The sequence below is a fragment of the Salmo salar genome, chromosome 10, assembly GCF_965601325.2.
Source record: "Salmo salar chromosome 10, fSalSal1, whole genome shotgun sequence".
Lineage (NCBI taxonomy): Eukaryota > Metazoa > Chordata > Actinopteri > Salmoniformes > Salmonidae > Salmo > Salmo salar.
Window position 1 is genome coordinate 81,901,443 of NC_138300.1, and position 144,179 is coordinate 82,045,621.

The window sequence follows — 144,179 nt, forward strand, 5'->3', positions numbered from 1 at the left end:
TTAAAATACCTAAAGAATATTTTAATACATTTCATTAGTATGAATAATTGAAGTTTATCATAAAAATATTGAAATTACTCATATACTCTCTAATTTATCATTTTTTACAATAAAGAATTAAGTGTCCCACTTTGCCAATCAAGGTGTCCCAATTTGGTGTTATAAACTGAAAAAAATGGTGTCAGGACAATTTGTGTTTGAAGAGTCATCCATTCTGTGTTTAATATTTATACATTTTTTATTTGTATGGTGTTGTTGATTCAGTGGCGGATTTAGGTATAGGCGACATTGGCAGCCACCCAGGGCGACATCTTGCCGCGGGCGGCATTGGGCGCCCGCACATAAGAATGGTGACCTTTTCGCGATCGGTTTTCTATCGCTCAATTTGCACGTCACGTCAATGATATCATGTCACCGTGTGGGACTGTGGGTCAATTAACCTTGTCGGAGTGGGCGCCCTGATTCTAGTTTGTGAGCTAGGCAGGCTACTGACTGGGAAGGTCTCCCACTCAGAAGTACAGATGGGGAGGGGGGCGAGGTTGACCTAAGGTCTCCCCACTGGTATGGAGGGCGGGGGAATCTATCAAACCTCTACCTTTGTACAGTACTAATGCAATTAATCAAATCAGTCACACTACGAAATGCTACCAAATGAACCACAATTCATTCCAAATATTGTGAATACATAGTTTCACAGACATATTGTTGCATTTTTTCTGGTTTGTGCGAAATCGTTAAGAATAATATAAAACCAGTCTGCACACCCCCAAAATGAATTGGTTTAGTCTTGACTCTTGGTTGACAGTGTTGGGGGATGGGTAATGTATTGACGCTCGAGTGCCAAATCATCACAAATGTGTTTCTATTTGTCTTTGTTACTTATTTTTTTTATATCTATGAGACTTATTTTTTGTGTAGATGTTTTATATTTATATAGTTTTAAATGTTATGATTAATTATTTGTGTCGTTCCAAACGTCTGAGTAAAATTTACATTTAGTGCAGAATGGTGCTGGGCAGCGCTGAGAACCGGGTTAGAACCGCCACTGAGTAGTTGTTAAGCTATTTAGAATGGTATCATGTTGGGGTTAAGACAATTGGATGATTCTGTAAGGAAAGCACATTTTCTGAAAGTCTCCCATTTTACCATTACTTACCCTATGTGTGAAACAAAAGTAAAACATTCAACTTTTGATAATATTTCTGTGAAATCTATGCATACAATTTGATGCATAGGTTGGATACATCCAATTTATGCGCCACACAGAACACTGAACCCACTGCAACTGCCTCCGCAATGCAATGCTGCAAGGCAAGCGCAGCATTCATTAAAGGTCGCAGTTGTAAATGAGAACTTGTTCTCAACTAGCCTACCTGGTTAAATAAAGGTGAAATAAATAAATAAATACAAATAATATGGTTCTGGTGTACCAAAACGCAAAGACGCTGTCGGTGGGGTAGGTAGGCCTACATGCATGCATTCAGTGTAGTTGTGTATCTACGCATAGGCAGTTCGAATAGAAAGGAAATGGTTTATAGGCCTATATCTCTCCCACATCGGAATGTGCCTTGTTTCACCATTTGGTGAAAAAGAAACCCCAAGTCTGTCACAGTCTGAGAGGATGAAATAACCAGACAGACAGACCAAATAACATATGCTTCATTTAAATCAATAATTTTCCTGAAGGGCAATTTTGTCAACCTCAAATACCGTGGTGACGAATAATTACACAAGTCTGTCTACGGAGAAGGATGGTCGTAAATGTTCCAAAATATGGAATATGTATTACATTTTTTTTAAATTGCCTTAACCGACAAAATTCTAAGGATTTGATGTATTGAAGTCTGGCTATGGCCACCGATTTTTATATAACCACAGAACCACTCCATATTGGAGTTCAGATGTTATTCAGTTAAAAGAGTGGGATCATTCTGTCACAGACAGAGATGTCTGCATGAAAGTAATCGAAGTTGGAGGACAGTGTCAAATAATGTCATCATTACAGATTTTATTTTAGGCTACTTAATTATCTGTCATAATTGGAAGTCAATGAAACGGCGTGAATTAAATGAGTGTGTCCTATAAGACATTGAACGTATACTACTGTAAAGTGGAAATGAATACTCTCCAGTTGGGGTTTGTGGAGTTTAGTTTTTTTTTTAGCGTCACCCGCCCCTAGGAGCAAGATAGACGCTCGTTCCGAGGTTGCGTTCCGAGACAGACACGATGACGCTGCGATTCACTAGCCCCATCACACACGCACTCGTATAGACTACTCTTGTCCAGCGTGAGCTCACCATTTTTCTACCTTTCGCTTGAAAATCTGCGTGTCCGTGAGAAACTGTACTGTTGGTTCACGCACTTAGTTCAGAATATTACAGATCTGACTGTTTGACACTTTTGTTTTTTTTTGCAAAATTCTGTTCTTTATCCAATGGGTCCCGGGATAGTTATACTTTTCTCTCTGTTCGGAGTTCTCAACGGACAAGGTCAGTTACCGCTTTACTTCAGGATAGTAACCTACTGTTTCAAGATTGAATTCTTCCCATGAGAATCAATCCATGCCCATGCGTGATGCATACGGTCGGACTACCACATAAATTCACTCAGGCATGTTAGATATTTCAAACGTATCACCCTAAGTAGGCTACTGCACTATCACTGCATGGGCAGAGATAAGGTGGGTAGCACTGGAGTTAAAAAGTTCCCATAAAGTGTTACATGTGATTTCATGAACACTTTATGGCAGTTATATTACAGTAGTAGCTTGTAGCCTACTGTGTTACATGCTGTTCAGTGTGTGTCATTTTGATTTGTGAGTGTGTGTGTGTGTGTGTGTGTGTGAGAGAGAGAGAGAGAGAGAGAGAGAGAGAGAGTGTGAGTGTGCGTGTGAGTGTGTGTGTGTGTGTGTGTGTGAGTGAGTGAGTGTGTGAGTGAGTAAGTGTGTGAGTATGTGTGTGTGTGTGTGTGTGTGTGTGTGTGTGTGTGTGTGTGTGTGTGTGTGTGTGTTGTTGCCAGTAAAACATCTGCCCATGATTACCAGTTTAAAGGTCGATTTCAACATTCCCAATTTGTCCTAAGGTCATTTGACAGGGATTAAATGTATTTTTCATTGTGTAAAATATGGACTAATTTCACAGTAGGAATTTCTCAGACTTCTGGAAATGATTTTCCAAGCTGAAACAGTAACACGGTTTTAAAGTTTAGAGTACGGTGATGTGCTCAAAATGATTGCTGCTCAACCAGCCAACCAGATGCAGGGCAGGTCTCTCCTTAAAACTCAGACACACCAGTAGGATTGTCAATCTCTTTTGTGCTCACACAGCAAAGCCTTGGATGTCGTCAGCCACTCAGCCTTGTTAAAATACTCCAAACCAGAAGATGGCAGTAGCGTTTGACAATGCATATTAGTGCGTATTGCTTATGGTCTAGATTCCAAGCTATCTGCGCAAATGTTGCTATTTTGTAGAAAGCCCTTGATGATACTAGCCAGGTGGCTACAACTAGACAACTAGCTAGCAAAATTAGAAAGAAACAAGTTAATCCATCCCATACTGCCAGTGCCAGCCCACAGCCACATGTTTAGCTAGCTAGAAAACATTATCATATCTAGCTAGCTAAGGACACTGCATTAACTCAGCAGCTAACACAGGCAGCCATTTCATGGAAACTACTTCAAACTAGCTAATCCATTGTAATTTAGTTATCACGTCAATACTAGTTAAAGTGGTTAACTAGTTTGGACGCAGTATTTAGTGTTGTGTGAATTGTGTCTGTGCACTTAACTAGCTACCTCCCATAGCCTACATTGTTCGAACAAATGCCCCCCTTTTCCCTTTTTTGTTGTTGATGGCTCCCCCACTTGGGGTTTTCATGCTCTATGACTGGCTCAAAGGCGTTGGCCACTTGTGAGCATTGCGATTCTACAAGTAGAATAGGTAGGTTCGTCACTACGCAGCAGGTATCACTTTTGTTCTAGCAAGGAACGGCCTCCCACTATAATAAGTACTTATCAGAAGTGAGATTCACGGTGTGTTTCATACTTTACACTATGAGGGTGTGTCAGAGTCTGGAAACACAGAGCAGTGGCTGGTCTGGAAAGGGAGCACAGTCCTGATTTAAACCTCTACAGGATCGGTGGGTCCCCTGCGGGATGGTTGAGCTAACGTAGGCTAATGTGATTAGCATGAGGTTGTAAGTAACAAGAACATTTCTCAGGACATAGACATATCGGATATTGGCAGAAAGCTTAAATTCTTGTTAATCTGACTGCACTGTCCAATTTACAGTAGCTATTACAGTGAAAGAATGCCATGTTATTGTTTGAGGAGAGTGCACAGTTATGAACTTGAAAATGAATAAATAAACCAATTAGACACATTTGGGCAGTCTTGATACAAAATGTTGAATAGAAATGCAATGGTTAATTGGATCAGTCTTAAACTTTGCACATACACTGCTGCCATCTAGTGGACAAATCAAAATTGCGCCTGGGCTGGCATAATACATTATGGCCTTTCTCTTGCATTTCAAAGATGATGGTACAAAAAAATACAAAAAAATGCATGTTTTTTTCTTTGTATTATCTTTTACCAGATCTGATGTGTTATATTCTCTTACATTCATTTAACATTTCCAAAGTGTTTCCTTTCAAATGGTATCACGAATATGCATACCCTTGCTTCAGGTCCTGAGCTACAGATTTGGGTATGTCATTTTAGGTGAAAATTGAAAAAAGGGGTGGATCCTTAAGAGGGGGACCATCCACAGGTCACAGAGACATGGGACGACCTACAGTGCATTCGGAAAGTATTCAGACCCCTTGCCATTTTCCACATTTTGTTAAGTTACAGGCTTATTATAAAATTGATTAAATAATGTTTTCCCCTCATCAATCTACACACAATACTCCAAAATGACAAAGCGAAAAAAGGTTTTTAGAAATGTTTGCAAATTTATAAAAAATAAAAATCAGAAATACCTTGGGGTTCCCGAGTGGTGCAGCGGTCTAAGGTACTGCATCTCAGTGCTAGAGGTGTCACTACAGACCCTGGTTCAATCCTGTGCTGTGTCACAACCGGCCGTGATTGGGCGGCGCACAATTGGCCCAGCGTTGTCTGGGTTAGGGAAGGGTTTGGCCAGGGTAGGCCGGATTTGTAAAATAAGAATTTGTTTTTAACTGACTTGCCTATTTAAATAAATAAACATTTACATAAGTATTCAGGCTTTTTTCTATGAGAATCATCCTTGAGATGATTCTACAACATGATTGGAGTCCACCTGTGGTAAATTCCATTGATTCGACATGATATGAAAAGGCACACACCTGTCTATATAAGGTACCACAGTTGACAGTGCATGTTAAAGCAAAAACCAACCCATGAGGTCAAAGAAATTTTCCGTAGAGCTCCGAGACAGGATTGTGTCGAGGCACAGATCTGGGGAAGGGTAGCAGTCTTGGTGGATCCAAACATCTTCCATTTAAGAATGATGGCCTCCAAATCATGGCGAATCAATTTAATTTACCACAGGTGGACTCCAATCAAGTTTTATAATTGAAGGCCCCCAAGAACACAGTCGCCTCCATCATTCTTAAATGGAAGATGTTTGGATCCACCAAGACTCTTTCTAGAGCTGGCCCAGCCAAACTGAGCAATCGGGGGAGATGGTCCTTGGTCAGGGAGGTGACCCAGAACCCAATGGTCACTCTGACACAGCTCCAGAGTTCCTCTGTGGAGATGGGAGAAACTTCCAGAAAGACAACCATCTCTGCAGCACTCCAGCAATCAGGCCTTTATGGTAGAGCGGCCAGACGGAAGACACTAATCAGTAAAAGGCACATGACAGTCCGCTTGGAGTTTGCCAAAAGGCACCTAATGACTCTCAGACCATGAGAAACAAGATTCTCTGGTCTGATGAAACCAAGATTGAACTCTTTGGCCTGAATGCCAAGCGTCACTTCTAGAGGAAACATGGCACCATCCCTACGGTGAAGCATGGTGGTGGCAGCATCATGCTGTGGGGATGTTTTTCAGTCTTTCCCTTGATCTTTCCGGATCAAGAGAAAGATGAACAGAGCAAAGTACAGAGAGATCCTTGATGAAAACCTGCTCCAGAGTGCTCAGGACCTCAGACTGGGATGAAGATTCACCTTCAAACAAGACAACAACCCTAAGCACACAGCCAAGACAAAAAAAATTCCAAAGCCTGTTTTTACTTTGTCATTATGGGGTATTGTGTGTAGATTGATGAGGGGAAAAAAACTATTTTATCCATTTTAGAATAAGGCTGTAACGTTACAAAATGTGGAATAAGTCAAGGGGTCTGTATACTTTCCGAATGCACTGTATATACCCCAGATCAGGGTCCCCTGGACACACATGGGGCCAATTTCACAGTCTGTGGGGCTCCTGTCAGTGGTGTGCTTAGGAATTCTGTCCCATTGACTTTAATGTAATTGGGCCCAAGGAAAGAATTTGGCATCACCCCTCCTCCATTGAATTCAATGTTATTGGGCATGTCTCACAGGGGCCATAAACTCCCTCCAACACCTATCAGCGCCCCTTGCTCCTCTTCTCAGCTTCAATGCAACACGGGAGAGAGTCAAGGGTCAGGGTGGTGTATCACCTCCGTTAGGTATGGTGTCAGGGTGGATTGAAGATCTGAAGATGGTCCTATAGAATCAGGTTATAAATCGTCCATGTACATTAATCACTTATTCACATATTTTTGAATTGACTCAAACTTACTCGACTCAGTCATACAAATACGTACCTGCAAATTGAATGTTATAATATGGCCAACAAATGCATTGCTACAGGCTATTCAGACTGTTAGTCAAATTACAAATGATAAAGATTTTAAGCACTTACATTATAAGGTAATTTGTGTCACAATGATGACAATAGGGTAAACTGACTGAAGCGTGTTAGATAAAAGATGTGACCCATGGAAGTGGACTGTGCTGCCTGGTTCTGTCTCTGAGAGGCCTTTGCTGTGAGCTGAGGGACTAGAGCGCCACTGGGCTCTCTCTCTCTCTCTCTCTCTCTCTCTCCTCTCTCTCTCTCTCTCTCTCTCTCTCTCTCTCTCTCTCTCTCTCTCTCTCTCTCTCTCTCTCTCTCTCTCTCTCTCTCTCTCTCTCTCTCTCTCTCTCTCTCTCTCTCTCTCTCTCAATGCAATTCAGTGGGGCTTTATTGGCATGGGAAACATATGTTTACACTGCCAAAGCAAGTGAAATAAACAATAAGCAAAAATAAAACATTTGCAAATAGTTTTAGTATGAATAGTGGGGGAAGATAAATAAATAGATATACATTACCAGTAAAAGTTTGGACACACCTACACATTCCAGGGTTTTTCTAAATTTTTTCTATTTATTACATTGTAGAATAATAGTGATGGCATCAAAAGATTCTTTAACCTCTCTCGGGTATGTGGGACGAAATCGTCCCACCTAGTCAACAGCCAGTGGAATCGAGTGTCGCGAAATACAAAAACCTTAAAAATGCTATAACTTCAATTTCTCAAACATATGACTATTTTACACCATTTTAAAGACAAGACTCTCGTTAATCTAACCACATTGTCCGATTTCAAAAAGGCTTTACAGCGAAAGCAAAACATTAGATTATGTTAGGAGAGTACCCAGCCAGAAATAATTACACAGCCATTTTTCAAGCTAGCATATATGTCACAAAAACCAAAACCACAGCTAAATGCAGCACTAACCTTTGATGATCTTCATCAGATGACACTCCTAGGACATTATGTCATACAATACATGCATGTTTTGTTCAGTCAAGTTCATATTTATATCAAAAACCAGCTTTTTACATTAGCATGTGACGTTCAGAACTAGCATACACACCGAAAACTTCCGGTGAATTTACTAAATTACTCTTGATAAACGTTTACAAAATACATAACAATTATTTAAATAATTATAGATACAGAACTCCTTTATGCAATTGCGGTGTCAGATTTTAAAATAGCTTTTCGGCAAAAGCACATTTTGCAATATTCTGTGTAGATAGCTCGGCCATCAAGGCTAGCTAAACAGACACTCGCCAACATCGAGGCTCAGTAAACTCAGAATTACTATTAGAAAAATTGGATTACCTTTGCTGTTCTTCGTCAGAATGCACTCCCAGGACTTCTACTTCAACCACAAATGTTGTTTTGGTTCAAAATAATCCATAGTTATGTTCAAATATCCTCAGTTTTGTTCGTGCGTTCAGGTCCCTATCCGAAGGGTGACGCGCGGACGCATGTCGTGATAAAAATTCAAAATATTCCATTACCGTACTTAGAAACATGTCAAACGCTGTTTAAAATCAATTTTTGTGCTATTTTTCTCATAAAATAGCGATAATATTCCAACTGGGCGACGTTGTTTTCGTTCAAAGGCTGAAAGAAAAACATGGCCACTTCTCGGGGCCGCGCATCTCCTGTCTCTGAGCCACCAGCCTGACCACTCATAAACAGCGCTCCTGTACCTAGCCCAGAGACAGCAGAGATCTCATTCCACTTTCTGGCGCCTTCAGGAGCCTTAGAAATTGTCACGTTACAGCAGAGATGCTGTATTTTCAACAGAGATGCCACAGAAGCACAAGAAATGGTCAGAGAGGGCACTTCCTGTATGGAATCTTCTCAGGTTTTAGCCTGCCATATGAGTTCTGTTATACTCACAGACACCATTCAAACAGTTTAATAAGCTTTAGAGTGTTTTCTATCCAAATCTACCAATTATATGCATATTCTCATTTCTGGAAAAGAGTAGTAACCAGTTTAAATCGGGTACGTTTTTTATGAAACGTGAAAATACTGCCCCCTACCCTAGAGAGGTTAAAGTAGCCACCCTTTGCCTTGATGACAGCTTTGCACACTCTTGTCATTCTCTCAACCAGCTTCATGAGGAATGCTTTTCCAACAGTCTTGAAGGAGTTCCCACATATGCTGAGCACTTGTTGGCTGCTTTTCCTTCACTCTGCAGTCCAACTCATCCCAAACCATCTCAACTGGGTTGAGGGCCTGATTCACGCAGTCTCCTCTGATCAGTTGACGCTGAGATATGTCTGTTACTTGAACTCTGTGAAGCATTTATTTGGGCTGCAATCTGAGGTGCAGTTAACTCTAATGAACTTATCTTCTGCAGCAGAGGTAATTCTGGGTCTTCCTTTCCTGTGGCGGTCCTCATGAGAGCCAGTTTCATCATAGAGCTTTATTTCTTTTGCTGACTGCACTTGAAGAATCTTTCAAAGTTCTTGACATTTTCCATATGTCTTAAAGTAATGATATACTGTCATTTCTCTTTGCTTATTTGAGCTGTTCTTTTACCAAATAGGGCTATCTTCTGTATACCACCCCTACCTTTGGGGCGGCAGGTAGCCTAGTGGTTAGAGCGTTGGGCCTGTAACTGAAAAGTTGCTAGATCAAATCCCCGAGCTGACAAGGCTCAAACGCAATAAGAAGGAAAGAAATTCCACAAATTAACTTTTAACAAGGCACACCTATTAATTGAAATGCATTCCAGGTGACTACCTCATGAAGCTGGTTGAGAGAATGCCAAGAGTGTGCAAAGCGGTCATCAAGGCAAAGGGTGGCTACTTTGAAGACTCTCAAATATAACATATATTTTGATTTGTTTAACACTTTTTTGGTTACTATATGACTCCATATGTGCTATTTCCTAGTTTTAATGCCTTCACTATTATTCTACAATGTGGAAAATAGTCAAAATAAAGAAAAACCCTTGAATGAGTAGGTTTGTCCAAACTTTTGACTGGTGCTGTGTATCTGTTTATTTATCTTCCCCCACTATTCATACTACAACTACCTCTAGAACAATCCCTAAACCACACACATCACTCAGGCTCTAATCCCAGATTCTCTTTAGGGTAGGAGAAAACAGGGTGATAATTAGGCGTGTAAATGCCAGCAATCCGCTCAGCATCTCAACAGGCTGGTGTTGAGAGGTGTGAACGCCTCGCTCTCGTAATGTTGAGAGAGAGAGAGTAGTGTGAAAACACCAGAACACACCAGGGAGTGAGTCATGTGACCACCTCTTTCCGTCAATTGAGACTGAAAGTGAGACATTGTATGACATTCTCATTCTGTGCCTCCCCTGAGCTTGGAAGGGAACATTCTAGAGTTTTGTGCTTCATGGTAGTTGTGCCCTGGGGGTTTGTCTGATGTTTCTAAAGACATACTGAGGCTTCCAGATTCTAGGGTGTTTTGGCAAGGGGATGTCAGTTAATGGCAGTGGTAATGGTCAAGAAAAAGAAAAAGTCCAGACTGGCAAAAACTGGCCTGGGGGGCAGCCAAGCAAGGAGAATTCTTCACCACAGGAGGTGTTATCAAATTCCGACCATTCCCTACTCTTCCAGCAAATGTATTTTCTTTACTTTTTTACGTGTGTAACACTTTTGACCCTTTCCAAGAGCATCCTGGTGTTGGTTTCTGCCCTCAGATGAAAGCAGAGATAGACCTTATCACTGTTGAAGATTGTGGCTCTAGTCAGACTGAGGCCCAATGAAGGCTGGTTATGGGGCCTGTTAAAATGCCCTCTCATGTCCCCCTGTTGCTAAGAGCCTTATTACTCAATTCACAGGGGACAAGGAGCTCGACTGTTGCAGTTGTTAGTCTGGCTGGCCACAACAGGCTCGTTCAGTGAGTCAGCAAAATAGTGTTTCTTGGCTTGGTAATGCATCTATTAGACTACCTATTACGTTGTTGTTTGATTATACACTCTGCTGTTGATTTACAATGAGAATGACTTTCATTTGCAGGAAAAGTTAGCAGCATGGTTCCTGTATAACAAAACTGCTTTTTATTAATCTGTCCACATTTTTGAATTGGTATTTCTCACAGTTAATGTTGACAGTTCTCTAATTTGCTTTGGTTAAATTACCATATTATTTTTATATTAAGTTAATTTGCTCACACATTTGGCCCCTGCCTGCAGTTACCATATTCAAGGATATACTGTTCATTGCATTTGGAAAGTATTCAGACTCCTTGACTTTATCCACATTTTGTTACATTCCAGCCTTATTCTAAAATGGATTCAATTGTTTTTTCCCCTCATCGATCTGCATACAATAACCCACAATGACAAAGATTTTTTTGTTGTTGTTGATTTTTTTGCAAGTGTATAAAAACACAACAACTGAAATATCACATTTACATAAGCATTCAGATCCTTTACTGAGTACTTTGTTGAAGCACCTTTGGCAGTGATTACAGCCTTGAGTCTTCTTGGGTATGACGCTACAAGCTTGGCACACCTGTATTTGGGGAGTTTCTCCCATTCTTCTCTGCAGATCCTCACAAGCTCTGTCGGGTTGGATGGGAAGCGTCGCTGTACAGCTACTTTCAGGTCTCTCCAGAGATGTTTGATCGAGTTCAAGTCCGGCCCCTGGCTGGGTCACTCAAGGACAACTCCAATTGGGCTGTCGTGCCTTTTACTGAGGAGTTGCTTCTGTATGGCCACTCTACCATAAAGGCCTGAATGGTGGAGTGCTGCAGAAATGGTTATCCTTCTGGAAGGTTCTCCCATCTCCACAGAGTAACTCTGGAGCTCTGTCAGAGTGACCATCGAGCTCTTGGTCACCTCCCTGATGATGGAGGCCACTGTGTTCTTGGAGACATTCAATGCTGCAGAAATGTTTTGGTACCCTGCCCCAGATCTGTGCCTCGATACAATCCTGTCTCGGAGCTCTACGGACAACGGTAGGACCTTATATAGGAAGGTGTGTGCCTTTCCTAATCATGTCCAATCAATTGAATTTTCCACAAATGGACTCCAGTCAAGTTGTAGAAAGATCACAAGGATGATCAATGGAAACAGGATGCACATGAGGTACATTTAGAGTCTCATAGCAAAGGTTCTGAATTTTTATCTAAATAAGATATTTCTGTTTTTTATTTGTAATGCATTTGCACCAATTTTTAAAAAACTGTTTTTTGCTTTGTCATTATGGGGATTTGTATGTAGATGAAGAAAAATATGAATTTAATCCATTTTAGATTTAAGGCTGTAATGTTACAAAATGTGGAAAAAGTCAAGAGGTCTGAATACTTTCCGAAAGCACCGTAAACCAAGATCCCTCCTCTGGCAGAAATAATTGGAACTAAAAATATATATTTCTATACTTTTTTTTATGGAACTATAAACTTAAGATAAACCCTCCAGACACATGTCCTCCCTTACTTGAAACCTCTGATCCTGTTTTGTTGGCCAAGCTAGATATCCCCTGATCCACTATGATATGTGTTATTATAGCCAGTGGTTGGATACACTATTGTTCCTTGTTCCTAAAACTGGTTTATTAGATGAACAAATATGATTTTACTCTTGAGTGTTCTTTAATAATGACATATGCCATTTAGCAGACACTTTTACCTGGGAATCGAACCCACTATCCTGGCATTGCAAGCACCATGCTCTACCAACTGAGTTACAGAGGAATTTTAGGAGTCCTTTAGGATTACTTATATTAATAAAAACCAATTTGGCAGACAGGCCTTTGTTTAAGCCTAAAGCAAGAAAGGACCAGCCAACCTGCCAAAGCTATTTCACGTTTGGCAGATTACACTAACCACAAGGAAATGAATGTATTTGATCTGATTGCGATGGCTGAATTGTTTACAGAGTCGAGGCATTCCGAGCTCTTTAATCCACATGAAGAAGCAGACGGAGCGCCACAGAGTTGATCCAACTCCGGTCGTTGCCTCTTATTTCTACACAACATATCCATCACTCAGTATTGCTGGCAAAAGGCTTACAGGCATTTAGAAACATTCCAAACAGCTTTGAATTTGTTTTTCAATCACTTGGAAGACAAATTGCTAACACTGTGAAAGTGTGAGTGGCATTGGGTAACAACAATATACTTGTGTCTTGGACCTCTTTTTTTTTGGGGCACTTTTTGTTAACATACTTTGCATAATCGTTCTAAACATGTCAATCCTCATGTATTATTCACCCAGCAAAACATGACTTGAAACCTCTATTCTGTTCTAACAGTTTAGTTTGTAATTAATGTGAGAGTGCTTCTTATCCCTTGGGTTGACTGTCACCTTATGTAACATAGAAGGTGGTTCTGTGCATTATGAGCAACCTGAGCCCTGAAGGCTAGCGTTAGCTCACGGAGCAAATGCCTGGGCTTTAGCTCAGCAGGCTAACACCCCTATCATGGGAGATTTGATGCAGATGTTGACAGCTCTCGTAGGTCTCTAACTGTTTTAGAGGACTGATGAGTCACACTCCATTTTGGGGTCTCTGGATCACCCACATACCGATACTGTTGCAATCGCTTCAGTAGGCCAAGCCACAGCATTCACCGGAAGCCTATGAATAACACACGCTGTTTGTTTTGTGGTTGTGTCCATCCACAGGTGGAAAACAGATCTCAATGGATGAGTGCTGTAAGGATGGTCGGGCTCGGGGCATTGACAACCAGGACTGCACAGCCATCCCTCTCATCTCTGAGTCCACCACATGCAGGTGAGTGGGGACTTTTTACAGTGGTTAATGTACTCCCTGACTGAACAGATTTACCCAGAGAAATACAGTGACTATAGAAAATAGATTATATTTCTATGGTCTTAACCTCTGTGCCCAGACTGCTTACCTCAATATTAGTCCCATGGGGTTAACTGTAAACTGTATAGATAGACTATGGTGCAATATGTATGGTGGTAGGCCATAGTGTGAGATGACTTTACCTTACCCCCGGTCGTAAATTCCCAGCCACATTCTTGAATTGACGTGAGAGCAGGAGACATTACACTAGTAATAATAACAGTGTAAGAACAGCTCTGGTAGTAAGAGTAGAAGGTGTTCTGCCACAGGTTCAAGGCCAATAATGAGGAGATCTGTTGCTCAATCTGCTCTCTGATGGCAAATGTATTGACCTTGGCTACCCAAGTGATCCCGAATTTGTTCAAATTATAGAGTAAGGGTGGAAGGGTGATGGTTTTTGGTTGAGGGGAGGATTGGGTTTAGGGTTTAGAGAGAGGGGGTATTGCCAAATCCAGGAAATACCACAGAGGTGAAACTATAGAGAGAACTGGAGAGGGGGAAGAACAGGAAATCAGAGAGCTTATTTCAGACACCAAAAAAAAAAGACAAGAATAGAAAAGACAGACAGGAGTACTGCTGTGCCCTTAAATGGTTCTGCGGAGGTGACGTGAGTGCAGTTGTCGTGGGGACAGATCTAGATTATATGGAAAGAGAGAATTTCTGGTAAGAGGGTTGATAAAGACAGGCTAGTTGGTAGAGGAGTGGAGTGGAGAGGGGATCTAAGTGCTGCACTGTACCCAATCTCGTAAAACAGACAATGGGTTTCTCTCACTCACTCACTCCCTCCCTTCAGACAGGCAGACAGAAACGGGCAGACAGACAGACACAAGCACCCCTGAACTTATTACCTCTTCCCCTACTGTATTTATTTATTTTATTTATTTTGCTCCTTTGCACCCCATTATTAATTTCTACTTTGCACTTTCTTCTACTACAAATCTACCATTACAGTGTTTTACTTGCTATATTATATTTACTTTGCCACCATGGCCTTTTTTGCCTTTACCTCCCTTATCTCACCTCATTTGCTCACATTGTATATAGACTTATTTTTCTACTGTATTATTGACTGTATGTTTGTTTTACTCCATGTGTAACTCTGTGTTGTTGTATGTTGTCGAACTGCTTTGCTTTACCTTGGCCAGGTCGCAATTGTAAATGAGAACTTGTTCTCAACTTGCCTACCTGGTTAAATAAAGGTAAAATAAAAAAAATATAAATATACTGCTCAAAAAAATAAAGGGAACACTTAAACAACACATCCTAGATCTGAATGAAATAAATAATCTTATTAAATACTTTTTTCTTTACATAGTTGAATGTGCCGACAACAAAATCACACAAAAATAATCAATGGAAATCCAATTTATCAACCCATGGAGGTCTGGATTTGGAGTCACACTCAAAATTAAAGTGGAAAACCACACTACAGGCTGATCCAACTTTGATGTAATGTCCTTAAAACAAGTCAAAATGAGGCTCAGTAGTGTGTGTGGCCTCCATGTGCCTGTATGACCTCCCTACAACGCCTGGGCATGCTCCTGATGAGGTGGCGGATGGTCTCCTGAGGGATCTCCTCCCAGACCTGGACTAAAGCATCCGCCAACTCCTGGACAGTCTGTGGTGCAACGTGGCGTTGGTGGATGGAGCGAGACATGATGTCCCAGATGTGCTCAATTGGATTCAGGTCTGGGGAACGGGCGGGCCAGTCCATAGCATCAATGCCTTCCTCTTGCAGGAACTGCTGACACACTCCAGCCACATGAGGTCTAGCATTGTCTTGCATTAGGAGGAACCCAGGGCCAACCGCACCAGCATGTGGTCTCACAAGGGGTCTGAGGATCTCATCTCGGTACCTAATGGCAGTCAGGCTACCTCTGGCGAGCTCATGGAGGGCTGTGCGGCCCCCCAAAGAAATGCCACCCCACACCATGACTGACCCACCGCCAAACGGGTCATGCTGGAGGATATTGCAGGCAGCAGAACGTTCTCCACGGCATCTCCAGACTCTGTCACGTCTGTCACGTGCTCAGTGTGAACCTGCTTTCAACTGTGAAGAGCACAGGGTGCCAGTGGCGAATTTGCCAATCTTGGTGTTCTCTGGCAAATGCACATTTGTGGCCTGCTGGGGGTCATTTTGCAGGGCTCTGGCAGTGCTCCTCCTGCTCCTCCTTGCACAAAGGCGGCGGTAGCGGTCCTGCTGCTGGGTTGTTATCCTCGTACGACCTCCTCCACGTCTCCTGATGTACTGGCCTGTCTCCTGGTAGCGCCTCCATGCTCTGGACACTACGCTGACAGACACAGCAAACCTTCTTGCCACAGCTCGCATTGATGTGCCATCCTGGATGAGCTGCACTACCTGAGCCACTTGTGTGGGTTGTAGACTCCGTCTCATGCTACCACTAGAGTGAAAGCACCGCCAGCATTCAAAAGTGACCAAAACATCAGCCAGGAAGCATAGGAACTGAGAAGTGGTCTGTGGTCCCCACCTGCAGAACCACTCCTTTATTGGGGGTGTCTTGCTAATTGCCTATAATTTCCACCTGTTGTCTATTCCATTTGCACAACAGCATGTGAAATGTATTGTCAATCAGTGTTGCTTCCTAAGTGGACAGTTTGATTTCACAGAAGTGTGATTGACTTGGAGTTACATTGTGTTGTTTAAGTGTTCCCTTTATTTTTTTGAGCAGTGTAAATTAAAAAAAATTGTACTTCCTCAGAGTAGCAAACAATTTGAGGCGAAGCACAGTAACCCAGGTCTCAGTTCAGTTGATGGTATGATAAAGAGGTGTACTGCCTGCTCTCACTCTCACTTCTGATCTGATTATTTACCACAGACTCACACAGCTCTTTGTCTACATCCGTTTTCTCCTTTTGAAGTCCTTACGGTACTGTAACGGTTTCTGGTTTTACTGTAAAAGATTCATGAAGCCACTCCAGCCGGAGAGACAGGTCAGATAGGTGGATATCACAGGTCATCCTGCTGTGTCAGGAAGTTCTTCCAGGCTGGTCCAGACTCAGAGAGGGATGTATTCTAGTTACGTTGTCCAGGATATCGGGTTACGAAATCCAAGCAGGATTTCTGGAAAACCTGGGAATTTTGGGTAGGTTACCGGAATTTTGCAACTCTATCTAGGAAGTGTTGCCGCCCTGCAGCCCTCTGTGTCCATCAGAGGAGGGACATCCAATGGGAGGTGGGAGGGTTAAAACAGTAACTGTAAATAATGGAATCTTAAATTAGCTTCACTGAACCCATAACAGTTAGTGTGGTAAGCCAATTGGAGACAGTGGTGCATTGACCCAACTCTGGTAAAGTGAAGATTTTAAACACAAAACAAAGTTTTAATCCACCTTGAGTTTACACAGGGCCTTCCTTCTTCACTCAACCCACGTACAGCAGCTGCACCAACCAGGACTATTAGCAGATCCCTAGTAGGCATGCCCGGGGCTCTTTTTAACACGAAGCACTTTGAGACAGCGCTCTAATCCACTAAGGAGCACAGTGATAGAGTTCAAAATAACTGTGTTCCCTGTGTCTTTCCTGTTCCTGTCTGACAGGATAGTGCAGGAGCAGTGCTGCGCTGCGGTTCTGGAGGACAATATCTGCACCAGTGGCATCAACATGGCCAAAGACCAGGGGGCCTGTGACACACAGTTCACTGGAAGCACCTGCGAGACCAAGACTGCCAAGGTGTGTGTGTGTGTGTGTGTGTGTGTGTGTGTGTGTGTGTGTGTGTGTGTGTGTGTGTGTGTGTGTGTGTGTGTTTGTGTGTGGGTGTGTGTCTTTGAGAGTGTGTGTGAAAGACTGTCCGTGTGTGCGCATACAGCCAAGTACTTGTGTTTACATGCGTGTGTGTATGTGCGTGTATTAAAAGTTTGTCGGGTAAGTAGTCATTGTCTGCTTCAAGAACCTCACGCTGATCACCGTACATCACTCCACTGGACGTGCCATTTCTGCAGGAAAGTGAATGAGATGGTGAGGTGAGCAGGTTGAAACATGTCCCTCTGGGGTGGAGTGATGAATGGAGCTTGTTGCTGTCAGGTAGATTATCAATTCCCCTCAGATACTCTCTGCCAAGGTAGGCTCTCTACACCTGGCTGTCCTCTTCCTCAGGATCCTACACAGCCCTCTATGCCCCCATCACGCTGCACACCATGGCATCAGTCAAGGTCCTTGAAGCACTTTGCCAAGTGAGCCACAAGTACATTTGCCCAGGAGAATGAGGTCGTTGTTCGTGCAGCCAGAAACACGTCTTTACTTGATCCGCCACTGGATTGCAGGTGTCAGCTGATTGCATTGAGGTGTGCTGCGTTTGATGAATGGGCATTTAGAATGGGGGAAGAACCATACCATGGTCATTTTTAAGCTCCCCCTAAAAGCTCTCAGTATACTACCTCTTTATTTTCTCTGTAATTTAGCAGACGCTCTTATCCGGAGCGACTTACACGAGCAATTATGGGTTAAGTGCCTTGCTCAAGGGCATATAGGTCCATTTATTATTTAAAGAGTCAGCCTGGGCATTCGAACCAGCGACCGTTCGGTTACTGGGCCAACGCTCTTAACCACTAGGCTGCCTGCCACAACCGCACCACTCAACACCTCAAGGACAGAGATGACAGACAGACCAGACAGACACACTCAAATGAGATTCCTCCCGCTAGACAAGCCAGGATGGATCCCCTTCAGATAATGGTGATAGATGATAGTGGTGAAGTTGTGAAGTGGTGGTGATGATGATGATGTAATTTCCCCCCTGTCCGTCCGTCCGTCCGTCTGTCATTCTGGCCAAATGATGCATATAAACACATTGAGTATTCGTATATCTCTGGTCTGACCCCTCCAGATGTGCTGTGACTGTTGTCTGCTGGGCCGGGCTGCTCGCGAGCAGGGTCTGACCTGTGACCACAGCCTGTCTCTGGGCTATCAGTGTGGCTTGGTGTCCCGGGCCTGCTGCGATGACAGAGCCCCTGATGTGGAGACCAAAATCTCCCAGGGTAAGAGAATCAACTCGAAGACGAGGGAAGGACTAATGGTAGAGGGTGAGGAGAAGGTGGAGAGATTGAGGGAAAAGAGGTGGAGAAGTCAAGCGAGTGGAGCGGTGTGAGGAGGGGAACGGTGGAGTAGAGAGGTGGAGAGAGTGGAGAGTGGAAGGATATATGGAACGTTATTCTTTCTTGTATACGTCCAATGCTACTCTGCCCTCTGGTGGCCATTAGGAGACAAGGGTCTTACTGTAGTTTTAGTAAAGAAGTCCATTGTCCTGATGCATTCATTGGTTTCAACACTCTTTGTTTGCGAACTTAGTTTTTGGCCTATACTGGTCAATCTTCTCTTTTCTTTCCCCACAGTTTCTGACAAAGACAACAAGACCCTCACTGAGAAGGAGAATCCCTTACCGAATAACATGTGCAGCAGCGGTAACAACCCCACCACACATCACGTTCACATGTAATAGACTGTGTCCTCACAGAGGAAGTCAGGAACATAAGTCATTTATCTTCTGTTTGTTTATAATGTGCACAGGAGTAGCGACGTGTGCACAGGAATGTGTGGGCAACAGCACCTGTGCCTGCTTCAAAGGTTACAAACTCAAACCAGATGGGAAGAACTGTGAGGGTGAGTAGACTGGAGGTACAGTACCAGCCATATCCTGTTGAAAAGTTAGTGAGCTGGAATAAAACATCTAGTAGATCCCCAGGACTAGGATTTCTTACATCTTAGATACGGCTTCGATGCTATTCTCCCCTCTTCCTCCCTCCATCTCCCAGATATAAACGAGTGCCTGCTCGGGGCCAGTAACTGCAGAGGAGGCGAGCACTGCATCAACACAGTGGGGTCATTCCGTTGCCAGAGAGAGGTCAGCTGTGGTACCGGCTACGAGCTCATGGACAGCAACAATTGCAAAGGTCAGAGGTCACAACACAATGCCTCCTACAGGGGGCGAGGGAAAAATGAAGGATCAATATGTATGATTCATGATTCATACATCCATGATAAACTGGATCTATCTATCTATCTATCTATCTATCTATCTATCTATCTATCTATCTATCTATCTATCTATCTATCTATCTATCTATCTATCTATCTATCTATCTATCTATCTATCTATCTATCTATCTATCTATCTATCTATCTATCTATCTATCTATCTATCTATCTATCTATCTATCTGTCTGTCTGTCTGTCTGTCTGTCTGTCTGTCTGTTCCCAAGAGCTGGTAGAATTTGACTTGCAATGAAGCTATTGTTGAATATTTATGAGAATAGATTTGAATCACATACAGTTTGATTTTCCTCGTACAACATGTCTTCTTTCACCCAGACATTGACGAGTGTGAGTCGGGCACCCACAACTGCTCCCCGGACTTTGAGTGTCAGAACACTCAGGGATCGTTCCGCTGTCTGCCCAAGAACCAGTGTGGCGACGGATACATCCAGGACGCCATGGGCAGCTGCATCGGTGAGCATCAGGACCCTGACAGACGTTACCATGGCAACCTCTCATCAAGGCAACACATAACCCCATCCATCCCACATGTACCCCCAAAGCCAGTATCTTCAAAGTACAGTTCACAGTGTTCTCTGACATACATGGCATATTTTAGGAACTCACCATCGTAGTGGTGGCGGAGAGGAAGGGGCACAAGGGGTTCAGTGATATGACCTTGTGGTGCCCTATGTGAACCATACCAGAGAGGAAGAGGCAAAGCGAGAGGGCTGACTGCGCCCCAAAATCTGTCCTTGCGAGAATAAAGCGTAAAGCAGACCAAGTGGGAATTTTTTGTATGAAGGTCAATGAGAGTGTCGAATTCAGTCAACATAATATTGAATTGCACATTTTCTACGTGAGGCTTATTTGATCAAATAGAAGTTTCATAATGTTTAGGTTGTTACGAATGTACTGATTTAAGTGGACACACGTGGTATCCCGGCAACTTTGAAAAAACAATTCTATATCAGAGTTGGGCATGTTGTTCACATGAGTATCTGCCCTCTCATTGGCTAGAATGTTCCCACCAGCTCCTCCTACTCCCGCCTGCCTTCCGCATTTGCCAATATTCATTCCCATTGTTAGAGCAGGCAGTCCAATATCTTGTCAATATATAGATAATCTTTGCCCGTATGTACAGTATAACCTCTGACCTCTATCCCAGACATCAATGAGTGTCTGGCCCAGACAGAGCCGTGCCGCCCTGGCCAGTTATGTATGAACACGATGGGCTCCTTCACCTGCCAGAGGAACTCTATCAACTGTGGCCGGGGATACCACCTCAACGACGGCGGCAACCGCTGCGTGGGTGCGTACAGCTGCCTCACTTGCATACTTAGACCTCATCGTGCCAGTTGGGGATAAGGCCTCCATAAGGTCCCTCTCCTGGGCTATATTAGACACCTCTGTCCAAGGGAGCCTCAACATCCCCTGTGTACACTGTAGCACTGCTAGAATGGATCTCTACCACGTTCACCTCCATTGATTAGCATCAGCAACCTGATACTGTAGCCTACATTTCCATGTGTTTCCTGTGGCCTCGCTATCCTTTGGAATGCATTCTTTTGCTGAAGAATGTGCTTGTTTCTTCCTGTAATATCTTTATGGTCTCGCTCCCCCCCTGGTGCAGATATCGATGAGTGTAAGGGTCCTGATGGAGCGTGTGCAGGCCACGGCTGTATCAACCTGGTAGGATCGTTCCGTTGTGAGTGTAAGATTGGCTTCATCTTCAACAGCATCAGCCGCGTCTGCGAAGGTACGCACTGACTTGATCCTCCTAGTAGTTACATGACAGTGTAATGTCAGTTGGCGTAAGCAGGACGCCAACAGTCGTGACTGTTTATGACATCTGTCATGTGATTGTTATCACAGTAGGTCTTACGACAAAGGGTTCAAGTTAAGGGTCACCTAAGACCTGGTGGCTGTTATACAATGATATTATTTAAAAAATAAGGCACGAGGGGTTGTGATATACGGCCAATATACCACAGCTGAGGGATGTTCGTATGCACGACGCAACCCGGTGTGTCTGGATACAGCCCTTAGCCGTGGTATATTGGCCATATATCACAAACCCCTGAGGTGCCTTCTTGCTATTATAAACTGGTTACCAACGTAATTAGAGCAGTTCTCAAACCACGCAGTTTATAAAATAATCTAATATATGCCATTTAGCAGATGCTTATATCCAAAGCGACTGACATATATATTTTTTACGTATTGGTGGCCTCGGGAATCGAACCCACAACCCTAGCGTTGCAAGCACCATACTCTGTCAACTGAGTCATACAAGACCAGGATACTGTCCTCTGTGCTTGGGTCTGTAGATGTGTCATACAGGACCGGGATACTGGATACAGTCATCTGTGCTTGGGTCTGTAGATGTTCAAGTTAGTGTCGTTTTCTTCTGTGTCTTAGATATCAACGAGTGCAGGCACTACCCTGGGCGCCTCTGTGCCCACAAGTGTGAGAATGTCCTGGGGTCCTACAAGTGCAGCTGCACCCAAGGCTTCAAGCTGGCCAGCGACGGCAGGAACTGTGATGGTAAGGCAGCCTTCCAAAGATAACAGAGGTGTTCAAATCTGGGCTTCTCTCATTGGCCATCTCTTGTTTTGCCTTAATGAAGTTTGTGGTCATGTCTCTTTCGCTCTCTCAAGATCATGTGCTTTTTTAAAAAGATATGTACATCAATACACTACGAAAAGCAGAACAGAGATACAAAACACTTCGTTAGCATTTGTCAGCATCTTTGTTAACACTTGTAAGGAAATAGCACCTCCTGTATGCACTGCCGGTAATACCGTATACCCCGGTATGGTACAGGAACGGTATGAATATATGGAAATCTGGAGGCACCAAAACATCACATTTTAGAGAGTTTTTGAGATTATTCCACAAGTAAGGTGCGAAAAAACTAAAAGCAGATTTACCTAACTCAGTGGAAATGGAAGGGATCTCCAGAGTTAGCCATCCCTGAGACCGGGTCTGGTAGCTCGTACGTCTGTAGGTGAACAATGAAGTAAGGTACAGCGGAAGTTTGTGTACGAGGGCTTTATAAACAGAAAGAGTGCAATGCATCGATCTACGAGACCTCTGAGGGCCAGCCTACTTTCTGATACAGAATGCAGTGAGGTGTACTGAACTTGTCGCCCTTAATAAAGCATAGTGCGCTATGATAAACTGCGTCCAATGGCTTCAATACAGTGGCAGCTGTGTTCATATAGCCGATATCACCATAATCTATACTGTCGACTGAATGATTGGTTTTCTGTTATTTAACAAAAGGCATGCCATATTCCTATAAATAAATACCATTTTATTAACTTCTTAACTAACTCATCTATATGCTTTTTGAAAGTTAGCTTTTCATCATTCCAGATACCCAGATATTTAGAAGCGGGGACACGATCAATGTGGGCCTAGAGAAAGTTTACACTCCCTTTGCACAGTTTTCACATTTTGCTGTCTTAAAATCAAATACCAAAATTGATAAATTTTCTATCGGTGTACACAACCTAGTCCACATTGTCGAAGTGCAAGATTATTATTATTTTTTTACATTTTCCAAATTAATAACAAATACAAAACAAAGATGTCTTGATTGCATATATCTTCACACCCGAGAGTTAATACTCGGTGGAAACACTTTTGGCAGCCATTACAGTTGTGAATCATTTTGAATAAGACTACTAACTTTGCACAACTTTTAAGGCAACGTATATCCATTGTTTTTGTCAAAATTGCTCAAGCGCAATACATTTTGTTGGGAGTCATTGATGAACAACAATATTCAAACCTTGTCTCTGATTTTCAAGTAGAATTAAGTCAGGACTAAGACTGGATCACTCAGGAACACTCAACACCTATTGGAAATCCATTATGGTGTGTCTTTCGGATTAACATTTGTGTAATTATCCTGCTGAAAAATATAACTCTATCCCAGGGTTATGTATTCAGAAGACTGAGTCAGGGTTTCCTCTAACTTTTTATCTGGCCTTTTGCTTCTTTGATATTTCTTTTGATTCTGACAAAATCACCTGTCCCTGCCGGTGACGATCATACCCATAACATAATGCTGCCACCACAATACTTGAAAATACAGATCAACAACATTGCATTCACTCCACATTACTGGCCTGTGTGACAAAGAGAAAATAATGAAGTCTGTGTTAAAAAATCCACTCCAAATCATCAATGATGTTTTCGACAAGGCTGTTTAGTAATACTGCAAGACAACACAGCAAATAAATACACTTTTTGGGCCTAAATTGAAAAGTACAGGCTTGGGTCAAATCCAATACAGCAAAACATAGATTGAAACCCTGTATTTTCAAGTATTGTTGTAGCAGTATCATTTTATGGGTATGCTTGTCACCAGCAGGGACTATGGAGTTTGTCAGGATCAAAATAAATATGAAAGGAGCAAAGCCCAGATATAAAGTTAGAGGAAAACCCACCCCAGTCTTCTGAAAACCCAACCATTTGATAAAGTTGTATTTTTCAGCAGGACAATTACAAGAAAGTGTATGCCAAAGACACACCATAATGGCTTTCCAAGAGGTGTTGAGTGTTCCTGAGTGGTCCAGTCTCAATCCTGACTTATATTAGCTTGAAAATCAGAGACAAGATTTGAATATTGCTGTCCATCAATGACTCCCAACCAAATTTACTGAGCTTGTGCAATTTTGACAAAAACAATTTGTACATGTTGCCCTAAGAGTTGTGCAAAGCTGGTACAATCGCATTCAAAATGATTCACAACTATAATGGCTGCCAAACATGCTTCCACCAAGTATTAACTCTGGGGTGTGAAGACATACGCAATTAAGATATCTTAATTTCTTTATTTTTAATTCATTAGGAAAATGAGGAGTAGGTTGTGTAGATCAGTAGGAAAATAATCAAATGAATTCCGTTTTAAGGCAGCAAATGTGAAGTCTGTGTAAGGCGTGTGTGTAGACTTTCACTAGCGACTGTACATATGCATAAATCATCAGATACATTGTGTATAGATCACTAGTGCTATCTCTAACTGAGTTATATTGTTGGGTGTAGATCTAAATGAATGTGAGAGCAGCCCCTGCAGTCAAGAATGTGCCAACGTGTACGGCTCCTACCAGTGCTACTGTCGCCGTGGCTACCAGCTCAGTGACATAGATGGCATCAACTGTGAAGGTAGGAGATGCTAAAATGGTATCCGATGAGCCATAGCCTACTGTCAAACCCAATCAGGAGCCCCATTACTGAGGTATTTCTTGTCTTTACTTCCTGTACCCTTTACATCCACCATGTTTGACCTCTGATCTTTAACCTCTGACCTTTCCAGACATTGATGAGTGTGCCCTGCCCACTGGGGGTCACATCTGCTCCTACCGCTGCAACAACACCCCTGGGAGTTTCTACTGCACCTGCCCCGCCACCGGCTACACCCTGGCTCCCAACGGACGCAGCTGCCAGGGTAAGGCCTCACTCCTCAGGGGGGTGCAGGAGTCCACAGCATGGGGGTCATGGTCATACTTCAGATCAGAAGACATATTGTAACAGTGATGATTTGGGGTACATGAGTAACCTTGCCTGAGACCTGAAAATGTATGCTAGCTCCCTGAGCTAATGCCTAGGCTTTAGATTAGTGGTCTAACGCATTCAAGGTTTGAACCCAGGGTTTTATGTTTGATATAAAGGAATGTCCATTTTTGTGGTTCTGAGTTTATTTGTTTCTCTTCCTGTCCAGATGTTGATGAGTGTGTGACAGGGACACACACATGCTCTGTGACAGAGAGCTGCTTCAACGTGCAGGGTGGATTCAGATGCCTGTCATTCGAGTGTCCGCCCAACTACCGCCAAGCAGGGGAGATGTGAGTACCTACCTACCTGAGGTCTCTTTCTCAAATACTGGGGGTATATGTCTGTTTTAAGATCACATACCCATACTTGCGTCCTAAATAGTAGGCTCATTTTGGCTTTGACAACAGCTGATCAATTAGATATGGGGATGCGCTACCGAAATCAACGAATAGCGGGAAACAAAGCAATCGCGCATGATGCATTCTCAGTGTGCAAAAATTGGATGAGTTATAGTATTGAATTTTTTTAAATCGAGTATGGTTTAAATGCCAGGATGTTATACTAATTTTGACTCTTCGTCTAGTAGAATTCAATGCACTCTTTTCCACAATGCATCGGAAGAGGTGGGCTGCGAGTGATAGGCCGCAGTTCTCTTGAAGTAGCCAGACAACAAAACTAGGCTACATAATTGGGAAGATGCCGAATAGCGAAGCTTCTGCGGTGGTGTTCAAATGTAGGAAAAGTCGTTTTTGTTCTCTTTAAAATGATCATGAGTATTGCATTGTAAGCTACATCTTTGAAAACAGAAGTATTTATATTTTTTTTTTAAGTGGATTTCTGTTTCCTAATTGAACATTTGTTTTGTTCTCTTGGCCTCCGTCAGAGCTTTTAAACTAAATACTAAACCATCTTTTGCTGTCCAGCAGTTCTGGAAGGGATGGCTGCCGTTTTAGGGGCTCCTAACCAACTGTTCTATTTTGCTAGTTTTTTCGCATTCTTTGTAAGTTATTTTGTACATAATGTTGCTGCTACCATCTCTTATGACCGAAAATAGCTTCTAGATATCAGAACAGCGATTACTCACCTCGAACTGGATGAAGATTTCTTCTTTAATGAGTCCGACTCAAAGGATATACTGCTTCCCTGAGACCAGGCCCAAATCCTCGTCATTTGCGTGAAGAAAAGATGGAAATACAGAGTGTGGAGGTCGGGGTGCCTTGTGAGAATTCGTCGGCGAGTGGGTAAACCACTTCTACCATCCGTTCTATTGGAAAACGTGCAATCACTGGAAAATAAACTGGATGATCTACGATCGAGACTATCCTACCAACAGGACGCTTAGAAGAAATTGCGCTATGCCCTCAGACTAACCATCAAACAGGCAAAGCGTCAATACAGGACTAAGATGGAATCCTACTACCCCGATTCTGACGCTCGTCGGATGTGGCAGGGCTTGGAAACTATTACGGACTACAAAGGTAAACCCAGCCACTGCTTGCACAGTGACGCAAGCCTAGCAGACGAGCTGAATGCATTTTTTTTTCGCTTCGAGGCAAGCAACACTGAAGCATGCATGAGAGCACCAGCTGTTCCGGATGACTGTGTGATCACGCTCTCCGTAGCCGATGTGAGCAGGTCAACATTCACAAGGCTGCGGGGCCAGATGGATTACCAGGACATGTACTCAGAGCATGCGCGGACCAACTGGCAAGTGTCTTCACTGACATTTTCAACCTTTTCCTGACTGAGTCTGTAATACCTACATGTTTCAAGCAGATCACCATAGTCCCTGTGCCTTAGAAAGTGAAGGTAACCTGACTAAATGACTACCACCCTTAGCACTTACGTCGGTAGCCTTGAAGTGCTTTAAAAGGCTGGTCATGGCTCACATCAAGACCATCATCCCGGAAAACCTAGACCCACTCCAATTCGAATACCACCCCAACAGATCCACAGATGATGCACTCTCAATCGCACTCCACACTGCCCTTTCCCACCTGGACAAAAGGAACACCTATATGAGAATGCTGTTCATTGACTACAGCTCAGCATTCAACACCATTGTGCCCACAAAGCTCATCACTAAGCTAAGGACCCTGGGACTAAACACCTCCCTCTGCAACTCGATCCTGTACTTCTTGACGGACGCCTCCAGGTGGTAAGGGTAGGCAACAACACATCTGCCATGCTGATCCTCAGTACTGGGGCCCCTCCTATACTCCCTGTTCATCCACAACTGCCTGGCCAAGCATGACTCCAACACAATCATTAAGTTTGCTGACAACACAACAGTGGTATGCCTGATCACCGACAGCGATGAGACAGCCTATAGGGAGGAGGTCAGAGACCTGGCCGGATGGTACCAGGACAACAACCTCTCCCTGAATGTGAGCAAGACAAAGGAGCTGATCGTGGAGTACAGGGAATGGAGGGCCGAACAGGTCCCCATTAACATCAACGGGGCTGTCGTGGAGCGGGTCGAGAGTTTCAAGTTCCTTGGTGTCCACATCACCAACAAACTATCATGGTCCAAACACACCAAGACAGTTGTGAAGAGGGCATGACAACACCTTTTCCCCCTCCGGAGGCTGAAAAGATTTTGCATGGGTCCCCAAATCCTCAAAAAGTTCTACAGCTGCACCATCGAGAGAATCCTGACCGGTTGCATCACCGCCTGGTATGGTAACTGCTCGGCATCCGACCGTACGGCGCTACAGAGGGTAGTGCGTACAGCCCAGTACATCACTGGAGCCAAACTTCCTGCCATCCCGGACCTATATACTAGCCGGTGTCAAAGGGCCCCAAAAAAATTCAAAGAATCCAGTCACCCAAGTCATAGACTGTTCTCTCTGCTACCGCAAGGCAAGCGGTACCAGAGCGCCAAGTCTAGGTCCAAAGGGCTCCTTAACAGCTTCTACCCCCAAGCCATATCACTGCTGAACAATTAATCAAATGGCCACCAGGACTATTTACATATTGACACCCCCCTCCCTTTGTTTTTACACTGCTGCTACTCGCTGTTTATTATCTATTCATTATCACTTTCCCGCTACCTACATGTACAAAGTAACTCGACTAACCTGTACCCCATCACATTGACTCGGTACCAGCACCCCCTGTATATAGCCTCGTTATTGTAATTTTATTGTTACTTTTTTATTTTTTATTTTATTTAGTAAAACTCTATTTCTTGAACTGCATTATTGGTTAAGGCCTTGTAAGTTAGCATTCCACGGAAAGGTCTACACCTCTTGTATTTGACGCATGTGACAAATACAATTGCATTTTATTTTATTTCTGAATGTGTCAGTACCGGGGACTCAGGATGTGGCTGCGGTACTGATGTCATGTTAATCAGACCTTTTGATTTGAACGTCTGGATTGTTTTTTGTTTTTTTTGTAGGCTAGGCTACCTATTTAATAATTCAAGGCTTAGCAGTCATTCTGATCTCGTTCCCAATGATCAGTGCTTTAGTTTATTATGTTGCTGTCCAGCGGTTCTGAATTTGCAATGCACCCGACTGTCCACGTTTTTCGGTCCAATAAGCCTTTTGATTTGAACATATGAAACGTTTTGGGGTGTGTACGCGGCTGTTTAATTTCATTTATATGTGTTACAGGACTTTGGTTTCACTCATAAATATGTTGACATGGAACCAAATTATCGGTTTCTGTCTTCAGTCCTTTTTAGATGGGCTATATGGGCTACGGTATAGGTTAAATGTGATAGTCTGCCTATAACCAGCCTGAATAGGCCTATAACGCCATTCTTATTCTATTCAGAGCTTAGAGAAATTAATTTAACTGGAATTTAGCTATTATCAGGCTAGTTAATGCGATGCATGTCTGTTGAATTTGGAAAAATCCACCCACACTCGGCCCCGCCCCACCTACTTAGCCAGTCTGGAGCCACTACTGCGTTGTGGCCGTGTCATACTGCATACTTTTTACTAAACGGTATGTGCTAAATAGTATGTAACGATAAGTACATACACAGTTTTAATGACAGAGTAAAGTTAACTGTAATTGAAGAACATTTTACTCTGCCATATATAACATTTGGTACCAGTGTAAAAAGAGTAAAACATACTCTGGCAACCGTTATTTTTTCACAGTTGTTTATGCTGATTTTTAACGTTGATATTTAACTCTACGTCATTGCGCTTCACTTTGTACAGTATTAATTGAACATAAATATGTTACTTCTTTTAACTCTCTGCAGAGGTGTTCGGTATTCTAGAGTAAATTCTTTCGAGTAATGTTCATTCTCACAATATAATCGTAAGCATTAATTCAACTCCTGTGTCGTCAAACTCAACACTATTTGGAGGTTTACATGGTCACATTTAAGTGTGTGATATTAATGTGTCATATTAAGGTAGCTTGCAATGTGACATCCGATCTTTGTTGGTATAGATTTTAAAGGGAGGATTGTCCAGCAATTTTACATTACCCACAACTTCTTGTTTTTATTTTGTATAAATTTTTAATAATTTATTTTTTACTTCAGTTTATTTTAGTAAATGCTTTCTTAAAACTTTTTTTCTTAAAACGGCATTGTTGGTTAAGGGCTTGTAAGTAAGCATTTCACTGTAAGGTCTACACCTGTTGTATTCGGCGCATTCAGAACGCATGTCAGAGCAGGGAGGAGAGTACTGTCGTTAGAGACTTCCTACATAATGTAAACTGGAAAAGACTTCTCAGTAACAGTTGCAATAAATCCAACCACTTACAGATTGTGTTGATCAACGCCTCGAGTAATTAACCTATTTTTGACACAATTGTCTGGAACACTCAATGCTTCATGAAGCTTTGTTCTGCATCACTAGCTTTAACTCCCTGTCTCTGGTTACTGTTAATGGAGTACTCAGTCCCAATTAACTCCAGTTATCAACACTAACTCCCGGGAGCGTATCACTCTGTTCAGGGTTAAATCCAGTAGAGTGAATTTAACTCTAAAATGTTTTTACTTTGTCATTTCAACTTGACTTGATTTACTGTGTAGTATGCAGTCTAAGTATGCAGTACGTTAGTATGGCCAACGTCACAAGATCGTCAGGTAAGGAGTTCTCAGTTAAATTCTCATTGACCAAGGGGATGATTTCAGGGAACTCCTTGTTTGTCAAGAGAACACAAGCATTACTGGGCTGGCCTGGTTACACATCCAGGCTGTGGATGGGAAGGATAATTTGAAAATAAAAATATCAGAGCCAGCACGGCATGGTCGGGTCGGTGTGGATCAGGCACCAGTTATTTTATGGCCACTGCGCTATAGTGTATACACAACCTCAACCCCATCTCCAACTCGTACCTCTGTAGTGAAGCTGTGCATGCCCAATGTTGATGCACAATCAGTTAGGATTCAGTTAAAGCATGTTCTGTTATATTCCGTGTTAATGCAGGCAGTTGAGTGACGAAATGTAATACTTTGCTTTGATATGTTCTTGCATGACCCTACAGGGGGCAGAGTGACACTTGCTGTTCCACAGAAACACATGAGGCTGCTGATTCTGATGTGACTTTGTCCCTTCCAACCTAGCCCCTCCCAGCTAGCAGCATGCCATGCATGGCAAATCAAACTCATACCTCTCTATTTTCTCTGTTTCTCTGTTTGTTCTGTCTGTCCGTCTTTGTCTTGTCTTGTTCTGTCCCTGGCCCTTGTCTTTCCTTACAGTCGTTGTGAACGCTTGCTTTGCAATCAGACTAGCGAGTGCCTGGCCTCGCCTCTGAGAATAACCTACTACCACCTCACCTTTCCCACCAACATCCCTGTGCCAACTAACGTCTTTCGCATGGGCCCGTCCAACACCGTGCCCGGAGACCACGTCCAGATTGCCATCGTCGGCGGCAACGAGGGCAGCTTCTTCAGCGCTCAGAGAGTACCCTCTGGTGGTGTGATGGCTGTGGTGCAGCCCATTACTGAGCCACAGGACTTTGAGCTGTCTCTGGAGATGAGACTGCTGCGTTATGGCACCACCAGCACCTACCTAGCCAAAGTCCGTGTGTTTGTTGTCCAGGAGCACCCAGTAATGCCGTTCCAGAGTAGAGAGTAGTAGCATAGCAACAAAAATAGCAAACACTGCCACGATAAGCAAACACTAACACAGCTGACGTAGACCTAAAGCCGCATAGCTGTCATTTGTCTCCTTGTTTTTGTTCCTGTTGTGTTTTTGTGATTACTGTAGCTTATTCCACGTGTTCCCCAGCAAGACAGGCCAAATGTAATGTACTCTGTTGGAGGTATGGCGTTTGAATAGCCACTAGGTGGCACTCTAAGGCAGGGTATTGAGGTAGTTGCCTGGGGATGCCTATTGATTACTGTACAGTATTGTGAATGATCATTTACATGGTGTAGACCTAATATCTTATTGTTGATTTGTTGAATAAATTGAATCAGACGTTCAATCCGGATCTATTTTCTAACACACAGTATGTTTTGTGGACAGCATCAGATATCTAATTTTGAATAGGAGAATTACATAGCTGGGGGCACTATGACCTGTAACATAAGTATGCAGTTAATATATGGGGCAAGAGTATGTGATTTGTAAAAAAGTATTTTCAGTGGCACATCTGTTTAATAGAACTGTGATATTCCAGTAGGTGATTATCAATGTTTTATATGACGTATTAGCACTGTCGAGTCATGGTTTATTTGGTGGAAGCAGTTAATTGTTGGATGTACATACTTGTAATCCGGTCTCACATCCTGCACTAGCCTATTTTAGGAATAATGTGAAATGCACAGATAAATTCTACTGCATACTGCGCATAAAAAACCAAGCACACAGTGAATCAAATACAAGGCAGGGTAAGTGACAGGTGATGGGATGCAGTCGTGGAAGACAAGGAAATATGTCCAGCACACAGTATAAATAGACTGACGTGCCGTTAGGCCACCAGTCAGAGCCTGCCTGGGCTGTGGCTTAAAATAACTGTAAATTCATGTGTGGGTACCAGGTTCCTCCTGACCTGTCAGAGAAGTAAGGATGCACCTCTCTATTGGGGATATCCTTAAAATAAAAAAAACATGGCGGTCGGGACACAGCTACAGAACACTAGATTTTCTTCTCTACTCTGACACTGAGTTATGGGGATCTGGGTTCTGGCCGGTGGTCTGAACAATTTGTGGCGGAGCAACATCACCGCTTGGAGAATGAATGATGCCCTGCTGTATTTGTGTTGGGGCGTTATCAATGCACAGACTATAAATAATAATTACCCAGAAAACTTTGCAGCGCTTGACCAGAGGACTTCCATCCCATCCAACAGTCTGTTTTCCTTTCTGGTCTTGAAGTATTGGGGTTTTCTGTAGGGCTGGGTCTCTCCGGGCCACGTGAGCTGTAGAAAGAGATGAGAGGACGGGGATGTAAGGGCCTTCCTGTGGCACACACACACACACACACACACACACACACACACACACACACACACACACACACACACACACACACACACACACACACACACACACACACACACACACACACACACACACACACACACACACACACACACACACACACAGAGGACATAATTAGTACTCTTCTCCACTTGCTGTCTTGTCTTTGATGTGCGAGGGGCAGTTCACCCTGGGTCATTATAATCTCGTCAATTTACTCTGTGGCCCAGCGGAGCAGAGCATTCGCCCTGTCCTCCAGGGCCTGCTCTCTCCTCTCGTTGCTGCAGGCCGAAGTATTATAAACTTGGAGAACATTTTGTGGCTTTGGCCTGGACCAAAGCAAAACTTGGACCCAGCCGCTAATTGCTAATTACAAGCCCCTACCCAGTGGCGGCTTTACTTTTTGTCAGGGGCTTCTCCCCTCTCTCCATGTAAGGAGCCGTGCAACCCGAGCCAGGTTCTGGCCAGGGGTTGAGCTGCTGCCTATAGGTCCCACGAGGAGAGATAATGAACCACTATGTAGCTACATTATATATTATACTGGAGCAGTGGTGGACGTTCACTGGACCTATACATGTTACTCTTGGAAACCAGAGCCAAATCATGTAGGCACTGGCCAGCTACTTACAGGGTGACGTACATTGCATAAACTTCTGTTTGAAGCCCATCCACACAAGACTATATAAGCGGCATATAGGGTAGTTTGGCTGTTTAGACTCGGTTCATGGAGAAGCTGAGTTCATTGGGAAGAGCATGATACATCCTCACACTCCACCAAGCTGAGGAGATAACAGCTGACGTTGAGTTGTAGAATTTGTTTCGATATGTTTTGTAACCAGGACCTCTCTCGTCATCCCCAGGGCATTGATGATTTAAAGACGGGGCTCTGTCCCTGGTGCTTGGTGGTGAAGAAGCAGTTCCTCTCAGATTCCAGTACAGGTTCCTGGCAGCGTAGTGGCCCTGTAGTTGTAGGTATGCTGGTGGGTGGCGTTTGTTTCAGCGGGGTCTCCCCTTGAGCTGCCACTGATTAGACTGTGAAATAAACAGTCTTAAATAATGGGATGAGAGCAGCTTGGAGCGCTTGGGAGTTGTCTAGTCATGTTCTTCACAATTTAGGAGACTTTTAGAACCCCCCCGTCCCATAAATTCTCCTCAGGAGATTATCAGATACAAAGCCGGGGACACACGCTCAACAAATCCAAAATATTTTCCCGCGAGCAGGTCGTGCATCATTCTCCCATCTCCTCTTAGTATTTCATATTTCACTCCTCTTCTCTCCGCAAAAAAAACAAAACACAACCGGTGGCATCAGAAACTAAACCATCGACGTCTACCAAAGCCTCCAGCAGGCAGCTACAATCTGCCTGCTATGTGATCTTTGGCCGTCATTGTTTTATTATTCTTGCTAGCCACATTCAGTACCATTGGTTTTTTGATGTCGAACACTATACCCAGCATCCCCCGCTGTAGTCGGACAGATCGTGTTTGTGTAGCGGTCGTTTCACAGGCCCTGCTGAGTTCTTGATTGTGCGGTTGTGCTTCTCCCTTTGAAGAGGATGCCCTGTCATTGTGATCACCAGGGGAGGAACTGAAGGCGGTTGGTGCCTAAAGGCTTTTTATAGTCTCACCCCTAAAGGTCAGAGGCTGTGTGTGTGTGTGTGTTTTTCTTCTCTTAGCAGGGCGAGGGTTGAGCGCTCAGACACCATCCGCTGTGTGAAGTCGTGCCAGCCCAACGACATCGGCTGCGTCCTGGACCCCGTACACTCCGTCTCCCACACCGTCATCTCCCTGCCTACCTTCAGGGAGTTCACCAAGCCAGAAGGTAGGGGCGCAATCCCAGACACTTATTTGGATTACAGCTAACTTTCTTTTTTCATACCCAGTGGGTTTTTTTTCACTGCATGTTATATAAAAAATAAATACTTGCAAGTGTAGTCCTTTTATGTAACCTCTTGCCCAAAATCAGCCAATGCTTAAGAGTGTTGTTGACAGTGTACTTGTAATGTCGTGCACCAGACACGTCCTCCCAAACTCAGTATATATTTGAGCTGTGTTCATTCAAAGCCTGGGGATGAGGTTAATGTACTGGTAACACTATCAAGTATTGGCTAGCCGCTAGCCCAAAACCAATGACTAAGTGTCACTTAGGATGGACCTGACTGACTGACCACTGTAATCACACACAGACAAACCGAGACAAACTTAGTCCTACATGTGGTGCATGTTTCAGACAAACTCATCCTCAACTTCATGGGAAGTTAAATCCTTGTTGTTTCTCATGAGCTCCTCGTCGGGGTGTTTAGGAGTTGCAGGCCTCCAACTGAACAACAGCACTGAACACCCATTTTCCCCATCATAACCCCCTCTGCACACAATAAACCCAGAGCTCAGTCGCCTCCCATTTAATTGTCTTCCCCCGAGGAGAAGTTGGCACGAGCCTGGCCGTTTCAATCCCAGCCTGATTATGAGGGTTTAAAGCTCTGTAAAGCTCTTTTGTCTCTAATTGTTATCTTCTTCCAACAGAGATCGTTTTCCTGAGAACCATGTCGCCGGCGCACTCCTCCCCCCAACTCAGCTCTGACATTGTCTTCGACATTCTGGAGGGGAACGTCCAGAACTCCTTCGACATCGTCAAGCGTCAGGAGCATGGCATGATTGTGGGTGAGTGGAAAGAAAGAAGGAGGGAAGGTGGTTAGGAACAGATCGTGGGTGAGTGGAGCGAAGGGATGCAGCTAGCTAGGCCATACGTCGCTTGACTTGGGTATTAAGGTATAAGTAACTCCTCAAATGACTAGGCACAAATAACAATAGCAGGAGACCACTATGGGTTCTCCCTAGTCCCGAGGCCTGGACGGATGGATATTTAATTTGCTCTGAGACAACAGAAAAAATAGTGGTTTTCTGACCTAATTTCGCATTACGAAAAGGCTTCTTTTTTCTTCTTTTTTTTTAACCAAACGCATATGTGTCTCCATGTGAGAGCAGAGTGGGGAGAGAAGAAAGAGAAGCCTTGGATTGAAAAGCATGAAATTCTCCATCATAAGGATGCTCCTGTGACATAAGTACATCTGACACGCACTTCTAATAACATTTGCACTCTGGTGGCATTTGGGAGCTGTCAGCGTCTTCTGTGGCCCTTTATGTCTCCCTCTAGAGAGCTGTCCTTTGGGTTGTCCTCGGAGACCAATGAAGGACGGCTTTCTCTTCTTTCTCCACCAAACATTTGGCGTCAGTTTGTCCCACTCTTGTGGGAAAGCACCATTTAATGAACTTATTGACCGCCATGTTTTTTCCACTCCTCTTAAGCAACAAAGCCCTTCTTCTCCATGACAGATTATTGTGGCTACGATGTACAGAGATGGCCTTATACTTTTGCATATCAAGCAGTCTGGATGTGCATAATATATTTCCATGTGCGTGTGTACATGTCTATGACTAATATCAGTCCTCATACAGGCCTTGAGACAGTCATGGACACTAGCGGCAATCAAGGCTCAGATCTAAGTCTGTTTATGTAAAACAGAGAGGAGAGGAGCCCTAATGGGCGTGACTGCATGTGGAGCCTCTGTAGTTTAGGAGCCCATCCCTCTACTGTGGCCTCCACTGGTCTGGTGAAGATCCAGCGCTGCTCACTGTCTCTGGGGGAGATGAACCGAAGCCTGGCCCCAAGAGGACGGGGGTGTACCGGTGACACATAGTTTGGCCTTCTTGGATGTTTTGGCTCTGCGATGGGAGGATGGAGGGATGGGGACAGTGGGAGAGAGAGAGAGTGAGAGATACACACTGTGCTGATGGATGAAGGGATGGCCTGACACTACATACATCTGTCTCTTCCCAGAACTGAGCAGGGAAAAAATGGAGAGAGTGTGCCAAGCAGTCATCAGCTCATAGGCTATGGGCGCACGCAAGGTCTCACATTGCACACATACATATGTGTATAGTCACACAGACACACAGGTGCCCACACACAAGCGTACAGAAATATTACTCTAACATACCACGCAATAGAGTACAGATACCGTCTATTGAGTTCAGTGGTTATCGTGTCATTGCTTTTGGGGGTATAAATGAACTATCCTTTGGTATTTGGAACTTACTTCACCACTCCTCAGAAGTTAAACTGGGTGCATTTATGCGAGAGAATGTGTGTGACTTGCGTGTGTGTGTGTGTGTGTGTGTGTGTGTGTGTGTGTGTGTGTGTGTGTGTGTGTGTGTGTGTGTGTATGTATGTGTGTGTGTGTATGTATGTGCGTGCGTGCCCAATGTGTGCAGAAGTAATCCTAGGCCCTGTGATTCATGTGGTTAAATGTATTGTTCCATTTCCCCCACTAGCCCTCAGTGTCTCGCAGAACATTAGAGTTCTCTAACTGACTACCACATGAAAGGCCTCTCTGCCCTGTTTGTGAGGAGCCACTTCTCTCCCAAACCCTAGGATGCTTATTTGATGCAGCTCTCACATGTTAGCCTTAGTCGGCCATGTTGACGTGCTTTGCTGACAAAGGCTTCGGTCAGTGACTGTCTGCTTTGAAGTGTCCGTGTCCATGATTAGCTACAGAGTTTGGTTTATTCAGCTCAGTGGTGGTGCTCTGCTCTGGTTCGTTTGGCTACTGACTGTGGCTTAGCTCTGTAGCTAGCTGACGTGTAAACTATTTGTACGAGTTGCGTATAAATCTACTTTGTGAGTGAGAGGAAAGTCCTCCTTTGTATTCACCAATAGCGCTTTTATTAGACTGACCACTTTGACCAGGGTAAACCATTTAAGTTTGGTACACTGCTACTTTGGGAGAATGATTCTGAGTTGGGGCTCTGTTTCACACACTGACGCACAGTTTCACCCACACACACACACACGCACATACACTGGCTATGCAGAGAGCCGCACCACTCTTCTCTAGTCATCCGTCAGTGTCATAGGAGAGGTTTTCCCAGCTCTGTCACGTCTGGGTGACAGTCTTGACAGCCAGCCGCATCTGTGCAAACACAACAACCCCCCCAACGCTCGGAAAACATGATCATGACCAATAAAACACTCACCGAATCCAATGTCCTGGAGCCCAGTGACTAGCCCAGCACCACGTACTGCCACGACCACACAACGGTTGTGGCAGTACGTGGTGTCTTACGCCACTACAGGTAGAGATAAAGTAGATCCGGCTTGATGGTATGTCATGACTGGGGCATCATCACTGGCAAATCAGATGACGCATATTCGGAAAGACAAACAGTGAAGGAAGAGGTATGCATTACCTAGACGATCTTGCACTATCCCACGTGCACTTCTGATTTGGGCAGATTGAGGATGACGTCTGTTTGAAGGGACGTGATAGGATGATTGATTCTGGCAGCCAGCAGGTGGACTGCAGAGCTACTCCATTTAAAAACAAGGGTTTTGCGGTTCTGTGGTCTGCAGCACAGGGAGCAGGTGGTGGTCCAGAATCAGGGTCTTTCCTCTGCTGCAGCTTGTGGTGATGGTAGTGATGTGTGTGCCCGTGTGTGTGTGTGTGTGTGTGTGTGTGTGTGTGTGTGTGTGTGTGTGTGTGTGTGTGTGTGTGTGTGTGTGTGTGTGTGGTGGGCTACAGATTGATGGTGGTCTCGCCAATCGTCTTCCATGGTGTTGGTGGTTCCCCCTGTTTGACTTCCTCTCCCAGGCCATGCTTTCCCAGTGGGACTAATATTGTTTTAACACCACTCCCAGTGAACGCATGGTGTGGATGGACTGAGCTCACGTCATGCTCATGTTAGCAGGCAAAGGTAGCTATGGCTTGGCTGGTGATGGTACTGAGGGTAGGAATGAAGATGAGAATAGGGGTGGGGCTGGGCTGGGCTGGAGCAGCAACATGTGAACTATATTAGAGACAATAGAGGGTGGGAGTAGCATACAGATTCTCCACAGAAGGGTTCAAAGCTTTCCTTCTGGCCACCGTGAGCGGGGAAGTGAGCAAACCATCGCAGGGTAGTTCCTAAACATCATCCTTTGGTGACGCTAGTATCTTCCGACAGTAAGTCAAAACCACCAACAATGATCCATATAAAGCTTCCCTGGACTGGCCAGAGAGCCCAGAAGTCACAGCCTGATTCCAACCATTGTAGAGAGCAGGTAGAAAAATGCTTGTGGTTCAATTCTTCCCAAACAATTTGGAATGCCTATTTTTGTATGTTATTGGCATGGAGATGGCGGGCTGTGAAGGGAACCATGGAGTAAGCAACCTGTCTGTGTCTGGCCAAGTAGCCTGCTATATGTACCCATGGGTCAGGATGTCAATGGAGTCTTCCACAGTAGCTGGTGTAATTTGGGTGTGGTGTGTCAAATATTAGCAGAGTGTTACTGTGGAAGAGTGGGGCTTGAGGCTTAAGTCTAGGAATGTGTCTGAAATGGCACCTTATACTGTATAGTGCACTAGGGTGATTCCTCATGAAACTAGAACAAAAAAAGACCATGATTTTCTGAATTTTCACAAAGTCCTTTGGAGGAAGGTTTGTTCACATTTATTTGACATCTGTATCTTAAAACATAATTGAGAAATAGTTAATTGAAGTTTGAATATTTGTGACATTTTGGCCTTACCCAGGCCTGCTTTAAAACTCCATAATGTTTCATCGGTAGATACACAAAGCTGCTGGTGTCATATGACACTTTAGCGCTTGCTATGTAATATGAGTATTATTTTTATTTCAACCACACATTTCTTACGTACATTTATGGATATTGAAAAACATAAACATGAATATTGAAAATATACCATTTCAGATTTGGCAAATTTTTCAATATAGTGTTTGAAATAAATATAATCTACATGTATATCAAAGTTCCAGAGAAATTGGCATAATAGGCAATGTAACCAATCACAGCTCTCCTTTTTATTTGTATCATTGCACATCCATCATCAAGCATTTTGAATCCATTTTCACATTCACTCTGTTGGTAATGGATCATATTCCCATAGAGTATATAGAAAAATTGGCCAAATAAAATGTTTTCAATATTCATGTTTCTATTTTTCAATATTCATAGATGTATGTAAGATTTTTATTGAAATTGAAATACTACTCATATTACAGAACAAGCAGAAAAGCTTTATCTGACACTAACAATTGCTTTTTTAGCACCTACAGATGAAACATTATGGAGTCTTAAAGGAGGCCTGGGTAAGACCAAAATGTCACAAATATTCCAAAACCAATTAATTATTTCTCAATTATGCTTTAAGATATACATGTCAACAATACTTCCTCCAAAGAACCCTTCTAAGGATACAATTCCCCCCAAAATCATGATCTTTTTTTGTTCTTCTAGTTTCAATAGGTTGCCATTTCAGGCGCAATCTAGTTCATGTGTTGTCTTTGTGTGGTTCGTGTGGAGCTGACGACAGAACTGTGAAGGGTAGGGTGATAAGCAGAGAGCGGGAAAGGAGAGCAAGAGAAAGAGGGAGATAAAGAGAAAGAGAGAGTGAATGAGAGAGAAAGAGAGAGAGGCTGTCTGTCAGGGGATGATCATGAATCATGACATGGCATCAGCAGGCCCCACCATAGCGGGCCAAGCCCATGAAGAATCCCTGCCTGCTTGCCTGCCTGTCACTGAGGGGATTAGTACAGCTAATCAAAACAGTGTCTTCTCCACCCGACAACCTCACAGCACAGCCAAACACACAACGCCTTCTCTTCCCCGGGTTGGTCTACACTGATGCTAGATATTGTCACACACACATTTGCCCACAGAATGTATGTAAGCTTGCATGTAATATTGCACTCTTCTGCATACGCCTGCACATACAGTATGCCTACACACATCCTCACACACATACTGTACCCACACACATTGAGACACCATGGATTCTTACTGTAAGTGTATTACAATAATTTGCCAGACATAGCTAACTAAGTACTTGTCTCCCTCTCCTCTGCGCTCCACTTGATTTGTATACAGTTGTTCATCATCACTCCCTACTAGTATCTCCATAGCCATGCAGCTGTTTATTTCAGCTTTATTTTGATTATTTATATTTGACTAATTTATTACCACTTTATGTCAATGGAGGCTCCTCAGAGGAGGAAGGGGAAGACCACCATCCTCAGTGAATTTCATAAAAATTGAAATTGTAAAACATTTAAAAAGTTATCATTTTTTTGATAAAGCTAAATATAAATATGTATATAAATACTAAATATAATGACGTCACCAAATAATTGATTAAAACACACTATTTTGCAAAGAAGGTCGACAGTAGCCTCAACAGAAATTGATGATAAAATGATTGTGGGGGCTGTCTTGTTAGACTTCAGTGCAGCTTTTGACATTATCGATTATAGTCTGCTGCTGGAAAAACGTATGTGTTATGGCTTTACACCTTCTGCAATAATGTGGATAAAGAGTGACTTGTCTAACAGAACACAGAGAGTGTTCTTTAATGGAAGCCTCTCAAATATAATCCAGTTAGAATCAGGAATTCCCCAGGGTAGCTGTTTAGGCCCCTTGATTTTTTCAATTTTTACTAACGACATGCCACTGACTTTGAGTAAAGCCAGAGTGTCTATGTATGCGGATGACTCAACACTATACACGTCAGCTACTACAGCGACTGAAATCATTGCAAAACTCAAAAAAGAGCTGCAGTTAATTTCAGAGTGGGTGGCAAGCAATAAGTTAGCCCTAAATATTTCTAAAACTTAAAGCATTGTATTTGGAACAAAACACTCACTAAACACTAAACCTCAACTAAATCTTGTAATAATAATGTGGAAATTGAGCAAGTTGAGATGACTAAACTGCTTGGAGTAACCCTAGATTGTAAACTGTCATGGTCAAAACATATTGATGCAGTAGTAGCTAAGATGGGGAGAAGTCTGTCTATAATAAAGCGATGCTCTGCCTTCTTAACAACACTATCAACAAAGCAGGTCCTACAGGCCCTAGTTTTGTTGCACCTTGACTACTGTTCAGTCGTGTGGTCAGGTGCTACAAAAAAGGACTTCAGAAAATTGCAATTGGCTCAGGGCAAGGCAGCATGGCTGGCCCTTGGATGTACACAGAGAGCTGATATTAATAACATGCATGTCAATCTCTCCTGGCTGAAAGTGGAGGAGAGATTGACTTCATCACTACTTTTATCTGTGAGAGGCATTGACATGCTGAATGCACCAAGCTGTCTGTCTAAACTACTGGCACACAGCTCGGACACCCATGCATACCCCACAAGACATGCCACAAGAGGTCTCTTTACAGTCCCCAAGTCTAGAACAGACTATGGGAGGCACACAGTACTACATAGAGCCATGACTACATGGAACTCTATTCCACATCAAGTAAGTGACGCAAGCAGTAAAATTAGATTTAAAAAACAGATAAAAAAAACACCTTATGGAACAGCGGGGACTGTGAAGCAACACAAATATTGGCACACACACACACACACACACACACACACACACACACACACACACACACACACACACACACACACACACACACACACACACACACACACACACACACACACACACACACACACACATACACATGGATTTAGTACAATAGTTATGTGGTAGTGGTAGAGTAGGGGCCTGAGGGCACACAGTATGTTGTAAAATCTGTGAATGTATTGTAATGTTTTTTAAAATGGTATAAATTGCCTTAATTTTGTTGGACCCCAGGAAGAGTAGCTGCTGCTTTGCCAGCAGCTAATGGGGATCCATAATAAATGCATATACAAACAGCACTCTGTAGGGTAGCACCATGGTGTAGCCGGAGGACAGCTAGCTTCCATCCTCCTCTGGGTACATTGACTTCAATACAAAACCTAGGAGGCTCATGGTTCTTGCCGCCTTCTATAGACTTACACAACTTCCAAAGGACACCCTCCAGCCTATGAGAACTATTGCAGTATGAACAGACGTTGTCCACCCAATAAAATGATCAGAGAATGTATCTAGTATTGAAAGCATAAGCTACGGATATCTAGCACTGCAGTGTATAAAATGTTGTTGACTCAAAGAGAGAGAAAGACTCAAAGAGAGAGAAAGACAATAGTTTTGAACAAATTAATTTCTTCCAAAATGAAGGAGAAGCAAAAGAGAAATAGTGAGAGAGATCTCCTAATTTTTTTCACTTCTAGTTACACTTACTTAGCTAGCAAATACAGCTAGCTAGTTTAGCCTACTCAAACACCCTGCTCAAACTGAGGGATGCTATGTTAGTTAGCTGGCTATGAATTTCCAATACAACACTGGAACTTTTCCAAGTCAAGGTAAGCTTTTGGTATTACTAATTTATTGCCACAGGGGCCCGCCGGTGTGACTGCTTACTGACTGTACACTGTAATGTTACTGCATGATTGTAGCGGGTTTAGTAACGCATTAGTTCTATTAGTTATGCTGACTATGATGTTACATTAGCTAATATGGTGAGAAAGATGTTGGCTGTGTGTATCAGTTTGGCTTGGAAATGTTTTTTCCCCTGGTCACATATAGCTGATGTGTTGTGCATTGAAGTCAACAAGCGAAGGGAAGAGGTGAGAGGAGGAGAGTGCATAGATGCGAGAAGGAATACAATGTGGCTGCTATGAAAGTGAACTGTGTTTACGTGTGATCATGGGTGTATTCATTCCGCAAATTCTGTTGAAAAACATTTCTTAAACGGAAGCAAATGGAACAAAACGGGGATTAACATACCTTAATTTGTCCAAAAGAAACTCTCGTTTGCAAATGTTGGACTAATGATTACACCCTATATCAGCTAGATGCAGGCAAGAGTGTGCTAGGCGGTATTGAATGTCACATATTTGTCTCTCGACCTGTCTGCACCTACGTTGTAAACTTTCATTCATAGGCTAGGTTGTAGCAACCTCAGGATGGGTATAGAGAACATTTGAATATTATGTAGTAGCCTAAACCTATCGCTGTTACATTGAACTGGGTGAATGGAATATGAATGAGAGTCATCCAGTATGCTGTTATAGAGGCCATATATAAGGCCAGTCTCATGAAAAACAATCATCCTCCCTCATCTTAAATGGCACCGACTGCCACTGCTTTATGTATATATTTTTGACCAATACAGATAATGTAATGAAAGGTATCCGGGCATACTGCATACTGTATCTGTTTATCAAATATGGATCCAAAAGACATTCACCAGGAAATGCGCATGTTGAGAAATCAATGTTTCCAGGAAGTCCACCAAATCCAGCATCAACTTCTGTTGTAGGTTTTAATGCCATGTTTCTAGATATAGAGTGCTTTTGTCTAATCTGTCCTATGATCCTCAGCGGTAGTTTAGGTTACTGTACAAGGTCACTTTTACTACGATGTGAAGGTCACAAAGATAATGTGACTATATGTTACTATATCATCAATGCTACTCATCCATTAAACCACTGAAAATAGAAAGTCCAAGAAAAGCAGCAACTTTTTCCTTCCAGCTACTGTAGCTACTTTCTCAATGATGTCACAAACAGTGGAGCATGATTGCATGCATCCAATGGTTCATTTGATCTGTAACTGTGACTCACTGCTAAATGACCTTGAAATACCAAACCACACGAGCTGGCCTTTCAGACTGGGGGTGTTCAGTGCTCACGTCTCCTTTGGAGTGGTCAAGGGACTGTTTAGACAGCCTGGCTGGACTGCCCAACCGTCGGTCAGTTGGTTGTGATCAGGAGCTATACCAAACACACAAGAAAGGCCAGTCAGGCCCGTGCCCTATGGTCCGGTCCCCAAGGGGTTTCATGCTAATCCTATGCCTCTCTCAGAGCGGACTGGGCCTGGGCCGTAGCGTGCTCTGCCTGGCCTTTGTCCAATGGTTTTACAGCACTGAGTATGCATCGCACCACGGCCAGCGTGTCATTATACAATACTGTGGTGAGGCGGACGCATATTTTTCATTTGTTTCTGGTGTTAAACCCGTTCATTTTGGATTTTGTCATACACTTCCTCGCCGAGTTGTAGAAACCAGAAAACCCCGAAATTGTACTGTTTACATGTAACCCTTTAATATTGTATCCCTCGCAGCCTCCTGACATTTGCTTCACTTTGTTTTGTGGCAGTGTCTCCTCTGCTACCATGTAATTAACACTTAAAATACCAGGCCTCGCTACCCCCTTACTACGCCAATGAGCAGCCATTTTGACTGCAACATTCTAACTGTCTAATAAGTACATTTCACATATCCTATCAGAAAAAGTATCCTTTGGTTGTGTTCATGAAGGTCTTGGTGTCACGTCCTGACCATAGTAAGCTGTTATTTTCTATGGTAGAGTAGGTCAGGGCGTGACGGGGGGTTTTCTAGTTTAGTTTTTCTATGATCTAGTTTTGTATTTCTATGTTGGGCTTTGTTTGGGGTGATCTCCAATTAGAGGCAGCTGGTCATCGTTGTCTCTAATTGGAGGTCATATTTAAGTTGGTGTTTGTCCCACCTGGGGTTGTGGGAGATTATGTTTCAGTCAGTGTATGTTTCACCGCTGCGTCACGGTTTGTTGTTTTTTTTCCATTCAGTTTATTTATCTATTGCATAGTTTCACAATGTAAATAAAATGTGGAACGACACACACGCTGCACTTTGGTCTGCTTCTCCTTTCGACAACCGTGACAGAATCTCCCACCACCAAAGGACCAAGCAGCGTGATCAGGAGTGGACCTGGGAGGACGTTCTGAACGGCAAGGAATCCTGGACGTGGGAGGAGATCCAGGCTGGATGGGATCGCCTCCCACGGGAACAGGTGGAGGCAGCGAGAGCAGAGCGGCGACGAGAAGAGGAACTAGCCCGGCAACGAGGCAAGCACAGGAGGCAGCCCCAAAAAATGTTTGGTGGGGGGCACACGGGGAGATTGGCAGAGTCAGGGTGGAGACCTGAGCCAACTCCCCGTGCTTACAGTGGGGAGAATAGGACTGGTCAGGCACCGGGTTATGCGGTAATGCGCACAGTGTCTCCAGTGCGCAGCCACAGCCCGGTGCGCTCTGTGCAAGCTCCCCGCAGTGGCCATGCTAGAGCTGGCATTCAGCCAGGTAGGATTGTGCCGGCTCAGCGTTCCTGGTCTCCAGTGCGTCTTTTCGGCCCAGGTTATCCTGCGCCAGCTCTATGCACGGTACCCCCAGTTCGCCAGCACAAACCAGTGCAGCCTGTTCCAACTCCCCGCACTTGCCGGGCTATGGGGGGAATCCAGCCAGGACGGGTTGTGCCAGTCATAAGCTCCAGACCTCCAGGGCGCCTCCAAGGCCCAGTATATCCTGCGCCAGTTCTACGCACTGTGTCGCCAGTGCGCCTGCACAGCCCAGTCCGTCCTGTGCCAGCGACCCGCCCTTGCCTGACTAAAGTAAGCATCCAGTCAGGATGGGTTGTGCCAGCCATAAGCTCCAGAACTCCAGCGACGTTCCCTAGTTCGGTGAGACCTGTTCCGGCTCCACGTACGAAGCCTCCAGTGATGATCCATGGCCCGGAGCCTGTAGGGATAATCCATGGCAAGAAGCCTGTAGGGATGATCCATGGCCCGGAGCCTGTAGAGATGATCCATGGCACGAAGCCTCCAGTAATGATCCATGGCGCGGAGCCTGCAGTGATGATCCATGGCATGGAGCCTGTAGCGACGGTTCCCAGCCCGGAACATCGTGAGGCGGCCTGCAGCCTGGAACCTCGTGAGGCAGCCCGGAACCTCCTGAGGCGGCCTGCAGCCTGGAACCTCCTGAGACGGCCTGCAGCCCGGAACCTCCAGCGACGGCCTGCAGCCCGGAACCTTCAGTACCACGGTCCGGTGGTACTGAAGCAGAGGGATCAGCGGGCGGAGCGGGGGTTATGCCCCGAACCGGAGCCGCCTCCTCTGCTGGAGGATCCGCTGGATGATAGTGTTCTGTGTACTGCACCAGAGCCGCCATAGACACTTGTCACCCTCCCTACCCCCCCCCCCCCCCCCTTTTTTGTTGTTTTTTGTTTGTTTAGATGCATTCGGAGTCTGCACCTTTGGGGGGGGTAATGTCACGTCCTGACCATAGTAAGTTGTTATTTTCTATGGTAGAGTAGGTCAGGGCGTGACAGGGGGTTTTCTAGTTTAGTTTTTCTATGTTATGTTCTAGTTTTGTATTTCTATGTTGGGTTGTTCTAGTTTTGTATTTCTATGTTGGGCTTTGTTTGGGGTGATCTCCAATTAGAGGCAGCTGGTCATCGTTGTCTCTAATTGGAGGTCATACTTAAGTCGGTGTTTGTCCCACCTGGGATTGTGGGAGATTATTTTTGAGTCAGTGTATGTTTCACCTCTGCGTTATGGTTTGTTGTTTTTTTCATTCAGTTTATCTATGAATTGCATAGTTTCACAGTGTAAATAAAATGTAGAACGACACACACGCTGCACCTTGGTCCGCTTCTCCTTTCGACAACCAATCAAAGAACACCATAACATTTTTATTAGTTTATGTTACTGTAGGGGATCTCACGTGTGGAGCGCAAAAGAATAGCAGTTATTCTTGGAAAAAGTGACATTTTGAAATAGATTTATTTAGCAAGGGTAAGTATTTTTAAAACCTCAGAATCTGCTCTATCTGATACTATATAGAACTCAGAGGAGACTGGTGGGAGGGGCTATATGAGAACGGGTTCATTGAAATGGCTGGAATGGAATAAATGGAATGTATCAAATATATGGAAACCACATGTTTGACTCCGTTCCATTGATTCCATTCCAGCTATTACAATGAGCCAGTCTTCCTATAGCTCCTCCCACCAGGCTCCTCTGAAAGAAATCAAAACGTCTTACCTGCATGTGACTCTATACGATCATTAGAAAAAGTCACTTTTTGGCAATCCAGGGAAAGAAATGTCCTCCTAAAACTTATAACACAAATTATGTTTGTGATATCCAGTGTCAATCAGTCATTCAGGGCAGAGCCCCACCTGTTTTGAGCCCCACATTTTTAGTTTAAAAAAACAGCGTTGCCTGTTTTGCATGTTATTTTGTTATTAATACGTATTTGCAAACAATGTAAAAAAAATTATAATAATCATTGAGTTAATAAACGTTATCTTTTTTTGCTTTCTTGAGTAAGGCCACTCCAAAATGCAGGTGTTTCAGACTAGCTCAGTGCTTTCTCTGGTGGTGGGGCAACCAATTGGAAAATACCGAGCGTTGGGGTTGGTAATGTTCTCTAGTTGCGCCGTGATTGGCTCAGTGTTCTGTCACTCATGGGAACACTACTTCACCGCCAAATCTAAGGGTAGAGCTCTGAAAATTCAAGCCTCTTGGGTGCTGCCATAGAGATACATTAGAAGTGCCCATCCAAGAAGGCTCAAGGTCATTGGCCACAGATAAAAGGTCTCTTTTCCAAGCTTAAAATGATAAACATTCAACATTGGCCATACTGTCAATCTAGCATGATTTTTGCCGCGCTCAAAACAACTGTAAACTCAGAACTGGGAAATCTGACTTCAGTGAGTTAAAGACAACTGGGAACTCAGGAAAAAACAATAATCCAAACGGAATTGTAAGTCGGGAACTCTGGCCTCTTTCTAGAGCTACGACCTGAAGATCACTGACGTCATCATGATTCAACCTTGTTTTTTCCGAGTTCTCAGTGGTCTTGATAGCACCATAAATCCAGAGAATGCCAGACTTTGATGACAAAGTTTAATGACAAAATCTGCCCATGAAGTACCCGCCGCGCCATCTTCCAATTCAAGTGAGCACATCACAACAAGGTGAGTCCAAAAATGTCTTGTATGCTGCTCCATAAATTATGAAATATGCCGGGGGAATATGTATACTGTAGCTAAGAAAATAATACTTGGAGTATGTTGTGTAGTAAGCTGTTAGTAGCCCATGTGCCTCACCCTAATAATTTGGTATATTTTCCCCTCTTAATTTCGCCTACTGTTCTGACTTGGTGGTGCACGTGTTGCCTATAACCTGTTTTTAGAGAAAAGTAATCATCGAATATTGTATGAGCTTTCATTGTTAATGTGTTGTTTAGTGTTGTTTTGTGTAGTGGCTTTAGTTTGCCCCACCAAGATTTACATGCTAAAATCACCAATGGTGATATCTAAATTCTAACAACATATGTGTGTTAAATATACTTATTTAGGAAAATTCAAGGAAGGAGGGCAGCATGGCTTAAAAAAATGTAAGAGATATTTCAATGTTAAATTCATATGCAGTCAAAATGACTGCCTCTGCACCTCTAGTGTTAACGCTATTTTCTACTTACAGGCTATTTTATGGTGTGGCGGAATCTTCTGGGCAACAGGAGGTTTATGCAGCTGTGTGTTTGATGGAGGTTGGAACATGGTGGGGTCACCTCTGCACCCTGTGGCAGATATACTACCTCAGAGGAACAGAACGACGAACTCCCAGGGATAGCAGAGCAGAGCACTTTCAGATGTACGTTGTAGGCGTACAATCATATCCTGGAATGTACTAGATACACAAAGTAGAGGAGAGATGATTTCAGCGAGAGATCTGGTCTTTTTATTGTTTATGTGTAAAGGCCTACACCTCAGGTACTGACAAATTGATTGCATCAAAGTAAAACCTGGTAGCTTTGAGGTTTTCACCTCACCACAGCTCGTGACCGAATGAAATGTTTGCAATGATTATGTGGTTGTGGTGGTTTGGTTTCACCTCAGGTTCGTAGCTAGTATGTTGAGCTCCAGCTGTCACTGTAGATGCCTCGTCTTCATGGAGGATACAGTACTCTGGGTGCTGTGGATGTGAAACATGCTGAAGCACAGAGCCCTTATAAGGCTTCATACGAGCCTCTTCAGGTGTAACATCTGGCTGGTCTAACTGCGCAATGAAAACACGGGATGATTAAGAGGAACACACACTGCATGCACAACATCACTTTGCCACTTGCTGAGCTGTATTGAGCCAATCAAGGGACTCAGATAGCTGCTGCACCTCACTGATCAGTGACTACATGTAAGCTGCTGACAGTAGAACTGAGCACAGTACCTGAGAAAGGCATGAGACGCCTACAGATGTAACACAGTTGTGCAATGCCATTTAGATATTGAGGAGGTTTGACTGTGGATGCTCATGGCAACGTTTCGTTGAATCCTACATTGTCTAGTGTATTTTTTACATCATGTAAATTTAAAATAATGTAACATTTCGCTTGTTTGTCCCTCTGATTTTCATTGCAACGTTTGTCCTTGAGATATTTTGTTTGCGGCAGCAGCAAACTTGGCCCCAGCTGACCCCTGTAATGAAAGACATTTAGATCCTCCATTGGATTCGGGTCACATTTATGATCTGAAACCATTGCTCTACTCCCAATAAAACAGGGCTATTGTGAAAGTGAAATCCATGCCGTATTGTGGTGCTCCATACTGTATTTATAATGAATGGTATGTTTCATTGCGCTCGTCTTGATTGGGTCTTCTAGTTCATCCAATATTGAACCCTGTGAACTGATTGACTTTGAAGTTACATGAGCAAATTTGAACTTAGTGAACTCTGTTTCTTCGCATGCATTGCACACAGTGCACATATTGCGTTGGTAGTATATCTTGTTGTACGTCAACCACTCACATGCAGTGGATCAATTCCCAAACTCAGTCACCCCGCTCCTCCGCTCTCTCCACTGGCTTCCAGTCGAAGCTTGCATCCGCTACAAGACCATGGTGCTTGCCTACGGAGCTGTGAGGGGAACGGCACCTCCGTACCTTCAGGCTCTGATCAGGCCCTACACCCAAACAAGGGCACTGCGTTCATCCACCTCTGGCCTGCTCGCCTCCCTACCTTTGAGGAAGCACAGTTCCCGCTCAGCCCAGTCAAAACTGTTCGCTGCTCTGGCACCCCAATGGTGGAACAAGCTCCCTCACGACGCCAGGACAGCGGAGTCAATCACCACCTTCCGGAGACACCTGAAACCCCACCTCTTTAAGGAATACCTGGGATAGGATAAAGTAATCCTTCTAACCCCCCCTTAAAAGATTTAGATGCACTATTGTAAAGTGGTTGTTCCACTGGATATTATAAGGTGAATGCACCAATTTGTAAGTCGCTCTGGATAAGAGCGTCTGCTAAATGACTTAAATGTAAATGTAAATGTAAACTTTATGTCTACATTATCTCTCCGTTTTGAGTGAATATTTGGCACTTGTATAACTGAACAGCATGCCACCTCCATTTGCTGGTGATGATAATAATTGTTTCATACGCAAAGCCCCAATCTGTTTTTCCATGTCCTTTATTTTTCTGAACATTAGTGCTGCAGCACTGTCGTTGAGTTCACACAGAGGTTCCTTCTCTCTGATGGAGCTGACGGTTTGGAAACAATAAAAAACCCGTCCCGCTCCCCTCAGCCCCTCAGCCCTGTGTCACTACGCAACAGAGTCCCAAAACACCAAAACAAGGGGGCAACCCTGGTAAGAAGGGCCCTATTCCACACTCTTCAGGCGCTTATCGCTGGAATCTTCTGGAATCTTCTGTGTGGCCGCAGGGATCCAGACTGAGTGGGAGAAGGATGAGGGGACGAGAGGGGAGGCTCAGTAAGACTGACTCTGGTTGAGCTTCTCTTGCTGCCGCCTAAAGATGGATCCCTGAAGGAATGCCTGCCTGCCTTCATGGCTGTATCGCGTGACAGACCAGTCCGCTTCCCGTCGTCCAACACATGGGACTCATTTACCCTCGCGGGCCTCAATGATGGTGCCACAAAACATCAGGCAGGCCCCCTTAGGAAGAGGAGAAGATGAGACAGGGAGAAGAGAAAGTAATGTTTGAGTTTTAGAGAGGGTCTAGATTCTAACCCCACACCATGCCAGTGTCCACCCCGAAGGACATTTGCAGCAACCAGCTCACCCTTGATCTTCATCGTTTGCCCTGTGGTGAGAATGAGGGCAATTCCACAGAAACAGGATGATGCTGAGACTCCGATTTTTCACTTTAAAAGTATGCCAAACAAAAAAAACATTGATTGCAAAGTTAAACAAACCATGCAACTCTATGCACAAGGAATACTTTTTATTTCCACAGAACACTTTCCAAAATCACATGTACTCAAAGAACAGTGCAGATGTAAAGTTTGGTAACAGATGGACGGTAAAATCTCCCTGTTTTTTATGTGACCATGTTTTACAAAAAGAATGGGGTGCCAGCTATGATATAGCACCTTAAGTTTGAAAAAAATCTATTTTGGTTATTGAACTATAATACAGATGTAGGTTCTTAATTTGAGCCAGTTTGCTCCAGCAGGAAAATAATCCTGCAGCAACAGGAAATGTGAATTATGTGGATTATAATTTAATAGGCAAATCAAGTCTGAAATTTCAATGTAGAAATTACAAACTTTAGAAACCTTTTTAAACCTCAAATACACTACAAGTTTGCATTTCCTTCTGCGCAGGAAAATTCTCAGCAACGAAAGAGTGGTCAAATGAAGATCCTACATCTGTAGGTGAAGTGGATTAACACCCATTAACAGACTGATGGTAACAGAATGAAATCATGGGTCCTTGATCTGTACTATACAGAAATGCATAATTATGAATGTCCTTCTCTTCATGGTAGAAAAATGCTTACATCTTCCTTTACATGTTTGGGTATTATTATACACACTGGCTAATATTTGAATGAGCTCCACCTCCAAACAAGACCAAATTTGGTTAGTCCGGACTGGACATAACAGTATGCCAGTGGAAGGGAGGACAGTAGTAGGTGACCTAACTGTGATTTGTTACTACAATGAATTCCCACTGTAGCCAATTCAGTTGCAGTCATTATGTTACTGATTTTGTAATTTCTGCAAAACTAAATATAAAATGTTGATATTAGTTGGTAGGGGTCTTTACTTCAACATTATTGTGTTTTGATGTATTTCTAATACCTTTAAATACTTTTTCTGTTTTCTAAGACCCCTTTTCCACCTGTTTGACCAGAAGTCAAAGCCTTCTCATATTCCTAATTTGTAGGATGGAAACGGTAGAAAAATGTTTAAAAAAAGCCTTAGCTTCTCTAGCTTTCGTTTGACATCAAATTTGATGTGCTCATATGAACTTCATATGTTAGTGCTCATGGGGCTTTTAACATGGAAATACCCATGACCAAATGTCTCTCACTGGTTTATGACAATTGTGGTACAAAGGCTTTTCATGAGTCACGCTGAGTGATGGCGTGACATCTTGTTGATTTGATTTTAAGATAATTCATCATGCTGTACTTTTGATAGACTTTACCGCATTGAATTCAATATCTTTCTGAATTATGAGACCAATACCTACTTCATCTAATACCTGTCTCTCTGTGTGAGAAACCGTTGAGAGAGAACAAGAGAGATGGATAGATAGAGAGAAAGACAACAGTGAAAGGACAGTGCAGTGATTGTGCTGCCTGGCTGCACGCTGGGCGATGGCTGTTCAAACAGGACTGAGCTGAAATGTCACCAGCCCTCCGCAGAGAAAGGGCCTGCTGACAGCCTGGATAAACACTGGCGTTTTTCGCCCTGTAATCGCATGTTCACTTAAAAAGAGCTTCCAACAAATTCCATGTGCATTCGGTCATTCTTGGGTCTCCGTCTAAAGCAGTGGTGGTGTGTTTTCCCCACGTTCTTACCGTGATAGGAGAGTGTCTCTTTTGCTTGTCCTCCAGGGGAGGTTGGCGGTTGTAGGGAGGAAGGTGGGGACGGGTGGATGGATGGAGGGAGGGAGGGATGAAGGAGAGAAATAAAAGCCTGATTCACATGAATAGGTTTGACATTCCTCTCATCATATGAGGTCAGCACGTCACCAGGCTCCAGTAATAGTATTGCTGCACGTAATAAGAAGAAAACAACATCTATCCATCCCTGCTGCCACTTTTCATTCTAGAATGTCCCGAGATAGAACTAGAATGGGCCTATTACTTCCATACAGTATGTTACGAGTAGGAATGCAAAAACGTAGAGAAACTGTTTTAATAAAGCTAACTTGATGGTCAGTCATAACACCCCCCTTACCCAGTACGTTTGGTACCCTTCACTCTCTGACTATCCCTCTGTGTCTCCCGTAGGTGTGGTCCGACAGGTGAAGCCCCTGATTGGCTCGCTAAACATGGTGTTGAAGCTGGCTATGAACTATGTCACCTCTGGGGTGGTGTCTCATCGGAACATCGTCAATGTCCACATCTTCGTTTCCGAGTTCTGGTTCTGAGTTTAGGACACGCCACCACCACCACCACCACACATAGCCACACAGTTCTACCACAGTACGACCAGCACCGTCACATAATAGCCACAAAGTACTACCAATTACACATTACTACCACATAGTACTACCACCGTACTATAACTTACCGTCCTCACATGAAGAGAAATTACAATTCTGAGTGCATGGAGGAGAAAAGGAAGATTATTTAGGTGTATAACTATAAGGATGTGCATGCACACCATTGGGAGGTATAATTCAAATAATTTCTGATAAACCCATCACAACACATTGTAACTAACTTTTGTTAATTTTCGTTCCGTTTCCATTAAGATAAACAGACCACAAGCTGCTTCATCACTTTTTTATTGTATGAAACTAGGGCACACTTCCCAGTCAGTTTACATGTAATATAAATTGATGTAACAAGCCTAAGCCATGAGTTGATGCATGCATCTGGCATACAGAGCTTGATGTGAAGACTCATACTGTATCATGTAATGTAAGCATGCTATCATGCTGAAGACAATAGAATGTGATTGTGAATTGAAAGTGCATGCGTTGACATGGAGATGTGAAAAACCATTGAAGGATTTAACAGTTGAATGTAACACTTACCCATAGGTTCATGGTGTGTATTACATTTCCTTTTCTTACTTTATACACTGCAAAAGGTGTTACGGTACTAAATAAACCATCTTGTTTTTACTTGTGAAGCCTTTTCTTCGCGTGCGGGTGAGTGAAAGCTTCAGATTGGTTGATGAATTTAACTTGTGTACATTTGGAGGAAAAGTGGGACAGAAGTCATTTCTGGTACAGTGATTGAGAGTGCAGAAAAAGGGTGAGTCAGGGGAGAGAGAAAGGGTACATAGGCACCAGGAACCACAGCCCTAATTAGGTTAGTCACTGAACCAGAATGGTTCTCTCTACTCCCACTAAGTCAGCCTAGTGGACACGAGACGCTGTTAGTGGAGCAGATGTCAGTAATGTTCTAACGATGGGGCTGTAATCATCCCTGTGGTTGAGGCCCAGGCAGAGCTTTCCAATGCGTCAGACAATGGAGGAAGGAGTGACATCCATCAGGAGCCCAGCCTGTCTACACGGACGACTCTAAAGGTACTGAGGAGATCATTCCCCGGATTATTGTTCTTTTTTTGTATTTATTAGGAATTATTACACTGTTGGAGGTAGAAACACAAGCATTTCGCTTGCACCTGAAATAACATCTGCAAATCTGTGTACGAGACCAATAAACTTTGATTTGATGCCAAGAGGAGGCCAAGAGGTCAGACCTGTGGTCAGATGTGAAAAGGAAAGGAGGAATATTTGGAATGTTTGTGTGTGTGTGTGTGTGCGTGTGTGCGTGTGTGTGCAAACAAGAAAATAGATGACAATAATATGATGGTTAGACCAGCATCTGTAAAGACATACCCACAGAGGTAAAGGCAATTAGCCAATCTGGAAGGACATTACAAACTGTCTGACGTAGGGATTATTTGAAGGACCATAGGACAGGCACATTGGGTAGACGTGTGAGAGTAGCTAAGTATAGCTCAACATGGACAGTGTGACAGCGTGTACAGACTGTACTGGGCAGAGTATAGTGTGTAGGAGGACAGCACAGGTTCCAACAAGCTGAATAATATGGACAGTCAAGAAAGGCTGGAGCAGCAGTCCCTACTCCCTGCACTGCTGCACTACAAAACCACATACATGTGTGGGGACAAATGAGCAAACATCTCTTGCCAGATTCCCTCTGCAAAGCCAAGACGAGCTGCTTGCCTTACACTGGAAGCTCCTATGACTAACCAGCTAGCGTGGGCCTGATGAGTCGACATAATGGCAGAGCAGCAGAGAAGACCTGTGTGGACTGGACTGGTTTGGCCTGTTTGTTTATGTACTCTACTGCGGCACTGTGGTGGTTAGGGCTCTCTGTGTGAGTCGTCATGGTGGTGTCTGGCTCTGGGGGAAGAAGGAAAGGGGTATGGGGACTGAGGTGACCTGATCCCCAGCCTGGACGGCTCAGTGGAGGAGGAGAGGCTGTGGCAGGAGCCAGGACAGACACCAGGGCCCACGGAGGCACGTGCTGGGGCTGACTCCTGCACTCGCCTGCTCCCGCTTTTTCCTGGCGGCCAACCCTGGCTACCACCGCAACATATGTTATAGGATATAAGTGAGTTCTTTTAATAAATGTTGGGGTATTTTTATTTTTTTTAAGGTTATAAACCACTGTTTCTCATTACAGAAAACACAAAAATGTTGCTGTTAGATGGATACTACTAGAATGCCAATGTCCTACCCTCATCTGCGCTATATATACAAAAGTATGTGGACATCCCTTCAAATTAGTGGATTGGGCTATTTCAGCCACACCCGTTGCTTACAGGTGTATAAAATCGAGCACACCGACATGCAATCTCCATAGACAAACATTGGCAGTAGAATGGCCTTGCTGAAGAGCTCAGTGACTTTCAACGTGACACCGTCATAGGATGACACCTTTCCAACAAGTCAGTTCGTCAAATTTCGGCCCTGCTAGAGATGCCCCGGTCAACTGTAAGTGCTGTGACTGTAAAATGGAAACATCTAAGAGCAACAACGACTCAGCCGCGAAGTGGTAGGCCACACAAGCTCACAGAACGGGACCACCAAGTGCTGAAGCGTGTAACGCGTAAAAATCGTCTGTCCTCGGGTGCAACACTCACTATCGAGTTCCAAACTGCCTCTGGAAGCAACGTCAGCACAAGAACTGTTCTGTCGGGAGCTTCATGAAATGGGTTTCCATGTCCAAGCAGCCACACATCAACCTAAAATCACCATGCGCAATGCCAAGCGTCAGCCTGAGTGGTATAAAGCTTGCAGCCATTGGACTCTGGAGCAGTGGAAACGCGTTTTCTGGAGTGATGAATCACGCTTCACCATCTGGCAGTCCAACGGATGAATCTAGGTTTGGCGGATGCCAGGAGAACGCTACTTGCCTGAATGCGTAGTGCCAACTGTAAAGTTTGGTGGAGGAGCAATAATGGTCTGGGGCTGTTTTTCATGGTTCAGGTTAGGCCCCTTAGTTCCAGTGAAGGGAAATTTTAACGCTACAGCATACAATGGCATTCTAGATGATTCTGTGCTTCCAACTTTGTGGCAACAGTTTGGGGAAGGCCCTTTCCTGTTTCAGCATGCACAAAGCGAGGTCCATACAGAAATGGTTTGTCGAGATTGATGTGGAAGTACTGGACTGGCATGCACAGAGCCCTGACCTCAAACCCATCGAACACCTTTGGGATGAATTGGAACGCCGACTACGAGCCAGGCCTAATCGCCCAACATCAGTGCCCGACCTCACTAATGCTCTTGTGGCTGAATGGAAGCAAGTCCCCGCAGCAATGTTCCAACATCTAGTGGAAAGCCTTCCCAGAAGAGTGGAGGCTGTTATAGCAGCAATGGGGTGGACCAACTCCATATTAATGCCCATGATTTTGGAATGAGAAGTTCGACGAGCAGATGTCCACATACTTTTGGTCATGTAGTATATATTTCATTTACATGACCCTACAGTCATTTTTCATCCATTCTGAAGGTGACAGGTTAATTGCCAAAATTTGATTGACACTTATTCATATTTATTCCTCGCAACTTTTGTGTAGTGACTGACTGTGACTGTATGATCCTTTAATTCACCGTAGTTGTATTGACTCAGAAATGTATGTAAACCTGCAATAATTTATGTAACATATTAGACTTGAGTGGAGTAAAAATCAAATAACATAACAATTTAAATTACATTCTTAACTAAACTTACAGTACAGCACATGCACTACACCCATCTTCTCTTTTTTTTCTACTTGGTGTTTCACAGAAGTCCAATAGATGGCAGACACATACAACACAACACTTCCTTTACACAACTCTCTGTCTACTGCAACTGCTTTAACAAGGACTGAACTGCTTCACCATGGTTGAAAACCAACCCAACACAACTTGTGCTAATTCCTTTCTTTAGGCCTTCATGGAACCTGGCCATGGCACTCCCAATATCCCCTCTCATATGATCAATGAAACTCTCTGTGGTTTTGAGGCAGAGACAGTGGACCAATTACCCAGCGGGCTCCACCTTGACCCCAAAGAACAACATAAAACACCCGAGTTGTGACCCTCCATAACTTACTGCTCCAGACTTAACCACCCTATGACCAGTGCTGAACTCACCCTGATGCCAGAGTACACACTGGATCAATCACATCGGGGAGTAGGGAGTCGGGCCGTACTCATGAAAATTCAGAGCACAGTCTCTCTGTTGTTGTAGCTCCTGAAAAGAACACCATACCGCCACTCCTTATTTTGGGAGGAGAGACGCACGGTGACGTCCGCAGAGCTTAACTAGATGCATATCATATGGAGGGAATGATGGATAGGAGACAGTCTGAGTACCTCATAGTGTTGCAAACGACCCTAAAATAGATAGTGACATCAGGTTGTAAAGTGGCCCTTTTCATATGGGATGATGGGATGAGAGGATGAATGGCTTTAGCGTGACTCTATTCATTACAGACACGTATTTATTCTTTTTTATTGCTCGGGGTGACATTTAAAACAAATGTGTTCTTCATAAGAATAATCGCACATTGTTTATTGAAGAAAATAACCATGTTCCAAAATGACATACTGGCTGCGAGGTTTGTAAATTGGCAATAATGGGAATTCAAAAGTATTTTTTCTCTGTAGCCAGAGCTCTTACAATGTGAAAGGCTTTTTTTGTGTGTGTGTCCAGGCAAGCAGCATGGAGGCCCATTCTGAGGTTGACAGTCAAACAGGCCACATTGTATATTTGTCATTATGAATACAAGTGAAATCGACTATCGATCTTTGGTTCAATTGATCTGTGACACAGAAACAACTCACAATTTGACAACTGTAGAGTTATCACAAGGCGTCACCTATTATTGAATTGTATTGAATTCTGTTGAATTGTATTGTATTGAATTGTATTGAATTGTATTGAATTCTATTGAATAGGTCTTGATCAACTGTAATCTTTTGAGAGGAAACTACAGTTTGTTCCATTACAGCAGATTACTATGTACGTTTTTGCACTTTGCCCGTTAAGGAACCCTATGAGAATAGGGTTTGTAAAACCTGCCGCATTAGCGACAGCCCCGCCATGCCTCTACTAAGACTCCTCTGACATCGCCAACCATTTGACCCTAAACGTTTGAGTTTGTCTTGTAGTGAAAACAACTTGAGAGTTTGCTGTGTTTGTCAGTGTGTTGTTTTGTCTGTGGCTGCGTACACACACCTTACTGTACTCCCACTGCAGACCCACTGAGTGGTCTGGTCAAAAGTAGTGGACAATATAGGGAGAAGGGTGCCATTTCGGACATAACCTGGGAGTCACCATGCTTTTTTGGCATCTGGTTACAAGGAAACCAGTACACTGTATGTTTTGATAAGTGTTGTCAGCCGTGTAATTGTTTTGAACTTGTACAGTTTAGGCCACCTGCCCATAGAACCTGACACTGGCAATCAGCACTTTACACTGACTGACTGGAATCACACCCAGTAATGAATTATCAAATCACTCACTGAACCTATGGTAATAATAACTGATGAGGGAGTACGAAATAAGCGGGAAGACTTCATTTCAGCCAAGCTCCAAACTTATCCACATACTCTGCTTATACACAAGTTCACCCAGCAGGGGTGTCATCTCAGCTAAAGTTAGGGAGTGGCAGAATGAACCCCCCCACCAACACATACACACACAAAACACATATAAAATAGGAGGAAATGGTTTCCTGAAAATAATAGCAGGCAAAGTTATGCCCACAACAACATCCAATAACTAGCTACCAAGTGCAAATTGACCTACCTCTGTGCCTCATGCACATGTCCTCTGTTTTAGTGTCATTTTTTTTCACTCAGCAGGCTTTCTTACCTAGCTTCATCGCTCACTTGTAGGCTGCTAGCTATGCCAGATGGCTACCCAGCTACTTAACCAGACATCTAGTTGAGAAGCTTGCTTGAGCTACAATTACTGGATGTCTTTTAAGGCAATCTAATCTAGCAAAATGTCTTGAAATAAATTGTAGCTAACTGTGTGTTAGTGTGTGGAGACATTGCTGGTGTTTGGAGCTGCATCTACACACAATACTTAATTTATCGCGCTCCATATGCCAGAGAAATTTGCACGGGATTTTTTAAAGAGGTATAGGCAATGATTTGTATAACTAACCCAAGAAACACCATAGCCTGTCATTTCCAAAGGGAGCAAAGGGAAGCATAATGGCCAGAACAAGCAAAGTGGTGGGCAGAGCCAAGCACGGACTAGCGAGATCCTATTGGGTCGTTCTAGCATGTATTTGCATATATACATTAGGGAACACCTACTCTGGGAAGTGTGCATGTGCAATAACTCAATTCGCCCTTGCATGCCTAAACAATGCCATTTTTTAAAACTTTGGCAAAGGGTAAAGTCTACAAAACTTAGTCCACTCTGTTTGTATAAGATTCTTGTTTTGGGAAGATAATACTGTACTGAGATCAAATGTTTCATCAATGAAAAAATTTGCAGAATGTCGGCCCAGTTCCATCTTGCTCCATACTCTCCCACTGCCAGTCACTGGGCTTCCTCTCCTCACCATATTTGGTGGGGAGTGGAAATACCAACCATGGACAATCAGCTGTGAGGAATTGGTCTGAGGGCAGGGTGAAGGAAAATCATAAAAGAGGCAAAAAGAGCTAGCCACCACAGGCACGGGAAATCGAGCACGCCAAGATCTCTGTTTTTGCATACCGTAAAAGTTTCAGGATAATAAAAAAGTGCAGTGATCGGGTGGGTCTAAGTTTACTTGTTCAGAGCATGGTTATTTCACTAGTTTTTGTTTTGTCCATGTTTTATTAGCTACAATCAGTGAAGTATGTTGAAAGCATCACCGCTGTGTAAATAATCTACCTCATCAGAGACGATTCCACAAGGAAACCAGATAGCACTCTTGTGACCGGCTTGAGTTCCTCTGGCAACGAAGGAGAAAGATCCCAGTGTAAAACTTTACCACGTTTATCTCGCTATCTCATTTCAGTTCACCAGCGCTCGCCTGGGGATGAGGACCATGCTGCTGTCTTGCATGTTCTTACACAGAGAGAGAACAACAAAGGTTGATGGTCGCTGGTGGACACACTGAAATTCACACCAGTGGTTGTGAGTAAAGACATTGTCATGATTGATGATTTAATGATTGATGATTTTATTACATTTATCACATCTATCAAGGTTTTGTAATGTTATGATGAACTGTTGTGAGTTCTCTTTATAGAGGGGTTAACATATTAGGCCTAATTGTTGTGGGGAAGAACAAACTCAACCAGTCTAGGTTCTCTTTCTAGATTCTCCTCTCGTTGAAGGACAGGAACAAAGCACATGCTTTCTCCTGATAGTGCTAGCTTACGGCGAACTATTGACACTTGGAATGCCCACGCTCCAAGGCTTAGGCTGACCTGGCTAGCTCGCTGGAAAGCAAGCTCACCACAAGTGCATTCCTTCCTACTACAAGGAATACTATTCCTGTAACCATGGAGTCTGCTGCCCCTGCACAGGGAGAACCGAGCAGGACTCCTGCTGCAGCACCAGCACACCCATGTCCATGCGGGGCCACTATAGCAGGGAAGGATACACACTCTCTGTGTATTGCCTGCTTGTGGCATGAGTATGCTAAGGCAGCACTCGCTAACCCTAAGTCCTGGGTGCACTGTAGGGATTTTATTTTGAACGCCCTCAAACGGAGACTGCCTAGAGCAGCCCCTCCACAAGGCTCATCTTCCTCACAGCTTTCAGCCAAGGTTACCCCAAAACCCCAACCCACCTGGGCTGAGGTGATGAGTGCGAACCCCAAGAACTTCCACCTGATGTTTCAAGATCTAGCAGCTGGGGAGCAGGAAGGGGACCTTGTCATCGATTAGGAAGATGACAAGGCCATGGCTAACCTTTTCCACCAAGAAGGGGAGGAAAAGGAGGAAGAGGAGTCTCAGGCAGACTGCTCAAGGCCCTCTTCCGCCTACAGCGGAGCATCATTGCCCAATGAGAAATGCAGGCTTATCGATATCTGCAAACTGGCAGCAGTCAGGCTCAGTATTGGGTGGCCAGCACCCATAGCGGGTGGCAGCACCGAAAGGGACTGGTTCGACGGGAGCAGAATCCCCTCTCACACCGTCCTGGGAAAGTAACTCCTCCCAGCAGTCTTAGCTTGCGTGGCAGAAGCTAAATGCAACTGGGACAAACCTTTGTCACTCAAAGTCTAAACCAGACATTTTGCTAACATGGATGTTAAGGACATGGAAGAGTTGGGCTTCAGCAAACCCCTGGTAGTTGAGCCATCCCTGGCCAACCACCTCAACCACAATGCCTCGTAACTGACCGGCACTTCTCTCCCTGGGGAGAAGGAGCACTTTTCCACATCCACCTTCAAGAAGGTCTATGTGTCTGCGACACGTTCAGTAACGTCCCTACTGCTGCAGTACCAGGCCAACTAGTGATTGGCACAGCCAGCCAGCTAGGCCCTCTGGGAGGAGATCTGTGTCATTACAGATCTTAAACTCTGGGCATTCATAGGCGCCATTCAAGGCTGTGGGTGTTCCATCAGCCTTGCTGTGGTGGGAGAGAGAGCCTTGTGGCTCAACTTGTACAGTCTCTTGGACAAGGAGAAAGCCAAATTCCTTGACTTTCCTGTTGAGCCGAAGGATCTGTTTGGGGGGACTGTTGCCATGCTGCAGAAGTGCAAACTTTGACAGATAGAAGGTGCCCCGTAGACCCAGGAACCATGGCAACCCGGTCTACCCCTCCATGAGCCAAGGCTTCATGGCAGGGAGAAGGCTACATGCTGACACCAGGGTTTTCTGCAGTGTGAAGCCTTCCTAACAGAGGCCTGCAGTGGGGGAAGCGGCCCTTCGCTGCAGCCGCATCTAACCCAACTGACCTAGGGGTACATCCCCAGTGGCAGACAGGGGCAGTCAACAGTCCACATTGTGTCCTGTCCACTCTTGGTTGAGCACAGACCCCCCCCCCCCAACCCCCCATCACAATGGGGGAGAGGCACGTCTGTTCTCCAACAACCCTGCCCCTCGTGCAGTGGTTCATATCTGCTCACAGGGAAGACGGAGGGAGCTCACTCTTCCCCCAAGTGCCCTCCATGCCACAGCCCTCCCCTGGCTCTCATTCAAGTAACTGGGGCAGGAAGACAAATGTCAGTCTCCACCTTGCACTGTCTCCGAACCTCAGTGTTTTGAAGAAACCACTTTAAAAAAAAAGTCTCTGTCGAGTCCAAGTGTCTTGCTAAGGGCGCAGAGGGGTAACTCACCATAATGCCGCCAGAGGGCCCTATCAGCACCACTGGCAGGCGAGTGTCATCTGACTTGTGGGATACTCGCCGCAAGAGCAGGCAACTGGCGCACATGGTCAACCTGACCCTGGGTCTTGTCCACAGTTACAAAGGCATACAGACTGCAGTTTGTTATGAAGCCGCACAATTTCAAAGGGATCCTAGCTTTAAGAGCAAGTGGCAACTCGGCTCGCATACTAGAGCATGGAATCTCCTCTCTATTGAGCAAGGGAGCAATCAGAGAAATACCAGTGGAAATTCCACTTCTACTCTCGGTACTTCCTTGTTTCCAAAAGGGGGATATGCCCTATTCTGGACCTACGGGTTCTCAACAGCTACTGTATCTGAGAAAGTTTACGTTCAGTATGCTTACGCTCAACGTTCTGTCTCTCTTTATTCGTCGAGACATCTGGTTCACTTCAGTCGACATGCAGGATGCCTATTTTCACAAAAGTCTACTGCCAGCACACAGGTTACTCAGGTTTGCCTTTCAGGGCACAGCCTTCGACATTCAGCAAGTGTGTAGTGGGGGCTCTGGCACCCCTGAGAATCAGGAAATTAAGAGTCTCCGCCTCTATAGACGATTACCTGCTTTCCCCCTTCACAGGAGCAAGCGGTATGAGACCTTGTCCTCACTGAGTTAGGGTTCAAGATAAACCACAAAAAAATATTGGTAGTCCCTCGATGGCCAGGAAAGCTCTGACTAGTGGAGATCACTCTCCTACTTTACGATGAGCACTGGCAGCTCCCATCACTCCGGGTCTTCTGACCCAAACAAACAGAGAGATTTTCCACATCACCCAGACACCATTGCCCTTTGGGCCTGGCCCGTGAGAAGTTGATTCAGAATGCGACTGACTTGACTCTGAGTCGTTGAGACTACCCAGAATGCCAGAGCCCCTTCTACATACTCACTGTATGGAACAAGTGGTGCATTTTTGAGAAGTGGTGTGACCAAAAACAGATCATTCATTACCAATGGTTCTATGCTTCTTGCAAGATCTTTTGGACAGAGGGAAGGCATTCTCCACTGTTAAGGTCTATTTAGCCACTATCTCAGCCTGTCATATCGGCTTCGACAATAACACTGTTATTGTTTAATGTTTCCTCTGTTATGTTGTTTCATGATGGGAGCGCGTCACCCACGTCCGGTCTCCAAGCCTTTAGTCCCGTCTTGGGACCTGTCTATTGTGTTAGATGCAATTCACATCAGCCTTTTGAGTCACTGGAAAGCTTGGAGATGAAATATCTCTCCTTTACTGCTTGCCGTTACATCTGAGTGACAGTTCACCAGTTGTGCCTACAGTTTTCCCTGTGGTTGTCCAAGGTAACTTTGTTACCTAACGCCTGCCTTTATGCATAAGGTCAGTGATAATTATAATTGTCTTGCATTAGTGCAAGGGGAGGCCGCTTTTTCTTCAACAGCTATCCCATTGGCTAGTCGAGGCTATTATATTGCCTTATAATAGCAAGGGTTTACGGTCCCCGGAGTGTTGTCACTAGCTTCCATATCCACAAAGTCATGAATCCTGCACATTTCTGCAATTTGTCTTTCAAAATGTGTATTTTAAACCTAACCTTAACCACACTGCTAACCTTATGGCTTACCCTAACCATAAAGGAGCATTATGTAATATTTCTGCATCGTAATTTCAGAAAATGTCCATAATATATCTCCATAATAGTTAAATGATAGTGTTTCCATAATGTTATTCACAAAAAATATATTTTGGGCCCAAACAAAATCTCATTCTGAAAATGCAGCCTTTCTATTTGACAACAAAAGACAGTCCGCTTCTGTTGTCAAATGGGAAAGTTGCACCCTCCCTCTCTTCCAGCAATGCCACTGAGAGGCGTGGCAATCTACTCCTCGAGCACAACCAATAATGTCAGACAGGGGCATGAGTCCAATATGGCCGTTTCCTGTTTGGTGAAATTCTACACTGTTTGCTCAATTTCAGTTTATGTGAGAAAACAAGCACTTAAGAGCGTAGAGAATAATTGTACCATCTAAATCGCTGTGAAATATATTTTCCATAACAAAAAAATATCATATTTTCAGCTGTTTGAAGCTGGTGGACCAAACTGAAAGTGAGTCTCCACCATGTTGCAGGGAAATTGGATGCGGGGGAGGGGAGAGAGTTATTTATATTCAGCCTAAGTGTTGTTACAATTCGCATAGCTTCCTCAAAGGGGAAGCAAAGTGAGACATAGTACCTTTAAATTAACCATATCAGTCCCGAGACCCCAGCAAAAATAGGCTTTTCATTTATCTCATGTCCAGCCCTTCTATTTAGCCCCACAATGAAGTGTTACACCATTTTATTTTCAGGACAACCAGGGCTACAAGTAGAACATGAAACAATTTGACATAAATAGTTGCATTCATGAGCTTTATTGACAAACGTCAATAAAAATAATAAATGTCCACCAAAGCAAAAACCTGTTCAAAATTATGAACGCTGTATGTACAGAAAATGTTTGCTCACTGGGAAATTAATATCCAACTAGTCGGTGACATTAGTTTGTGACAGCAACTATGTGAGCTTATTACAGTATTATAGACAATATACCCTGGGATTTCCTACAATCTTCTATGTAGAAGAACCCCTTACCTTCTAACTCTTGAGTAGTTTGTGAGCGTCATAGAGAAAAACATGTTCCGTGTGTGAGAGTCTGAACTTTGCATAGATAGCCTAATGAAGCAGGATCCTACCAATGCATAGGAGAGACAATAAAATCCATGGGTGTTACACATACGTCATAAACTGCAATTTCTAACAATGTAATATATTATATGCAGGAAAGCAACATGGACAAATCTATTGACTATATCTACTGACTAGGGATGGATCCTAAGTTGAAGTTTCTGCATAACAAGACGTCTGCATGCTCGTTCCAAACCACTGTCTCGGTATACTGTACACCCTACTACACCCTCATTTTCGGGATTAAGACACAAAGGATTATTCAATAGTTCCCAGGAATCAACAGTAATATCCCTGGGGGAAGGGTTTAGGCCGGCAGAAACAGAACATTTAGCATTAACGACAGTCACAGTGTTCCCCTCGCTCGATCTCTTCTGTTGCCATTGTTAGAGCTTTGACTGCTCAACGTTCAGTTTCACTTTCTGCATCAATCTGCGAATGTCTTTGTATAGCTCTCTCCAGCAGCCACACAGAGACAGAGGTCGTCTCTGATATTAATGAACGCAGGGCCTTTGAAGTTGTCAAATAGGCATGAGGAATTTCGGCAAAAACTTGGCCCACTGTTGCTGCATAATAATTAGTGCGTCACATTTGCTTTTGAAAAGCATGCCTGTCTGTTCTTTGTTCATAATCGGAGCTAGGAAAATCCGTCAATATGTTTTTGTTTTGGTACCAGTTTGCACAAAGTGAGCGTGGTTAATCGTTAAGAGTCAAGAGGTGGCCACGTCCAGGGAAAGGTGCAGTCCATGCTACTCAATCACCCATGATTTAAGATCTATTTTTTGAGCTGCCACACCTTAAACACCCAACACACCACCTTTCAACAAAGGAACAAAGTTTCCTGCCTCAAGTGTGCAGTGTGTGGAGCTGAGCTGTTTGTTCATAGTGAGAAAAAAGGGAAGAAAATGGCTCTTATAATCTTTGCTGCCAGTGTGATTGAATGTACTGATCCCTTTTTTCTCTTTGCTTTCCATCATAAACAAGACACAAGAGTATTTCAACAATATAAGGTTATGTTTTAGAGTAAAGGCGTAATTGCCACGGAGATGGGGGGACATGTCCCCCCCAATATTCAGAACAGGCCGATTCGTCCCCCCCAATAATAAATATATGGGAAGGGAGACCCCCGACCCCTGGAGGTTGGGGGCCCCCCAGATAGCATAAACAATGGCAACAAAAAATGTATTGCAGGAAATCTGATTTAACTTTTTCTATTTTGGTCACAAAAACAGTCCAATTCCTCTTCTTTAAAAATGTTCAAACATAAATGGGGTGTGCCTTTGGTGGTTCATCGGTGAGTCATTTTGGTCCTGCATGTCATGACTGACGTAGCTAGTTCGTTAGCTAAGCTAGCCACTTGTAGCTAGTATGTGTTGACATTATTTCACAGGATCTGGTTTTGAATGGAAGCTGTAGGACTTGGTAAGAAATGGCACTTCTGTAGCCAAATATCTTATTCATCCACTTTTTTAAGCATTAAATAACCTTGTATGATGGTGCATTGATCAGTTATGCAGTTTAAAGCCGTTACTTGTGAGTTTTTTTCCCAAAGTCGACCTTTAAAGTAAATATCCAGTGTTTCCAGATTTCTATGATACAGTGGGGGAAAAAAGTATTTGATCCCTTGCTGATTTTGTACGTTTGCCCACTTACAAAGAACTGGTCAGTCTATAATTTTAATGGTAGGTTTATTTGAACAGTGAGAGACAGAATAACAACAAAACAATACAGAAAAATGCATGTCAAAAATGTTATAAAATGATTAGCATTTTAATGAGGGAAATAAGTATTTGACCCCTCTGCAAAACATGGCTTAGTACTTGGTGGCAAAACCCGTGTTGGCAATCACAGAGGTCAGACGTTTCTTGTAGTTGGCCACCAGGTTTGCACAGATCTCAGGAGGGATTTTGTCCGACTCCTCTTTGCAGATCTTCTCCAAGTCATTAAGGTTTCGAGGCTGACGTTTGGCAACTCGAACCTTCAGCTCGCTCCACAGATTTTCTATGGGATTAAGGTCTGGAGACTGGCTAGGCCACTCCAGGACCTTAATGTGCTTCTTCTTGAGCCACTCCTTTGTTGCCTTGGCCATGTGTTTTGGGTCATTGTCATGCTGTAATACCCATCCACAACCCATTTTCAATGCCCTGGCTGAGGGAAGGATGTTCTCACCCAAGATTTGACGGTACATGGCCCCGTCCATCGTCCCTTTGATGCGGTGAAGTTGTCCTGTCCCCTTAGCAGAAAAACACCCCCAAAGCATAATGTTTCCACCTCCATGTTTGACGGTGGAGATGGTGTTCTTGGGGTCATAGGCAGCATTCCTCCTCCTCCAAACACGGCGAGTTGAGTTGATGCCAAAGAGCTCCATTTTGGTCTCATCTGACCACAACACTTTCACCAGTTGTCCTCTGAATCATTCAGATGTTCATTGGCAAACTTCAGACGGGCATGTATATGTATTCTTGAGCAGGGGGACCTTGCGGGCGCTGCTGGATTTCAGTCCTTCATGGCGTAGTGTGTTACCAATTGTTTTCTTGGTGACTATGGTCCCAGCTGCCTTGAGATCATTGACAAGATCCTCCCGTGTAGTTCTGGGCTGATTCCTCACCGTTCTCATGATCATTGCAACTCCACGAGGTGAGATCTTGCATGGAGCCCCAGGCCGAGGGATATTGACAGTTCTTTTGTGTTTCTTCCATTTGCGAATAATCGCACTAAATGTTGTCACCTTCTCACCAAGCTGCTTGGCAATGGTCTTGTAGCCCATTCCAGCCTTGTGTAGGTCTACAATCTTGTCCCTGACATCCTTGGAGAGCTCTTTGGTCTTGGCCATGGTGGAGAGTTTGGAATCTGATTGATTGATTGCTTCTGTGGCAGGTGTCTTTTTTACAGGTAACACGCTGCGGTTAGGAGCACTCCCTTTAAGAGTGTGCTCCTAATCTCAGCTCGTTACCTGTATAAAAGACACCTGGGAGCCAGAAATCTTTCTGATTGAGAGGGGGTCAAATACTTATTTCCCTCATTAAAATGCAAATCAATTTATAACATTTTTGACATGCGTTTTTCTGGATATTTTTGTTGTTATTCTGTCTCTCACTGTTCAAATGAACCTACCATTAAAATTATAGACTGATCTTCTGACTAGCTTGGAAAGACAGTACCGTGCAGTATCGAAGAGCCCTCATTGCTGCTCGATCATCCTATTTTTCCAACTTTATAGAGGAAAATAAGAACAATCCGAAATTTCTTTTTGATACTGTCGCAAAGCTAACTAAAAAGCAGCATTCCCCAAGAGAGGATGGCTTTCACTTCAACAGTAATGAATTCATGAATTTCTTTGAGGAAAAGATCATGATCATTAGAAAGCAAATTACGGACTCCTCTTTAAATCTGCGTATTCCTCCAAAGCTCCGTTGTCCTGAGTCTGTACAACTCTGCCAGGACCTAGGATCAAGGGAGACACTAAAGTGTTTTAGTACCATATCTCTTGACACAATGATGAAGATAATCATGGCCTCTAAACCTTCAAGCTGCATACTGGACCCTATCCCAACTAAACTACTGAAAGAGCTGCTTCCTGTGCTTGGCCTTCCTATGTTGAACATAATAAATGGCTCTCTATCCACCGGATGTGTACCAAAGTCACTAAAAGTGGCAGTAATAAAGCCTCTCTTGAAAAAGACAAATCTTGACCCAGAAATTATAAAAAACTATCGGCCTATATCGAATCTTCCATTCCTCTAAAAAAAATTGAAAAAGCTGTTGCACAGCAACTCACTGCCTTCCTGAAGATGTATACGAAACACTTCAGTCTGGTTTTAGACCCCATCATAGAACTGAGACTGCATTTGTGAAGGTGGTAAATGACCTTTTAATGACGTCAGACCGAGGCTCTGCATCTGTCCTCGTGCTCCTAGATCTTAGTGCTGCTTTTGATACCATCAATCACCACATTCTTTTGGAGAGATTGGAAACCCAAATTGGTCTACATGGACAAGTTCTGGCCTGGTTTAGATCTTATCTGTCGGAAAGATATGTTTGTCTCTGTGAATGGTTTGTCGTCTGACAAATCAACTGTAAATGTAGGTGTTCCTCAAGGTTCCGTTTTAGGACCACTATTGTTTTCACTATATATTTTACCTCTTGGGGATGTCATTCGAAAACATAATGTTAAATTTCACTGCTATGTGGATGACACACAGCTGTACATTTCAATGAAACATGGTGAAGCCCCAAAATTGCCCTCGCTAGAAGCCTGTGTTTCAGACATAAGGAAGTGGATGGCTGCAAACGTTCTACTTTTAAACTCGGACAAAACAGAGATGCTTGTTCTAGGTCCCAAGAAACAAAGAGATCTTCTGTTGAATCTGACAATTCATCTGGATGGTTGTACAGTCGTCTCAAATAAAACTGTGAAGGACCTCGGCGTTACTCTGGACCCTGATATCTCTTTTGAAGAACATATCAACACTGTTTCAAGGACAGCTTTTTTCCATCTACGTAACATAGCAAATATCTGAAACTTTCTGTCCAAAATTGATGCAGAAAAATTTATCCATGCTTTTGTTACTTCTAGGTTGGACTACTGCAATGCTCTACTTTCCGGCTACCCGGATAAAGCACTAAATAAACTTCAGTTAGTGCTAAATACGGCTGCTAGAATCCTGACTAGAAACAAATAATTTGATCATATTACTCCAGTGCTAGCCTCCCTACACTGGCTTCCTGTTAAGGCAAGGGCTGAGTTAAAGGTTTTACTGCTAACCTACAAAGCATTACATGGGCTTGCTCCTACCTATCTTTCCGATTTGGTCCTGCCGTACATACCTACACGTACGCTATGGTCACAAGACGCAGGCCTCCTAATTGTCCCTAGAATTTCTAAGCAAACGGCTGGAGGTAGGGCTTTCTCCTATAGAGCTCCATTTTTATGGAATGGTCTGCCTACCAATGTGAGAGACGCAGACTCAGTCTCAACCTTTAAGTCTTTACTGAAGACTTATCTCTTCAGTAGGTCCTATGATTAAGTATAGTCTGGCGCAGGAGTGTGAAGGTGAACGGAAAGGCTGGAGCAACGAACCGCCCTTGCTGTCTCTGCCTTGCCGGTTCCCCTCTTTCCACTGGGATTCTCTGCCTCTAACCCTTTTACAGGGGCTGAGTCACTAGCTTACTGGTGTTCTTCCATGCCGTCCATGGGAGGGGTGCGTCACTTGAGTGGGTTGAGTCACTGACGTGGTCTTCCTGTCTGGGTTGGCGCCCCCCCTTGGGTTGTGCCATGGCGGAGATCGTTGTGGGCTATACTCGGCCTTGTCTTAGGACGGTAAGTTGGTGGTTGGAGACATCCCTTTAGTGGTGTGGGGGCTGTGCTTTGGCAAAGTGGGTGGGGTTATATCCTGCCTGTTTGGCCCTGTCCGGGGGTATCATCGGATGGGGCCACAGTGTCTTCTGATCCCTCCTGTCTCAGCCTCCAGTATTTATGCTGCAGTAGCTTATGTGTCGGGGGGCTAGGGTCAGTCTGTTACATCTGGAGTATTTCTCTTGTCTTATCCGGTGTCCTGTGTGAATTTAAATATGCTCTCTCTAATTCTCTCTTTCTCTCTTTCTGTCTTTCTCTCGGAGGACCTGAGCCCTAGGACCATGCCTCAGGACTACCTGGTATGATGACTCCTTGCTGTCCCCAGTCCACCTGGCCGTGCTGCTGCTCCAGTTTCAACTGTTCTGCCTGCGGCTATGGAACCCTGACCTGTTCACCGGACGTGCTTGTTGCACCCTCGACAACTACTATGATTATTATTATTTGACCATGCTGGTCATTTATGAACATTTTAACATTTTAACATCTTGACCATGTTCTGTTATAATATCCACCCTGCACAGCCAGAAGAGGACTGGCCACCCCTCATAGCCTGGTTCCTCTCTAGGTTTCTTCCTAGGTTTTTGGCCTTTCTAGGGAGTTTTTCCTAGGGAGTTTTTCCTAGCCACCGTGCTTCTTTCACATGCTTTGCTTGCTGTTTGGGGTTTTAGGCTGGGTTTCTGTACAGCACTTTGAGATATCAGCTGATGTACGAAGGGCTATATAAAAATAAATTTGATTTGATTTGATTTGTTCACCGGACGTGCTACCTGTCCCAGACCTGATGTCCTGGACCTGCTGGAACCCTGACCTGTTCACCGGACGTGCTACCTGTCCCAGACCTGCTGTTTTCAACTCTCTAGAGACAGTAGGAGCGGTAGAGATTCTCTCAAAGATCGGCTATGAAAAAGCCAACTGACACTTATTCTTGAGTGGCTGACTTGTTGCACCCTCGACAACTACTATGATTATTATTATTTGACCATGCTGAACATTTTAACATTTGAACATCTTGGCCATGTGCTGTTATAATCTCCACCCGGCACAGCCAGAAGAGGACTGGCCACCCCTCATAGCCTGGTTCCTCTCTAGGTTTCTTCCTAGGTTTTGGCCTTTCTAGGGAGTTTTTCCTAGCCACCATGCTTCTACACCTGCATTGCTTGCTGTTTGGGGTTTTAGGCTGGGTTTCTGTACAGCACTTTGAGATATCAGCTGATGTAAGAAGGGCTATATAAATACATTTGATTTGAATTTGATTTGATCCTTTCTTTATCAGTGGGCAAACGTACAAAATCAGCAGGGGATCAAATACTTTTTCCCCCCACTGTATATGACCTATAATTCATTACAATGTAAGTGAAAGTTTAAGTTTGCCCTCCCCAATATGTACACTGCAATTTCATCCTTGTTTTAGAGACACCACCATTAATTGTGTGGAATAACTGTTGAGGTCAATCTGACCATCAAGATAGCTAATAATTTAGCCTTAGCTGTAGCCTGTAAACTTCGTCAAACCTGGGAAGTGCTCAGACACTATAACCACCTGACTACTAGTATGTCAGAACACTACCCAGAGGCCAGGGCTTGTTTTGTAGCAGGGCCGGGGGGTGGCTAGTCTACACTTTTGGTGCTTTTCCATCTAGACTTACACCAGGGCATCACCAGTGTTTTATGTGACAGAGATGGTCGCCTCGCTTCAAGTCCTTAGAAAACTATGCAGTAATTCGTTTTTTTAATGTATTATTTCTTACATTGTTAGCCCATAAAATATTAAGTGTTATTACATACAGGCAGGAAGAACTATTGGATATAAGAGCAACGTCAACTTACCAACATTACGACCAGGAATACCACTGTACCGAAGAGGATCCTTTGTTCGGACCTCCACCCTGGACATTGGTTCTAATCCCAGAGGCCGACCCAAAACAACGTCGTCGCCGCAGGAGAGGCAGATGGAGCGACCTCCTGGTCAGAATCAGAAGGCGAGCACACCACCCACCGCTTCTGAGCATATTAGTCGCCAATTTCCAGTCTCTAGACAACAAGGAGGACAAAATTAGGGCACGAGTTGCCTTCCAGAGAGACATCAGAGATTGTAACGTTCTCTGTTTCACAGAAACATGGCTCACTCGGGATATGTTGTCAGAGCCGGTACAGCCACCGGGTTTCTTCATGCGTTGCACCGACAGAAACAAACATCTCTCTGGTCAGAAGAAGGGCGGAAGTGTATGCCTCATGATTAACAACTCATGGTATAACAATAACAACATACAGGAACTCAAGTCCTTTTGCTCACCTGACATAGAATTCCTTACAATCAAATGCCGACCGCAAGGGAATTCTCTTCGATTATAGTCACAGCCGTGTATATCCCCTCCCCCAAGCAGATACCTTGACGGCCCTGAAAGAACTTCACTGGACTCGATGTAAACTGGAAACCATATATTCTGAGGCTGCGTTTCTTGTAGCTGGGGATTTTAACAAAGCCAATTTGAGAACATGGCGACCTAAATTCTACCAGCACATTGCCTGTAGTGCTCGAGCAAAACACTGGACCACTGCTACTCTAACTTCCGCGATGCATACAAGGCCCTCCCCGCCCTCCCTTCGGCAAATCCGACCACGACTCCATTTTGCTCATACCGTCCTATAGGCAGAAACTCAAACAGGTTGTACCCGTGACTAGAACCATTCAACACTGGTCTGGCCAATCGGAATCCACACTTCAAGATTGTTTTGATCACGTGGACTGGAAAATGTTCCGGGAAGCCTCAGACAATAACATTGATTTGTATGTTGACTCGGTGAGTGAATTTATTAGGAAGTGCATTGGAGATGTTGTACCCACTGTGACTATTAAAACATACCCCAACCAGAAACCGTGGATAGATGGCAGCATTCGCGCAAAGCTGAAAGCACGAACCACCACATTCAACCATGGAAAGAGGTTGGGAAATATGGCCAAATATAAACAGTGTAGTTATTCCCTCTGCAAGGCAAGCAAACAAGCAAAATGTCGGTATAGGGACAAAATGGATTTGCAATTCAACGGCTCAGACACGAGACATATGTGGTAGGGTCTACAGGCAATTATGGACTACAAAAAGAAAACCAGCCACGTCACGGACACTGACTTCTTGCTTCCAGACAAGCTAACCACCTTCTATGCCCGCTTTGAGGATAATACAGTGCCACCGACATGGCCCGCTAGCAAGGACTGCAGGCCCCCCCCCCCCCCCCCCCCCCTCCTTCTCCGTGGCCAATGTAAGACATTTAAACGTGATAACCCTGCTGGCCCAGACGGCTGCTGGCCCAGACGGCATCCCTAGCTGCGTCCTCAGAGCGTGCGCAGACCAGCTGGCTGGTGTGTTTAAGGACATATTCAATCGCTCTCTATCCCAGTCTGCTGTCCTCATGTGCTTCAAGATGGTCACCATTGTTCCTGTACCAAAGAAGGAAAAGGTAACTGAACTAAATGACTTTTGCACCGTAGCACTCACTTCTGTCATCATGAAGTGCATTGAGAGACTAGTCAAGGATCACATCCCCTCCACCTCCACCTTATGATCGTGGACAACAGGAATTAGCAGAGGGAGCACCCCCCTATCCATATCGACAGGACAGTAGTGGAGAAGGTGGAAAGTATTAAGTTCCTCGGCGTACACATCACGGACAAACTGAAATGGTCCACCCACACAGTCAGCATGGTGAAGAAGGCGCAACAGCGCCTCCTCAACCTCAGAAGGTTGAAGAAATTTGGCTTATCACCTAAAACCCTCACAAACTTTTACAGATGCACAATCGAGAGCATCCTGTCGGACTGTATCACCACCTGGTACGGCTACTGCACTGCCGTCAACTGCAAGGCTCTCCAGAGGGTAGGTGCGGTCTGCACAATGCATCACCGGGGGCAAACTACCTGCCCTCCAGGACGCTTACAGTACCCGATGTCACAGGAAGGCCAAAAATATCATCAAGGACAACAACCACCCAAGCCACTGCCTGTTGACCCCGCTATCATCCAGAAGGTGAGGTCAGTACATGTGCATCAAATCTGGGACCGAGAGACTGATAAACAGCTTCTATCTCAAGGCCATCACTGTTAAACAGCCATCACTAACATAGAGAGGCTGCTGCCAACATACAGAGAGGCTGCTGCCACATGGCGATCGCTCATCCATATATTTATATGCACATCCCTTTACATTTGTTTGTATAAGGTAGTTGTTGTGAATTTGTTAGATTACTTATTAGATATTACTGCACTGTCGGAACTAGAAGCACAAGCATTTCACTACACTCGCATTAACATCTGCTAAATATGTGTATGTGACAAATAACTTTGATTTGATTTGAATGTAAGCTCTACTGTTATTGTGCTGTCATCAGCGAGCAGAATCAACAACCTCTGCATCAATCAAGATTGTTGCTTTTTGAGAAGGCGTGAAAGTTTACAGTTAGCCATTGTTATGTAAATGCAAGCTGAAAAGTACCCAAGTCTTTGCCTTGGCTCTAAATCCGCCAGAGCCATGTCATAGTGAGACACTGGTGCCAGGCCACGTAGATGGTAACAGAAAAATTTGAGCATTTGGGTAAAACACTGGGTTAAATCCTCAGTGGAAATGCGCAATAGGAGTTATTGACACACTCTTAGAAAAAATGGTTCCAAATCGGTTATTTGGCTGTCCCCATAGTAGAACAATTTTTGGTTCCAGGTTGAACCCTTTTTGGTTTCTGGTAGAACCCTTTGGGTTCCATATAGAATCCTCTGTGGAAAGGGTTTTACAAGGAACCAAAACAAGTTCTTCAAAGGGTTCTCCTATGGAGAAGAACCCTTTTTTCTAAGTGTGTATAGGTGAAGCGTTGGGGGTAGCCTTGTCAAGAACAAGACTTCCAAGGGAGGCGTGACAACAACGTGATTCTGGAGGTATGGCCATGCAAGACTAGTTGAGGGTAGCAAGGGTTTTGCGTAACCCAATGAACCATCCTCCCCTGAGATCCCCATCATAGACTAGGAGAACTCTGGGCCACCATCCATTGTCAGACTGGGTAAACTCTGGGACCTCATCCATAGTCACACTGGGGCGAACACTGGGTCAAGCCCCCCACCCTACTTTTCTTTCCCTTTGTTGTGGCCACTAGGAAATACGTTTACCAGCAGTGCTGAGAATAAACTATTAAACAGGAGATCCCATTACCATGGCGAACCCAGAATTTTAAGGCAGACTTGGATCCTTTCTCTTACCCCTCTGGCTGAATTAAGCACAACAGTCTGAAACTAACTGACTCCTATTCGTTTTCTTACTTATTGTACGTATCCATTGCATACATTTCACCCAAGGAAATTCCTCAAGCCACTGAGGTTCTTTAAGCTGCTCGGCCTAGTTCATGATGAAGTCACTTCCTGAAGTTGTTTTCCTTGTTAATTCCTCCTCATAATGAATGCACTTTCCCATCTACTCTTGGTTACTTTCAAGTCATTTAGGATTACAGGTTGGGTTCTCCAGGGGCCTCACTTTCAAAGTTACCAGTAACCACTCCTTGGGTTTTACATTTGACATTTTAGTCATTTAGCAGACTCTCTTATCCAGAGGGGGGTCTGGGATGAACTGCCAAGTAGGATGCAATCAAGAAGTGTGCAGAGCCTTAGACGCCCAATCCTGAAAGGGTGGAGAGTAGGATCTGATGGTTCATGGTGTCGAAGGCAGAGGATAGATCTTGGTTGATGAGAGCAGAGGAGAGAGAGTCCGCTTTGGCAGAGCAGAGATCCTCTGTGACACAGAAGAGACCGGTCTCAGTTGAGTGAGCTGCCTTGAAGCCTGACTGGTTAGGGTGAAGAAGATCGTCCTGAGAGAGGTAATGAGAGAGTTGGTCAGAGACAGCACAGAAAATAACTTAGGGATACCGATCTACAGGTTTTGACGTCAGAGGGGTAGAGTATTGGTTTCTTGAGGAGGGAGCGACTCTGGCCATCTTGAATTCAGAAGGAATGCACGCAGCCAGTGGTCAGGGATGAGTTGATTGAGGGAAGTGAGGAATTGGAGAAGATATCCAGAGATGTTATGGAGAAGGGATGAGGGGACGGGGTCAAGTGGGCAGGTTGTTGTGCAGCTGGACATCAATAGTTGCAGGATTTAATCTGGAGAGGGAGGGGAGAAAGAGGTCAAGGTGTAGTATGGTCATTCTGTGGGAGTAGGACCAGTTGGCTCAGGAGGCTGAGTGAATGAGGATGTTGTCCAAATTTTTTTCAATGAGGTTGACAAAGTCGTCCGCAGCGAGGGAGGAGGAGGGAGGAGTTTCAGGATTAAGGTGGGAGGAGAAAGTGGAGAAGAGTTTCCCAGGGTTGGAGGCAAAAGCTTGAAATTTAGAGTGATAGAAACAGCTTTAGCAGTGGATACAGAGGAAGAGAAGGTAGAGAGGAGGGTGTGGAAGGATGTTAGGTCCTCCGGAAATGTAGTTGTCTTCCATTTCCACTCAGCTACCCGCAGCCCTGTTTTGTTAGCACGCAGTGAGTCACTCAGCCAAGGAGCAGGAGGGGAAGGTCTGGCCGGCCGTGAAGAAAGGGGACAGTGAGAGTCAAAGGATGCTGAAAGGGAGGAGTGTAGGGTCAAAGAGGCAGAGTCAGGAGACGGGGGAATGGATTTAGCAGAAGAACGATAGGATAGAAGAGGAGAGAGTAACAGGGGAGAGTGAGCGAAGATTGTGGCGGCACATGACCATCTGGGTAGGGGCTGAGTGGGTAGGGTTGGAGGAGAAATGGAGAGAAAATTAAACAAAGTAGTGATCAGAGACATGGAGGGGTGTTGCAGAGAGATTAGAGGGCGAACAGCCTCTAGTGAAGATGCGGTCAAGTGTATTGCCTGCCTTGTGAGTGGGAGGTGACTGAGAAAGGGTGAAGTCAAAAGAGGAAAGGAGTGGAAAGAAAGCGGTGGAAATAAATTAATTGAAGTCAGGCGTCTAGAGGTTAAAGTCGCCCAGTAGGATGAGCGGTGAGCCATCGTCGGGAATGACTCTTCTACTCAGACAGTGGCAGACAAACACAACAACCATGATGAACTGGGTAAACAACATCCCCCCAAAAACCCAAGACAACTTGTTCCTGTGAATTGGTCTGTCTGTCTGTCTGTCTGTCCTGTTTAGGCAACAATGGTGATTTGTGTTTCAGTCTTGTGGGTTCCAACCCCAGACCCAGTCTGTGAGTCCTAGCAAGAGAGGGGTGGGTCGTGGTCACTCCAGACACAGTTTTGTTTTCCACTGCAGTCCCACTCCCTGGCCTCCTGGCTGAGCCTGGCTGGGGCGACTGACTGACCGACCAGGGACGTCTGCCATGTCAATTAAAAGGCACGTTTGTGCTCCATATTTGTTTGTGCACACAGATTATTTTTTGTAATAAAACTCAGACTTTCTGGTATGTCTCAGAGGCCTGTGTGATGACATTGTACATAGCTTTTTTTCATCTTGTGGCTTCATCTTGCAGCCTGCACAAACTACTGTACCCATTTTTTGTCAGTCTGTGGGGAAGAAATGAAGAATAGATTGAGTCTCGCTGATGTTCTCTTTGCCACAATTAAGAACAGACTCGCTGTGCGTCGCAGGGTTGGAGAACGCACAAGAAGAAGCTGCCCGTACTGTGCCCTTTTTCTCCACCGAGACAATGACTAGAGGCAGATCCCCTGCCAAACTCTCTAGGGTTTCAGACTAGAAAACAGCAAAACCATCCATAACATTGAGTGCTCCATTATTTCTCATTCCTCATTGTTACAATACAACTGGTAATATAAAAGTGTATAAGACCATAGTTAACATCGGTGAAAGACAGTAATTGAGTATCTACTCAAAGGCTATCCACCAAATGTGTCATATCCTAACAATTGCAATGTTGTAAATAGTGTGCGTTGGTGTTATCACATAAGACTACACTGTAGAACAGTAGCAACAATACTGTTCTGACAAGGACATGGAAACAGGTACAAACTTGAGATTAAATAAAAATCTTGATGTATTGTAGTGTGTGGTCAGATGTCTGTCTCCAAATTCCTCAAAATATGATTTCCAAACTTGAGAAGGTGTTATTACGTTTCTGAGTACATTGTGGATTTGGCCACTGGTTTCCATTGGACAACTGTACTGTCCTGGGAGCACCAAAGGACCACACACAGCACTTTTCCCCAGGCACGTTCTGGACAGTGCCTGCTCACCAGAACACTGAGTGTGGGAAGACGCTGGTGCTAAGAGTGGCTACTGGTCACACAGTCTTAAATGGCCACTGGTTCCCTTTAAAGCTTTAACTGGCCACTGGTCACTCTCTAGTTGTCTTCCTGACCATACAGACAGTTCAGCCTGTGGAACCTCATGCATTGTGGTTACAGGTTCCAGATCCTGTGGCACATAAAAACCTATGGAGGTCATTAAAGTAAGGTGCTCTTACAGCCATGTTTTACAAGACAGAAATCACAGCATCCTGTAACCTTTCCACTGGTCAAACATGGATCTCAGCTGGGGAACGAACATTGGTCACTTTATAGCAGAAGTAGGTAGTAGATTTAACCAAACCCATCATTTGAAAAAGTGCGTATTGCCAATCATGACTGGTTTACCAATGGATCTACCAGTGGATGGTTTCAGCACTGTATGGAAGAGTGGCTGTATTTTCAAATGGACTGTGTGTGGTACTGGTAATTGTAGGAGAGGGAGAGGAGGCCTGGTCTAAGGCACGTTGTGGATTCTGAAAAGCAATGCCTTTGGTTGGCCAGCTTTTAAGCGGCCATGGCGGTTTCTACAGCTTAGTCTCAAGGATATACCATTCATCTGCAGGCCGGCAGATGAGGCAATAGCAGCACAACACTTAGGACTATGTCACACAGCCTTCACTCAGCCCGCCCACCATCAGCACTCACTCAGAACGACAATAATAGATTTCTCCGACAACACCAGCTAGGAGCAGTGAGGGGTCTTCATTGTGTAATTGTAATGGCTTAAACATGTGATTCCAGTAGAGTTGTGGCTTTTCGCTGGTTCCCCTTGACCAAGACGTGGATGTAAGATCTAAGAACTTGTCTTGCCCTTAGATGTTTGTGTGTCTGCTTTCCCAGATTTTAAATGAGCTATGGCACCATGATGCTCCAGGGACAAGTACCGTGACATTATGTGGAATTTACTGAGCAATACCCGCCCCTATGACGAAAGAAAGAGGATTAAGTGTATTGTATTAAGAGAGATTTTTAAGCCAGAGGCTCACGCAACGTTGTGTGAAGTGTCATTGAAATATGAAGGGTAGAAATGGAGTTATCTTACATTGTCGTCAGAAGAACCAGGCCTGTTTAGAGCTGTGATCAAAACCAGAAATGCATTGACAATGGGATACAGGAATACAATCCACATCAGCTCACAATCATGTACTGTACATATACTACAGGGCCTAATACCGTACTGGAGAGTAACTGTCGGCTGAGAAGCAAACAGACAAATTGTTACATTACAGGCTCAAGTTCTCACTGGATCAAACAAGTCCTAACCAGAAGGCATGCACCACTGGTGAGGTCTGTATTCTGAAAATGTTCTGGGCTTTCAATTTAGCATGCTGTAAGTCTTTCCCTTAGAGGATCTAAACTTTCAACATTTGTCCATAAACATGGTTGTCTTATATGGGGTTATAATTGTGTTATTTCATACTGCATCATACAATCACCATAAGCTGGGGCTGGGTGCTGTGCCATGGCTGGTGAGGAGACTATGTGAGAGGTAAACATGCGGAGGAGGGCTGGTCCTCTGACAGGAATTTCACTCTTTGCTTCGCAAATGGCACCCTGTTCCTATATGGTGCACTACTTTTGACCAGGGCTCATAGGGCTCTGGTCAAAAGTAGTGCACTATGTCGGGAATAGGGTGCCATTTGGGACATAAACACTCTCTGCTGCAGCAGTGATACATAGTGTAACCTAATTGTACAGTGGTCACCCACCAGGTCTAAATAGAGGAGGAGACCACACAGTAGGACAACCCAACAGGAGGAAACGCTCAGAGACACAGGAAGACACTACTGAGCCTTCTTTACTGATTGTTTTACTTTGGAGTCATCCATCTTTTTTGGTCATATCCATGTCTTTCTTCGTTTATTTCTCTGTGACTCTGCTTCCCTTTCTCTCCGTGTCTCTATGTATTTAGTCCAATAAAAGGGATGTCATCTCATGCACATTGAAGCGTACAGTATGTGCCCTTGTGGTGACAGTGTTGACACAGAACAGTCCCCTGACTGTCAGCCAAAACTGTTGTCAAGCAAAGTATAACGTTTGTCAGGATGACATTGACATTGACAATGACCTGAATATTAGCAGCTAATCTGTGTTCTACAATTTAATTACTTGGTTTGATTGACTTGTTGTCTTGTGTGCCTCAGACAAAAGACATTCACCTCAGTTTGGCTTGAGATAGTGTTTTGCCTGGCTATAGGCTAGCCGTGTCATTCCTACAGTGCGGTTCCTTTTCTATCCACAGGAAATATTTCTTATTTATTTAGCGTAAAATAGTGTAAAATGTTTATTCCAAAAGGTTATAAATATGATGTCTCCTTTACTTTTTTTGTTGGACTCTTTGCGTCCTCCGTAACACGACCCTGCCAAGCCACATTGCTTCTTGACACACTGCTCGCTTAACCCGGAAGCCAGCCACACCAATGTGTTGGAGGAAACACCGTACAACTGGCGACCGATGTGCCCGGCCTGCCAGAGCGCAATGGGACAAGGACATCCTGGCCGGCCAAACCCTCCCCTAACCCGGACGACGCTGTGTCACGTCCTGACCATAGAGAGCTCTTATTTTCTATGGTAGAGTAGGTCAGGGCGTGACTGTGGGGGTTTATCTAGTTTATTTAGTTCTATGTTGTTTGGTTCTAGTTTCTTTTTTCTATGTTGGGTTTTTTGTATGATCCCCAATTAGAGGCAGCTGGTCATCGTTGTCTCTAATTGGGGATCATATTTAAGTAGTTGTTTTTCCCACCTGTGTTTGTGGGAGATTATTTTGAGTTAGTGCATGTTGCACCTCTGTCGTCACGGTTTGTGTTTTGTTTATTGTTTATTGTTTGTTTGGCTAAGTTTCACTATATAATAAAGATGCGGAAGGATACGCACGCGGCGCCTTGGTCCGTTCCTACACACAGTCATGACAGAATCTCCCACCACCAAAGGACCAAGCAGCGTGCCCAGGAGGAGCAGGGATCCTGGGCCCGGGAGAAAAGGGAGTGGAGGACATCCTGGACCTTTGAGGAGGTAATAGCAGGGGACCAGACCCTGCCATGGAAGCAGGCGGAGACAGTGAGAGAGGAACGGCGACGATACGATGAATTAGCACGGCAACGACAGAAGCCCGAGAGGCAGCTCCTCAAAAAGTTTTGGGGGGGCACACGGGGAGATTGGCAGAGTCAGGGTTTAGACCTGAGCCAACTCCCCGTGCTTACAGTGGGGAGCGTGTGACCAGTCAGGCACCATGTTATGCGGTGATGCGCACTGTATCTCCAGTGCGCATTCATAGCCCGGTGCGCACTGTGCCTGTGCCCCGCATTTGCCGTGCTAGAGTGAGCATTCAGCCAGGACGGGTTGTGCAGGCTCAGCGCGCCTGGTCTCCAGTACGCCTCCTCGGTCCAGGATATCCTGCGCCAGCTCTACGCACTGTGTCGCCAGTGCGCATTCACAGCCCAGTTCGTCCTGTGCCAGCGCCCCGCACTTGCCGGGCTAAAGTGAGCGTTCAGCCAGGACGAGTTGTGCCAGCTCTATGCTCCAGACCTCCAGTGTGCCTCCACGGTCCAGTATATCCTGCACCAGTTCTACTCACCAGGTCTCCAGTGCGCCTCCACATCCCAGTACGTCCTGTGCCTCCTTCTCACACTCTCCCTGAAGTGCGTGTCCTCAGTCCAGTACATCCTGTGCCTGCTCCTCGCACTCGCCCTGAAGTGCGTGTCACCAGTCTGGTGCCACCTGTCCCGGCTCCACGCACTAGGCCTCCAGTGCGCCTACCCACTCCGGTGTGTCCTGTGCCTGCTCTCCGCACTCGCCCTGAGGTGCGTGTTACCAGCCTGGCGCCACCTGTGCCAGCCCCACGCATCAGGCCTCCAGTGCGCCTTCCCATTCCAGAGCTTCCTGCGACAGTTTCCAGTCCAGAGCTTCCGGCGACAGTTTCCAGTCCAGAGCTTCTGGCGACGTTTCACAGTCCGGAACCTCCAACGACGGTCCACAGTCCGGAACCTCCTGAGACGGCCCACAACCCGGAGCCTCCTGAGACGGTCCACAGCCCGGAGCCTCCTGAGACGGCCCACAGCCCGGAGCCTCCTGAGACGGCCCACAGCCCGGAGCCTCCTGAGACGGCCCACAGCCCGGAACCTCCTGAGAAGGTCCCCAGTCCGGAGCCTCCAGCGACGGTCCCCAGTCCGGAGTCTCCAGCGACGGTCCGCAGTCCGGAGCCTCCAGGCGGATCTGCAGGATGAGAGGGTTCTTCGTCCCGCACCAGAACCGCCTCCGATGCGGGAGGATCCGCGGGATGAGAAAGTTCTTCGTCCTGCACCAGAGCCGCCACCAACACTAGACACCCCCCCAACCCTCTCTTTTGGTTTCAGGTTTTGGGGGGGGGTACTGTCACGTCCTGACCATAGAGAGCTCTTATTTTCTATGGTAGAGTAGGTCAGGGCGTGACTGGGGGGGGGGGGTTTATCTAGTTTATTTAGTTCTATGTTGTTTGGTTCTAGTTTCTTTTTTCTATGTTGGGGATTTTGTATGATCCCAGTTAGAGGCAGCTGGTCATCGTTGTCTCTAATTGGGGATCATATTTAAGTAGTTGTTTTTCCCACCTGTGTTTGTGGGAGATTATTTTGAGTTAGTGCATGTTGCACCTCTGTCTTCACGGTTTGTGTTTTGTTTGTTTGGCTTAAGTTTCACTATATAATAAAGATGTGGAAGAATACGCACGCTGCGCCTTGGTCCGTTCCTACACACACAGTCGTGACACGCTGGACCAATTGTGCGCCGACTCATGGGTCTCCCGGTCGTGGCCGGCAGTGACACAGCCTGGGAACGAACCCGGGTCTGTAGTGACGCCTCTAGTACTGCGATGCAGTGCCTTAGACCGCTGCACCACTCTGAAGGCTGTCTCCTTTCCCTTTAAAAACATACATAATATTGATGGGAATTTGATGCATTTTGAATACTTATTTTCAGTGGATGTGGGAGTTTTTGCCATGTCCCAGGTGTTATTTATAAACGTCTACGACAAATATAAGCCATAAAATATTACAAATATTTCTTCATTATTTTATAGTCCTATCTCTTTCATCAATTATTATATTAATTATTATTGTATTTAACATTTTCTGTGTGTTCCTGATTTCACTTTCCGCCCTGTTCATTTGTGGTAATTCCCCTTTAAAAACAGCCTCTTCCCACGTCACGTTTAGCAAGTGACATATTTTTTTGGGGTGGGAAAACAACGGTGCAAAGCTAAGTAAAAATAAACACTCGGTTGAATATATTTTCCATGTTTCATGATGTTAATCTGTTTGTCTCATTCATACATTTCCACACTGTGAGGCTAAATTATTGAGAAAATGTATCAAATATGTTTGCTATAGCAGTTAAAGTCCTCTTCAAGTGTTAACCATTATGCTAGCTCAATCTCAATCACCCACAGAGCTATGGCTAATTTAGGCTCCAAATATCCACCCGGTTAGGTTCCACCCTGTTAATATTATGCACCTAACAGTGGTGAGGAATTCTACAAAAAAAAAATTGGGGGGGGGGTTCCCGAGCTTGACCAATATGTTTTTCTGAAATTCAAACATGTCCTTTTTCTGAGGTCCAAAGGGCACCAGATAGTAAGAATGACGCAGTCCATCAGTGCAGAGGCCTCTAAGCCAGAAGTGACAGTGGTTGTGTGAGCTCCAACACAGTGGGTTAGAACACAAGAGCTTCATGCCTTGGATGTAAGATGGGGACGGTTGTGATTGATGAGGTGATAAGTACAGTGCGTTACCCTGAGGCAGTCGGCCCCATGCTGCTCCCCCTAGAATCTCTCAACAACCCAGGGAAAACAAGTGGTGTCTTCAGGAATATGTGGCTTTTGCTACGTCGTCCTCCAGCCCAAGTTTAGATCTCCCCCCTCCTGCTAATGACACATTCAAATTAGCTGTGGTTAGGGTTTCTTTAAATACACAGTTGGATTCACACAAATTCTTCTCCCCACCTCACCTCTCTCTGGTCTGGCCTGAGCAAACCACACTTCGGGGTCACTGCGCTCTCCAAGAGCCAAGCCAGACCCATAATTTTGCTTTTGTTGCAGATGTAGCCTCAATGCCTCAAATATAAAGACACAGCTAGGCCGGCTTGGGAAGGTCAGAGTAGAGAGAGAGGGGGAAAGAGAGAGCGGTAGAGTGAGAGAGAAACCTCACATAGCAGTGAGGTGAAGGGTGAGCTGTTTTCAGCGCAGTAAGGAAGCCTTCACTATACAGAGTGTGTGTGGACAGGAAGAGCTGGGTAACGACGAATAGATTCAGCCAAACCACCAGCCATTACTGACCATTACAGCCGATGGCCATTCATTCTTCTGGATCAGTCTTCTGTCCTATTAGGTCACGACCAGCACATAGGGAATTCTCTGTTAATGGAGACGATCAAGTCAAAGTATTTTCTGACAGTCGAATGAATTATGTTGTTTTTATGAGCTCTCTGTTGCAAGCAACTGACTTTGAAATAGCCTGGAAAAACAAACCCGAAGTTTCTCCTTTTATGACCTCATGAATTGAGTCTTCTCGCTAACAATCCCTGCTTGTAGCTACAGGGTTTGTCTGACTTTCTTTTCATTATATCGTTTATGAAGGATGAAAACAGTTATTTTCATTCTTTTTCGGTGGTTGATGATTACTGCTCTGCATTTGCTTGCCATTGGTTGTAAAGAGAAGAACACTGACCCTTTTCTCAGAATTGTAGTGTTTTGTGAAAATGTTCAATTGACACAGTAAACGCTCTATTGAAATTGTTCATTCGTGAACATTATGTCCTCGAGGAACACGTTGAAACAGTGACTTAAAGACAGGTTGTAACACCCTTTTATCATTCGTTTGTCTAGACACTGTCAGTGTGAAGATTATCCCCCTAGTTCCATTATTTGGTCCACAAACATTGACCCTCTTTGGCAATGATACTATGTCTTAGAATATCAAAGCCATGGTTGTGAGTCAGAAGATCTTCCATCCACCACCATAGATGGCTATAGCCTAGCTACCCAGCTGACATCTGTGTGGGCCAAACCTAATCGCTAGCACACGATGAAAGGTTTTCTGCTGTTCACCACTTGTTGTTGAATGCAAACTGGCATCATGAACTGCACACACACACACCGCGGCCGGACTTTCGTTGTAATAAAAATGAGAGGAGTGGGCGGCGGTGGGATAGTGAGCTACATAGAGCCCAAAGCCACAGTTTCCTCAGTGAAAACAAACATAGCTAGTTTCTGGTGGACCAGGCCAGTCAGTGCATCATAGTGCCTGACCTCACAAAGCTTCCCTTTCAGGCCAGGTTCTGGACTCACTGTTCCTCCTCCAGCAGGGACCCAGCTGTAGAGATGTGTGACATGTCCAAGGGCCAGACTGACTGCAGTGTGTCCCCAGCCAGAGGGCCAGACTGCAGTGTTTCCCCAGGCCCCAGCCACAGCCCAGCAACCACCAGCCCCTGAAGTGTCATTGGATGTTGGACATTGGACCCGGATGGGGAGATGTGTGACATGTCAAACATCGGCCCCTGGAGCGTAATTCGACTCGCTCCACTTTGAGGAAACACTCTGATCATTGGCTTACATGGTGACTTCTTATTGGCACACTGGTATTTTGTATGTCTCACATGCAAGGGCTTGGTTTAGCTGTTGATGGCTACGATATAGGCCTGTCATAGTTAAGTTTCTTACAATAGACAGTTGTTTAGGGTGTTGTTGTTATAGCCAAAGTACTGGATGGGTGATTTTAACTATTAGAGCCATCATACTGCATCTATTACTAGTTTACTCTATAACACTCATGTAACACATTACATTACAGATAGTGGTGGGAAAAGTACCCATGTGTCATACTTGAGTAAAAGTAAAGATACCTTAATAGAAATTGACTCAAGTCAAAGTGAAATACTAGTCGAGTAAAATACTTGTCAAGTAAAAGTCTAAAAGTATTTGATTTTATATATACTTAAGTATCAAAAGTAAATGTAATTGATATCAAAAGTAAAAGGATACATCATTTCAAATGCTTATATTACGCAAACCAGACGGCACGATTTTCTTGTGTTTTTTTATTTACCGACAGCTAGGGGCACGTTCCAGCACTCAAATATAATTTACAAACTAAGCATTTGTGTTTAGTGAATCTGCCAGATCAGAGGCAGTAGGGATGATCAGGGATGTTCTCTTGATAAGTGTGTGAATTGGACCATTTTTCTGTCCTGCTAAGCACTCAAAATGCAATGAGTACTTTTGGGTGTCAGGGAAAATGTATGGAGTAAAAAGTACATTATTTTCTTTAGGAACGTAATGGAGTAAAAGTAAAAGTTGTCAAAAGTATAAATAGCAAAGTAAAGTATAGATACACAAAAAAACTTTTTATGTAGTACTTTAAAGTATTTTTACTTAAGTACTTTATACCACTGATTACAGATCAAGCTATACTGTACAGTACAGTATGAGAGTACATATGAATTCTGATTATATATAAGAGAGTAATTCTGAATATATATATATATATATTGGAAATGAATAGCAAAGTGCACACAAACCTGTTGCTAGAATAAAAGCCTCCATATTCAGGCAACTGGTCATAAATGAAGATGGACTTATGGCATTGGTTCTTCATTTATGACCAGTTGCCTGAATATGGAGGCTTTTATTCTAGCAACAGGTTTGTGTGCACTTTGCTATTCATTTCCAAAAGAGGGCCTTGCATACCTCTCCGTCAAACAATGTACTGATTTTATCTCCTGCTTGACAGAAATGCCACAGACTAAATCATGTTTTTGGTTTCCACTGTGTTGTCCAGCCCTACACTGTGGGATCCTGTTCTCTGGAAACCTTGCTGTTGGAAACCTGCTTTGCTAAAGATGACATCTGGAAGCCTAGTTTTCCACATTTCTCTGTTGTGTTTATGTTTACGACCACTGGCAAATCTAATCTTGTCATGTTTCATTAAAACCCTTTCCTTCAGTCAAATGACCAAACATCCCTCTAGTGGCCTCATGGGTGGAACGTTATTAATATATTTCATCATTTCAGAATTAACAAACAATATTTTTTTAAACTCTGCCGAAAATCCAGTGTTTCTATGTCAAACGGCTTTGTTATATTTCAGTCCTCTGTGATGTATATAAAGTGTAATATTGGGATGGAAACTCAAAATGGAATATATTTCAACTCTATATCGGACATGGTTCAGGTGTCTTCTTTTATTAAGACCATAGCCATGTGTGTGAGGTGTTTCAAAATAGATTTGTTGAAAACTACCAAGAGACTGTGTGACCCTAAATTAAGCCCGCTGCAGTAATGAAGACCTTTATAAAAGTATTCACTGAGAGGAGTCCAGCAGCACAGGACTAGACTGGGAGGTTCTTCAATGGAGATCTCCTGTGAAGAGGAGACAGAAATACACCTCATACTTCTGAATGGACATCACGTTTGATACTTATGATACTGATACAATACTTCAAGGTATTCCAATGTTCTTTAAGCCTCAGAATCCCCAGAAAATATTATTGTGCACATACCAAATTCAGCATATCTAAGAAAACAACATTCAAAGTTATCAAAAGGGCACCAATTTTACATTAAGTGCACTGTTACCAGTATTGCATATTGCTCATGTCAAAGAATAAGGTTTGCAGTACATCATTTCATCTGGAAGAGTGTGCTATTCGGCAAGAAACCACACCTTTGCACTGGGCAGGGCTTCAGGAATGTATGGCGATTATGTGTAATCTGATTCAATTCTGGCCACAGTACAGTTTGGTGGCTACTGGGAAAGGTGGGTGGTGGTCATTGCCTTCCAATCATATTAAAATAGTCAAATGTGTTAACATACTATTTCATGACATGCATTTCAGGCCTCTTTGCACATCTTTATTTTTAGTTTATATTGTTATCCCTTCATAGAGGCCTCCTTTAACAGGATGCACAATTTATCTCGAAACAGTTAAAGTGACCGCTTACCATCCATTAATACAGATGGATTTTCTTTGCTTCGCAAATGAACTAAAGACATGGAGCGGGATGGAACGCCAACTTGAGAGATTACTCTCTCGCTAAGTGCTCTCTTAGTTTAAAGTGGTACGTTTCTGCTCGCTCAGCTGATTTCAGCCATAATGATGGAGAGGGAGAGTATCATTTACCTGGATCCCATGCCAGGCCAGCTCTGGGGTTACCCCCTCCACAGCCCCTCAATACCCTGGCCTTGGCTGGCCTTGGGCTGGCCTCGTGAAGCATACCTCCTGGCCCTAACCTCCACCTCAGTCCCCATGGACCCCAACCAAAGAATGTATAGAAATGGACCTTGGGCTAATCTGCTGAAGCTATACCTCTTCTAACTTTCCCTCTCCATTGCGGTTGTTATGTCTCTCTGTTCATCTTGAAGAGGTTTGATGGAGATGCACTCTTGACCTCCGGGTAACGCAGACTCAGAGATTCCTTAGGCCAGTGGTTCCCAAACTGTGTGTGGGGAGCGAGGGGTCGGCAGGGGGGCACAAAGTGCAACTTTGAAATTGGGTAGCTCATCATCAGTTCCTCTTGTCATGTTTGTCATGGCATACCTTAGAGAGGTATTTATATCTTGGCAGAAATGTCCAGATCAGCTAGCTCATGTCAGTTTTTTTAGCCCATAGACTTTGTTGTCATTTTTTTGTCACTCAAGTATCATATGAATACACATGACAGATGACAAAATGTGCTTTAGAACTGTAACATTTTCTTTGCACCCCATGACAAAATATGTAGAATTGCAGGAAATAAGCTGCAATTCGCCCCACCAACAAGAGGGGTGTGAATAGTTTGTGTCATGAACAGTGCTTGTGCCCATAGAAATGGACGTGGCACAGGGGGGCATGGGATGTTCCAATGCTGGAAGGGGGGCCCCGAGTGAAAAAGTGTTGGAACCTCTGCCTTGAGCAGATGGTGAATTGTGGTGAATTGTATATTTTTGCAGTAGGATTATGTATGATTTGAAAACACTTATTTTCATAAAGCAACTTGCCTTTGAAGTCAGTAATGTTTGACTAAGGTAAGGAAAGTGGAGAGCGGAGAGGAGAGCACAATGCAATGGAGAGACTGGTGCAAATACAATATAGGCACTGTGTGTGTGTGTGTGTGTGTGTGTGTGTGTGTGTGTGTGTGTGTGTGTGTGTGTGTGTGTGTGTGTGTGTGTGTGTGTGTGTGTGTACAGTCTGTGTGTGTGTGTGTGTGTGTGTGTGTGTGTGTGTGTGTGTGTGTGTGTGTGTGTGTGTGTGTGTGTGTGTGGTGTGTGTGTGTGTGTGTGTACAGTCTGTGAGAGACAGACAGAGTGAGAGTGAGAGTGAATGTGTGTGGTCCTGTTAGTGGAGTGGAAAATTATTTTTATTTTAGGGTTTTTGTTCAATATTTGCTTTTCCTTTGGGTTGCCAATTACATTTTTAGTGAGAAAGGTTAAAACATGTCATGACACTGGTGGGAATTGTGTGAAATGAAAACCAAAAGTGGATGAGCATGTGTAATATCATGTCACGAGACCAACCTATCCCACTTCAGAACCAGGTGGGGGAGTAGAGACCAACCTATCCCACTTCAGAACCAGGTGGGGGAGTAGAGACCAACCTATCCGACTTCAGAACCAGGTGGGGGAGTAGAGACCAACCTGTCCCACTTCAGAACCAGGTGGGGGAGTAGAGACCAACCTATCCCACTTCAGAACCAGGTGGGGGAGTAGAGACCAACCTATCCGACTTCAGAACCAGGTGGGGGAGTAGAGACCAACCTATCCCACTTCAGAACCAGGTGGGGGAGTAGAGACCAACCTATCCCACTTCAGAACCAGGTGGGGGAGTAGAGACCAACCTATCCCACTTCAGAACCAGGTGGGGGAGTAGAGACCAACCTATCCGACTTCAGAACCAGGTGGGGGAGTAGAGACTAACCTATCCCACTTCAGAACCAGGTGGGGGAGTAGAGACCAACCTATCCCACTTCAGAACCAGGTGGGGGAGTAGAGTTCTAGCATGAGCAATATGAGAAGTCATTACACTGTAAAAAGTAATTTAGCCTTTTTTTTAACTAGGCAAGTCAGTTAAGTACAAATTCTTATTTACAACGACAGCCTAAGAACTCTGGGTTAACTGCCTTGTTCAGGGGCAGAACAACAGCTTTTTACCTTGTCAGCTCGGGGATTCGTTCTTGCAACCTTTCTGTTACTAGTCCAACACTCTAACCGCTAGGATACCTGCCACTTTCAGTGCTTTCAGTTAATTTCCCAAGTCAATTCAACGGAAAAATACTGGTTGTTCCCGGTAAAAGATTTGTTTAAAAAAATAAAGATCTGCATAATCAAATAACGTTCAGCTCATTCACCAATGCACGACATGCCACCAGGGGTCTCTTCACAGTCCCCAAGTCCAAAACAAATTCACGGCAATGCACAGTTTTATACAGATCAATGATCGCATGGATCTCCCTTCCATCTCAAAATACTCCAACAAACAGCAAAATTACCTTTCAATTATTTTATTAAACACCAACCCATGGAATGGTGGGACTGTGAGGGGACACACACAAACACACGCACACACAGACACACTCGAACAAACATTATTTTTGTTGTTGTATTGTTTGTATTCTTTTGTATCGTTGTATTTGGCTATCAGCGTATCAGTGTTTTGTGTCTTGTTACCTGCTTTTTGTTTTTGTTTCTTTCACTTATTGAAGTAAGTGGAACGTGACACATTTGGATGTCATAACTTGTTGTGTCAACTTAGTCAAATCAATGTGCTTCAACTGAAACAACTGCTGTATGCTGTATATTTACTGTAAATCGCAATGCACTTGGGTACTTTTTGGATGCCTTGTAAATTATCTCAGCATGCTTCACCTGCAATTACAGTTATACTTATAGGATACTTATTGTACACACTGTGAAAAATTACCTGCAAGTATTGGTTTCATTTTTTCTTCACCTAACATTGTAAGCCAACGAAATCTGTTTTTTTTAACGTCCATTGCTAATGATAATAGTTCCTCACCGTATTTGAAAAATCTTGCCAACACTCTCCCGGCCTTGATAATCACCAAGTCTCAGTGGGAAAGAGCAACATATCATCATCTGATGTTCAATATATCCAATGGAAACGTCATAAAAAACAGCTGTCTGTCCCAAGTTCACTGGCACTCCCTTTAAGAGTGTGCCCCTAATCTCAGCTCGTTACCTGTATAAAAGACACCTGGGAGCCAGAAATCATTCTGATTGAGATTTATAACATTTATAACATGCGTTTTTCTGGATTTTTTTGTTGTTATTCTGACTCTCACTGTTCAAATAAACCTACCATTAAAATTATAGACTGATAATTTCTTTGTCAGTGAGCAAACGTACAAAATCAGCAGGGGATCAAATACTTTTTTCCCTCACTGTACTGTATTACACTGTAGGTAGTGAATGTGTATGGGAATGCTACAGACTTTGTGACACAGCAGTACTTTCTCTTGAAGAAGCACTAAATTGAGCTAAAATCCCCAAACGTCTATTTTTGGTAAATAAGAATTTAAATCCCCTCCTCTCTAAAACTAGGTGAATTCACCCCTGACAGACACACAGACACACAGACACAGATGCAGACAAAACAAATTAGTCACATGCTGTTAGAGCCAAACCCAAACAAATCTCAGGTCTGTTTAGTAAACCTCCCTGCCCAACACATTGTATTACGGCTATTTGTTCTGTGTTGATGGGTTTCATAATCACACAAGGCTCACAGTCGTCCATGCTCCTTAAGGAGGAGATGCACCACATGGCGTGCAGGGTTGACCAATCAACAGAGGTAAATCCCACAATGCAGTATGGTTTCTGTCTGTTTCTCTGTCGTCATGACCTGAAGCCTCCTTCCTTATTCACATACAGGAGGAAATGAAAAAAATGTGTGCTTCCTCCATGTGTCAACAGAGGTTCAAATGTATGATTCTCTGACTCTAATGGCTTGAGATTAGTCGGTAAACATAACACAGCGAGTTGACCACAACCGGGAGCGATTTCTGTTAGAGGCAGCAGAGCTAGGATTGGCGTCGTCACATGGTTAGGAATTTCCTCAACACATGGGAAGAGAATGGCTCGTTAAGGTCCAACAGAGGCCAGTTCATAATTGATTGTTTAAGTTCCTTTATGCAATGGATAGTGTAATGGGAGAAAGAGGTGCGTCTGGGAATTTATATACACCGCATGAAACTGAGAGGGGCCCACATTTAGGAGCAGACCAGTGATGGTGTCTCTATGGTGAAAGATGCAGGAATGCTATTTGCAGGAATGTTAATCAGTAAATGCTGGAAATGATTCTTTTTCTCACTCTATTGTCTCGGTGAGTATACAATCTTCTGCTTGAGCAAATTACAGCGCATATCTGTCAATTTTGTCAGACCAAAATGTCAGACTGGTTATGTGACCACAATTATTTCACTGCCTGACATGAAAACAGTATTTCTTTCCATGTTTTTAATCTCTTATTCAGAGAAGTTGAAAAGTCTTCATGTTTTGTTTGAGATAGAAATCAGGAAGGACAAACAGGGGGCAAAACCCACCAGCATGTGAGGTGAGCTGTAAATGTGAGATGTTTATGAAAACAAGAGAGAGATGTATTATCCCCCTTCCAGTAGCTTTAGTCTCTCTCCCCCCCATCTCTCTCCCCCCATCTCTCTCTCCCCATCCCCCTCCTAACTCCCCACCTGCAGTACGTGCACTACTGCAACGGGCACCAGCCACTCTCTTCCAAAACAACAGGCGGCCGAGTCTCCTCATACCAACATGTCTCTCAGCACCAACACTCTCATCCTGCTCCTCCTCAGATAGAGAAACACCTGAAGGCAGGTATTTTTGCTGAAAGCTATAATAAATCATTGGGCTTTTGTGTCCCTGTTGCTAATGTGTTGTCTCTCCTCTGAGCTCATTCTGGAGTTGACGTAAGTGTACTTTTAGTGAGAAAGGAGTGGACCAGGCCAGTTTCAGGACTGTTCAGTAATTCTCACACCCTGTGGTCGCCCCAATGCCCCCATTTCCCTTGTCTGAATGGAAAGCAAAGTGCCGGGGACACGCAGGGAGCAGGTACAGTCAGCTAGCACAGGGTCTGCCCAGGGCTAAAGAGAGGGTTTATGGTTCTATGGCTTTTCAACTCTGAGACTAATAGTTTAGGTCGCTAGAACATGCTGTAGAACAAATTGTGAAGCAAATGTTGATTTTAAGTTTATGTCCACAACTCCTTTTTGACCATTGCATGTAAATCAAACGCCAATGATGATGCCTTTGGTTTTGGTACATTCTGTGTCCAGAGGGAAGAAGAGTAAGATGTTTATTTAAGGGGGAGGATTTCATATTTTTACCAAATTTACTTTGTATAGGGAAAAAAATCATCAGGGCATGTAAATATATATATAAAAAAGGGGTTTAATGAAACCATGAGGGATGACAGTGTCCAAGATACATATTATCCATGGAGGGGTCACAGTGGGAAGCCTGGTGGCCAGGGAGTCAGAAGTGACCATTGGAATGTGCTGGTTGGCGCCCCGTGTATGAGCCTGAGCCTGTTTGACACCCTCTTCCTCAGTGTGTCATCCCCCCTCAACACACACACACAGAGCCCTCCAGCTCAGTCTCCCTCCAGCCCAGTGGCTTGGAGCCCTCACTCAGTTCCTAAATCCACCTCCTGCCTTATGGGCCAGTGGGAGCGGACTTCCTGAAAACAATGGAATGGAATAATCTGCGGATTTACCAGTGGATTTGATAAAGGCCGGTGTTCCTGGCCAAAGTTTCTCTGACCTCTCCTCATCTCCTCCCCCCTCCCCCCTCCCCGTTATTTTCATGAATGGGCTGAGAGTGGATTACCGGAGGTGCTGTGTCTCTAATTAAACTCTTGTCTCTCTCTCTCATCCCTCCGTCATCCCCCCATGGGCGCAAGCACACACACACAGAGTGAGAGAAAGAGAGGCATCCCAACCTTTTGGTATTTTTGGTCAGACCATTAGTAGTCTTGAAAATACTCATGACAGTGTCTCACAAAGGGGGGTAAAGCACAGCAGTGTCAGGCCAAAAGTCAAAGGTCAATCCCCAAAGGTCCTGGAGAGGCTAATATGGTGTTGTGTCAGTTAAAATATGTAATCTCCCTGAGACTCGAAAGGATCCCCCTCCTCAAGAAGTATATTTCTGTGTTGGTTTCTCTCCTCCTACATTTGTCAAGAAGGCTACATTTTTCAAAGCTGTTTTTTGGAGAGGTTTCATTTACAATAAACTCTCCTGAATCCCCTCCCTCCTGTATCCTTGCCTTATCTTTAATCGGAAAGCTGTCCTGAGCCATCCTATTTGAATGGCTAACTTGTTGATCCCAAAAACAATTACAATTCTGCTCTTTGGTTAGCGCTCCGCAGGCTGCCTTTATGCTAATAGCTTGGCCTGGCACATAGAGGACTGTGTGGTCATGAGCCCTCTTGATGAGGGTATTATTTTAATGGGAAAGAGTTGCCTATTCATGACTTGTAGAAGCCATCACTAAGACACAAAGCACAGTTAATGAAGCAGACAACAATCTGGCAGGCAGCCCACTTTTACAAGAGGCAAATGCCTCCCAACCATCAGGCTACCTCTTTCCACCAAACTAGGCAGCACATGAAAATGGAGTGTGAAGCTGTCCTGTAAAGGCTTTTAGCTTACCTTCTCCACCATCATCCTATTTGACACATTTTATTGAGTGTTTTTTCTTCTTCAAATCTTACTCTGATGTTGTTGTGCTGCGATAAAGTTCTGGCCTGCTTTTAAGTCTTTCCCAGAATAGACGCCATTGCACAGAAGACCATTCTCCCAGACATACGCCAGACTGGAGCTGAAAAGGCAGAATGTATTTGGAGTTCTTACGCCCATGTTTCCTGTTTACTGTATCATTTTCTCATTTGGTGCTCTGCACTTGTGTCAGTGTCAGTGTTTGTGTGTGTGTGCGTGTGCGTGCTGCGTGTACCGATACTGATACGCAATAGACACCATCATCACTACTGATCAGACCTTCTGTCTAAAGTCTTGCTTGACAGTTTGTGTCTGGTGTTATTATGAGGTTACTTTGATAGATAAAAGTTGTATTTCTCTAGTCTGATTATTCCTTTTTGAGATACAGATAGTTTCTCCATTGTAAAATGTGCATGAACATTCCTACTGGCAACACCACAACAGCAGGGACGTGATGTGCAGTGCCACTGATGGTAAGGATGTGACATATTGAGGACAAACAGGCTTTTCCACAAACAAAAATATGGTGATTTCCACTTGTTTGTGAAGCAACCACACTGTTATTGTTTTCCTGTCGATATAAGTTGTGGTCGTTTGAGAGGAAGCTTTTTTCCTTCTCCATAATTGCCCATCTTTCTATTCTGAAAAAGGAATCCTTGGACATCCCTTGAGAGTGGGAGTATGCTTATTCAGGACAGACCTGGGTTCAAATAGTATTTGAAATCTTTAACATTTGGTTCCGTTTTGTTCAGCCTGTCTGGTACCAGATAGATGGTGTTTTCACTTTTGGGACTAATACATTGGTTCCATTGCTCCAAACAAGCTTAATCCAGCATAGCTATAGTATATTCAAGATAACAAATACTATTTAAACCCAGGTCTGGCTGAGGGGGTAGCTGACAAAGTAGCTTATCATTTCCATAATCATCTTGTTGCAAATGGTAATTCAGCTTTGTTTCAATTATGTATAATACATTGCTATGTACTGTACTGAATGATGACAATTTTAGAGGTCTGGTTCTAAATTGAAAGATGTGGCAGTATTGCTAGTTGAGGATCAATGGGTGATATGTGATACAAGCAGCCAGGACATTCATTTCACTAACCACAGTACCGTATAACTTTACAGTTATTCATATCTTGTCTCTGCATCTAAACAAGAAACATCTTTCGGGGGGGATAAAAAGGGTCTTCTCAGTTGGCAGACTTGTCACTTTAAGGACATTTGGAATTGTCACTGAGTCTTGTTCAGCTTAGGAAAAAGGCAAAACAATTTGGACCAGAAGGACAGGGATGCAAGCAAGCGACAAGAGATCAGAGACCCATATTAAACCTCATGTTTTAAACTCCAGGATATGATCATTGAAATAGCTGGAGACTCAGGCATCCAAGCTCAGTTTCCAAGGGTTTTGGGATCAAGACTGATTTGAACTTGGAGAGGTTGGGGACCTAAAATAAAGTTCCCACTATGAGTCCTCAGGCTTTTTGCTTATCCCATCAAGTCTTCTATTACCTGCAGCACGTGGCTTTTGTATTTTGATAATATACTCTTACATAAAAAGAAAATCTTAAAAGAACCGATTCATGCTGGTCACTGATTTAGGTTTAAAAAAGTATTGATGGTGGTATGGTTTTGATTATGAAACAGACAAGTTAGAAAGCAAATATTTATTGGAAAAACATTGTAAAATGCTATAAAATCTGGCTTTAAAGTGAGAGGCTATAATTATTAACTGATCTCAAGTGGCAGTTTCCTCGTACACCTTAATTGAGTTATGTCCAAGGGAATAGCGTATCAAACTGACGTTAAAAGAAATCCTTACACAATAATATGGTGACTTCCATTTCTTATGAACACCTCATCTTCTTTGGCAGAGTAACCATTAATATTGTCTGTTTTTCCCATCTCTCTCTGTGTGGGAATATGGGTATTTTAATGCCAGTTAAGACCCTGTTGATATTGAAATATGGTCTGGATGTGGATCCATTGTGAAACTTTCGGCATCAGTGGAGCTCTGAGAGTATTTTATGTGTCTTGTGATCTGTATTTAAAGTGTGATGTATAGAGTTGCTCCCTGCAGGCCGTGGGGATATGGAGATGGTGTGCGCTGTGCAGAGCTGAGTGCATCAGGTTTGTCCCAAATGGCACCCTGTTCCCTAACTACTGCACTACTTTCGACTACGGCCCAAAAGGGCTCTGGTTGAAAATAGCACACTAAATAGGGAATAGGGTGCCATTTGGGATGCAGACTGTGCCTCAGTGTGGTCAGGGTTATTTCAACAGCGATTTACAGCTGCTCCCTCTGCTGCTCCCTCAGTGGATCCCAGGCTTCTTTGCCTCCTGTGGTTTGGTGTCACCCAAAGGTGTCTGATGCGTTTGGCCGTCACGCCCGGGTGGCCTGCCCTGCCTGCGGTCCTCTACTGTTTGGGTTTCTGCTCCATGCTCAGATTAGCAGCTATCTCTACTGGGCTCTGTTCGGTGAAGCTTTTCCTGGAAGCTGGCTTCACATTCATTGAGTATTTACTTACTGCATGTTTCAATGAGAACTCAGTCTGGTCTCATAGACTAGACATAACATATACTGAACAAAAATATAAACACAACATGTAAACGCAACACCTCTACATCCGGCTTCTTCACCTGCAGGATCGTCTGAAGGGGAGGGAGGTCGTCTGAACGGGAGGGAGGTCGTCTGAACGGGAGGGGGGTGCTGAGGAGCATTTCTGTCTGACTTTTCTGGAGCTCATCAATCAAGGCACTAAGATGTAACCATATTTTGTCTGTGTGTCTCTTGTTGTGCCTACAACCATCTCGATTATGTCTGTCGACCGTGTGTTCTATCTGTGGAACTCTTGTTGTGTCTGTGGATCTCTCAAACACTTGGTGTGTCTGTGGATCTATCTGTGGAACTCTTGTTGTGTCTGTGGATCTCTCAAACACTTGTTGTGTCTGTGGATCTTGTGTTCTATCTGTGGAACTCTTGTTGTGTCTTTGGATCTCTCAAACACTTGTTGTGTCTGTGGATCTCTCAAACACTTGTTGTGTCTGTCGATCGTGTGTTCTATCTGTGGAACTCTTGTTGTGTCTGTGCACCTCTCAAACTCTTGTTGTGTCTGTGCACCTCTCAAACTCTTGTTGTGTTTGTGGATCTTGTCTTCTGACTGTGGAACTCTTGGTGTGTCTCTGCACCTCTCAAACTCTTGTGTCTGTGGATCTTGTGTTCTGTCTGTGGAACTCTTGTTGTGTCTGTGCACCTCTCAAACTCTTGTTGTGTCTGTGGATCTTGTGTTCTGTCTGTGGAACTCTTGTTGTGTCTGTGGACCTCTCAAACTCTTGTTGTGTCTGTGGATCTCTCAAACACTTCTTGTGTCTGTGGATCTTGTGTTCTGTCTGTGGAACTCTTGTTGTGTCTGTGGACCTCTCAAACACTTGTTGTGTCTGTGGAACTCGTGTTGTGTCTGTGGACCTCTCAAACTCTCGTTGTGTCTGTGGATCTCTAAAACACTTGTTGTGTCTGTGTGTGTCTTGTGTGCCTGCTGTGTGTATATTCCTCTTGTTGTTGTTGTGTCTACAGTAGGGCGCTTCTCGCTGTGTCTGTGGTAGATGTGATACTCCGATGACAATGAGGAGAGCCCAGCTCAGAGCTCAAGTTGAGATGAAGCAATCTGTGTTTGGCTGCCAGACTGCAGTCAGTGATACCCCACTGGAGGTTTCACCACACAACTCAAACATGATCAATCCCAATTAACCTGTCACATAACGGAGAAAGATTTATCCCTGACTGCCCAGTTGTCTCTGAGATGTGTTGTGTCAAAGATCACCAGCACTATCCTATAGCACAATACTGTATACAGCTTATACAGCTGTGTTTTAATTCATATATTAGGTTTTCCCTGACGACTACAGTATCTGGTTGCCCATACAGTGAGTGCCATTCCTTACTGTGTATTTCACAACACTAGCACACAACATTCTGAGAACCAGAAGTTTCTTAGAGTTCGGTGACAGCGAGGTTGTCCTATGGTTATTTTGCATACAACCTTCCCACAACTTTCTGGGAATGGTGCAGGATAGTTCCTTGGCTTTTGAACATTCTCAGCACATTTAAAACTTCTTAGGGATAGCCCCCTTTTTTTCTCTCCAATTTTCACCTAAAATGACATACCCAAATCTAACTGCCTGTAGCTGAGGTCCTGAAGCAAGGATATGCATATTCTTGGTACCATTTGAAAGGAAACACTTTGAAGTTGGTGGAAATGTGAATTGAATGTAGAAGAATATAACACAATAGATCTGGTAGAAGAAAATACAAAGAAAAAACCAACCTGTTGTTTTCTATCACCATCTTTGAAATGCAAGAGAAAGGTCCCAGCTCTAGCCATCACTCTTGTTGTAATTCCAATGGTGTCCACAAGATGGCAGCAGTATATGTGCAAAGTTTCAGACAGATAACTTGAAGTATGAGTGAACTACATGACATTTAGTGTGAAGTCACCCAGGTACATTTGGGCAAATCGTGAAGGAGACATTTACATTCATATTACATTTTTTTTGCAAGAATATCGTGAAATCTGTATACTTGGACTTTGATTTAGCTTTTCCAATATTAGTAGCCATATTATAAGTTCAACATTTGCAAAACAACCAGTTTTCATAACTTCATAACTCTGAATATTCTTATCGTTTTTGTCCAAAAGGAAATGGCATGCTGTCGCACAAGGTTAGTAGCTACATTTTGCAACAGACACAGGGTTTCTGGACACTCTCATAAAGCCCAGCTCATTGGCCATCTAGCTAGCTTTGTTTTACCCTGATTGGTGCTTATTTGACAAAGTTAGAGTTGTTCAAGTAAAGAACGCCCGCGTCATCGGCGTGCCATGAAAGCGTCGCTCTCTGACCAAATATGGTGTCCTATAGGATATACTACACCCCTAATGTTATAGTGAAGTCTGGTTACATTCTAGGATCTCTGAGGAATACATACAAACATGATTTGACTGGTTGAAACAACGTTTAGGGTTAGATTTTCACAGATTCCTTTCTTTGCAAATTGAATGAGTGGAAATACAAAATCGATCGTGCATGCTACATGGACCTTTTTAGGATATGAAAAAGGATTTTATCTAACAAAACGACACTTCATGTTATCTCTGGGACCCTTTGGATAACAAATCAAAGCAAGATTTCAGAATGTAAGTTATTTCATTACTTTAACAGAATGTTTCTAAAAGTTAAAACATGGTCACATTTCATTTCAATTTTGAGAATGTTCTAGGAATGTTCTCCAACTGGTTTGCCGTTGAGAATGTTCTCAAGTGAATCAGAAAACTGTCACGCCCTGACCATAGAGAGCCCTTGGTTCTCTATGGTATAGTAGGTCAGGGCGTGACTGGGGGTGTTCTATGTTGTTTATTTCTATGTTGGTGTGCTTGGTATGGTTCCCAATCAGGGGAAGCTGTTTAGCGTTGTCTCTGATGGGGATCATATTTAGGCAGCCATTTCCCTACTATGTTTTGTGAGATCTTGTTTTTTGTGTAGGTGCCTATTTGCACTTCACTGTCTTCAAGTTTCGTTTGATCATTTATTGTTTTTGTATTTTGCTGAAGTTTCACATTATAATAAAGACGTGAAACGCTACTCACGCTGCGCCTTGGTCCAATCATTACGATGACCGTGACAAAAACATTAAGAAACAACATTCTTCTGTGGGAATTGTAGTACTTCAGCATAACATTTCCTACAGGTTTCCTCAAGGTTCTATATGGTTCTATTTAAAGTCACGCTCTCAAGTTGTTCCAAGGACGTAAAAAAGACAAAAAAAATTGTAAAGTTCAGGGAACGTTCTAGGAATGTTATTTAAAAACATACAGTGTACATTCTGTTCTCAGCATCAACAAAACTCTATTGTCTATCTTGTTGAGTGTGTTCAGCTGTGTTGGCCACACCCCCTAACAGGACACCTGATATTAATGAGTTCTTGTTTCCTTTAAAATGGGGTCTGTTTGAATAGACTAAAATCAACAGCTTTGATGTGTAAAAAACATGGCATGCTAGTACCATTCTGATGGCGCCGTGTACTAATTCCATGGATAGTTAACAGAAAATATTACGTTTGAATCTCACTGATGCTGTGTCACAATAAAAAAGAAATGTGTTTGAATGATTGGAGTTCAAAACAGTTAACCCAAAATAAGCTAGCAGTGTTATTAAAAGCCTTATTGAAACATTCAGTGAACGTTTTAAGGAAGTTACTCAAAAACCTCCAAATAACCTATCATTTCAGTTCTCAGAGCATTAATAAAACCTCCCAAGAACTTTCAAGGAACCAGAGTGGAATGTTCTCAGAACCTCCCTGCAACCTAAATATACATGTTTCGGAACAAGCAACCTTTTCACTTCTGTTCTCAGAACGTTTAAAAAACGTTCAGTTTTACCAGTCAGGAGACATATGGCTTCATTCCTACAACCAATGTGATAACAAAAACATACGTTTCCACAACTTCGAAGGAACAAAATGTCCTAGCTGGGCAATCTGATAGGCAATCACATTGTTGTACTGTATGTATAGTATAATCATGATTTATGTGATATCTGTAAAAGTGCAGTGTGTGTGTGTGCATGTGTGTGTTAGTTGGTGGAAAAACATCACTGTGGCGGTGGCAAGCGTTTGCATATTTCAGTCTTTCTCACAATGGTATATTTAACATACTCCGATGTGCCAAGTCCAGTCCCCAGAAGATTACAGAAGGACAGAGTAGTTGCACATCCCTCTCTCTCTCAGGCCAGCTTTCGCTTTAATTGTGTTTATTTGCATTCATAATTAGTCCTGCTCCACTGGAAGTGTGGCATCATCTCCCAGCATGACTATAACTCCTTTTTTCCACTTTCCTAATCAATGCTGTCTTGTTGTCTTGATTGGCTATGGGTGAGTATCAAATGGCACCCTATATAGTACTCTACTTTTGACCAGAGCCTTACAGGCCCCGATCAAAAGTGGAGCATTATATAGGGAATAGGTGCTATTTGGGATGCAACTAGGCCTACATCCCTGTCATGTTACTGTAGTTAGCTAGTCCCTCTCTGATTACCTCTGTTTGCAAAAAAACTGTGTAAACAGTGATGTAAGAGGAGGAACTGCTAAAATACGGTCTTTCTCTGCACTGAGGAAAGAGAAAACCAACAGTTGCTTGGCAGATAAAGATGAGGGTCTAACTAACACAGCGGCGGGGGCCATGGCAGACGGTCCAAGCACTCCCATTCTCACGAGAGAGAACAAGAGCTCTAGCTGCTGGTTTAGATTACGAAGCAGAGCTGGGGCACGGTGCCAGGTTGTCTTTTCACCGGGGATGAGACACTCATTTGAGTTTGTGTCCCTCTAATGGGGCTTCCTGACCAGTTGAGGATGTTGTTATCATTGGTTAATGTTGAACTTGCCTCATAGTGGTCACATGAGCGTTTTGCCAAGCTGTTGGGGTGGGGGTGTGTGGTGTAGTGGGAAGGTAGTCGTGGAAAGGGGGTAGCAGTGATGGGTTGGAGAAAAGCTGTCAGTCTTTTACGTACTCATCAATCCATTCCCCCGAAAGCCTGTTTCAAAACATATTTTGAAAAAAGTTGCTGGGAAAGCTATCGAAAGTTATTTGATACCTAAATTACACTCTAACTTCTACGCTACCACTCATTGTAACTATTTTTTTTTACATTTGTGATTTTGCCAAACGCTTGTATGTAGTTTGAATGTTGCAGAGTCTCCTCCACTCCCCTAACAGATTTTGGGCAACCCAGACAATTTGGGTAAACCTCCTGTCCTCTCCTCTCAGAAAATAGTATCTAGAACCTAATACGGTTCTTCGCCTGTCCCCATAGGAGAACCCTTTGAAGAACCAGGTAGAACCCTTTCGGTTCCATGTAGAACTCTTTCCACAGAGGGTTTTACCTGGAACCAAAAAGGCTTCTCCTTTTAATAAAGGTCAAATATGGGGACAGCCGAATAACCCTTTTGGAACCCTTTTTACAAAGACTGTAGTGAGTGTGTACTGTAGGAAAGGTATATTTACTCTTAGAGCCTGCATGGCAGCCCATTGTCGGAGGATTCAGCCTCATACCACAGGAAAGGTGTCACGCGTCGCTGAGGTGCGGGCAGAGCACATTCCTGGTTGGCAGTGTGTGCCAACCCCAACCCAGCCGTGGGGAGGAAAGGGGAGAGGAAGGGAAGGGATGGGATGGGATGGGATGGGATGGGAAGCCAAGCCAAGCCAAGCCAAGCCAAGCCTTCCTGCCCCAGCCTACTCCCACCTCGCTCTCAACCACCTCGCTCTCAGCCTCCAGCCTCAGGGATGGGGCTGTGTCAGGGTAAACAGAAAGTGTGACTCATGGCTGTTGGTCCAGACTAATGTCATCCGAGACCACAGACAGATAAGTCTGGTGGTGCAGCCAGCCAGTCAGTGTCATTTGGTGTGGGCCCCAGGCAGGCAAGCAGGCAGGCAGGCAGGCAAGCAGGCAGGCAGGCAGGCAGGCAGGCAGGCAGGCAGGCAGGCAGGCAGGCAGGCAGGCAGGCAGGCAGGCAGGCAGGCAGGCAGGCAGGCAGGCAGGCAGGCAGGCAGGCAGGCAGGCAGGAGAGTATGATGTAACAGGAATCAGATCCCCTCCCCTGCTACCTTGCTACTCCAATCTGTCCCTGCCCGACGGACAGCCAGGCCAGCCGGCCGAGAGCAGAGCTGCACAACTACTCCTCTTAGGTTTGTTAGTCACCCCCAGACTAAACCAGCCGAATCGGATGCAAGGTCGGTACCCAGATGCTAAAATAGTCCAAGTGATCGTTTTCTCATCTGCCCAGCCCCAGACAGACATGAGCTGTGTTCAATAAATTGTGTTCTTCCTTTCAGCACCTACCCTCAATTTCTCCAGATGCAGATGTGAACTACTTGACATTTCACCACCGCATTTAACTTAGTCAGATGTGCCAGTTCTTGAAGGAATAACCCACTGGACACAGCAGTCATTTCAGCGTCTATTTTTATTTACATTTTGGTTGGGTTGTCAACTAATGTGAATTCAAAAGTGAAATCAAGAACAAAAAAAGCCACCGTGTCATTGGATGTAGGATAAATGTTGGGTGAAGAAAAGACTACATTCCCTACGTTGATGACTTTTTGCAAATCCAATCAGTTTCCCATGTTGATTCAATGTCAACGCATAGATTTTTGTTGTTGTTGAAATGACATGGAAACAATGTTGATTCAACCATTTTTCCCCCAGTGGGAGGCGTGCTCTAGCGGCGTGCTGTACCTATAGGTCCAAAAGAAGTCAACATTACCGAACATGAGTTGCATTCATCAGTAAGGTAGACAGTACAGGCCAGTCTTGGCTCATTACTCTCCAGATCTCACACCACCATAGCTACCAGAGTAAACACACGCACTCGCAGGCAGAACAACGCCTGCCAGTAAAGCCAGTATGGTGAATTCCCAGTGGAAAGGGTAAGGTCAGGGATTCAATCAAAGGCTTATTGTTGACAAGCACACTGCACTTGACTTTTAAAGGTAATTCATGCTTGAGCCAACATCGGCAACATTTACCACAACTTGACTGAATCCCGGCGCAGGTCTACTTACCTGTTAATTATCGTCTCCCATCCAATCAGATTTTTCTCTTCTTGCTTAACAATTGGGTTTAGCTGCATACCTGTGATATGCCCAGGCATGATGGAGCATTGTGTGCCACAGGTGATTAAACCGTTTTAGGGGAGGGTGGGGGTAGGTGTATGTCTAAAAATATCACCCCCCCCCCTCCGTCGGGCCATGCAGTTAAAGTCTAATGTGTGTGTCTCTCGCTCGGTCGCCCCCTCTCTCTCTCTCTCTCTCTCTCTCTCTCTCTCTCTCTCTCTCTCTCTCTCTCTCTCTCTCTCTCTCTCTCTCTCTCTCTCTCTCTCTCTCTCTCTCTTCGCTCTCTCTCTCAACATTACGAGAGCGAGGCATTCACACCTCTCAACACCAGCCCGTTGAGCTGCTGAGCGGATTGCTGGAATTTACACGCCTAATTATCACCCTGTTTTCTCCTACCCTAAAGAGAATCTGGGATTAGAGCCTGAGTGCTGTGTGTGGTTTGGGGAGCGGTGGTTGCTCAAAGGACGTTAACGCCGTCTCACTCACCTCCACACTACCTTAACATGATGTTTGGGCATCCGTTTTGTTTGTTTTGATTATTCTAGAGGTGGAATTATTGTCAGTGACAGAAGATGTAATCATACATAGCATCTCCAACGACTGCAACAGATACAGTAACTACCGATCCTTCATAGATCTTCCTTTTAATTGATAAGCGTTGCTAATATACATTTTGGCCTTTTATCGCCGCTTTTTTCATCCCCGAGAGTTCTTAGTGACTTGATAAGCTGATTTTTGAGTTGCTCAATTAAACACTAGATGTCAGTGTCGTTTCTGGCTCACATGTGGCCACAGCCAGCCCATCCACCTTCCCTTTATGACACACTTTACACTGGTGTACCCTCCATGAATGGGGTCTTACAAATGCCATTCTAATTCCCTATGCATTTTCCGCAATCCTATACAAAGTACTTTAGCTTGTGTTGACATATAGCTCAGTGTATAAGTTGTGAAATCCAAGATGATGCAATAAAAGAAACATGGTCCTAGATGCTTTTGAAGTTTGGTGTTACCATATTAATTTATCAGTTAAGCATTCCGGCATCCTTTTCTGTCTCTGATTTTATGAAACACCCAATAAAAAGGACACGCACGTCTTAAATACCCATCTTACAATTACATCTCATTTATAGATTCATATAAACAGTAGACCCATAATAAATAAAGTGTCCATTTGGTATTGTGCTGTAAATCACCACTTTGGAAAAAAGATTAGATAGGAAGTGCTTATCTTTAACACATCACCTACAATTTCTTTTAAGTAAAATAATAAGTATTACCAGTACTATCCAGGTTACTTCCTAATGCATGTTTTGCATGTGCTTTCACACAGAACATAGACCAGATACATAAGCTTTGTCAGAAAGTAAAGAGACAATGCTAGCTCCTGTATTTTATCAGCAGCCTCTCGGCTATACCTCTTAGCAGGAACCCTGTGCAGTGATAAGGGCGGATGGTGATGATGTAGTGTGAGGAACACTCCGTCATGTCTTCGTCACAGGGAGGAGAGATCAGCTCGAGGTGACCTGCAGAATGTCAGGAATCTGATCTCTAACATAACGTTTTCCTTTTCTTTTTCTTCCTCCTTTCTTCCTCTTCACTCAGATCGGGGAGAGAATATACTTCTGACCTCCCACGTCTGTCCAGAGTGGCCCGCTCGCTCTGTTCTCTCTTTCCTCCTCTCTGCCTGCCTCTCTGACACTGAGAGGTAGACTGTGGGAAGTGGAGCTCGCTCGCTCACTCGCTCACTCGCTCACTCACTCACTCACTCACTCACTCACTCACTCACTCACTCACTCACTCACTCACTCACTCTAACAGACCTGGATGGCCGGTTCCTTTTGGCCAGGGCCGGATTGCACATTTTGGAGAAGAAAAAAAAGATGTCAGAGGAAAGGGGTTAGTTTGTGAGTTTTCCTGACACAACCTGGCTCTGGGTATCCCGGCTACCTCACTATTATGAAGTGCTGCATTTCATTTGCATATGTAAGAGGACCTAATTCTTTGCACTGGTAGTTTTTTGCCCTCAGAATAGGTTTCTCGCTGTGGTTTTCCTTAGTGCTGTGGTGTAGGTGTGGGTATGTGTGTGGAGGGACATTCCAAAAAATTGGGGAAAGCAAGAAAAAAAATAAAAAGGTTTGTCAAAATATATACTTTTAGCCCAGTAACATCACCTGCATCTAACACAACAGCCCTTGTGGGAATTAGGCACTCTCAAAGTTTTCTATATACACAGCAAATTGACCAGTGTTACCTAGTACTGATTTTTCGGTGTAACAATTCTACAAGGGCCGAGTGTCTGCAGGTTTTCGCTCCACCCTTGTACTTGATGGATGAATTAAGGGCACTAATTGGTAAGGAACCCCCCTCACCTGGTTGTCTAGGTCTTAATTAAAAAGAAAAAAAGAAAAACCTGCTGGTTCCCAGGGTTACCCAAACTCAGTCCTCAGGACCCCAAGGAGTGCACATTTAGGTTTTTGCCTTAGCACTACACAGCTGATTCAAATGATCAACTAATCATCCAGCTTTGATCATTTGAATCAGCTGTGTAGTATAAGGGCAAAAACCAAAATGTGCACCCCTTGGGATCCCGAGGACCGATTTTGGGAAACGCTGTAATAACCAGTGTTTAACTGAAAACACGGTCATTATTATCATGTTTTCTAGCATGCTCTATTACAGGTGGATTTTTATAATTGTTTGTCTCAATAATCTATGTTTTTGCATGTACATTGATTGATTAATTAACCTGTCTGGGAACCTGGGACGCCCACCCTAGTCAACAGCCAGTGGAATCGCGTCGCGCGAAATACAAATACCTCATAAATGCTATAACTTCAATTTCTCAAACATATGACTATTTTACACCATTTTATAGATACACCTCTCCTGAATCGAACAACGTTGTCTGATTTCAAAAAGGCTTTACAGCAAAAGCAAAACATTAGATTATGTTAGGAGAGTACCCTGCCAACAAAAATCACACTGCCATTTTCAAAGCAACTAGCATGCATCACAAATACCCAAAACACAGCTAAATGTAGCACTAACCTTTGACAATCTTCATCAGATGACACTCCTAGGACATCATGTTACACAATACATGCATTTTTTGTTCGGCGCGTGACATTCAGAAAATATTTTCCCTCAAATGCTTCCGGTGGCCAGCGCTACAATTTACAAAATTACTATTCAAAAACATTGTTAAAATGTAATATTGTCATTCAAAGAATTATAGATTAACATCTCGTGAATGCAAACGCATTGCCAGATTTAAAAAGAAATTTACTGGGAAATCACACTTTGCAATAAACGAGGTGGTATGCTCAGAAAAATAGGCTAGGCGATACATGTTAGAGCCATCTTGGAACCATCTAAAATCAAATATACTATTGTAAATATTCCCTTACCTTTGATTATCTTCATCAGAAGGCACTTCCAGGAATCCCAGGTCCACAACAAATGTAGTTTTGTTCGAAAAAGTTAATAATTAATGTCCCAATAGCTCCTTCTTGTTAGCGCGTTCCGAAGGCTACTCATAATGTACTGAAGCGCGCGGGACTTGTCGTCACGAATGTGCAAAAAATATATATTTACGTTCGTTCAAACATGTCAAACGTTGTATAACATAAATCTTTAGGGCCTTTTTCAACCAGAGCTTCAATAATATTCAAGGCGGATGATTGCATTGTCTTACTAAACGTTTCGGAATGAGAGGGTACCCATGGGCGCCCGCGTCATAGTAGTAATGGCCCTCCCCCTGTGACCAACTTTCCAAGCCTCTCTTTCGGTCAGTTTCTACCGGAGAAGACTCAAACCACTTTGTAAAGACTGTTGACATCTAGTGGAAGCCTTAGGAAGTGCTAAATTAATCCTAACTCACGATGTGTTTCATAGGCAAAGTGTTGAAGGTGATTCCACAAATCAGATTTCCACTTCCTGCATGGAATCTTCTCAGGTTTTGGCCTGCCATATGAGTTCTGTTATACTCACAGACACCCTTCAAACAGTTTTAGAAACTTTAGAGTGTTTTCTATCCAAATCTACTAATTATATGCATATTCTAGTTACTGGGAAGGAGTAGTAATCAGATTAAATCGGGTACATTTTTTATCCGGCCGCGCAAATACTGCCCCCTATCCCCTACAGGTTTTATTAACCTCTCTGGGGCAGGCGGGACGAATTCGTCCCACCTACGTAACAGCCAGTTGAATCCTGTGGCGCGATTTTCAAAACCCTTGAAATGCTATTACTTCAATTTCTCAAACATATGACTATTTTACAGCTATTTAAAGACAAGACTCTCGTTAACCTGTTATGGCTAGGGGGCAGTATTTTCACGGCTGGATAAAAAACGTGCCCGATTTAATCTGGTTACCACTCCTACCCAGTAACTAGAATATGCATATACTTATTACATATGGATAGAAAACACCCTAAAGTTTCTAAAACTGTTTGAATGGTGTCTGTGAGTATAACAGAACTCATTTGGCAGGCAAAAACCTGACAAGGTTTCAGGCAGGAAGTGGCCTGTCTGACAAGGTGTCGTTCTTCTTGTCTCTGTTTATTGAAGAGTGAGGATCTTAGCTGTCCCGTGACACTTCCTACGGCTGCCATAGGATCTCAGAAGGCGGTAAAAAGCTGAATCGTGGCTTTGCAGGCTCTGGCTGAAACAAAGTAGCGTGTTTGGGTAGTGGCTGGTTACAGTACTGTGAGACTCAGGCGCGTGCCCGCGTCGACCGAATGCTTTGTTTTCTTTCCTCTGTTTAGCTAAAAGGAGATTCCCGGTCGGAATATTATCGCTTTTTTACGAGAAAAATGGCATAAAAATTGATTTTAAACAGCGGTTGACATGCTTCGAAGTACGGTAATGGAATATTTTGATTTTTTTTGTCACGAATTGCGCCACGCGCGCGACCCTGATTTAACATTTCAGATAGTGTCTGGGACGCACGAACAAAACGCCGCTATTCGGATATAACGATGGATTATTTTGGACCAAACCAACATTTGTTATTGAAGTAGCAGTCCTGGGAGTGCATTCTGACGAAGACAACAAAAGGTAATGAAACTTTTATAATAGTAAAGCTGATATTGGTGAGTGCTAAACTTGCCGGGTGTCTAAATAGCTAGCCCGTGATGCCTGGGCTATGTACTTAGAATATTGCAAAATGTGCTTTCACCAAAAAGCTATTTTAAAATCGGACATATCGAGTGCATAGAGGAGGTCTGTATCTATAATTCTTAAAATAATTGTTATGCTTTTTGTGAACGTTTATCGTGAGTAATTTAGTAAAATGTTAGCGAATTCCCCGGAAGTTTGCGGGGGGTATGCTAGTTCTGAACGTCACATGCTAATGTAAAAAGCTGTTTTTTGATATAAATATGAACTTGATTGAACAAAACATGCATGTATTGTATAACATAATGTCCTAGGGTTGTCATCTGATGAAGATCATCAAAGGTTAATGTTGCATTTAGCTGTCTTCTAGGTTTTTGTGACATTATATGCTAGCTTGAAAAATGGGTGTCTGATTATTTCTGGCTTGGTACTCTGCTGACATAATCTAATGTTTTGCTTTCGTTGTAAAGCCTTTTTGAAATCGGACAGTGTGGTTAGATAAAGGAGAGTCTTATCTTTAAAATGCTGTGAAATAGTCATATGTTTGAAAAATTGAAGTTTTTGTATTTTAGAGGAGTTTGTATTTCGCGCCACGCCCATCATTGGATAATGGAGCAGGTGTTCCGCTAGCGGAACGTCTAGATGTAAGAGTTAATCTAACCACACTGTCCGATTTCAAGGGCTAGGGCTGTCTCCAAATGCTCCAACGTGCGCAGGGCTGCAGTTTCGGAAAAATGAGATTTTCCCTCCTTTAGGTTCGTTCAAACATGTCAAACGTTGTAAAACATTAATCTTCAGGGCCTGTAACACCAAGAGAGCCAATAAGATTCGACGGGGACGGTTGCAGAGTGTTTTAAAACGTTTCCAAAGGTGGGGGTAGACAGGGCCGCCGGCGTCATAATGGTGATGGCCCATCCCCTGTGACCAATTTCCAATGCGTCTCATTCACTGAGTTTCGACTGTATAAGGCTCAAACCACTGTGAAAAGATTGGCGACATCTAGTGGAAGCAATAGGAAGTGCTCAATGAACCATTGTTAACTGTGTGATTAATAGGGAAAGATGAGAAGTCGAGTCCACAATTCAGAATTCCACTTCCTGTTTCAATCGGTCTCAGGGTTTTGACTGCCATATGAGTTCTGTTATACTCACAGACACCATTCAAACAGTTTTAGAAACTTTAGGGTGTTTTCTATCCATATATAATAAGTATATGCATGTCCTAGCTTCTGAGTTTGATTAGTAGGCCGTTGAAAATGGGAACGAATTTTTTTCAAAATGCGCTGTGGCGCCCCCTATCCTAGGATATCCTCAAGAGGTTACGTAGCTGAATGACTTTTGTTTCCCTCCAGGCCTGAGGGCACACACTTTCTAATTGGCTTAAATTGAACATATGGCAAATAGGAGTGTCAATAATTTCCGCTATTATCCTCAGTAATTTTCCATCCACGTTGTCAGACCCCAGTCGCTTGTCAGTGTTGATAGATAACACTTTTTTCACCTCTTCCACACTCACTTTATGGAATTAAAAATTGCAATGCTTGTCTTTCATGATTTGATCAGATATACTTGGATGTGTAGCATCAGCGTTTTTTGCTGTCATGCCTAATCTTGCCGATAAAAAAATCAATAAAGAAGTTTTTGTGATGAATGAGCTGTTTGATTCAATTAATTTCGGAGCTGAGTTTGCCTTTTTGCCCAGAATTTAATTTAAGATGCTCAAAAGCCTTTTACTATAATTTTTTATGTCATTTATCTTTGTTTCATAGTGTAGCTTCTTATTCTTTTTATTCAGTTTAGTCACATGATTTCTCAATTTTTAATACCTTTACCAATCGGTTGTGCAGCCAGACTATTTGCCATTCCTTTTGCCTCATCCCTGTGAGCCATACACTTTTTTAATTCCTCATCAATCAGATTTTTACAGTCATTTTCTTAATGGGTGCATGCTTATTAGTAACTGGGATAAGCAATTTCATAAATGTGTCAAGTGCAGCATCTGGTTGCTCTTTATTACACACCACGGACCAACAAATATTCTTTATCAACAACATAGGAATCACTACAAAAGTATTGTATGACCTCTTATACACTATTGTAGGCCCAGCATTTGGAACTTTGGTTTTCCTAGATATGGCTATTATATTGTGATCACTACATCCAATGTATTTGGATACTGATTTAAAGCAAAATGTGATTTCAGAACACTATTTTAGGTAAAACTAGGCCCTCAAAATAAGGCCTTGTTGTGTTGAAGAACTTCATTTGAAAGATAACATATTCTGTTAGATTCTAACTTGTTAAAACAAATACTGCAACAACCATGTCTCTGTTACTAACAGATTCAGTCATGGGTGGTAACTCTACAATTCACCAGAAAGGCAAGGCACTTTGGGAAATACGCAAATAAGGCTGTACACTAAGCAGTGTGTTAATTTGACACTGAAAAGTGTGTATCCATATAGACACTGGATCAGTGTTAAATTGAACACTGTCAGTGTTGATTTAACACTGGAGAATTTGCTGTGTAGTTTATTTGGAAATGTTGGGCATGGAGTATCATTCCTTGTGTTTCCTACAATGCGTATCTGTCAGTGTGAGGTCAGCTAGTTCAGCCTGTGTTCCTGAGTGTTCCGTGGTAGTTCAGTGAGGTGTGGGACTCACAGCCGGAGAGGAGGAAGGCTGGGTGCTGTGTTACCACGGCGATAGGACATGAACACACTGTTTATTCTGCCAGTAGCACACAAAGTAATGGGTATTCTCTTATCTGAAGATTCACAAGCGAGTTTAAGAAAGGTATATATAAAAAAGAGAGAAAAAAGGGGGGAATCCTGAATTTCACGCAGAACCCGATACTTTTGGAATGGTAACGCGTCAGAGCGGAAATTGCTTGGTTTTGCCCTGGTTTTGGGCACTAGTCATTACCAGAGAAGTGGCCTGTAATCTGTGGTCGTTCCATGATGTATGTGATTATTACTGTGATTGTGTGGAAGACAGGGGAGGGACATTGTTGCATATATATCTCTGTTGTCTTCTTTAGGATGATGCCAATATGATTCACACGATTCATAATAACTGATGGTACATAGATGATTCATAGTCACACCATTCCTTTTAAGGCATTTTTGCTACCATATTCAAAAGACTGGGACATTGACATTAAGAAATTTGGTCTTACACCACTATCCTGTATGCAGTGATATCTTTTGGAAGTTCAAATAAAACAAGGTATTCTGAGGTACAGTAGCCTTGGGGTTTAAAAATCTCCCTGCGTTAAATTAACATTCCACCTTTGATCTGAGATCAATAGCTGGGCTCTACTTAATCAAAGTTGTTTTTCTCTCTTTCTCTTTTTCTTTCCTCGCCTTGCCCCTTGGCTCTCCATTGGGATTAGCGTTTCAATTAAATCATTTATTAAACTGAAGTTATTCCTGAACCAGCCCATCATGATGTCATTAATTTAACGGCTGATAAAAGCGATGGTTGTGGTTTTAGGGCAGAGCACCTGCTGTACCTGCCATCAGCTCTTCATGTGTTGGGAGCAGCTGGTGCCCTGGCTGGGTGTGCTGGGTCTGCTCCATGCCCTGCGGCCCTCTACCATCACCACTCACTGGGAGAAACAGTAGCAGACTGGTGACAAACAGCCCTCCAGGCCACGTCTCCTCATTCCAGCCAGGCCTTTGCTGCATGCCGCCCCAGCCCTCAGCCCCAGCCCTAACCCTTGCTTCATGTCCACACCTTGGCTCAACCCTAAACCTAGCCATGACCCTAACCCTAGCTTCATGTCCACAACTTGGCTGAACCCTAGTCTCACATAGCCATATCTCCAAAAACCTTTGGAGAATTTTGTAATTCCTGCGGCTACATTTTTATTTGATGTTACATTTCAAGAACCCTTCCCCACATGCTCATTGAAGGAGTGCTGCTTGCTAAGTTCTACCCAAACAAGGCATTTAATTGATTTGAAGTGTTTGATTGTGTTTGATTGGAGCTGCAAGTTAACCTCCGCCCAAGCAAGGCATTTGATTGATTTGATTTGCACCGAGTCTCCAACCCTTTTTCACTAATAGGAAAGCCTGGTTCTCAACGAGGCTAGCTCAACCCTAACCTAACCCTACCCTTACCCTAACCTTACCCTTGTCCTAACCTTAACCAACGGATAGAACCTACGCCTCAACGGGAACCGACATCTTCACTCTACCATCATACCCCATAACCAACTGGGTGCGGATGGGCACTGGTGGCAGGCGGACCAAGCGTAACATGGGCTGGACCACCCTGGCTGCAACCAAATACCTATCCCTAAGTCCTGGGCTGGTTGTGCCCGGACCCCCAGGGGCTGCTGTCCAGCGGCGGTCTCCGCACAGCTGGAAGACATCGGATTGACCTTGGGGATTCATTACAATATGACTAGCTCTAGCTTCATGTCCACACCTTCAACCCTAACCCTAGTCATAATCCTAACCCTTACATGCTGACCACACTGCTCGCATTATGCGCTCTCGCTTTGGAAAACATCCATGTTATTCAATCATTGCATCCAAACTGCTCGCGCGCGTCAACGAGCGTCTGCGTAGCCAGGCATTAAAATAGAACTTGGTTCTATTTGTGAAGCTTGTAAAGCTTGACTCACTGCAAGTGCCGCTTCTCCCATCTCCTTATTGGTTTTTAGGAGCATATACCCACGTGGCTGATTGAAAGATGAACTGACGTCCACACTCCAGTCCAGTTGGTGGTGGTAATGCACCTTAAAGTTGGTTGCCAACCGCCATGTAAAGTCCAAAGAAGAAGAAGAAGACTGAAGGAGGTGAGATTAGTAGAAACAAACTCGGTTGACCCTTTTATCTGTGGATAAATTGTTGGAGTAGAGGACCTTGTGCGTTTCAGGTAAAATAACAACCCAATGTTTATATCCCAGGACAAAATAGCTAGCAACAGCAAGCTAGATAGCTAAACAGCAAGCTAGTACACTGGTCTAGTCAGCATGTTAGCTTCATGTCCACACCCCGGCTCAACCCTAAACCTAGCCATAACCCTTACCCTAACCTCAACCCCAACCCTATCTCCAGCCCCAACACCACTCCTTGGTCATAGTAGAAACCAACACTACAGTCCAGACAGAAGCCCAGTGTTGGAATGTGTCGGCCCCTGGCTGTGGGGTAGGGGCAGTGAGGCAGGACAGAGCACGGGTACAGGGAAGGGACAAAGGGACATATGTGCGTCAGTAAGGACCCCCTCTCTCTGCATGTCTCTTTCTGCACTGCAAGCCGCTCCTCTCCATGCTCCGCGGGCCTGGCACACTGTTTAATTGCTGTTTGTTCTGCATGCAGAGAATGGCTGCAGTGTTTGCCTTGTGGAGTGGAGAGGAGCAGTTTGTTTGAGAAGCCCTCTAACTCTCAGGGCCCTGTCTCTCACTCTCTCAGCCAGCCCGGCCTGGCCGGCTCTGTGTTTCTTTTTCCCTCTCCACTCAGATTTATGTGCCCTCCGCTCCGTTGCTACGTTACGGATGCGCCCAGCGTGTCCTTGTCAGAGACAGTGACCGGGATGTACTCGCGGAACCTGGCCTGGACCACAAGCTAACCACAAAATCACCCAGGCAGTGTAAAAGACACCTGCATTTCACAGTCCACTCTTAAAACAAACATGAGTAACAAAATCAAACAGCCTCCAAAACATTATCATTAATAGCTACAGTAAGAACATGCCCGTAAGTTGCCTAAGTGTTGACATTAAATCGAATCACAAAACAACCAGGCCCATGCAGTAGCGATCTGTGACTAGAGTGTGTGTCCTGCAGTGTGCTGAAGTACCGCTTTCCTCCTCCTCCTCCTCCTGCCCTACCTATCGACTATATAACACACAGGCTAATTACTGCATAATGACTTAATGAGAGCTGTGGGTTTGACTCAGCAGGAAGCAACTGGTCTGTTTTACATCCAGCTGTAGCAGCATGCCATGCTCTGCTCTGCTTTGCTCTGGGTGAAACCATGACTCACTGCACGGCTCAAACCTTGGCTCTAGGCTCATTGTCTGAACGGTGCACATGCAGGCTAGCCTGCCTGCCTCACAGAGGGGGAGAGAAAGTAGCACAGGGGGGCTGTGTGGTTAGGAGAGGAGGAGGAATCAGGGGCTGAGGTAAAGTACAATGTTATTGGCTGCTTCCGAAAATGGTATCCTATTCCCTACAGAGTACACACAATCTTTAGTTATAGGGTGTGCTAAGGAGTAAAGAGTTTTGAACTGTTGGTGAGTCTGTTGAAACAGTCCGTTACCCCGGGAGATAACTGTGTTGAGTTGGGCCATGCTTAACCTCTAATCTGTTTTAGCATTGGCCTGTTCTACTGCTTAAACGCTCTCACTCTGAGTCTCAGTTAATCTGACAAGATGGACGTATCGACATGAAACTCTAAAAAAGGGCTACCAGCTAAGGCTTGTAATTCCTTGAGAGGGGCATTTGGCTTATGCAAATAGACCACCCAATGGCACTGAGAAAGGATTAGGCACCCAAAGTAATCAGCAGTGGCTTTTCATGATACTTTCCCATCTAGCAAATTCCAACGACAACTAGAGCTTTGTTATGTTAATCAGAGAAGATGTGAGTGTGACCAAACCGGGTATCAAACTCAGATCGTCTGTGGGGCTCACTATCGCATTATCCCACTGAGTTAAAGCCTAGGCATTAGATCTGGGCACTAACATATCTTCAGGTCTCGGAGACTGTTGCTCATCATGCGAGTCTATAGTTCACCCAACCACCTCCCCTATACATGAGCACTAAACAGCATATATCCATCACCGTACAGTACCTGTGAATGAGTATGGTACCCCTATGAGTTACTGGCCTGGTCTGACTGTTGAACAGTGAAGCATGTCAAATCTCCCTGATTGGGAGATTCACCTGCAGCCGCGCTAGCTTTCTCTCTCATCACGTCCCCTGAGCACCTCCTACCCCATCTCCCCCCAACCTCCCCCAACCTCCCCCACCTCCCCCCATGTCTCTTAGCCAGTCAGGTCAGGCACCAGTCTCAGGGAGGGAAAGTCACTCAACAACCTGGAGGAATCTCTGTCTACTACAGTAGGGGCGATTGGGATAGATGGGCCTTTCTCCCTTCGTTGGCTGATCATCTATTGTGCTTCCTTGTCACTGTGGCATGACCTGGTTGGCAGGGGAACTGTTTGAGCTCTCGCTCCCTCTGAGGGATGGGTATTTTGGAGGGGCTCTGGGGCCCTAAGGAGGGAGGCAGGGTGCTGCTGGGTTGGACCGACTGGCGCTGTGTGTGTGTGTGTGCGTGCATGTGTGCGTGTGCTTGTGTGAACAATGGCTCCATTTGAGGTGTCAGGCATCAGAGCGATGGAGTGGGGGCACCAGCAGGGCCGGACGAGTCTGCTTCCTATGTCTACCTGCACAGATCAATCCTTGGCCATCTGACTGGGAGACTGGGATAAATGGAGACATCTAAAAGGTTTTGGACAGTTAAGTGTACACTAAGTAGCATGGTTAATGAGATACATGGTGTGTGTGTGTGTGTGTGTGTGTGTGTGTGTGTGTGTGTGTGTGTGTGTGTGTGTGTGTGTGTGTGTGCGTGTGTGCGTGCACGTGCGTGCGCAGAAGTCTAGACAATTTTTTTATTCAAACAAGGCTACAAATAGTGATGATATTAGTGAAACAGGTATTGACAGTGTCTACAGCCAAATGAACCAGAGAATGGCTGTGTGTTGAACGGTTGGTCTGGTTTGGGCCAGCAAGCCAGATGTGCCAGCGAGGTGTCCCTGTATTTAGTGTTGGTGTTTTCCCTTGGCATGCCCTCAGGATGTTTTTACTGTTGAGTTCATTCTGCGAGCGGTGGTTTTCTGCCTTGATAGCTCCCAGCAGCAGGGGAAAGAAAAGACTCGCACGACATTTTATTTGTGTTTGCCTTTGCTGAGGCTCATTTTTACGATGTTTGGGGAATTCATGTTTGTGTCATGCTTGTGGTCGATTCCATGAGCTTAACATGTTCTTTGTATTTTGTTTTGGATATGTGATTAGCAAATGAGCAAATGCTTTGCTCTTGGCAGACAGTTTAAGTATTAGTGGTTTCCTCAGAAAAGATCAATCAGGAGTTTATTTCCGGAACAAATGGTATAGTTGAACAGATAGAGAAACCCAATAGATAACAAAAGACAGTGAAAGAAGTGTTATACTGGCATGTCGAAAAGTCATTTTACTAACCACAGCATTTCTCAGACTCACATACTGAAAAACTGAAGAAAAAAAACGTTAATTGAAAGATCTATCAAACATTCTAATATTTATTTTAGACTAACAGTTTGATTTAAGGACTACTCTCTCGTTTTCAAAAAAGAATGTAATCCAGGGCTGCTTATAAATCCTTAATGAGCCTGTTAATACCTTATGTGAGGCGCTACAGCTAAACGTGTTGTGTAGATTGATACACATAAATTCCAGTAGATATAGGGACTGGAGAATCTGGTGAGCCACAGCCCAGTCCAGTCGTGACCTGTGAACTTGGCGTGGCATGCCGTGAGTAACACACCGTCCTGGGCCTAGTCTGGCTCGGTCCTCCCTTTCCTTCTTCTCCCTCCGCTAAGAAATGTGTGTGGGTTAATTCATCTCTCTGTGGTTTCCGTGGGGATATTGGAGGCTGTCATGCAGCCATGCATGGGAAGGCTTTGTCGCGGCCTGACTGTATGTGTTTGTTCATGGCAGCGGAGTTTTATTTTGGTGGTTGGTTCTCCGGCCGGACTGGGTGGAGGAGATTCAGAGGACGGGAGTTCAGTTCAGTGAGGACTTCACCTTCAGCCAACATTTAATTAGAAAAACAGCCTTGTTTTGAGAATACTTTTTACAGTTTGTCACTGGGAGCACATAGAAAAAGAGGAAAGATATTTATGCATAATACCCAATTTGAGGTCAAAGCATATTTGCAGCCGCAATAAAAGTACTAACAGCTGTAAAGTAAGCAATAAATAAATCCACGATGCATAAACAACTCAGTTAGTAAGTAGATATAAGTTGGCCGACCTAAAATGTGGGTTTTATTATGGTTTTGGAATCTGATTTTAAACTTGATCAACAATTAATACTTAAAGACACTATGAACCTGTTAACCCACCTCAGTATTTGCTTGATTGTATTTGTGTCAATGTCCATTAAAGCAGGTTTATGTTGTAAATGTTGTTGGTATTGTGAAACACTGGCTATGTTGTTTCACTAATGCCAGGTGGTTCAAGCTCCTTCAGCGCTCTTCTAATGTTTAACTAGCCATTGTGACTCTTTTGGATGTAAGGCTGGTCAAAGGCGAAGAGGGGTTATGTTGAACTGGCAAAACACACGCGCCTGCGCGCGCACACACACTCACACACGCTTTACTTCCTACTCAGTGGGCCTAGGGGGATTAGTGATCATTTCTTGGCATAGAGCCTGTTTCTACGGCACTCACCCATCTGATCCAATATCTTAGGAGCTTCTACTGTGCTAAATTCATATTATGTACAAATTTAAAGTATGAAGTGGATGAAAATTATAGTAAAACACAACACACCAAGGCTTGGCGTAGCCTTTCAGAATACATCTGTCGTTGCAAAAGTTCTAAAACCATATCTGATATTTTCACAGTCTCTCTATTTCACATTCATGTTACTTTCATAGACCAATTACTTGAAACCCTCGTGTTGATTTGCAACAAACACACCAGTGGTATTACAACAGTCACCATGGAAACGTTGGAGGCCAGAGGGAATACGAGGGAATCCGGGTTCCACGATCTAAGAGAGTTGAGTGTTTCTAGGATTATGGCCTCTGGGCCATGTTTCATTACACCTCTGGGCTGCAGAACAACAGAGTAATGGGAGTATTAGCTCCTACTGCAGCTAATCACCCTGTAGCACTTCAGCCCACAGCGACCACCGGCCGACTGGGAGTTAGCATGACGACACATGCTAACAAGAGCACTACTCAAAGAGTATGCATCACCTTCTCCATCATGTGCACCCCAACCAGCATCACTGATAACGCTCCAGAATTCATCAAAATAAATTCCTGTGCCCTACTCACTCTCAGCCTCCCGATTAAGTCACAACCATTCTCTTAACCTGTTAGGGCTAGGGGGCAGTATTTGCACGGCTGGATAAAAAAATGTACCCGATTTAATCTGGTTACTAATCCTACCCAGTAACTAGAATATGCATATACTTAGTATATATGGATAGAAAACACCCTAAAGTTTCTAAAACTGTTTGAATGGTGTCTGTGAGTATAACAGAACTCATTTGGCAGGCAAAACCCTGAGACAGATTCTGACAGGAAGTGGATACCTGATGTGTTGTATTACCTTTAAACCTATGCCATTGAAAAACACAGGGGCTGAGGAATATTTTGGCACTTCCTATTGCTTCCACTAGATGTCACCAGCCTTTACAAAGTGTTTTGAGTCTTCTGGAGGGAGATCTGACCGAACAAGAGCCATGGAACGATGATGGCCCATTAGACACCTGGCGCGCGAGTTCATGTTGGGTACCCTCGTTCCAATACGTTATAAAAGAGAATGCATTCGTCCACCTTGAATATTATTCATGTTCTGGTTAAAAAAGGCCCTAATGATTTATGCTATACAACGTTTGACATGTTTGAACGAACGTAAATATATTTTTTCCCCTCGTTCATGAAGTGAAGTCCGGCGGGCTTAGATCATGTGCTAACAAGACGGAGATTTTTGGACATAAATGATGAGCTTTTTTGAACAAAACTACATTCGTTATGGACCTGTGATACCTGGAAGTGACATCTGATGAACAGAATCAAAGGTAATGGATTATTTACATAGTATTTTCGATTTTAGATCTCCCCAACATGGCGGCTAGTCTGTATCGCAACGTGTATTTTTCTGGGCGCAGTGCTCAGATTATTGCAAAGTGTGATTTCCCAGTAAGGTTATTTTTAAATCTGGCAAGTTGATTGCGTTCAAGAGATGTAAATCTATAATTCTTTAAATGACAATATAATATTTTACCAATGTTTTCTAATTTTAATTATTTAATTTGTGGTGCTGACTTGAATGCCGGTTATTGGAGGGAAACGATTTCCTGAACATCAACGCCACAGTAAAACGCTGTTTTTGGATATAAATATGAACTTGATAGAACTAAAAATGCATGCATTGTCTAACATAATGTCCTAGGAGTGTCATCTGTTGGAGATTGTAAAAGGTTAGTGCATAATTTTAGCTGATTTTATGGTTTTGGTGACGCCTGTCTTTGAATTGGCACAACATTACACACAACTCTTGTAAATGTACTGTCCTAACATACTCTAAATTTATGCTTTCGCCGTAAAACCTTTTTGAAATCGGAAAACGTGGTTAGATTAAGGAGATGTTTATCTTTCAAAGGGTGTAAAATAGTTGTATGTTTGAAAAATTTGAATTTTGACATTTATTTGGATTCAAATTTGCCGCTCTTGAAATGCACCTGCTGTTGATGGAGTGCACCACGGGTGGGACGCTTGCGTCCCACCTAGCCCATAGGGGTTAAGGTCACGGTACCATTGTGTACTTTTCTGTGGTTTCCTCTTCAGCCAGTATATCATTGCCGTCATTGCTTTCATTCATCCTTGCTTTCAGCTCCATGAGGAATATGCACTATCGTGCAAGTTGTCAACACTGTGTGTGTACGTCTGAAAAACCTGGTCATTCCACCGCACTTATTATCACATTAACATGTCAATGTCCTGTATGATGATGATGATGATGACCCAGTAAATGTGGGTCAGATTGCTTATTAATGCAATTGGAAGGACCTGCTCCATAAGGGGAGCCAGTAGTGGACCAGGAGTGTCATACCACGGGAGGGGAGCCAGTAGTGGACCAGGAGTGTCATACCGCGGGAAGGGAGCCAGTAGTGGACCAGGAGTGTCATACCACGGGAGGGGAGCCAGTAGTGGACCAGGAGTGTCATACCACGGGAGGGGAGCCAGGGGCCATGTGATCTGTTTTAAAATTTCAAATGGAAGGCAGTGACGGCACAATGCACAGGTCTTATTTCCTATTCCTTATAGAGGGTATTACTTTTGACCAGAGCTTTATGGGCCCTGGTCAAATGTAGTGCGCTATATAGGGGATAGGGTGCCATTTGGGACGTAACTAAACTGGTAACCTGGGAAAGGGAGGAGAGGAGAGGAGTGCACCACGTCCTACACACACTCTGGACCTTTAATGGTTTCTATGGAAAGCTGCCAAACTCACCTCAGACCCTTTCTCCTCTCTTTCTTTCATTCTCTCATTGGGAAAGCTCTTTTCTTATCAGCCTAAAAATAAGCAAGTGAGAAACCCCCTTCCTCCTTTCCTAAAAAGGTTACACAATTCACAGAGGGAAGAGAGACCGTGGAATAGTGAAGTAAAGTTGCTTGTCTGTCATGACACTGCGTGCCACACACAGCAATGGCCTTCAGGATATTATTTGACGTTATCGTCGTCCTCTTCCTCCTCGTTCAAAACACTTGTACAGTACCACCATTTTGTTCTTCTGAATTTTTCATCTCTGATCTAAGCAATGGGTCACCACTGAGGTTATTGCAACACGCTCACAGAAGAAGACCGTGAGGGGGGTTAGTCAGGAATGTGTGGGAGATTTTAGAAAATTATACACGTTTGTCTTTACTTAGACTATCCCGTCTTGGTGTTGAATAGATACAGTGCCTTGACTTTTTCTACATTTTGTTATGTTACAGCCTTATTCTAAAATTGATTAAATTGTTTTATTCCCTCATCAATCTACACACAATACCCCATAATAACAAAGCAAAAACAGTTATTAAAAACTGTTTACATAAGTATTTACATACGTATTCAGACCCTTTACTCAGTACTTTGTTGAAGCACCTTTGGCAGCGATTACAGCCTTGAGTATTCTTGGGTATGACACTACAAGCTTGGCACTCCTGTATTTGGGGAGTTATTCCCATTCTTCTCTGCAGATCATCTCAAGCTCTGTCAGCTTGGATGGGGAGCGTCGCTGCACAGCTGTTTTTAGGTCTCTCCAGGGATGTTCAATTGGGTTCAAGTCCGGCCTCTGGCTGGGCCACTCAAGGACATTCAAAGACTTGTCTCGAAGCCACTCCTGCGTTGTCTTGGTTGTGTGCTTAGGGTCGTTGTCCTGTTGGAAGGTGAACCTTCGGCCCAGTCTGAGGTCCTGAGCCCTCTGGAGCAGGTTTTCATCAAGGATCTCTTTGTACTTTGCTCTGTTCATCTTTGCCTTGATCCTGACTAGTCTCCCAGTCCCTGCCACTGAAGAACATCCCCACAGCATGATGCTGTCACCACCATGCTTCACTGTAGGGATGGCCCCAGGTTTTCTCCAGACGTGTTGCTTGGCATTCAGGCCAAAGGAGTTCAATCTTGGTTTCATCAGACCAGAGAATCTTGTTTCTCATAGTCTGAGGGTCTTTACCTGCATTTTGGCAAACTCCAAGCATGCTGTCATGTGTCTTTTACTGAGGAGTGGCTTCAGTCTGGACACTCTACCATACAGTCCTGATTAGTGGAGTGCTGCAGAGATGGTTGTCCTTCTGGAAGTTTCTCCCATCTCCACAGAGGAACTCTAGAGCTCTGTCATAGTGACCATCGGGTTCTTGGTCACCTCCCTGACCAAGGTCCTTCTCCCTAGACTGCTCAGTTTGGCCGGGCGGCCAGCTCTAGGAAGAGTCTTGGTGGTTCCAAACTTCTTCCATGTAAGAATGATTGAGGCCACTGTGTTCTTGGGGACCTTCAATGCTGCAGAAATGTTATGGTACCATTCCCCAGATCTGTGCCTCAACACAATGCTCTCTCGGAGCTCTACGGACAACTACTTAAACCTCATGGCTTGGTTTTTGCTCTGACATGTACTTTGGGACCCTATATAGACAGGTGTGTGCCTTTCCAAGTCATATCCAATCAATGTAATTTACCACAGATGGACTCCAATCAAGTCGTAGAAACATCTCAAGGATGATCAATGGAAACAGGATGCAAGTGAGCTCCATTTCGAGTCTTTTTTAAAACCTTTGCAAAAATGTCTAAAAAGTGTTTGTCCTTCGCAGTTTTCTTCTATTGTACACTCCAAATAATGTTGGGTTAAAAACAACCCAATCTAGGTAAATATTGGACAGAATACACATTGAGTTATTTTGACGCAGCCAGTTGGGTCACAAACAACCCTATGTTTTCTTTAAGTTTGGTTGTTGATGCTGGGTTATTGATTTATGATCCACATTGTCAGCTCAGCAGATGGTAGGCGTGGCTTAGTAGGTGCATGGCTTTTTCGCCACAAGTGAGTAAATGTCATTCCAGTTAAGGTTGAGCACTGACACTTTCGTAGCTTAATAAGGCTAACACAAAAGTATGAGTTTCTTATTAAGTGCCTATTCATATCCCAATGTTGGGATATTTATTTATAATATTTAAATAAAAATGTTATTAATTTATTAATAGAAAAAAAAAATGTAATGTGTAGTAAAATAAAATTAGTGGTGTACAAAAATTAACATGACGAACATGAATGACATTTGCTCTCACAGGTGGCCAAAAATAATTATCTGAAAGCTACGTCCCCGATACACAAACATGGGCTGAACATGGGTTAACCATCAGTTGGGTTTTTATTAACTTTCATGTTGAGCCAGTAGATGGGTCTTTTTTAATGTAATTTACTGGTTATTTTCAGTAGGCATGACCTATTGGGGCATGTCTTCCAGAAAGGTATTCTTGGCCACCCGTGAGAGTAAATCTCACTCCTGTTTATCATGTTATGTTTGTTTACCCCAAGTTTAAATCGCTCTTCAATAGTTTTGCACATTACATATTTTAATATACAATTGACCCTTTACACCCCAGTAGAATTGTAATGAGGTGCGTACTGGCGGCAGAGAAGTCAGGCGTAGGAGAGCGAAAACTGATTTACAACGGTGTCGTTTAATAAACATAAACCACCGTCAACAGAACAATACATGAAATGGGTCAAACAAAACCTGGTAAACCAGCATACCGTGCACAAGCACTACAAGAAACAATTACGGACAAGGACATGGGGGGTAACAGAGGGTTAAATACACAACATGTAATTGATGGAATTGGAACCAGTTGTGATGGAAGACAAGACAAAACCAATGGAAAATTAAAAGTGGATCGGTGATGGCTAGAAGGTCGGTGACATCGATCGCCGAACGCCGCCCGAACAAGGAGAGGGACCAACTTCGGCGGAAGTCGTGACAAGAATTGCTGTTGTAGGTTCCTGAGAATTTTCAAGATAAAACACATTTTTGCACACATTTAAAATAAACAGGTATATCATTTTGTTGTTTTTTACAAATGACAATTACAAGTTAGCTTAGTTTTAAAGAGCAGAACCTCTTCTTTAATATGACACCACATTAATGTCAATAGGAATAACAGTCATTTTGTCAAGACACTATCAAAAAACTAGTAACACTCATCACAGCAAAAAACCCTTGAGTATTTAAATTGGAGTAAATTTGGCTGAATTACTCGCTCAAAATGTACCAAGTATAATATATTACACTTACACATATTATTTAGGACAATATTCAGAAAGTATTTCAAAACCCACGCAAAAGTAAGCTACTGGACTGACAAACATTCTTACTTATGTAACAATGTAAAATTGCAAAGAACTATTCAGAGACCATTTCAAAATGTAGAAAACCTCTCATTAAAATTTATTACAGACTAGGCCTGACAAAGTGCAGAAATAGTAGCCTACTTTGACAACAAGAGAAGATCCAAAACACAACAACTGTTCAGAGACAATTTCCAAAAGTACACAATTTCCCTATAAGATTTGTAGGACAAATGAATGCTTCACACTGTCAATTTAGTATTTGCATTTTGCCTATGATATGTCATGGAACTTCTTGAAGCACGCCCCCATCCTGCAAAGTAGCACAGAACACACAGAGCTCCCAAAGGAGGTTTCTACACATCTCCCACTCTTTGCACTGCGTCCATTCCGGATGCACACCACACATCCTCTCTTGCGCCCTTCAAACGTATCTTATCACACATGTATCTTACCACAGATGCACAGCTACAGACTGAATCTTTCAGCGGAAAATCTGTCAGACAGCGCTTTTATAAACCCAATCATTGCGCAACAATTCTAAATGCAATTGTGTGTTAAAAATGTTTTTTGGCCACGATTAAAAAGAGCTACTATTTTTATTTCTCAACTGGTAATTGAGGCGCGCCTCCCATTTGCCATTCAAATGCATAGGCAACGGAAGGCAGGCTTCATCAACGCATCACACACCACTTTGCAATGAGCTGGAGGCAGTATGCATTTAGAAAACATGTACTGTAGATACTTCAATGTTTGAAACCTGAATATTTTGCTACATATTATGAGGCATGTTTTACCTTGCTTCAAAGTAGCCTAAGGCATCCGACAAAATCCGTGTCAATTATTTTCTAAAGACTTCCATGTGCCATTAAAACCAGTAGCTTACTTTTCTCATGTTCTATTGGTTTTCAACTTTCTTTCATTATTGCTGTTTAATCAACATTTTAAGCTAAAAGTTCGGATCTGTTGCATCAGATTCATTGCTTTTTAGCATTTATTTTTAGCTGCAACATAGTCTCAGTACATTTCGTATTATTCTGTAAGTAAATCCGAGACACCATTTAAATCCGAGACACCATTTATGTTACATTTCGTATGGTATGTATTTATTTCTGGATGCTACAAATTATAATTCGTATTATATGTTATGAATTTGCAAAACGTACCATATGTTATGAATTTGCTAAATTAACAATATGTTCCAAATGTAAAAAATGTATGATATGTTACAAATTCTGGCGAGGTGGCTAATGTTAGCTAGCTGACTAACTTTAGCTAGGATAGGTGTTAGGGTTAAGGTTAGGGTTAAGTTTTATGAGTTAGGTTAAACGGTTAAGGTTAGGGTTAGCTAAAAGTGTTATGGTTAGGGGAAGGGTTAGCTACCCATTACTCACGCACATGCACACACACACGCACCATATACAGTATCATCATGTGGTACACCAGGAAAAATAGCTGCTGCATGGGCAATAGCTAATGGGGATCCTAATGAACTACACTAAATCATGATGCTACACAGCACCTTCAATCAATCAAATCCCATTTTTGTTGTGTTACAGAATGAATTCAATTGATTATATATACACTACCATTCAAAAGTTTGGGGTCACTTAGAAATGTCCTTGTTTTTGAAAGAAAATCACATTTTTAGTCCATTGAAATAACATTAAATTGATCAGAAATACAGCGAAGACATTGTTAATGTTGTAAATGACTATTGTAGCTGGAAACGGCAGATTTTCTTATGGAATATCTACGTAGGCATACAGAGTCCCATTATCACCAACACTTTTGTCTTTATTTAATGATTCCCACATTCAATAAATTAGGGATCAAATGGATAAGGTAGGCCACTTCGAAGCAAGGTAACCGACTAGACATGTTTGTATACAATGTTCAACTATTCCTGCTTTGGGGGAGATCTATGCACAGCATAGAAGCTTTAGAAGCTTCTGATAGGCTAATTGACATCATTTTAGTCAATTGGAGGTGTACCTGTGGATATATTTCAAGGCCTACCTTCAAACTCAAGCCTATTTGCTTGACATCATGGGAAAATCTAAAGAAATCAGCCAAGACCTCAGAAAAATAATTGTAGACCTCCACAAGTCTGGTTCATCCTTGGGAGCAATTTCCAAATGCCTGAAGGTACCACGTTCATCTGTACAAACAATAGTACGCAAGTATAAACACCATGGGACCACGCAGCCGTCATACCACTCAGGAAGGAGATGTGTTCTGTCTCCTAGAAATGAACGTACTTTGGTGCAAAAAGTGCAAATCAATCCCAGAACAACAGCAAAGGACCTTGTGAAGATGCTGGAGGAAACCGGTACAAAGTATCTATATCCACAGTAAAACGAGTCCTATATCGACATAACCTGAAAGGCTGCTCAGCGAGGAAGAAGCCACTGCTCCAAAACCGCCTTAAAAGAGCCAGACTATGGTTTGCAACTGCATATGGGGACAAAGATCATACTTTTTGGAGCAATGTCCTCTGGTCTGATGAAAAAAAATACAACTGTTTGGCCATAATGACCAGCATTATGTTTGGAGGAAAAAGCGGGAGGCTTGCAAGCCAAAGAATACCATCCTGACCGTGAAGCACGGGGTGGCAGCATCATGTTGTGGGGGTTCTTTACTGCAGGAGGGACTGGTGCACTTCACAAAATAGATGACATCACGAGGAAGGAAAATGATGTGGATATATTGAAGCAACATCTCAAGATGTCAGTCAGGGAGTTAAAGCTTGATCGCAAATTGGTCTTCCAAATGGACAATGACCCCAAGCATACTTCCAAAGTTGTGGCAAAATGGCTTAAGGACAACAAATTCAAGGTATTGGAGTGGCCATCACAAAGTTCTGCCCTCAATCCTATTGAACATTTGTGGGCAGAACTGAAAAAGTGTGTGCGAGCAAGGAGGCCAACAAACCTGACTCAGTTACACCAGCTCTGTCAGGAAGAATGGGCCAAAATCCACCCAACTTATTGTAGGAAGCTTGTGGAAGGCTACCCGAAACGTTTGACTCAAGTTAAACAATTTAAAGGCAATGCTACCAAATACTAATTGAGCGTATGTAAACTTCTGACCCACTGGGAATGTGATGAAAGAAATAAAAGCTGAAATAAATAATTCTCTCTGCTATTATTCTGACATTTCACATTCTTAAAATAAAGTGGTGATCCTAACTGACCTAAGACAGGGAATTTTTACTAGGATTAAATGTCAGGAATTGTGAAAAACTGAGTTTAAATGTAGTTGGCAAAAGTGTATGTAAACTTCCGACTTGAACTGTATAGCCTCTTGCTCTGTTAAAATTTGCACCATCATTTTGAGTAAAAAGTAATATGACCGCATACCCTGTTTCCGGTTGATGACAACAGGCACATGAATAAGACAGCAAGTTCTTAGCAAGTCAATTTAGCAATTTTGACAAAGATATTATTGTTGGAGAAACTAGTCCGTTCGCAGCCACTATGGTAATTTAATGAACGGCCATTGGCAGTTGCTATGGGTTAGAATGGGTTAATAACGTTATTATTTCAATATCACAACAAAGTACTAATTATCTTAACATTGGGATAGAACATAGGCACTTAACTTGTTTAATCCTCTAAACAACAAAAGTGTTAGTGCTCAACCTTAACATGTGCTGACAATACAACAGAACAGATGAACTGGGATTTACTCTCACGGGTGGCCAGAAAACCTGAAAGACACACCCCTCCAGTATTCTGATCTGACCCGGTGGATCATAGCTCAATAACCCAACTAAGTGACCCAACTGTCTGGGTCAAAAATAACCCAACGTGTGTTCTGCCCACTATTTCCCCTACACCCAGCATTTTTTAGAGTGTAGGAACTTTTACACAGAGACTGTCTGCTTCCTCAGTCCACCTGTCTAATCCAGAGCCTTACAGTATGTTATGATATTCTCTATAAAAGGCTCTGTTCTGACCTTTGCAGTGTGATCCCACAGAAGAGGTCTGGACTGAGGATCTCTGATCTCTGATCATTGACCAACTTCTCCTTTCAGTGGTCGGTTTACCCAGCATCTCTGCCCTTCTGTGAACCTGGTCTGTGCCTGGTCTTTGCATCACTGCCCTCCTCCTCCTCCTCCTCTCTAGCTACGTCTTTAAACCCCATGACTCATCTGAGCTGTATTGTTCACAACACCTCCTAATAGGCAGGCTGTAGGGTATGCAAACATGACAGTGTCTTTTTCCACTTTCCCTCTGCGTTGGTTGGCTCTGGTATGTTAATGGTTTGTTAGTCCACAAGCGGCGGCTCATAGAGCAAGGGGTTGAGCTAACAACAGGTCAACGCTTCACTGCATTTACTGTTGCAGATGTCAGGTTTGTTGACGTTCAAGATGTCGTATTGGTTATGAAATACCCTTTCCTTGACATTCTGAAGTGTTTTGTTTCCGATGCCTCTGATTGGTCGAGGAGTGTCAAAAAGTCAAGGGTAGGGAGGAGTTTGTGATTTGCCTATAGCTAAGTCTCCGTCTGACATACACAGTGCTTGTTTTGTTACAGAGATCAATGAGACTGGTGGGTGGTGATGTACTGTAAATGAAGGCAGATGGACCGTGGTTGTTTTCATCAGGAAGTTGAAGAACAGAGAAATGGAATACTTCCTGTCCTCATCCCGGCACAAGGGGTTCCGCTTTCATGATACCAGATCAGGCTTCTGTAACGATGGGCAGCATAATAGCAGCTTTGATATCATTATGCGTTGCTGTGGTGCATTCCTCCATTCCTCCTCTCTTCCCAGATGGTCCTTGTTTTCAGTCGCATGCCGTTTTTTCATCACTCAACATTTCTACCCATATAATTACTTTTAGTTCTCAAGTCTCTGTTCTTTAAAATATGCAGCTCTGTATTCTGCTATTCATTTTCCAGTATTGTCGTTACCTTATGGTACAGATTATTAACAATCAAACTAAAGCTGAATAGGAACTTGTACGGCTTTGGGAAGTTTCCCTATTCCTTTCTTTGATTATATGAAAGCTGACCAAATTGAAAGACCCTCACATTTTAACGCTCAGTGAACATTATCAAGGGCTTGGATTTGATACCTAACATCTGATGATTATTACATTGTCCACATCGTGACCAATGTCCACCACTTTCTTGTTGTGGTTCCGTGCTGTGAGAAGGTCTGGTTGAACTGAGTCTAGACAGTAAAGGGTTAACTTCGGGGGGGGGGGCAGTGGGGGTTGGGAATTCCTGTGTCCATAGAGGTGAGGAGAGGCCTGGCTCAGCCTGGGGAACGAGGCAGTGGTTGTCCCTTTCACTCCCCTTCACTCACTCACCCCTCTGGAGTGGTACACTTCTTCACCTTCGCCCCGGCCTGCCAAGCAGTGGGGTCCACAAAACACATAGGAGTAATCCATATAATAAAACAGGTAACTGAATGGGTTTGCAGAGAGCAGAAAAGGGGTAATTCTCTGTGTTTTCTAAATGGGGGACTGGGAGGGCTTTTCAGAGTGAAAACATGCTGATTACTGTATTGTAAAGTGCCTTTTGATTCCCCCGCCGGCTCTAATCCCCAGGATACAACAGTCCCCCTGTGTCCCACCAATGGCAATTGAGCCTCTAAAGAGACTTCTATTACCAGCCAGGGGGGATTAATTGTCAACCCGATCGGTCATTAAAGAAGCCAGGCCCGGCTCAATTGGAAACCGGTGGGCCAGTCCTTCACATGGTCCTTTTGACCGTTGTGCCTCTTTCTTCATAGAAACTGGGTTCACAGTTTGTTGTTTCAAAACAATGTGTAGTCTTGGATGAATAAAGCCTCCCCGCTATAGATTCTTTTTTTTTCTTCTTCTTCTCCTTTGCATTTTTCCTCTCCTTCTTCTCCTCCTGGCTTCCAGGGAACGCAATTAAAGAGGGGAATTTGATGGGAGGATGGGGCTGCTGAGGGGAGTGGGCCAGTGCGCTATTATCCCTCAGATAGGCCTGAATGGGTTGCCCCCCTCAGAGCACACAAAAGGAGTGGCCAGGGCTGAGCTGTGCTGGAGAATGGTCCCATCTGAAGAATGGTAGCCATCGGTGTTACCGGCTCCCAGTGTGGCTTTATCCCTGTATGGCCACCAAGGAGGAGGAGACACAGTTTATCTCAATACAGGCAATCTTTTCATTTCATGGTTCTCATTTTACAACCTACTGAAGAACATGTTGAAACTCCTTTATTCTGTTTTAAGCACAGTGATAAATACATGTGTCCCGATAATCAATAGGAAAGAGAGGGAGGAAAGTTACAGCAATGGTAATAGCATGGGGATTGACCCCTGAAGTTCATTGCTAATAGCAAGCTAGACACAGCATCTGTGGGCACCTGCAGAAGTAGTGAAGTAGTACCTTTTTGCCAAGGATTTATTCATATGCCTTTCCCAAGGTCTTCTCCAAAATCTCAGAATTATCTAAACCTCAGTTTTACCTCAGCATTCTTAGCAGACGCTTCTCAGTCTTTCGACAATGGTCGATTGAGGACACCCCTGACAAATCTCTGTGGGGATGGGGCCTGCACTGTGCTTTAACAGTACTGCTGTGCTGTGAGCTGAGCTGTGTGCCAATCTGGGTAAATAGAGGCAGTTTAATATCCGGCAGGGGGCCGAGAGAGAGGGGTCAGTGTAAGTAGCTCACTGAACTGGCAGCCATGCACGCCATTGTTGCCGTGTGTTAGCAGGTGTGTGTTTAAATGGAGGTCTTTCAGTGAGGCTGCCCAATGCAACATGAGCCTCTGAAGAAGGAGAAGCGGAGGAAGATTAGGGTATAAGAGGAGAGCAGTACAGACTGGACTGGACTCAGTACCCACAGAGCAGGTACATTACATTCAGCTCTCAAGTTGTCCTGTTGTAACCCTAACCCTTATTACTCTTTTCTGTCTTCGAGTTGACACTTTAACTGTTTTGCAGTTTGCTTGCGATCACATTTTCCTTCCTCCCATGTCACTCCTGCCTGTGACACACAAGGGAGCAGAAAAAAGGTCAGGTCTTACGCATTTTCACCACGCGCGTATCAGGAAAAATCCTTACCCTGTGGTGTGGAGGTTGAAAAAAAGAGGGCAAAGCCAAAGTGAGTCTCCCCTCTATATTGGGCTGTGTGGTGGGGTTTACTTTACTGGCCAGAGAGAGAGAGAGAGAGAGAGAGAGAGAGAGAGAGAGAGAGAGAGAGAGAGAGAGAGAGAGAGAGAGAGAGAGAGAGAGAGAGAGAGAGAGAGAGAGAGAGAGAGAGAGAGAGAGAGAGAGAGAGAGAGAGAGCTTCCTGAACGATAACCTCCCCACACAGCTCCATGGAACCCTGCCCTGCTAATAGTTTCCACGCCGGGAGGGGTGGAGAGGAGGAAAAGAGAGGGAGCGGTGGGAGACACTTCCTGTGGCTGGGTATTGGCCACACCGCGGCGGGAGAGGGAGCAGCGGGTGCTGAGCTGCAGTGGGCACAGTGAAGGAAGCTCAGTCAGCGAGCCGCTGCTTGGACAGAGATGGGGACTGGGAATGGGGCTAGGCTGTCTCTCTCTCTATGCCCAGCCACCAGTCTGGGCCCTGCTGTTTTCCCTCCGGCCTCTCCCTGACCAGCCAGGCTGCTCCCTTCCCCACATATCAACAGGGCTGGCCACAAGACAGAGGGTACAGGGTGCAGGTCAAGAGCCTTTTAGCTTCTCAGGATTACCGCCATGGGTCCATAGATTTCCTGTAGGTAAAGAGGGCATTAAGTCTGTGTGATGTAATCCAATCTAGGATATATGATTATTTGGTAATGCTTTACTTCACACCAAGTGTCATAACACGTTATGACACGGTCATAACCATGTCAAAATGTGTCATTGCTGACATAACTTCTCATAACCTGTGATTATATGGTCATAACACTGTCATGACCAATATATTTACACCTGTTGTGACAAATACTGTGTTATTTTATGGCTGGTTCACAACTAGATAAGAGTGTCAGAACCCACATTTGTTCAATTTAGTTTTTTCCATGCTAAGAGTTTCCTTTTGTTTGAAAGTTTCTTTCTTAAATCCTTTGTTGTTATTGTAATTAATTCTTTGCTGTAATTTTTTTTTCTTCAGCATATTTTAAATTACTTGTAGAAAATACACTTTATGACACTGTCATGAAGCGTTGTGGTCATCATGTGTCACTTTACTTGGACTAAGAAAATGCATTTTATGACACTCATTATGACCATCCTGTGTCAATTTACTTGGAATAAGAAAATACACTTTATGACACTGTCAAGAAGAATTATGACCATCATAATCATATAAACCAGATAGGCCTATCACCTACTGTCACGTCCTGACCATAGAAAGATGTTATTTTCTATGGTAGAGTAGGTCAGGGCGTGACAGTTTTTTTCTTCTGTTTTCTATGTTCAGGTTCTAGTTTTGTATTTCTATGTTGGGGTTTTGTTTGGGATGATCTCCAATTAGAGGCAGCTGGTCCTCGTTGTCTCTTATTGGAGATCATACTTAAGTAGGGGTTTTTCCACCTGGGTTTTGTGGGTGATTAATTTTGAGTTGTGTATGTGTTCATCTCTGCGTCACGGTTTTTTTTTTTTTTTCATTCAGTGTATTTATGTATTGCATAGTTTCACAGTATAAATAAAATGTGGAACGACACACACGCTGCACTTTGGTCCTCTTCTCCTTTCGACAACCGTGACACCTACATGCCCTTATATCAGTCATCAGTCAAAAATAGGATGTCTTGTCCTGCTCCTGAAATCTGCTCCTGCATTCATCCCAGTCATCAGCAACATAGCTTTGGGGTAGATGCATGTCTGACATCAATGTGTCAATGATAATTTAATATGATGAATAAAAAATATATACTTTTACATAAACATACTGTTGACCAGCAGGGTATGGTGTAATGTAATGTTTTGCTTTGTGTGGTCGGTTTTGTCGGTGTCATAACAGCCATAGTGAAATATATGCCACAGCAGGTCTAAATAGATGTCGCATGACAGTGTTATGACCATATTATAACAGGTTGTGACAAGTTAAGTCAGCTGTTAAGACATATTATGACATGGTTATGACCGTGTCGTAATGTGTTATGACACTGGGTATAGACTCATGTAGGATAAATGCCATTTGATTAAATTGCCAACTTTTAATTCCTTCCTTTGATACACCTTATATACAAAGGTATGTAGACACCCCTTCAAATTGGTGGATTCGGCTATTTCAGCCACACCCGTTGCTGACAGGTGTATAAAATAGAGCACACAGCCATACAATCTCCATAGACAAACATTGGCAGTAGAATGGCCTTACTGAAGAGCTCAGTAACTTTCAACGTGACAGCGTCACAGGATTGTCAAATTTCTGCCCTGCTAGAATTGCCCCGATAAACTGTAAGTGCTGTTATTGTGAAGTGGAAACATACAGGGGTAACAACAGCTCAGCCGCGAAGCAAGCTCACACAACGGGACCATCTGTCCTCGGTTGCAACACTGACTACCGAGTTCCAAACTGCCTCTGGAAACAACGTCAGCACAAGAACTGTTCACCGGGAGCTTCGCGAAATGGGTTTCCTTGGCCGAACAGCTGCACACAAGCCTAAGGTCACCATGCGCAATGCCAGGCGTTGGCTGAAGTGATGTAAAGCTTGCCGCCATTGGACTCTGGAGCAGTGGAAGCGCTTTCTCTGGAGTGATGAATCACGCTTCACCATCTGGCAGTTTGACGGACAAATCTGGGCTTGGAGGATGCCAGGAAAACGCTACCTGCCCCAATGCATAGTGCCAACTGTAAAGTTGGGTGGAGGAGGAATAATGGTCTGGGGCTGTTTTTTATGGTTTAGGCTAGGCCTCTTAGTTCCAGTGAAAGGAAAGCTTAACACTATAGCATACAATGACATTCTAGCCATTTCTGAGCTTCCAACTTTGTGGCAACATTTTGGGGAAGGGCCTTTCCCATTTCAGCATGACGATGCCCCCGTCCACAAAGCGAGGTCCATACAGAAATGCTTTTTCGAAATCGGTGTGGAACAATTTGACTGGTTTGCACAGAGCCCTGACCTGAACTCCATCGAACACCTTTGGGATGAATTGGAACGCCGACTGGACCAGGCCTAATTGGCCAACATCAGTTCTCAACATCAATAATGCTTTTGTGACTGAATGGAAGCAAGTCCCTGCAGCAATGTTCCAACATCTAGTGGAAAGCCTTCCCAGAATAGTGGAGGGGGGACCAACTCCATATTAATGCCCATGATTTTGGAATGAGATGTTCAACGAGCAGGTGTCCACATACTTTTGGTCATGTAGTGTATGTCAAACGTACCTAAAATGTAAATGCCGTATCCAGTGTTAGGTTACTTTCTTAAAAGAGTATAAACCCTGTCTAAGTTAGGAGAAGAGTGGAGAGGGTTGGGGGGGGGGCTATTTGGCTACTTGAATAATCTAAAAAATATATATATATTTTGATTTGTTTAATACTTTTTTGGTTACTACATGATTCCATATGTGTTATTTCATATTTTTTTATGTCTTCACTATTATTCTACAATGTAGAAAATAGTAATAATAAAGAAAAACCCTTGAATGAGTAGGTGTTCTAAAACTTTTGCCCGGTAATGTGCGTGTTGTTGAGAGTCTCAAATTTGCATACCTTTGCACATATTAGTGTGTAGCCCCAACTGTTCGGATGCTATAGATAGAAGTTGGCAGATCGGCTGTACCAACTTCCTACGAGTCCCAAGACACTTGTGGGGGTCGTAGAGCAAAGCGGAGAACACCATTGTGTTCCTGAGAGTCTCATCTTTTTTTAAGCTTGTAGGCCAAACCGTTTGGACCCTACAGATGATTTTGTGAGAAGACCGATTTCCAGATGTCTCATGGTCTGACAAACACCGCTCTAGCTCTGTCACCTTTCACCGCAAAGTGCGACATAGGCGAATGCGATGGATTGAGACGCATCCAATGCAAAAAACAGATATCTTTAGCTTAAACTGACAGATTTCGATGGGGATTTATTTTGTTATGCTAATTTGATTTCCACGGGAGCGAGGACATCGACCATAGGGGGTTATTGTAATCTGTTAGAGTTACTAGATACCTGTCCAAAAGGCATTCGAAGAAGACAAAAAGATCCATCAAATGTATTTGGTGTGTCATCATAGTGGTCTCTGACTTATCGTCAGACTCGCTCAGGTGGAACAAACTTAAACTTTCCACTTTTTTCAAATGTGAGAGTATGCGCAACTGGTCGAAGGAAGTCAGGTGCAGGAGAGCAGAGAGGAGTGAACAGGCACACTTTATTCAGGCAGAGGAAAACAGCCGGACACAACTGCATCACAACACTCCGGCCCAAGGAAAAAAAACGATACCGCACAAATTACAGAAATAGGTACAAATAACAAAACCACGGGTTACAACAATACCCGGCGCAAAACCAGCCTGTAGCGTCACACACATAACGAACGAACAGTACCACACACAGAAATGGGGGGGGGGGAACAGAGGATAACATACACGTAGAGTAATGACGGGATGTAAACCAGGTGTGCGGGAAAACAAGACAAAACAAATGGAAAATAAAAGGTGGAGCGGCGATGGCTAGAAGACCGGTGACGTCGACCGCCGCCCGCCGCCCGAACAAGGAGAGGGACCGACTTCGGCGGGAGTCGTGACATCAATGCTGAATTGAATGTCATTGAGAAAACAGAAAGCTGTCATAATATTGTTTTTTTTCTGAATTTAAAAGTAATCCAAGAAGAGATTCTCATGATTCAAAAGTATCTGATTACAATATTTTTGCTGGTAATGTACTGTACCTGATTACAGTTACAGTTTTTTTTTATCATGTCATGTTTCTCCAAGCTCTATTATCTCACCAAAGGGTCATTTCATTTCAGCAAGCCATGACACCCACCATCTCATCTCATTGTTCTGAAATTATATCTGTAGTTAGAAACAGATAAGATAAGCATTCCTGCAACATTATTTTGTTGAAAGACAATAAGAACTCTGAGAAATTAAGCTAATTGATTGCACTCATTTCAATTTATAGGATTCATATAATATTCATTAAATATAATATTCATTAAATATAATACCCGATTTGGACCAAACCACTTCTTCACAATGACTAAGACTTGAGGAATCCAACTAAATGGTCAAAAGACACCCACGGACCCCCCAGAACAATCTGAGATGGTGGGTGTTGAAATCCCTATTTTTTGTGCTTTTTGAGATGGAACAACTCCACACGCTAGTGAATCAAAATAGTAAATGCTCCTGTCCTTGGGTGATGAGATATGATTTTTGGGCCTGCGAGACAAAAACAAACTTCCAGGGCCTGCACCACCCAAACCGCAGGGCTGCCGGGAGGCTGGGAGACTGGTGCGACAGTAGTATGTAGTAAAGGGCAGCTGTGCATCACAGATTATACATTCTGGAGTGGGCCCTGTGCTACAGTCAGCGGGTGGAGCAAAAACCCTTGCTCTCCCTCGGGGAGACTCTGACCCTGGATAGAAACCAACCATAGCAGTGTTCTGTTTTCCTCTCTAGGGTAGTATGAAGGCTTGACATGCAAAGCCCTTCAACTACTAAAATAGAAGGAATATATCTCCAACAAAGTCAGTCCACCATGCTTGACTGGAAAAGTCACAAGGGTCTTTAACTTCTTTATTGAGTAAGAAGAATATTTTAATCCAGAACATTCAACATAGAAAACATTGCCACTACTGCGCCATATTGAAAGTAACCAAGGGTCATATTTTCTAAGGAAAGTCAGGAGATGTGCTAGAAATTGCCCTGACCCAAGCAACTACCATCATGCCATTGTCAGTTTGTAGAAACTTCCCTGTCGATCACCTTTGATGCTTTAGCAGTGTAGCATCGGACTCCCCATTCGACAGCCATATGTGACCGACCGGCTTAGTACGGTCATGTAGCACAATTTGAAATTGTGTTTTTCACATTGGATAGAAGTAGAGACTCAGAGCTAGAACATGGTATATCATACACTACAGTTGAAGAACAATGGGGAAGTAATTCTGCTTTGAACGTTGATAAACTTGTAACCCCACTATTGACAAAATGTCCCTTGAATGTTTTGGTACACCTTTTGGAACGCTCTTCTTTGTCTTCACCCATTCAGCATTGCTCAGCATTGCTCTTAGCTGGTTAGCCAACTTGGTGACAAGCCAAAATTGTTAGATTACTTGTTAGATATTACGAGGCCATGTGCTAAACAGAGTGAGTAGAGTAGTGTACTAAACAACCAAAGATTTCAAGACTAAAGTCTTGTTTATACTACGTCTATTGACATGTCTGCAGACAGTTGTTGCAGTGACATCATGAAAATTCTATTGTCATCCAACATCAAAATTGTCGTTGTCTTTATGAAAAAATATAAACACAGAAACCACAGGCTGCATGACATCAGCACCCTGGTGGTCCAAAATAGCATAACTGGTGTATTTTAACACCAATAAACCCATCCGTTTAAAAATTAATTTAGTGTACACTGTATGTCAATCTAGCAAACCAGGAAACTAAAAGCAACTTTCTGAACAATGTTGTGGTTCATTTCTAGCTTGTTAGCAAACGTTAACTTAGCTGGTTAGCCAGTTCAAATGATGCCCATATCATAGCTGACAATGTCTTAACCTTAGCTAATTTTTATAGTTATTATTACAGGAAAATAAACTCACAACTAGATCATTATTATTTTAGAACTTGGACACTGTCTCGTTGGCCTAAGGTTATATCCTAATTTGACTTTGGTGCAAGTCATGTTGTTTTCACATTACCGTCTCTGTGTAACACACACTATATCAAATAAAATCTCAGTTTATTTGTCACATGCACAGGATACAGAAGGTGTAAACTGTACAGTGAAATGGTTACTTGCATAATGGAGTCTTTTGTTTAGACATGTCGCTAGCTAGCTAAACAATGAACCATAATCCCAACTCATAACATTACTGCCATTTATGAATCTGCAGGTAGCTAAAGCTAACCAACTAGGTTCAATGTTAGCTAGCTAGCTAACATTAGGCTATAACTAGCAATGCAAATGGCTTTCTGAGATACAAATAATATTACTACACAGATCATACATGTAACGTTAGCTAGTGAGCCAGCCAGCTAACGCTAGCTAGCTAACAGTACGCTTTAACTTGCAATGAAAAATACTTTCTGCCAAAGTTAGAAAAGTATAATAACTGAAAATGTAGCTAGCTAGACTCTCTTCCCATATACATGGATGAACGCTTCTCCCTCACTGTCACGGGTGCCATGGTTGCCCTTAGTTTGAAGATGTTTTATACATTTTCCTTCTGTGTGTTCTTTTTTCGACTCCCTCCGCATATTTGCAATCAAACGCCGGAATTTTCTCCATCTCCTTAACTATCATACTCTGCTTCCACTGGGCATTCTACAGATTTCAAAACTCAGTCAACTTCTTCCGTGACAACAACACTGTTGATCGCTGTTTCAGAATACTCTACAATGTCTGGTTCAATTAAAATGTTTTTACCTAAATCAGGGAGTTCTTCATAGTCTGATTCATTTTCAGAGTCAGAAACAGTCAGCATGGCACGATCATCCTCCAGAAAGTGGAGAGCATTAGCAAAACTTTTGCAGTTTTTTGAGATATCTTTAAAAAAAGCAGTCTTAGAAAGGATTAGCTACACATACTGAGCAGCTCATGTTATAGACAAAAGCATGCTTCATGGCAGACCAATCCGAACTCATCGCTCGTTATGTCCAGCCCACCCATTATCTCAGTCAATCCTGGCTAGCGGGAAAGTTCTTGTCTTTTTCTGTGGCAAAACCAACTAAGCTTGCATTTAAAAACATGTATTCATATTTAGAGATGTCATACACGTTTGTTATTAAGGAACATGAATGTGCACATGTTCCAGATGGCATTTCTGCCAAAATAAATGCATTTTGACCAACAAAAAAATGAATGTTTATGTTCAAATGCCTGCGACATACGTCTACTTTCCTGAAACAAGTCACATATGTCCTTTCGGAATTCAATAAATACTTCGGCAACCATCACATATCATCACTTCCCATCGATCATATCATCTGTCAATGAACACATCATCTGAAGACAATACTTGTGGAGACAGAGACTTTCATAATAGTGGGTCATTGAGACCTGAATTTAACCTCCTGTCACGACTTCCGCCAAATTCGGTCCCTCTCCTTGTTCGGGCGGCGTTCGGCGGTAGACGTCACCAGTCTTCTAGCCATCGCCGATCCACCTTTCGTTTTCCATTTGTTTTGTCTTGTCTTCCCACACACCTGGTTTGTCTTGTCTTCCCACACACCGAATGTATTTAACCCTCTGTTCCACCCATGTCCTTGTCCGGAATTGTTTATTGTAGGGCTTGTGCACGTTATGCTGGTGTGTAACGGGTTTTGTTTACCCATTGATTTATTGTTCTGTTTACGGTGGTTTTATTTATTAAACTGCGCCGTTGTAAATCATTTTTTTCTCTCCTGCACCTGACTTCTCTGCTGCCAGTATGCACCCCCTACAGAATTCCGGACCTCAAACTTATGGAGTCAGCAGGAGCAGGTACCCTGGGTATAGAGGAGGAGGAGCGCGTCCGGGAGCACGCACCAATGCTCCACCATCTTGGCACCACCATGGACCGCGTTGTCCAGAAAATGGAAAGCTGGGAGAGACAGGGAGTTCTCCCAGGACCTCCACCAGCACAACCGGGGTCTCCACTACACGCCCCTCCTTCTCCTGGACCCAGTGGGATTCGTCTCTCCTTTCCCCAGGAATACGATGGGACGGCTGCGAACTGCCAGGGGATCCTGTTGCAGCTGGACTTATACCTAGCAACCGTCCACCCGGCTCCTTCGGGCCGTGAGAGGGTGTCCACCCTCATCTAGTGCCTCACCGGGAAAGCCCTGGAGTGGGCCAACACCGTGTGGAGAGAGGGAGATGCGGCATTGGACCAGTCTGAGGAGTTCACTTGCCGCTTCCGGGCAGTCTTTGACCACCTGCCCGAGGGTAGAGCGGTGGGTGAACGCCTCTTCCATCTGAGGCAGGGGACGAGGAGCACCCAGGAGTTTGCCCTGGAGTTTCGGACCCTGGCTGCCGGCGCGGGATGGAACGACAGGGCCCTGATCTCCCGTTATTGCTGCAGTCTGTGCGAGGACGTCCGTCGGTGGTTGGCCTGCAGAGACACCACCCTCACGTTCGACCAGCTGGTGGACCTGTCCATCCGGTTGGATAACCTGCTGGCTACCAGCGGACGTTCAGATCGGGGTCTGTTGGTTCCATCCCCCCGCACCCCCTCTCTGATACCCTTGGAGCTGGGAGGGGCGATGCGCAGGGTGACCGGAGGGGGTTCCAGCTCGTGCACCATCTGTGGCCGCAGAGGTCACACTGCCGGTCAGTGCCGGGTTGGTTCCTCTGGGTATCAAGGCAGCAGGCAGGGCGCTCTGGCATCACCCTAGGTGAGCCGGCACCATTCTCACCCAGAGCCCTCTGTTGCACATATGTTTGTGTATGTCACTTTTCCTGAGTTTTCCCCGCATTCCCAGCATAATGCGCTCTTCGATTCCGGCGCGGCTGGGAATTCTATAGATAGATCGTTCGCCCATAGTTTAGGGATCCCCATTGTTCCCGTGGCTGTACCCTTCCCCGTTCACGCCTTAGATAGTCGACCATTAGGGTCAGGGTTGATTAGTGAGCCCACCGTTCCTCTGGGCATGGTGACGCAGGAGGGTCACAAGGAGAGAATTAGTCTCTTCCTTATTGAGTCACGTGTATCCCCTCTCATAGGCGGAGACGGAGGCTATGGAAACATATGTCTCCGAATCCCTGCTTCAGGGGTACATTCGGTCCTCCACTTCACCCGCCTCCTCGAGTTTCTTTTTTGTGAAGAAGAAGGAGGGAGGTCTGTGCCCGTGTATTGACTATCGGGGTCTGAACCAGATCACGGTGAGGTATAGTTTCCCGCTACCGCTCATAGCCACAGCGATTGAGTCAATGCACGGAGCGCGCTTCTTCACCAAACTAGATCTCAGGAGCGCTTACAACCTGGTGCGTATCCGGGAGGGAGACGAGTGGAAGACGGCTTTCAGTACCACCTCAGGGCACTATGAGTACCTCGTCATGCCATATGGGTTGATGAATGGGCCATCAGTCTTCCAAGCCTTTGTAGATGAGATTTTCAGGGTCCTGCACGGGCAGGGTGTAGTGGTGTATATTCATGACATTCTGATATACTCCGCTACACGCGCCAAGCATGTGTCCCTGGTGCGCAGGGTGCCTGGTCGACTGTTGGAGCATGACCTGTACGTCAAGGCTGAGAAATGCCTGTTCTTCCAGTAGTCCGTCTCCTTCCTAGGGAATCGCATTTCCACCTCAGGGGTGGAGATGGAGAGTGAACGCATTTCAGCCGTGCGTAATTGGCCGACTCCCACCACAGTAAAGGAGGTGCAGCGGTCCTTAGGATTTGCCAACTACTACCGGAGGTTTATCCGGGGTTTTGGTCAGGTAGCGGCTCCCATTACCTCACTGCTGAAGGGGGGGCCTGGTATGTTTGCAGTGGTCAGCTGAGGTGGACAGGGCTTTTAGTCACCTGAGGGCTCTGTTTACCTCGGCTCCCGTGCTGGCCCATCCGGATCCCTCTTTGGCGTTCATAGTGGAGGTGGACGCATCCGAGGCTGGGGAGCTGTGCTCTCTCAGCGCTCAGGTACGCCACCGAAGCTC

General features: G+C 43.9%; 1 protein-coding gene across 2 annotated transcripts; it reads left to right on the plus strand.

Annotated features, from left to right (window-relative positions):
- Positions 1-2,212: 2,212 nt before the first annotated feature.
- fbln1 (fibulin 1) lies at positions 2,213-54,346 on the plus strand. 2 transcript variants are annotated; one of them, NM_001140322.1, is made up of 17 exons: positions 2,305-2,489; positions 13,399-13,507; positions 17,144-17,276; positions 18,430-18,580; positions 18,935-19,003; positions 19,110-19,202; positions 19,355-19,492; positions 19,911-20,048; positions 20,743-20,886; positions 21,208-21,333; positions 21,996-22,121; positions 24,633-24,752; positions 24,904-25,035; positions 25,309-25,432; positions 34,221-34,366; positions 35,068-35,205; positions 53,505-54,346. In NM_001140322.1, the coding sequence occupies exons 1-17, from the start codon at positions 2,435-2,437 to the stop codon at positions 53,642-53,644; spliced, it is 2,082 nt and encodes a 693-aa protein (NP_001133794.1). In that variant the 5' UTR covers positions 2,305-2,434; the 3' UTR covers positions 53,645-54,346. The 2 variants fall into 2 exon arrangements, with proteins under 2 accessions (XP_013979551.3, NP_001133794.1); XM_014124076.3 differs by lacking the exons at positions 34,221-34,366; positions 35,068-35,205; positions 53,505-54,346 and adding an exon at positions 30,817-31,547 and having other exon boundaries at positions 2,213-2,489.
- The last annotated feature ends 89,833 nt before the right edge of the window (positions 54,347-144,179 follow it).

Bases quoted from the DNA above. Each gene is read 5' to 3' on its own strand.
- fbln1 (NM_001140322.1), top strand. From the start codon at position 2,435: ATGGGTCCCGGGATAGTTATACTTTTCTCTCTGTTCGGAGTTCTCAAC. The intron at 19,004-19,109 runs GTAACAACCCCA...TAATGTGCACAG, and splicing joins GAATAACATGTGCAGCAGCG to GAGTAGCGACGTGTGCACAG. The intron at 21,334-21,995 runs GTACGCACTGAC...TCTGTGTCTTAG, and splicing joins CATCAGCCGCGTCTGCGAAG to ATATCAACGAGTGCAGGCAC.